The sequence below is a fragment of the Scleropages formosus genome, chromosome 2 (genome assembly GCF_900964775.1).
Source record: "Scleropages formosus chromosome 2, fSclFor1.1, whole genome shotgun sequence".
NCBI lineage: Eukaryota > Metazoa > Chordata > Actinopteri > Osteoglossiformes > Osteoglossidae > Scleropages > Scleropages formosus.
In genome coordinates this window covers 32232968-32365232 of record NC_041807.1, presented here as the reverse complement: position 1 = coordinate 32365232, position 132265 = coordinate 32232968, and the positions used below count along the sequence as shown (strand labels likewise).

The following is a 132265-nucleotide window of genomic DNA, read 5'->3' as shown; positions in this document are numbered from 1 at the left end:
TGTTATGTTATATTGTATAGACAATTATATATGGCCACCTGAATTAAATTGTGGTAAATTTAAATGAATGTTCATTAGTAAAGAAAACAAGTTTGAGTACCCCGTGTTCCCCCAACATTTGATCCCCAGAAGCCTATTTTTGCAAACATTGTATCAAAGTACATTAGCAAGAAATCTTTTATCCATTAGTTTTTTAAAATGTCCTTTTATAAGATTATTTTTAATCAGCAACATATGTGACAGAAGAACAGAGAAAGCTTTTTTTTTTTTTTTTTTTTTGCATTGAAACACACAGAGTGAAATTATTGGTTAATTATTAAAATGCACCGAATGCACTGCGCACATATGACTTTTTTTCAAAGATACTTTCTGTATTTCGGTAAGCAGAGGCACGCACGTGCCTTTCTGTCACAGAAGGAAAAAGGCTCAGATAGAGAGCGACGCATCCATCCGGCTCCGGTCTCATTGACCAGCCTGACTTCGGCGGTCCTGCTCTGGTGTTGAAAACCGATGCCTTTCGGTGCCAGCGGACTTGGCTCCCCTGCGGCTTCCCTCAGCTCCCGTAAATCAACATCGAGAACCTGGACTCGCTCCCAGTGAGCCGCGAGCGCGCGGGAAGCGCTTTACCGGTCCTTTCTATCGCTCTCCTGTCCCGCGAGCTTGTCAAGGTGCTTACCGAGGCGGCTCTCGTAAGGTGGACCCACGGCCGGGTGTGAGCGCGCTTCCCGGCTCCCCAACTCAACGGTGCCTGTACATGGAACCCCAGGAACCCAAGATGCTCGCTTGAACTCGAGTGCGTCTCGGAGAGCCCTGGAGAGGAAGAGAGAGCCCGCTGTGGGAGGAGCGCGTTTGCCGGAGGTGAATCACCGTCTTGAGGTGCAGGAAGCCACTGTGAGAGCACTGGCTGCCTTGAAGGTCGAGGCGTGACTTCCACAAGGTGACTTAAAGAGCTCCTCGCTTGCTAGTTATCGATTCCAGCTTTGCTCCCACCTAAAACAAGGCTTCCGGCGACTCGTTGCCGCGCAGTACTGCCCTCGCCCTCCTAGACATACAGTACGTACCATTTTTAATGCACTTTACGATATAAAGCCTAAAGGAAATGGAAACGAGTACAGAGCCGTCTCGGAAAACGTCCGGTCAGCTGCCGGCTTCGTACGTTTACCCGCCTATAAAATGCCAGCTGTGAAGTTCAGCCAACGTGCAGTCGTTCTACCGCAGGGAGGGGAGTTGGGGTCACGACGTCCTTTCCGCGTCCCGTCCATCGGGTACAGCGGCGAGGGAGCGGTAACTACTGCGGGCTCCCCGGTGAAGGCGGCGACACCGGCGCTCGTCTCGCGCTCTTCGCGAAACGTTCCGCGTGCGTCTCGTCGGCCCGCCCGGCGCGCGCTGAAGTTTCGGTGCGTGGCAGCCGTGACGTGATGCTGTGTGCCGGTGAAACGACTGGGTGTTTTTAAAGTGGTGTAAAGTTAGAGAAAGAGAGGTGAAGATATAGTCTGAGACATCCGGGGCTGCTGTTCTCTACATATTAGTCATGTGATGGTTTTAGCGCAACAGGTAGCGCAGTGGTTAGGGCTGCCACCTTGCAGTGTGACAGTCTCTTTTCAACTCCCCCTCCTGCTATAGTACCTGCGACCACGGTACTTTCCCTGAATTGACACACAAAGGTCACACAACCCCTCTTCTCCAAACAATTATGGCACAAAAAACCCTCACTTTTTTTTTTTTTTTTTAAATTACCACTGTTAAATCTGCTTACTTTTCTATTGATTGAAGCGACCGCACCGCTGCACTTTATTCCAGCGTCTCTAGTTTAGTGGTTAGTTATGGCGAACTGTACTGTAGTAGTAACGGTGTATGTTGCATACGTCCTCTGTGCGACGCCGTGCTCCGGGAGAAATGCTGTTTCGCTCCGACGTCTGTTCGAAACATATTGTGGAAGTGACAGAGTTGACTTTCTGGGGGGGGAGAGTACATTTTCATTTATTCATTTAGCTGATGCTTTTCCCCCATAGCCATTAACAGTGTTAGTGGACCTACGGTTATTTACCCGTTTATACAGCTGGGTAGTTTTTTACTGCAGCGATTTAGGGCAAGTACCTTGATCAAGGGTACTGCAGCTGGAGGTGGGCATTGAACCTGCAGCCTTTGGGTCCTAAGGCAGTATATATGGGTAAGCCATAGTCAAGTTGCATTTTAACACTATAGGTTACCTTAGTGAAAAATATACTGTATCGTACGCCTTATCCTTCGTGGCCTGGCGGCATGAATATTATCAGCCTATGGTTTGCGTGCAGTAAAACGGTGCATAATATTCTTTTGTTTAGGCACATCTGTCATATATCCCAAAGTTATTGATCTTGAAGCGCTTGGCAGATGACCCTGCGCATGTAGGTTCCCCTCGGAAATGCTGCGGTGCGGATTCAGTTGACCCGTTCGTCAGTTTCTTATGAGGGGAATCTTCAGCATGATTCACGTTCCGCTCATATGCTGTTGTCCTCTCCCTGTTTCTGAAAAACAGCTCTCTCTCTTTCTCTCTCTCTCACACACACACACACACACACACACACACACACACACACACACAAAGCCATTGTAATCTATAGATTTCTCCCAAGCTGTGCTCTTCCCTTCCTTCTTGCACCCTTTCCCTTCTCCCTCTTTTTGTCACACACACTTTTCTCTATCTTTCCATCTCGCAGCCTTTGCCCACAGCTCAACTGCGTAAGCTCAGCTCAGGTGGTGGGGTCTCCCTCGCAGAGGAGTGAAAAAGGAGAAGGAGAGGGAGACAGAGAGAGTTTTTTTTTTTTTTTCTTATAAAAAAAAAAAAGGAAAAACACTGAGAAATGGCTGGTCTCTCTCTCTCTCTCTCTCTCTCTCTCTCTCTCTCTCTCTCTCTCTCTCTCGCTCTCTCTCTCTCTCCTCTCTCTCTCTCTCTCTCTCTCTCTCTCTCCCCCCTCCTCCAACTCCAAGACCAAAAAAAAAAAAAAAAAAATGAAAGTGGAGTGACAACTGAGAGTCCCTTTCTGTGTCCCCTCTAGGGCCAGTGTGGAGTTTTCAGTTTGATTGAAGGCCCCTTTTCTGTGGTGTGCGGTGTGAAAGCTGTCCTAATTGAATGATAAAGTGCCCCGAGATGGATCCCGGTGAATGGGCAACAATGCGCAGCCTGTGTGTGGTAGAGGGATTTTGGTTCGGCTCCAGCCTTCGCCTCTCCATTCCGAGAGGGGGTCTATTATAACCCTCTCTGCTGGACCCGGTCACGTGACGGCCCCTCGCCCCCCCCCCCCAGGCCCCTCTCGGGCGAGCGACGGCCCCCGCCCCCGGGCGGCGCGGCCAATCGCGGACGCTCGCGCCCCCGTTCGCGCCGGCCATGTGCCCCGGTGGCCTCGTTTTGCAGGTGACTGACTTTGAGCAGCTATCCGTACGTTGCCGACCGGGAGGGCGAGGGCCGCGTTTCCTCGAAGCGCCGGAATTAAACGGGAACGCGGCTTAAACGTGGCCAGTTCTTTAAAAACGAATGGCCGCGGGAGCTCGGTTGGTTGACGCGACTCGCTGGGACGAACCGTTCGTTCTAGAGCGATACGGGATGGCTGGTGACGTAGTTCTTAGCGCTACTGCCTTTGGACCCGCAGGTTGCAGGTTTGAGCCTTACCTCTGGCTGTAGTGCCCTTGAACAAGGTGCTGACCCTGAATTTCTGCAGTAAAAAATGACCCTGCTGTATAAATGGGTAAATAACTGTAGGGAGATTAACATTGAAAGTCACTTTGGAGAGAAGTGTCAGCTAAACGAATACATGTAATGAGTAGCTGGAGGGAAGCGCAGCAGAAGCCCCTCCGGTGAGGGTGGAGTTCGTCGTTGAACGCGGCGCGGTTCCTCCCTGAACGGCACCGTCCTCGGCCCACGCGCGCCGCCACTGCGGCGCGCTCTTTCACGGCTACTTCGCGCTCGCTTCGTGGGGATAAGTTGCCAAAAAAAAAAAAGTTCTCTAAGCTCCTTGACATTTTTTAGCTTCCGCTTCTGCTCGGGTTACGTGCGTGCGCGTCCCGGTCCGCTGCGGCGCCGCCGCCGCCGTCCTTCGGCGTTGGCATTTAACGTCGCATTTAGTCCCAAGAGTTCTTAGTGTTTCGGGGATCTAGATCAAAAGGAATGTTACTGCAGTGGTGTGTGAAGTCGGGGTTATAATGCAAAAGTAATATTGGCGAGGGAGCTCATCCTGTACGTCCTGCGCTCGGCGAAGTGCAGCTGCGCGTGTGTTTGGTTGGGATATGCGCAAAGCTTTACGATGACACGTACGGCTGAGGAAAATATAGTATCTTTCCCTGCGGGTGCGCGACAGTATTAAGACGCATGTGTACCGTGGGGTGCGCGGCTGTGACGGCTCTGTAGGGCTGAGTGATCGGTGTGTAATGCCGCAGTTTTTTTTTTTTTGTTAAGCGTCCAGAGTGTGTGTTCCCTCCTCCTGCTTGTTGTTTTTCAGGTCTTGTACCCGAGCTGCCCGTCACTGGTCCTTTGCCCATTTTGCATTACTTGAGTAGCTGAGATGTTGTTACAGAAAACTGGCGAAAGTGTGTGTGTGTGTGTCCCTCCCCAGGCTGTGTACTCATCTTTGTTTGCTCTGTGCGCGTTTGATTACTTTGTGTGTTTCCGCGTTTGCGCGAACGGAACGCGATGCTGATCGTGCCGTCGGGTCGGAACGTGACGCCAACCGCATCGGTGACGGCGCCGCGGGCCAGCGGGCCGCCTCTTTACTATTTCGCTGACCTTTTTGAAAGCAGGCCCCTTTTTTCCCGGGCGCCGTGAAGGGCTCCGCACACTCTCTTCTCTTCACCGATACACGCAGCCTTGAGAAACAATAGGGCTGTTTGCAGTGTGTGCGTATGCATGCGTGCTCTGGGCTTCTGTGGCGGGATACCGCGGTCCGGTGCTGGTAAACACCCCTGCGTGTGAGCGTATGGCTCTGGGGAAGCGAAGCACGGCCAGGAGGACACGGTCTACGTCGCTAAAGAAGAACTCCCGCTCCGGCGTGCTTCTCGCAGACCGTGAGGTCGCACGGGGAGCGGGCTTGCTCTGACGGCCCTTCGGAGGCGGAGGGTTCTCCATCGCAGCTGAAGCGGCGAAGCAGGGAGGGCGGATTACACCCGTTCCCATCTGAAATTGGGGCGACCTGTCCCGTACTCGCTTCCCGTTCCCGTTCGCACCCGTCGCACCGCTCATGGGATGAGTGCAATTTAATATATTGCTGCGCTAAACTGTACCAAATGGCTGGAACGTGTTCTATAACAAAGCTGCCTGAACGGTACTTGCTTTTTCTCCACAGCCACTTACAGTGTTGGGTTAGTTACGCCGATTTACCCGTTTGTACAGCTGGCTAATTTTTATTGTATTAATTCATTGTAAGTACATTTTCTGCATATTAGTTATTCGATTAGCTGACACTTGTCTTCAAAGCAACTCACAGTGTTAAGGTTACAGTTATTACAAGCGTACAATTATTTGCCCATTTATACAGCTGGGTACTTTTACCGGAGCGATTGAGGGTAAGTACCTTGCTCGAGGGTACTGCAGCTGGAGGTCGGGTCAAACCCGCGACCTTTGGATCCAAAGGCAGCAGCTCGAACCACTACGCTACCAGCTGCCCGCAGTACTTTGCCGCAAGTCCTACAGCAGGAGGTGGGTTTGAAACCCGGGCAACGGTTCCGATCGATACGCCGTTCGCTGCCACAGCCACCTTAACCCGAAAGACACCTTTATTTTGGAGCCAAGCACACATGCCGGCAAGATGCTTCTTTTGCGGTGATTTTCGGAGCAGAGAGGAGAGCGCGATACGTCTCACGTGAGTTTTGCGGGAAGCGCTCCGTCTTTCCTGTTTCCAGCAGCCCCCCCGTCCTACGTGTGCCTTAGTCACCCACGTCTCCTTACTGTCATGACGGCAAGAGCGCGTTCGACCACCGCCGCAAAATGTGATCGTGTTTCAAACAATTTGAGGAATGCGGGCAATTCCCGCGTACGTTTTCAGGTCCTGTTTATCCAGGAACGCTATTTTTACAACCGCATAACCTCGGTCTGCCCGTCTCCCCTCCGGTAGGTAGAACGGAGGAAGGGTCTCGTGCTCTTCCAAAGAAGGCGGCAGATTCAAATATCGATCACCGAAAAGAGACGGCTGCGCGACGGCGTCGATCGGTGTAGATTTTTGGCCGACAAAGGCCGAGAACAATGGCTGTTGTTTTAAGCCGTGCTGACGCTGCCGGGCTCGGAGATTGTTTGTCGCTGACCCCAACCGAAAGTCGAAAGACGGAAAGCTCAAAGTGAGATGCACGTCACCTCTTACGGCACCGCGTGGAGGAAACCTCGTGCTTTCGCTGCCGAGCCGGCCTGCGCGGGGTTTCTGCCGAAGGCCGGTCCGGTTGAGGTCGGCCGCGGGGAAAACCGTGCTTCCCAGCATAATGTCTGAATAAAACACATTTCATGCGTAACGTAACATTAACGAGATTTCGGACAGCAAGCTTAGTCGATTGATAGGGAATTTTGGTAAACGTGCCTTTATTTGTAACGAGATCCTGCCGTTGAATTTTTTTCTAATAAAATGATGAAAAAATGCAAACAATTTTATAAATGGTTAGCAATAAGACTGCTTGCTACTTGTGAGCTCTTTTTTGCGATAGGATAGTAACCGCGCATCCCGATATGTCGACGAAATCTCGGAAAAGTCCCGGAAAACTGCAGCAAATTCAGAATGAAACACCTGGGGAAGTTTCACCGCGTCATATTTACGGCGTGAAGCAAAGCCTTCTTTTTTCTCCCTTTTTTTTTTTCAAAGCGTGGTTTTACCCTTGCAATCAGTGTTTGCTAGCGGAGCACTAAGTGACATGTCATGTAGAAATAAAAGGCGCGTGTTGCTATTCGGACTTTGTCGAACTTGGACCGTCATAGTACTGAGACCCCTGTCGTGGTGCAGGAAGCAATTTTGCGGCGGTGAAAAGCCGGTTAGTAGCCGGCTAAAGGAAACCGGCTTCTCGGAGACACAAACGGGGAGCCAGGACACCGTGACGATGCATTTCGGCATCTCCTGCCCACCCGATACCCAGCACGCGAAAGGGGCTCTCGGCCTCCCGAACGGAGCGAGCGAAGGTTTACGAAAAGACGAGGACCCTCTTGCTCGCCGAGCCCATTGCATTCTGGGTGAGGGCCTGCGGTGCTGCTGGAGTTCACCTGTAGTCCTCCAGATCTCATCCAAGGTCACAAGGATACCGTGGTAAACTGGTCTCAGTGATAAAGTTGCAACCCCCACCTCCACTGTGGTTTATGGTACATTCGCCCAGGCTGCTGAATGTTGAAGACAAACGTTTAGAAGTTATTACCGCACGTGCATTGCTGCACCTGGAATCAGATGGCATCTGGCCACAAGCACAAAAAAGGGTAAATAAGACCTTGCGAGACTCTTTCCAAGTGCAGAGGTTCTTAACCATTGCCTGGCCAGGGACCCCTGTAGGGATGGGGAGAGTGCTCGGGACCCCTCTTGGAAAAATACCTGCAAATTCAGAGAAAATATCGCCCTCAGTTTACTACAGTGCAGCTTGTTTACACACACACACACACACACACAATGCCTACAACCGCTTGTCCCAAGTGGGGTCACGGTGAACCAGAGCCTAACTTGGCAACAGGGTCCAGGGACACACCACGGATGGGATGCCAGTCTGTGGCAGGGCACCCCAAGCAGGACTCGAACCTCGGCCGCGCCAGAGAGCAGACACGGGCCGAACCTTCCGCGCCACCGTGCCCCTCCGCCCGGCTTGTTTACCTTCACGTAGAACTGCATCGTAGATCGCGGTGGCATGGTAATATTTTTAACTTGTTTTCAGCTTGTGTTATTTTTACAGCGAGCTTGTGCTTCGTGGTCCTCAGCTTAAGAACTCGTGTTCTAGAGATCTCGGGTGTTGTTTTCACTGCCGTCAAGTTGTGTCCACTCTTGGTGGCCTCATGTGCAGAGTTCCTCCAGGATGATGTTCTGTCCTCCGCTTGCGTCCTCGGCGTTCAGAGGGACGTGCCCATTGTCACTGTGAGCGAGTCCATCCGTCTGGTTACCGGTCGTCCTCTGCTGTCTCCTCCAGCGTCTCTTCGAAAGAATCCAATCTCCCGACCTTTTGTTATCGACAACGTGGTTGTTGCGCGTCCCAGAATCGAGCGAGGAGACGTCAGGCGGCGTTATTAGAGAGCAGCTAAGGAAGGCGCGATTGCAGACGTCCGCACCGCAAACACTGCCGCCCCTCGGTCCGTGCGGCCCGTGGGCAGCGGCGCGCGTTGGAGCGATGCGATGGAGTGAAACGTAAAGTACCGTGTTTATTTTTGCGACGCGCATATTGCGCGTGCGCGTCTGTGGACGTGTGCTATGGGAAGAGAAGGGACAGGGATGCTGGCGTGCCGCCCGCTGGCAGGATGTGTTTGTGAGCCGGCGCCAGGACTCGCTGCCAGCGGGGCTCTCCCTGAACTCACCTACCCACACACACACACACACACACACACACACATGCGCACGCAGAGGCACAGAAGATAACGCAGCAGCAGCAGCAGCACATTCACGAAACGGAACCTGACCCCTCCCCCATTCTCTCCGAGTGTTTCTCTGAAACAATGTCAGACAGATACGGGGTGTTTTGACAAGCAGGTCGTGTGGAAAAGGCTCGCAGGCATCTGGCGATGCGGTCTTGACACGAAAGAGTGAAATTTTAAAACATAACCCCCCCCCCCTCTCCCCCCCCTTTCCAGTGGTGGGGACTGATAATGTTGGTTGTTTTCAATGAGATGCTGAGCAGAAGCCTGCCAACACACACACACACACACACACACACACACACACACACACACACACGCATGCATGCACCCCCCACTCCCACTTCCCCATCTATTGTTCTCCCGCAAATTAGAGCAGGAAGGGAACCCCCACTTTAATTGCCCTTTGTTTGTGGAGACTGTTAATTTTCTAATTAGCTTTTATTCTCCGCCGTCGGAATCCCGGGCCGCGTGCCACGCAGATGTCTTTACCGCACCGCGAGCGCTGTCTGCGTGCGAGCCAAAGATGGAGCGGAGCCTTTACGTTCTGCGTGCGAGACTCGAGTAAGCCTCGCGAACGTAGTCGGGCGAAGGTGGATGCTGCGGTAAAACGTGGTTGTCCGTGAAAAAACGGGACACTCATTCTGCAGGGGCCGTTCAGCCAAGAGGGTTTCTGTCTTTGACTTGCAAGTTTTTTTTTTTTTGTGTAGGAAGTGGGGTACTGGACCCTGAGCTACATCTCGCACACACACACATTTTCGGAACCGCTTGTCCCACACAGGGTCGCGGGGAACCGGAGCCTAACCCAGCAACACAGGGTGTAAGGCCAGAGGGGGAGGGGACACACCCAGGATGGGACGCCAGTCTGTCACAAGGCACCCCAAGCGGGACTCGAACCCCAGACCCACTGAAGAGCAGGACCCGGCCCAACCCACTGCACCCCCACGCCCCCCAGCGTTGCATGCACCGTATATTAAAGATCATTCGGCCATACTTGATCCGGGGAAACTACCAGCTGTCTGTCACGGTTCATATTGTAAATTTAGCACAAGGTCAGTTGGCGGCTTGTTGTTCAGGGCTGCTGCCTTCCTATAAGAAGGTTCCTGGTTCGAATCCCCGTTGCCGCCGTACTTCCTGCCATCAAGGTACTTACCCTCAGTTGCAGCAACAGGATTGCCCAGCTTTCTAAATGGGTAAATCATTATAAGTCGTTTTGTGGGGGGGGTCAGTAAAAATAATTTCTTGGGATTAATAGCATTGTTTTAATCCATGAATGAATAAATCAATGCATACTACACTGGACATGATGTATACGTCAAGGAGGTGCGGTAAGAGCAAAGCTGGCGGGAACCGCAAATGGCTTGTGAAGCGCAGGGGCCGGAGGTGCGTAGGCTGGCCGCGTCGATGTCCGCGGGACAGGCTCGGGACAGGCTCAGATCGGCGCCTCGGTCCTTTGTACAGGTACATGGCTGCATGGGGAAGAAGGAATGTCGCTCGATTCCGTAGCGGTGGATGAAGAGGCACTCGCAGCTGAGCCCCGGTTCGGGCTGGCGCTCCTTCTCGGGGTGGGGAGGGGGGGCGTTACGTGAGGACGCGGAGAGGCTCGCAGCTCTGCGGTTCCACGGGCCGCTTTCATCTAGCATGTTTATTTTGGTAGCGCCCTCAAACGCGGAGGGATCCGATGTATCGCCGCCGAGCCGACCGCACAGCCAGATTAACCGGGAAGGAGGGGAGGAAGAGAGCGGCGGCGGCTCTGTCAAGCCTGCACTAATTTTTGGGTGTTTGCGTTGGCGGAGAGGAGGGCGTTCGGAGGCGGCGCGGAGGAGGGGGGTGCTGTCTCCGTTCCTCTTGTTCTCGTTCGGTAATTACGGCTATGCGTGCCATCCTGCTCCGGCTCACTTGTGGGTGTTTGATGAAAACCCTTCCTGCTTTGTGTGGAGGGTTTGTTGTCCCTGCCAAGTCTGCCAACTGTTCTTCTACCATCACTGTTACCGTACTTTTTTGGTGATTGGGTGAGTCCCGTTTGCTCGCCTCTCATTGTCAGGGGGTCAAATTACCTTCATTTTTTTTTTTACTGGAAAAAATGTTTCTTTCCTGGGTGAAAGTTTTGATTTATAAACTTCCCCCCCCCCCCCCCTTCTGCTTTTCTTTCTTTCTTTGCATCCTTTCCCTAAGACTTTTTTTTCCCACTCTTTTCAATCTTTTTTTCCCAACGGGTACAGCTGGTAGTGTAGTGGTTAGAGCTGTTGCCTTTGGATCCACAGATTCAAATCTCAGCTGTAGTGCCCTTGAGCAAGGTACTTAACCCTGAGTTCCTCCAGCAGAATTACCCAGCTGTATGAACTGGTAAATAATGGTAGAAGCAGGTTAACATTGTAAGTTGCTTTGGAGAAAAATGTTGAATAATTGTAAGTTTTAGGAGACGTTTGAACAATTTTGCTCACGGAAGTTTACGATCAAAAGGAACTGAAGTCTGCAGAATCGCTGCCTGTCTTTGTCTTCAAAGCCCATGGATGCTGTCGATTGAAAATGAAAATGCATCCTCCCCATAACCTCTTGTTTATTGGCGATGACTGATGAATCAAACACGTCTGAGGTCTTTGAGCCACTTTCAACTTTGTCTGATCATTGAACGCTTAATAAAACGGATGCCCCTTCATTAATTTATGGGTAAGGTTATGCAAAAATCTTTGACACACTATTTAAATTTCCTGTTTCAATGAACTTTGAGCTACATTAGGGTTAAAATGTGTGGTTGTTAAAAATTAAAGCGCATACTCCCCACAAACCCCTGCTGAGCAATGATTGTTGACTGATTAATTCCGTAAACATGCGCAATATTCCTCGTATTGATCTTTGACTCTTTGGGACACCAGACAGGAGCTGAAAATACTGGAATGAAGGCGGTCACATGCCGTTCCCTCCGTATCGGCGCGTGTTTCGATGCCAACTAAGAGCTGCATGCGGAAGGACGGGTCATTTTCAGTCCACGTGAGACCAGTGGAGAAAATGCAAATAAAAATGAACTGGAGAACGTTTGTATGTTTGGAAAAACCGTCACTTGGATGTTTGGAACGCAAGGAATAAACGTAGAGAAAATAGCTAGATTGGTGCCGCCGAGAGATTAAATCCCGAAGGTTTTTTGACATCGAGCATGTATCTCAGTCCCTAAACATGATATGAGCAGCGACGCTATTGTACAGGATAAAATACCCTTTATGGAAGTAAAAGCCTGTGTAACTGGGCGAAAATGCTGCTGTAAGGGGTATATATTTCCATCAGCCATTGAAAAGAGCCTTAGACCACACACACACACTTTCAGAACCGCTTGTCCCATACGGGGTCACGGGGAACGGGAGCCTACCCGGGAACACAGGAGCGTTAGGCCAGAGGGGGAGGGAACACACCCAGGACGGGACGCCAGTCCGTCGCAAGGCACCCCAAGCGGGACTCGAACCCCAGACCCACTGGACAGCAGGACTGTGGTCCAACCCACTGCGCCACCGCACCCCCTAGCCTTAGACCAATGGGCCGAAATTATCTTAATGACAGCAATATCCTTCTTTAAAGCTTCGCATTTCAGTGTCTCCCCAAGTGACGCAAAAGCCTTCGGTAGAAATAGAAATTTTAGCGTCAATAGCTATCGACGGTTTTGTTGTGACATCTGCAGAGACCCTTCCGCTCAATTCTGCTACTTTGTAACACTTTTCATAACGCCGATGCTCAGCGGGAGAACAGTGTGGGCGTAGCGCAAAGCTCGCGATTTCGTCCCCGACGTGTTTACGATTCGCTGCGTCGCGCGAACGAGCCGAACGTACGTGACTTTGTGCTCATTGCGAGCTTCCCCTCCGTTATTTCCGGCAAAATCTTTATTGCCAAAAATAAGCGAGGGCGACGGGCCCGTGCCCGAGAAGCGAAGCGGTGGTTAAAATTTGAGGTGGCGAGCGTGAAGGGAACGCTTTGACGCTCGAACTCGTTTTGCGCGAAAACGAAAGATCGCGCCATCGCGATTCGTGCGGCTCGCGTGGAGGTGTCCGGGTTGCGCTCAGGCCGGCGTCGCTCAAAGTCCTAAGTATCTATTGTGAGTTTTTGTTTATTTGGATCGTCCTTCAAATAGCTAATGCTTCAGTTTCAAAGTGCAGGCGTCGAGCCGGCTGCCCCGGCCCCGTTCGCCGCCACGAGCCGTGCCGCTTTTATCCGTTCTTTTTTCCCCCTCCTTTCTGCGCAACGCGAGGTTTTCGCTGGAACGCGTCTATCGCGTCGCGGCAGAAATGACCGCACGGGCCGAGCGCGAGCACGAAGCGGAGACGACGGGATGGAAGACGCGAGCGGCGGCGGCCTGCGATCCTTCTCCAGATTTACCGACGAATGAGAGTTTGTCTTGGATTCGCCCTCTTCGGGAATCTTATGACGGCAGGCCAACGAAATGTCGCCGCGGCTCGGCTCGCTCGGCGCGCTGGCAGGAGGCGCGCCGGGTCGCTGGCCAGGTGTTTCGAGAGGCTTTGCGGTTAAACGGACGCGCCGCGGAGCTCTGCCTCGTGCGCCAGGGCCACCTCGCAGCCGGGCCTGGGCCGACGCCGCAGCCCTAACTCTCATTACCTCAACTTCTGTCAGCGCGGCGCTCAGGCGCGAGTCGGCGGTCATTGTTCATCCGCACTTCCCCTCAGCCTTGGCAAAGGCTAACATTTTCACCCCCACCATTTGTCTGACACCTTTCTCCAAAGCAGTTTGACAGCGTTAAGCTTATTACCGTGATTTTCCTATTTATAGCGTTGGTCATTTTTTACTGTATCGATTCAGTGTAAGTATCTCGACCAAGGGAACCGCGGCACGAGGCGGGACCGGAACCCAGGTCCTTCAAATGCAAGGATCCGGCTTCAACCACGCCACCGCCCGCTGTTCCACGCACTCCTCCTTTATTCCTCTTTGCCAAGACGACATGGAACGCTCGTCTGTCATTAACGATCAGTTTGCCGCTTACACGGTTAGTTTTGTGCACTAAGCTACATGCAGTTATATAGCCAGCTGGGTAATTCCTACTATAGCTATTCAGGTTAAGTAACTTCCTTAAGGACGGTGCGGCGGGAGCGGCGAATCGAACCCGAGTCCTCTGGCTGTAAAGCAGCGGCGCCGACTGCTGCGCCACCCGCCTGTCGGTTATCACACGCGTCGCCTTACGAGAGCTTAGGGCCGAGAGGGGACGTTCGCAGCAGTTGAGCACGTGTACCGGTTTGTTCTACAGCAAACATCCTCATTGATTTACGACCCCCGGCGTTCCACAGATCGATGTTCAATCGTCTCTCTTTTATCCGGTCGCCGGAGAGAAGCGAGCGGCCCGGATGCCGCTATTACGGAGGAGGGCTCTTCGATAAGGCGTGGCCGGCTCCGATCCCGGAAAGGAGAGCGTTCCCCGGAGTCCGGCGAGCCGCTTTGGCCAAGCGGGTGAGAAAACGGAGCGGAATTAGCGGCGCCGGAGGTGGATGTTTTCCCTTCGCCGCCAGCGAGAAGTGGAGCTCGGCGAAGGATGGGTCTCCGTTTCGGGGCCCTCGCTCACGTTTCAGGAGGTTCGCACTCCGGGGCGACTGGTTTATGTTCTGCTTTTAATTAGGCGGAATAAATTACAAAGGCCCTTACCACGCCTGGGACCTCCACCCTCCACCCAGCACCCAGAGCTTCTCTCTTTCTGGCACAGGGAGGAACACATCTGCGGCGCGCGCTTTAATTTGTTGGGGTTTTTCTGGTCGCGCATAAGTCGGGAAACAAAAGCTCTCGGTCGCGTGCAAAAAAGGGAAAAAAAGGGGGCGGGGCAAATGGAAGGTGACTTTTTTTAGAATATCTACCAGATTGTGTCGTTGAACCTCTCTGCTCCAGCAACAATAGTAAAGGGAGCTTCCAGTGAACCCAGGAGCCCCGAAATTGATGTAATTGAAAGAAGACAACAAAGGATGCAAATGTACTTCAACTGTCTAGAGAGCCCCCTTAACCACAGGGGCTAAGTTTAGAAAGGGTAATGGCGCTGGCTCTCCGGCCACATCCCGACCTGCCGTCGGGCCCTTTGTAACTGCCGATGAATGAGGGCGGACTCCCCGAGGACCGCACGGCAGCTTCCTGTTTCCCAACGCTACCCTCTGCCGCGGCTCCCAGCATGCACTTCCATACGGGCAGGAGGAAGCGAAACCCGCTGGGGTGCGTGCGTGTGTCTGGCGACCGTGACAGAGATGTGCGTGGAAGACGGTTGCTTTACGATGCGCCGGCCCGCTGTGCGGTTCAGTCCAAAGCTTCTGCTCGTGTCGATGCGTGCTCTCTTCAGGATGCAGCCATATTTAATAATGCGGTGATTGAAAAAACAAAAAAAAAAAAGGAAGAAATGCTAAGAAACATTGTTTTTGTACACGCCTGGACATTCGCAGTGAAGGGTTTCGAAGACCCCGGAGGGCTGCGCATGGTGGCACAGCAAGCAGCGCTGCTGTTTCACAGCGCCTGGGTGGTGGGAGAGGACATGGGTTTGATCCCCACTCAGTTGGTGTGGAGGTTGCCTGTTCTCCCTCTGTCTGTGTGGGTTTCTTCTAGGTGCTCTGGTTTCCTCCCACACAGTCCAAAGACATACTGTTCAGGTCCCCCATTGTGTGAGTGGCAGAGAGAGTGTGTGTGTGTGTGTGTGTGTGTGTGTGTGTGTGTGTGTTCCACTGATGTATGGATGAGTGACCCAGTGTAAGTAGTGTATCTAGCAGTGTAAGTCACCACGGTGAATAAGGTGTGTGGGTTGGTAACACTACAAAGAGTTCATTGGAAGTCGTTTTGGAGAAAAGTGTCTGATAAATAAATAAATAAATGTAAATGTCACTGAATCACAGCTGGTAAAGTGACAGATAACACCTGAAAACAACCAGAGATGTGAAAGATTGCAGTATAATGGGGTCAAACTCATATGAGATGGCAATGAGGTACGGCTCTGTTAGCAGAAATGTCCAGGTGTCATTGTCGGTGTGTCGAGGTCAAGAAGAAGATGAGAGTGCCGTGTTTTTTGTGTACCGCGATGCAGGGAAACGCGTGCCGGCAGCGTAACGCTCCGCAAAAGGCCGCTCTTGAGGAGAGCGACTGCACCGTGGATGGCACGCCAGCTGGGGGGTGGCCTCAGCTTAGCCAGGTGTCGCACTCCGCTGGGTGTCCCCTTTTTCGGCGGCAGGTTTGCCGATGCCGCCACGTTGCCGCGTGTACCCGCCCTCCCCTCGCGCTTTGTCGGAACGCCTGCTGAATGACAGTTCCACTGACGCATCTGGAAAGAGTAGCCGGGAGGGGTGCGCAGACCCCGCACCGCTCTCGTGAAGGTTATACCGTGTTTGCAGTCGTCGACCCTGCAGGTGCGGGTCCATCCTCATGATTCATGTGAGATGTGCCGCGTGTCTGTCCGTGACTGTCGGCGGTGGCGCAGACTCCTGTCCGAGGCGTCCCCTCCGGTGATTTCCGAAGTCTCCTCCGTCGTCATTTGCGCCAGCGATATTGCGCGTCTGTCTGCCTCCTTCCGACGCTCTGCCGTTTGTACCGCGGAGGCCGGTGCTGCTCCGCTCCCCCCCGATCGGCGGCGCTTCCGTCTGCCGTCATCCGGTTAAAGGCTGGAGGGAAACGGCGCGGCGAGCAGCGCCGCATCGCGTGTCGTTTGCGCGGTTTCCACTTGATAGTTCCTTCCTCTTCGAGTGGCTTTCTGCCACTCTTTGTGAGCGGCACTGTCTTTTTAGTGGACCGTCGCTCTTCACAGGCCTGAAAAAGAGCGCTTACGGGATCAGCGTTCGTGCCGCGACCCTTCGAGATTAACCGTCGCTCTCATCTGGCTTGTGAACTCCTGCCGCACCAGGAAAGCCGGAGGGGGGGGGTTGATGGTACCGGTCTCTAGAGAGCTGGTAGTGTTGTGGTTAGAGCTGCTGCCTTTACATCCAAAGGTTGCAGGTTTGATCCCCACCTCTGGCTGTAGTACCCTTGAGCAAGGTTCTTACCCTGTGTTGCTCTACTAAAATTACCCAGCTGATAAATAGGTAAATAATTGTAAGCTTGTAATAACTGTAACCTTAACATTGTAAGTTGCTTTGGAGAAAAGTGTCGGCTAAATGAATAAATGTGAAAGAAAGCCCACTAGTGGATGTGTGCCCTCATAGCTGCAGTGGGACTGATACTTTCCTCCGCTACTGGCCACTTGGTGATCCCACATGCAGGAGGTCCAAAATGAAAAGCCCCTTAGTTCCAGTGTGATGCAATGATCTCCCTCAGAACTGCTGAGTCCTGCTTGGCATTCAAGAAGGGTCTCAAAACACATCTCTTCTGGACCTGCTTCTCTCCTGATCTCCTGTCTGCTCAATAAACTTCTACTGGTTTATGTGCCAAAAATTCTTCCCGGCAGTTCCACGTGCAGATACTGGCGTGATGCGTGCCGTCAAAAAGGGGTGGCGCGAGACGGAGCGCGCTGCGAGAGTCGTACGAGACGGTCGCATGTCGCTTTGGAGAAAAGTATCTGCCGAATGAACGTAAGGAGACATATCTTGTATCTTAAATACTTTTTTCTTTAGTGTGTCCAACATTTCCACTATATTCATTTATCTGATGCTTCTCTGCAAAGCTACTTACAATTATTTTCCCATTTGTACAGCTGGGTAATGTTACTGGAGCAATTTAGGATAAGTACCTTGCTCAAGGGTACTACAGCTGGAGGTGGGAATTAAACCAGGGATGTTCAGGTCCAAAGGCAGTAACCCTAACCACTACACCACCAGCTGTTCCCCGTGCTTAAATTATTTTATGTAGTAATGCAGGGAAGAAATGGCAGCTGCGCGACAGCATGAGTAACACAATTTACAGTGAACAGAAGGGCTCGTAAGGAGGTGCAGTTTGTCACGCGTGTCGTCGGCGAGGCGACCTGTTCGCCAGGCTGTACGGGCTGCTGTGCCACGTGACGGACGGTGCGGGCTGCGTGTGGACGCTGGAGAAGGGTGTGCGATCGGGGCAGTGAAAGGCCGGAGATGGATTGTTACAGTTCTGTCTCAACTCTCCACTGGAGGAACGCGCACACGCACACACACCTTTGTTGAAGGCAGCTCCTTTGGAAATGTGGCACTGGACGCCACAGACTTTTTTTTTTTTTTAGAAAAATGCCACCAGATGACCATGGGGGTGTGGTGGCGCAGTGGGTTGGACTGGGTCCTGCTCTCCAGTGGGTCTGGGGTTCAAGTCCCGCTTGGGGTGCCTTGCGGTGGACTGGAGTCCTGTCCTGGGTGTGTCCCCTCCCCCTCTATCCTTACACCCTGAGTTGCCGGGTTAGGCTCCGGTTCCCTGCGACCCCGTCTGGGACAAGTGGTCCTGGAAGCGTGTGTGTGCGCGTGCCACCAGATGGGGTCTCGACAACATCCAGGAGGAATCAGTACGCAGAAAAAATGCAAATACAAGGAGAGACCGAACCGAGCACAAGGACCATTTTACAGGAATTAGCAGGGATTAGGGTTGGAAGCGGCTGAAGTTTTACAAGGGTGTCAATGCAGCCCAAAAACTAAATCTTGTAGCGGAAGAAAGTTCGACTCCGGAGTCGACCACGTATTTGCGGCGCGGACCATAGCAGCGCAGTACCTTTCCTTACCAAACATGTCCGAATAAACTATCTACGCCCCATAACTTCATCAGAAACCAAATTTGCGTTGTGGTTCTACAGGAGTACAGAGGAGGAGAAATTATTTTCTCCAGCATTTCTTGTGGACAGTCGAATGCAGTACAGGGATGCGAGAACTTGCATCGCTTATGGTATCAATGTACAGGCAGTCCCCGGGTTACGGACGAGTTCCGTTCCTCAGTCTGTCTTTAAGTCGGATTTCGACGTAAGTCGGAACAGTTGGGTAGGGTGGGTATCTAACGTCAGTTTGTCAAATGTTTGTCTTAATATATCGCATATTGTGTATCTTCCTATGAATGAAAACCATTAAAGAAAAACTTCCGGATACACTAAAAAATCTTCAACATAACAATACAGTAATAATAATAATAATAATACAATGTAATGATGATGATAACAACAGCAACAATACTACTACTGCTACTACTACTACTAATAATAATAATAATAAATGTAAGTACAGTATTTATAATACAGAGACATAGAAAGAGATAATAATAAATGTTACTACTGTCATGATGAACAGAGGACACAGATGAGGCTGGACCCAAATGCAGGATCGTTTATTGAGAATCGAAGGACTAGACGTTCTCGTGGTCGGGGAGTCGGGGACGGGCGAATGGTTGTTCGATGGACAAACTGAACAGAGGCGGGGATCCGAAATCGTGGTCGAGGGACAAGGCGGGCGGTCGTTATCAAAGAGACGCGGAACAGGACTGAGAACGATGAGAAGGACGGTTGCGTCAAGTGAGATTCCGCAACTGGGGAGAGGTTGAGAAGTGTCTTTTATAGCCGAGTGCTTCGACTGAAGCTGCCGGTTGAGGTGCGGGGCGTGTTCGTGACAACTACAGTATTTATAATAGAGTGTGTGTGTGCGTGTGTGTGTGTGTGTGTGTGTGTGTGCGTGCAAAACATTAAAGAAACTTTAATTTTCGCTTATCCAGCGTTCGTTGACGTTTCACCTTTTTCCGATCGCTTTATTTCCATTTCAGTTTCAGTTGTGATTGTTTTCCTTTTCTTTGATGCATCACATTTACACTTTGGTGCCATGGTTAGGAGGGTAAAAACAAAAAAATTAAAGCCAAATACAGTAACACAAAAGACACTTAACAGCAACGCGGTCCGACTGAAAAGAAGGAAGTCTGTCCTACGTAGGGCTCACGCAACCCGCCCACGAGCCGACGAAGCTCTGTAGACGCGCAATGTGCTGACGCGGGTCGCAAAGTAGCGCCCGTTTGTTATTACGAACTATTTTATGTACAGTAACTTGAATTTTTAATGTAATAGGCTTAATTATGAAGTCTTCATTTGATTGTTACTTAAGGGTGACAAAAAAATATTTACTTCCGATCAGTAAGCGGGTGGTTCGTAACTACGAGTCGTACGTAAGTCTGATGTTAATAACCCGGGGATTGCCCGTACACCCTTTTTCATTTTGTGAACATATCCCTCTGCATTTTGCTGGCAGAGTAGGATGGCGTGGGATAGTCACACACACACACCCTTATTCATTTAGCTGACTCTTTCTTTCCAAAGCAACTTCCATTTATTTACCTTTTTACGCAGCTGGGGAGCAATTTGGGGTAAGAACCTTGCTCAGGCCTACTGCAGCAGGAGGTGGGATTTGAACCTGCAACCACTGGATTCAAAGGTGGGTGGCAGCTCTAGCCCCTACACTACCTGTTGCCCGTGCTGCGAACTCGTAACGAAAGCTTGAGCATCCAGGTGACGGAGCGAACATTGTGTCGTACCCTTGAGTTCAGTAAGAGGGGGAAAAAAAAAAAAAAAGGACTTTCTCAGGTCAAAAATGTCTGTGAAACAACTCGACGAACACAGTATTTACAGGAAAGAACAGTCGGTGTCGTTCGCTTTCAGGGAAGGAATTTCAGCGCCTTTGTGCCTGTAGCCCGAGACGAATCTTTATGTTGAGTGGATTTTGAACGTTGGATTATTGTCCGCCTGGTGTCCGCGCGTCCTTATTGACGCCTGGGTTCGGTCCCGGGTCACGATGTCCTCGTGTCCGTTTGGAACACAAGCAGGGACTCGTGGAGATGTAGCGGAGATGAGGCTCCCGCCAGCGAGCGCGCGCGCGCATGTGTGGGCCGCAATTTGGTCATGTGGGAGCGCCGGCGTGTTCTCTTTGCGTGGCAGCTGCAGCCTGTCAAGCAGGACGCCAACCTGTGGTTTAGGCAGCGACACGTCGGAGCACCTTGTTTCGCGGCTCACGCCATTCAACTCCGGCCCTTGGCGCACGCGTGCGCGCGCGGGGTTCCGGACGGCAGATACGGGCTCTAGGTTACGCACCCTTGCACGGTCTCGGTGAGCGCGGCCACCAAAGCGCTACTCGCAAGTCGAAGTTCTACCCCCGAGATCCTCGGACTCGCGGCGTCTTCGCTTCTTCCTTCCTGTCTCGCTCTCTCTTTCGCCCGCTCGCCCGCTCGCTCTCACACCGTGCGCTGCGGCTCGTCACCCAAGCTCGGGCCGAATGAACTCAGCTTCTATTTAAAGGCCGCGCCGCTATAGACGGCTTAGCCCTCCGGCGCGCTCCACGTACGCCGCCTGCGTTCGCCGGCAGGTCCCGCTCGCCCTTATTACTCATCATCATCCATTTCCGATGTTCTAAGAAGGAAAAGCGCGCGCGGAGATCCCGTGAATGCTGTAAATAGTATTTTCACACAGCCGGGTAATATTTCAAAAGCGGCGCTCCCACACCAGGATGACTGACGCCGCCGTTTGAACCTTTAGGGTAGTTTATTCCTGGAGCTCCGCGACTTGGCGCACATCCCACCGCTTTACGGTCTTCAAGAGCGGCGTCATGCCTCGTGTGCGGAGACGCGAGTTGAGCGGTTCGCACAGAGCGTTTCCCCACGAAGGCTGGGAGCCAAAGCACAGCACAGTATGTGTGCATGGGGGGGCAGCTGAGCACTGACCTCTGAGGCTCCTGGATGTGTTCTTCCAAGAAGTCTACAACCCTACGTTACGTTACATTTAGCTGATACTTTTCTCCGAAGCAACTTACACTCTTAATGCTTCGAATTATTTCTCCACATATACAGCCAGGTCATTTTTAGGGGAGCGATTTCGGGCAAGTACCTCGTTCAAGGGTACTACAGCTGGAGGTGGGATTCAAACCTGTCACCTATGGGTCAAGGGGCAGCAGCTCTAACCGCTACGTTACCAGCTGACCTCTACTGCAGTCTGTTTTTTGTTGTTGTTGTTGTTGTTGTTACAGTCCACCGGTTTGTTCCGAACGCAGAAGCGTCGGCCTTATTGACCACGAAGCCGTCTCTCCAGGGCCGAGGAACGCCAGCGCGAGAAACAAAAGTGAACCCGACCCTTTGCGCCACCGCCTACCCTATCCCAGTAAAGCCGAGCAAAAATACATCCGTCTAACCCGGCTCGTAAGTAACGGGAAAAAACGGGGGAAAACGGCGCTCGCCCCCTTCCGCCGGCGCGTGGTCCGCAACGAACTGTGGACATGCGGCGTATGGAGACGATGCGTAGAGCTGAGGCCTTTACCGCTCGGTCCCGCAACAAGGACGCGGTCTTTCCGGGGCGGTCCGTCTCTCTGGGCCGGTGCCCGTGGGACTTGCGTCCTCTCCCCTCCGTGCTGGACAGTCGCGGTGGGAGGATTGATCGCGGTTAGTCTTCCCACCTTCTCCTGCGGAGGGACACACGCACGCACCGGTATATTACACACCTTTGGTTGTGACATTTTATGTTTAAAATACTGTTGCCTAAGCGGCAATTCCTTAAATTGTTTAATTAAAAGAGAATTTGTAAAATAAATAGTTTATCTTTTCACCATAAGCTATTGCCTTACTGTTTGGTTATTCTGCACCGGGGTCCATCTCTATCCTAAGGGCATAGTGCCGGCCGGTAGCGTAGTTGTTAGAGGTGCTTCTTTCGAGCCCTAAGGTTGTGGGTTTGAATCCCACCAGCTGTTGTGCCTTTGAGCAAAGTGCTCACTATAAAAAAAAAAAATGGCTCTACTTCAATTGTCCAGTTGTATGAATAGGTAAGTTGATGTAATGCACTTGCTGTATTTTCTCCGAGATGCGTCTGCTAAATGAATGTGCGTGCGTGCGCGAAGGGCCGGGTTTGCGAGGCGCTCCGCGTGTCGGCTGGAGCGTGACGCTCGGCCCGGCCCGCCCCGCGCCGGGGCGGCGGTCCTCCGCGAGGCTGGCCAGGTGGGTCCGCGACGGACTCCGTTAAGGCACGGAGCGGGGGTTTTGGGGAGGATCTGGTTGGGGGGAGGGTCCGGCTGGGGGTGAGGGGCTGCGGGTGTGGAATGTGCACCGCAGCGCAGCCCAACAATAGGGCAGGGCTTCCTGGGCGCAGATGAATGAGCGCCGTGTCACCCCCCTGCACCCGGCCCGCTGCGTGACGGCCATGCGAGCGAGCGGCAGCCGTCAGCTCCTCTTAGGGCCCCGCTAGTGGCGGCGGCTCGTCCCCGCGCGGGTCGTCGTCACCCGCATCCTCGTTCGCGCCCGGTCGAGTCCCCTCCGCCACGCGTCTCGTGGGGTTTCTGTGCCCCAGGAGGGCCCGGAGACGCCGAGAGTCCAGGAAGAACCGTAGATTTTGCGCTAAAACACCGACGGGGCGTCACTGCCGACGCGGCATCCCTGCGTGTCGTCGGACAGGGATAACGACGATCGCGAGCAGCTCCGCGGCGAGCGTTTCGGCTTGACGCTCTGGGAGAAGTGCTCGAGCGCACCGACACCGACGGTAACGCTGCATCCGCGGCTCGCTCGGGTTCTCGCACGTGAGCGTTATTCACGTCCACGTTATACGAAGTTAGAGGGTGACAGAGGAGTTGCGGACAGTTTCGCAGAATGAAGGTGCGTAAACTTAATCATTATGTGTTATCGTGTTTTGTCCCCCCCCCCCCAGAGTTTTGATCATCCCGTTGCGTGTGCACGTCTGCGCTACGTCAGATGCACACGCAAGTTTGATACAGTTGACGTGTTGTGGTGTAACAATTTACAGTGTTTTTAACTGAGGTTTGATTTTAGCGATATTCTCCTTCATTGCCCTCTAGTGGAATAGTAAGGAACATGTAGAGTTGAACACACACACACACACACACACACACACACACACACACACTCCTCGTGTTACCAGTTGCGGTGATCCAGACGTTTTCAGTTTATTTTTAACCCCATTTTCAGTTCATTGGAACCGCATTTGTCGTTTGCAGTAGCAGTTGCCACCTGGAGGGGGGTGGTGCCGTGGCGCGGCGGGTTTGGCCGGGTCCTGCTCTGCGGTGGGCCTGGGGTTCGAGTCCCGCTTGGGGTGCCTTGCGACGGACTGGCGTCCCGTCCTGGGTGTGTCCCCTGCCCCTCCGGCCTTACGCCCTTTGTTACCGGGTAGGCTCCGGTTCCCCCGTGACCCCGTATGGGACGAGCGGTTCTGAAAATGTGTGTGTGTGTGTGTGGAACCGCATTTGTCGTTTGCAGTAGCAGTTGCCACCTGGAGGGGGGTGGTGCCGTGGCGCGGCGGGTTTGGCCGGGTCCTGCTCTGCGGTGGGCCTGGGGTTCGAGTCCCGCTCGGGGTGCCTTGCGACAGACCGGCGTCCTCTCCTGGGCGCGTCCCCCGCCCCTCCAGCTTCGCGCCCCGTGTTGCCGGGTTAGGCTCCGGCTCACTGCGACCCTGCTTGGGACAAGCGGTTTCAGACATTGTGCGCGTGCGCGTGAGCTGCCACCTGCATTTACCCAGCGAGCCAGCAGGTGGCAGTAAAACGCACCGCGGGGCCACCACCCTTCAGCTGCCTCTGCTGTTTACAGCTCTTATCTGGTGCTTGTGAGTGTTTACATGGATACGTTGGGCGATAATAGCGAGAGTTAAAAGCATCGAGGTGATGAGTTGTGACAGAGCGGTTTACCGCGAGGGGGCAGGGCTTTGTGCGCGAGGCCTAGGTGTATCAAGGAGCGTCCATACCTATATCGGCACCTTTCCTCTGGGAGAATGAATCTCTGCCAGTTGCTCCCGCTGCTGTCGTGCTGTTTGAACCCCTCCAGCAGAGCACAAGAGCTCCAGTGTTCGTTGAGTGATTTGTGTCACTTTCTCCGCGCTTAGGGCAGTGAAGATGCACAGCAACACCACCGACTCGTCCCCAACTACTGCAGTTGGGACTGGGTGAGAGAAGGGGACTTCGAATCCAGCCTTTGCAAGAGATAAGTTCTTCGCGCAGGTAAAGGTCACTTTTCTGGTCCATGTGCTTTGGGTGTATTTTGATTACTGCTAAATGTGTTTGTGTGCAGCAGGGTGGACTAGCGCCTCGTCAATTCGGTGTGTAATACATGGTACAAAGGTTCGCATTTCAGTAATGGCCCAGTGTAGACGCAGACATTTTATCAATAAAACGAAGCAGGGAAGCAAAACGTACGTGTCTGTGAGCTGCGCTGGTTATCCCGCACGAAGCCGTGCGCTCACGGGCGATTTAATGGCTCGTTGCAGCTCGGATTTGACCGAGCAGCCCAGCCGAAGGCCGCCCGGGCGCCCCGGGGCCACGCCGAGCGCCCCAGCCGCGGTCCGCGCACCACGCAGAGCCTGGAGGGCAGGGCAGCCCTCGCCGTCCCCCGATGGCAGCGGCTCACTAGGGCTGCCATGGCAGCAGTTGCCGCCAATGCCCCACGCCAGATCTGTGCACTGACCCCGGAGAGCGAGGAGCGAGGAGCCGCCGCTGCCGCAGAGCCGTTCCGAGGCACGCCGCCGCGCCGCAGCGAGCGAGAGAGCGACAGAGAGGGGGAGCGAGAGAGGGGCGAGGAGCAGCGCCCCGGCAAGAGCGAGTGCGCGGCGTGCGGCGCCCTCTTCGGGCCACACGACAAGCTCCGTCTGCACGCTTACTGCCACGCGGGGGAGAAGCCCTTCCGCTGCTTCCAGCCCAGCTGTGGCAAGGCCTTCATCTCCAAGTACAAGCTCTTCAGGTATAGACCCTGGATGTGAGTAAATGCGGTCAAACCCCCCCCACCGACTAGCTGGGGAAACGCTGACCCTAATGTCCGAGACCAGCGCTTGGGGAAACACGGCAGATGAGCAGTAGAATTTCACGTTCGCGCAGCTGCGTGTCGGCGGTCATTGTCCCCCCCCCCCCCCCCGTCGCGCTTGTGCCGTTTGCCCGCGGTTTCCTCGCTGGGGAGGAGTGTGACCCTGCGTTTGTTTCCCTGCAGGCATATGGCCACACACTCTCCGCAGAAGACCCACCAGTGCTCGTTCTGTGAGAAGATGTTCCACCGGAAGGACCACCTGAAGAACCACCTGCAGACCCACGACCCGAACAAGGAGGCCTTCAAGTGCGAGGAGTGCGGCAAGAGCTACAACACGAAGCTGGGCTACAAGCGCCACGTGGCGATGCACGCGGCCACCAGCGGCGACCTCACCTGCAAGGTGTGCCTGCAGAGCTACGAGAGCACGCCCGTGCTGCTGGAGCACCTGAAGAGCCACTCGGGGAAGTCGTCGGGCGGGGCTAAGGAGAAGAAGCACCCGTGCGACCACTGCGACCGGCGTTTCTACACGCGCAAGGACGTGCGCCGCCATATGGTGGTGCACACGGGCCGCAAAGACTTCCTGTGCCAGTACTGCGCCCAGCGATTCGGCCGCAAGGACCACCTGACGCGGCACGTGAAGAAGAGCCACTCGCAGGAGCTGCTCAAGATCAAGACGGAGCCGCCGGACCTGCTGGGCCTGCTGGGCTCCAGCTCGCCGCCCTGCGCCGTCAAGGAGGAGCTCAGCCCCATGATGTGCATGGGACCCTCCAAGGACTCCATGCTGGCCAAGCCCTTCCCCGGCGCCTTCCCCATGGGCATGTACAACCCCCACCTGCAGGCCATGTCCAACGCGGGGGCGCCGCACCACTCGCTGGTGCCCGGGCCCCTGTCGGCAGCCATGGGGATGGGCTGCCACATGGAGACGCCCTCGTCCCTTCATCACCACCACCACCACCACCACCACCACCATCACCACCACCCTGCCCCCTCGTCGCACCCGCAGCAGCAGCAGCAGCAGCAGCAGCCGCCGCCGCAACCGCAGCAGCACCACCCCCAGCCGCCCCCGCCCAAGTACCAGCTCGGATCTACCTCATACCTGCTGGAGAAGCCCCTGAAGGTGGAGATGGAGAGCTTCCTGATGGATCTGCAGAGCGGGCTGCCCATGCCCCCGCAGGCCGAGCCCCACGGAGGCTCCCCGCCCAAGGAGGGGCTGGATCCCCCGCCGGCGCTGCCGGACGAGCTGTGCGGGGACCACCTCTTGTCCAAAAGCCCGGCCGTCATCGCGGAGTCTCTGTGCGCTGCTAACATGGACTTCTCCCACCTGCTGGGCTTCCTGCCGCTCAACCTACCCCCCTACACCCCCCCGATGAGCGCGAGCGGCCTGGTCATGGGCTACTCCTCCTCCTGCTCCTCGTCGTCCACCTCCTCCTCGCACGCGGCCGAGCCGCACGCGGCGCCACATACCTCTTTGCAACCACAACCTCAGGAGTCGCAGGGCTCCGGCGGGGGCCTCGGCCTGGGGCCCCTGCACTCGCTCCCTCCAGTGTTCAGCACGAGCCTCAGCGCCACCACTCTGCCTCGCTTCCACCAGGCCTTCCAGTGAAGGCCACGCCTCCCTGGGGTCAGGGGTCGAAACACTTGAACACGTAGAAGCCTTAACTAAAGCGCACAAATGCTTACGTTTGAGCCTGGAGAAAGCTACGCTGCGTTTCCGGAAAGATCTAAGAAGGCAGGCAGGCAGGCAGGCAGGCAGGCAGACAGGCAGAAGGAGCATTTATTTAGGCTTTCTCTCGACACTTCAGCTGTCAGTTTATCAGTGTCCGTAGCGCCGCTCGAGGCAGTTCGGCGCCCCTCACCTTAACCGCTCCAAGAGATAATCGGATGAGCTGAAAGGCATGGTACTTCGGTCTCCTTTAAGAAGCAATTTTGAGATGGGCTCAAAAGAATCGTCCGGAAAAGGTAGTTTTCAAGTATCCGGATAATCCCTTTTGATCATTGTGAATAACGGGGCAGTTTCGCCTTTCCGAATGCGAGAACCCCGTCGGTTGCCTCGTTTCGCCCCTTCCCCGCCCGCCAGCCAGGCCTAATTCGAGTCGTCGCTTCCCGACGCGGAGCCTTTGCGGCCGAGAGCACGGAATCGTCGAAGGAACCGAGCGGCCGAGCGGAGGGTCGCTTTCCCGCCCGCAAGAGTCACTCCTGAAAGGATCTGTTGCGCAAGTCTTAACTTGGCGAGAATCTGAGCAACATTTGCTCTTGTGTCCCGGAAGAAAAGATGCCTTTTTTAAAAATGAAGCCAAATTGTAGAAATTGTATAAAATGCGATTAGAAATGAAGCGGCCAGTAGCGGGATTGCAAAAATCGGCTCGCGTGGGGTATCCTCGGCCGCGAAGAAGGGCTCCGAGGAGACGCCGCGTCGCCGGCGAGAAGCGTCTGAGTCCTCCTGCTCTTAGCTCTGTTCGACGGCTGTGTGACAGCGCACTGACGGCGAGTCGCGCTCGTACCGTAACGCGGCGGCCCGGAGCGGGAGAACGCGAGCGAGCGGAGCCCGGGACTCCGCGCTCGTAGCTGCTGCGAACGGGGACGGTCGGGACGCCGGGTAGCGAGGCTCATCCCTCTCGGAGAAAAGAAGCACTTTTACAGAAGGAGGCACTTGGACTGATGGAGTTGGACAGGAATCTCAGAACTTCTGCGAGCGCGGCGCCGCGCCGACGACCTGCAGCCCGAAACGTCTGGCTTGACACAACCAACCGACCAAAAAAAGAAATATCACCAAAAAAAAAACAGCTCGCGGAAAAGGAATCTCTTGGAAACGGCGGAGAGCGCTGGCCTCAGATGAAGTCCCCAAAACGGTGATTGCCTATTAATCACAGTCTTCCTTCCAGCACTAATTTTATTTGATTTTTTTTTTTTTTTTTTTTTAATTTTTTGTGTTTATTTTAAAAACTAATTTTTGGGTTTCCATGTTAACAGATCCCCACTTCCTGTGCCTACCCGCTTTGCGTTCGTGAGGAGAAAAAAGAAATGGATATGTTTTAGCCATTATTTAGACATTCACGGTAATAATAACCCTGACATATGTGAATAGTAAACAAGAATAACAATAAGACGTATAAGAATATTTTTGCAGTGTACGAAATTCAGCATCAAAAATATATATTATAATTGCTTTTATTTCAGTAAAGTGTAAATTAGGGAGATGTATTACAACACGTTGCTGATGGTTTTTTAAATGTCTGACAGGTTTACATTTGTATCTTGCATTTTATTTGATCAAAATGGATGAAGTATTAGCTTTTTCTTAGTTGTCGTTTTGTTCTTTAGACTTTCACATATGTATGAGCTAAAATAGAGCAGAATTTTGGATTGTGGACTGACATAAGTGTAATTATATAGTGAAGTGATAAAGTAGGATGGACTTAGCTAAACAATTTTTTAAAGAAACAAATGGTGACTCGCAACGATGACCCGTGATGCATTTCGGCCGATTCCCTATGATAAGAGGAACATCGGCCCGCTTGTGTAGGATCCTCCAGTTTTTCAAAAAATTTTTCAACGTTTTTTTTTTTTTTTTTTTTTTTTTTATTTGCAATATTTACTCTTTCCAGACCAATTACGATGTGGAAAAAGGTGGAAACCCACCTTGTGCCAGGAAAAAAAGGAAACCGGAGTCTACGTATGCAGACTCGTGTTGCGCCGACATATAAAACAGAAGAGGTATCAAAGTCCCTTCCCCGTGTTCAGCGTGGGCCGCGTCCGTACGTTAGCGCGACGGTCGGGGCGAAGAGGCGTTAAGGACGCGCAGCTTTAACGAAAATATTTGGAAATCCCGTTGAAAAAGCAAACAATTGCTAACTTTTTTTTTCTTTTTTTTTTTTAAACGATACATATTCCGTTCCCAAACGGACAACCTTCCAGAGTCCTCCGTGGCACTTCTGTGCGGGTCGTACGGAACGGAGCCCTAAATACGTAAAGCGTTTTTGCCGTCGGCAGATTGAAAAAGTCGCCCAAAATCGGTCGTAATCCACATCCTTGGTTTGCTTACAATTTGGGTTGACTAAAGTTTGTTTTAATGTGGTTTCCACTTGAAGCTGTGCCTGCTCTCGCTCTGTGCGCCGGTGCAGAAGGGGGTCGGAGCCCACGTGGCCCGGCGCGAGTCTCTCTCGCTGCATCCGTCACCACGGCGGCATAAGGGCAAGGGGCATCCCGCGCTCCCCGGTGACACGAATCTCACCGTGCCTTCGTCTCTGTCGCGACGGTGCTTCGACCGGAGGGTCGGCGGATGCGGAGACGCCCTCCCCTCTCGTCCCGTTAGGAATAAACCTGCTGCTGCTTTTCGCTACGGTTGCCTTCAGCCGTAGACCACTATGAAACTTCCTCGTACTCATGGAGTCCGCGTCAAAGAGGAGGCGCACGGTATCATCCAATAACTCGTCTCGCCTGTTCTCCGTAAACTTTATGGCTGCTTCTTACATTCAGAAGAGGAAGAGTCTAGATGTAGTGTGTTCTTACAGTATCCACAATGAAGACACAAACCTGGTCTTTGACATTCAAAGCAGATATTGCATAGGAATATTGATGATTATTTTTGTTGTATTATATATTTTTTTCTTTTTGAAACAGGACCTCATAACAACACAACACATCACCTCATGCATTATTTTTTTTTTTTTTTTCCTTGCCAAAAACTTGGGGAGAAGAAACTAGAATTTGCACGATTGCTTATTAAAATTGTTTGACAAATGATTGATTTTTGAATACTGTAAAACAGTGCTCAAGTGTTTGACTGAAGGGCATTAGAGCGGCTTTCCTTAAACACATCAATACTTGGTCTTAAACATTATCGTTGCTTCTGGAATCAGGAGCTGGGAGTTTTTTTTTTTTTTTTTTTTTTGTTTTTTTGTTTTGTCGTAGAAAATAAACCTTGGCAATGTCATTGCTATTTTGCTCTTTGAAATATCGCAAGTGCCATTTTCCTTTGTGTGCATCTGTAGTTTTTACACTTACCAACTCTGGCATTTAAGCAGTTTGAAGGAGGGATCTGGTCACCTCCCTTTATTCCCTGGGCAGAATTTAAATTTAAAAAAAATAAAATGATGGATGGTATGTTGCAGTTGGATATATATATCCTGCATGAGAATATTATGTGAACACAAATATTGATTTGTTTAATGGGAAGCACTAATATGTCCAGTGAACGGGTCCCCATGTTGACGAGATAATGGATTATGACATGACATGTAATTTGAGCTCAAATCTCAACTGAGAAATTTTTTTAGAGAGATATACGTCAAACATACTTTGAACTTAGACACCATTTGTATTTAAAAAAATATTTATACTTAAGGGCTTTTGTCATTTTTACAGTTTCTACTCCCTGGGTTTTTGTGAGTGTTTTTTTTTTTTTTTATTATTATTATTTTCCTCAATCTTAGCACTTTCAAACCTTTAAAAAAGAGTATTTGTTTTTTCTTATTAAGCTTTCTTTGTGTTCTGAATTGTGTACTTGATTTTGTTCATGTAATTGCCATTAGTTTAATGTGTAGATTTTATTAATCTTTGTTTATTGTTGAGAGTAACAGTATTTTGATAGACTTTCACTAATCTTTTTTCACGGCCCTTTCCTGGAAAACCGCGCGGCTTTTCTCCGAGCAAACCTTTCTGGGAAGCGGGGAAAGGCAAAAAGAAATGAAATGAAATCACAGCTCTTGTATGGTATGTTTCTGCCCCGAAACACCTGCTGTTTCCACTCCAGCTTCTTCTTCCCAGAAACACTTGTTTGAAAAGGGTGTGTGTGTGTGTGTGTGTGTGTGTGTGTGTGTGTGCGCGTGTGTGCGCGTGTGTCCACGGCAGCTCCCACAAGCCATTGCTCCAAAAGTGGCGACAAAAATCCCAGAAACGTGTTGCAAAAATCAGCTCGGCTGCTCACAGGGTGAGTCGAACGCAAATGTACTGGAAACATTTAGTCTCGTCGGAAGCACTTTCGTTCGGCCTCGACGTTTGCTGTAGATTCGGAGGAGGTTCTCGTCGAGCTGAGACTCCTGGGTAAAATGTCCTTCGCGGCGAGAGCGGTCCGCGTACATCTGCGGTCACCGAGGAGGAAATGCTGAAGCTGCCAGGGGAAAAAAGCAAACCGTAACCGTGACGAAACGACTACCTGAAGTGTCCTGCGGCCTCCGTGCAGGAGGAACGCGCTCTCGCTCGGACGTGGAGAGACGCGGGAACGACTTTGGTGGAAGCGTCAGACAGCAGGGGAAACTGCACACGTAAGGGTTGGGTCAGGTTACCCCACCCCGCCCTGCCCCACCCTACCCCGCCCTGCCCCTCACACTGACGGGTGGTACGTACGTACTTGGTGTTTCGGTGCGCTCGGGCCCCCGCGCTCCTCGTCCCGGTACTCCTCAGGCAGCGTAAACCCGGGACCGAGTTCGCCGAGCGGAGCCGTTCGTTCGAGTCGTCGAGTTCCGGCAGTTCGTCGGGCGAAACGTTGTGCCAGCGGGCTCCTCGCCCCGCTCCGCTCCGCTTCCACATCCTGTTGTAACTCGAGCAGGCTGCACTTATCCTCCCACGTTAATATGTACTCGTAGGCGCAGGACACAAACTTAAGGGAAAAAAAAAAATATATATATATATATATATATATATCTCTAACGAACAAGGAAGAAAATACATTTTTTCGTTGCTTTATTGAGAAACTGGGTACTGTCTAGCTGAGAGGAAATCCACCTGTAGTTTTATATATTTTTTAGCTTAATGTAAGTCTTGCATTCCAAGCTTTATATGTATCTTTAGTAATATAGTGTTTTATTTTTAGCGTTCTTCTTACTGCCACCTCTAAAAGGTGAAACAAATGGAATATTTACATTCATCCTACACTATTTTATATGGCAAGGAGTTTGACTACAGGGAGAATTGTACAAAAATGCTTTGGTGACAAAATGTCTGCTTTTTGTTACACATTTCACATGCAATCAATTGCTGCAATGTAAAATGACAGATTTGTATATTGGTTGATCCAAAGAAAATACATTACAACAAACCTATTTACTTATTGTACAGTGCATTGTACTTTTGACTTGTAATATGTTGTTAATGATTAAAGGACAACCCTACGGTTTCATTTTAACTCATACTTGACTCATTACTGGCTTTTTAGCGTTTCTGCCGGAATTCAAAAAGGCGATTTGTATTCTGAACTTGTGCCCCGCCTTCGTTCCGCTCGTACCACAAGTGTCAGCATCGTTCACCTGCTTAAAAATAATGCTCCGCCGTGGAATACTGTAAATACATGTAGATGAGCTGTTCTGTACAGAGGACACACAGGTCTGCTGCAACTCAGCTGTGGTTTATCGGCACTTTATTGATTTATACATGATGATACAACTGGACATTACTAAAACGGGGAAGATTTCTAAAAAAAAAAAAAAAAAAAACCATGCCTTATGTAAACAGGGATGTTGGGTACAGAGAGCAGCTAAGAACAACTAAATGCGAAAACACAAAGTGGTATTTACATCACTGCACACGTCTAATACACTCGCGTTCACATAAATGCATGCCCGGCTGCAGAAGTACATCTGTGAAAATATTTTTTTTTCAAAAAAATCTATGTATCTGGGTGCAGATGTCTGGATTTCTATAGCTGGGCACCATTGGCTCCCCGCAGCTCCTTCATTTTCCTAACAAACCCCAGAGTCATACCACATCGGTTACTGCGCCCCTGTAACACTCCTTTCTTCCTTCCTTACCTCCTTCAGCCGCTCAACAGCAATGCTGCCCAGACGTTTATGAGATGCACGTTGATGCCAAACGTTCAAGTATCGGGCTCATGTTAGAACTGGTCCTTTGGAACGTGACCTGAAAGCGGTGCCAAAAGGTCAAGGCACCATCACGCCAAGGCCTTGTGGGCCAAGTACAGCTCTTCTTGCAAGACTAAGATCTCTCCAAGGGAGTCAAGCGAGTTCAGTCAAGACAGGAAGCAGAGGAAGACCATGTGTGCTGAGCGGTGGAGGAACAGCCCACACACACACACATTCCCAAAGGCTGAGAGGTGTTCTGTGCTTTTCCCTCTGGATGCAGGCACTGAATGTGCGCAGCGCTAATTGCGGTTGAACCACTGCCCCGTGCCACAGGAAGCAGTTCACTGTACAAGTCAAGCTGGACTTAGGATTTTCTATTCTTGTTCAAAAATAAAGGAAATTAGTGAGGTCATGGAGAAAAGTCTTACAGCAAATGGCAGATTCAGTGCTCTAAGCAGGTGGCAACAGGCCTCACTGTTCCTGTGTGCTCATTTACAGAAATAGGGATGCTATGGAAATGTCAGAATCTGTAATAAAGCATTTCCCCGCCCCACCTCAATCTAACGCGGTGGCCTGGTGGACTTGTACACCCTCAGCATTGACACCCTGCGGAGGCAGCAGTTCAGAATTATGGGGGGGGGGGGGGGGGGTGAGCGCAAAATGTACAGCTTCTCTTCCTGACCACCTGCTTTCACCCATCTGTATTGGGGGAAAAAAACAGACAGACACAAACTTATTTAAAAACAACATATGAGACAGGAAGTTTGTGTATAAAACCATCCATTCATCTCTAAGGCAGGTGGGGTCTTGCAAGTTTGAATTTCGGTGTGTGGCAAATTAAAGTGTGTTTCACTGCTGTTTCATAACAGGCAGTAAACAGTTGGCTGAAAATATACCTGACACTGCTTTGAAATGCAGCAAGGGGGGGGTAAAAAGCTCAAAATGTAACTGCAAGAACTAAGTGTATAAAGAACACATAACCGCGGCAATTTGAAATGACCAGAAAGTCAGTTGAAAAGAGAATTGAATTTTGTGGGAAGAGTCCTTATTATGATAACAGTCCCATTTACATTAAGAAAAAAAAATCTATATATACTGAAATATGTTACAAAGTTCCCCTTACAAAAAACCAGCCAAGTAAACAAATCGTTTAACACACAGGAAATGATGCTATTCATCAAAGTGTGACGGTGTGATGAACAGAAGTGGTCAGTGCACACGTGACGGACACACGTGTTCTACCAACGAACCTGAAACAAGCCACGGTGCAAAAGGACTCAACTGAAATACACTAAACATTAACAGCTCCAGAAGACCTTTACCAACAAGAACCCCTCTGTGGTCCTCCAGAAACACACAATGCTGTCCTTACAAGAGCAACCAAATAAAGAATGCATTGCATTAGTAGATGGTAATTTTACCATGGTGTCTCGTCATGATGCTATGGCAACAGCTAGAGAAGCTCCGAATCTAGCAGGCTGAAGAGCACGTGAGTCTAGTGGAGAATGAATACTGCGTGTACGTGACATTTCTGGCATTAGTTCACACCTTTACCAAAAAAAAATGGTTGTGCATCTTTAATAATGCAAAGACTCATGCTGATTGAGAGCAGTACACTTCCTGGGGTAACATGACAAAGTAACCATGGTGAGCATCTCCTTGGGTGGAAAGTGAGTGAATCCACTTAGGAACGGTACTTTACTCTGCTGGCTGACCAGTCCTTGAGCCAGTTTAAAAAGTTCCTCTCCCATTATCATTAGTAACTCCATATCAGTGCTTACAACACACAACATCAATAAGTCTTTTTCAAACAGAGAAGCTGAATATAAAAGTCTTACAGTATTAGCTTTTTCTACTTTAAAGGATTGGTAATCCATTATAAAATCTAGAATTGACTCCTCCTTTAGATACAATTAATCAATCACATTCCATGATGTCATAGTGTCAGCTGTATTTGGATTCCTTTTAGCAACACTGTGTGGGTCCCACAGGGACCCTGTACCTGTACAATGTCCTCCATGGGCTGAGAATCGGGTTACAAACCTTTTCAGTTAGACAAAAAAAAAAAATAAATTAAAACAAAAAATTATTGTTTTCAAAAACACATGTCCACTGTAGTGAGAAACTAAGAACTGAACTGAGCCTCCTTACAGGTCAAAGGATACCAGCGATACTGATGAACAGACTAGAAGACAGGGACTTAAAAAGTAATTAAAATATTAACCACTCACTAATGACATCATTCTATGCACATCATTACCCAAAATTACCATCCAAATCATGACCATAAAGTGCACTCAGTCAGCTCCCAGTTTCTGGACTACAAAATAAATTCCTGATAAAAAAGGGTTTTGAACTGGGTGACAAAGATTACAAACTGAACAGTTTTATATCTGTGTATTTTTAAAGAAATGTCCAGCATAAACAATAAAATGACACAATTTGGCCCCGGATTTGCGAACTCACTTGAAACACAGGACAGTCTCTAGTCCAAAAGATTTCTCTGTGTTTCTGGAGTTGAGGAGACGGGTCAACTGCGTCCCCGATACTTTTCTATTCTCATTCTGCGGGGGGCGCTCTTCCGCCAGACCCATCCTCACTTTACAGACAAAACACTTTAGTCTGTGTCATTTGTGCAAAAAAAAAGAAAAAAAAACAAAAAAAAAAAAGCAATGGGAAAAAGAAAATAAGTCAAAGAGGAACAATGAAAACCCTAAACACCGTCCTCCCCTGCCACCTATGAGCGCTCGACAGCTCAGTCGATCTTGACAGCAGCGTAGATCTTCCGTATGAACATGTAAGCGGCGTAAAAGCCAATCGTCCCCGTCAGGAGCCAGAAGGACAACACCATGAGAGTAGTGTAGCCAAAGTACAGCAACGAGGGGATAAACTCCACGATGTCCAGCTGTAAAACCAGCAGAAAAGACAAAAAAAAATTAACACTCTTAGGCCTGCCCACATTCCTCACATGCTCCTCCCACCTGTTTGGCCCTTTATTTTACCCACATGTTACATCATGCTGTTTTCAGTGGTTAGAGCTGTCACCTTGTAATCAAAAGAGCCAGATTCAAATACTGTAGTTACCTTGATTGAGGTATTTACCCACAAACTGAAATGGTAAAAATGGGTAAATCACTATAAGTAGCTCAGAATACAATCCTAACATTGTATGTCACCTTGGAGAAAAGCATCAGCTAAATGAACAAACAATAAAAATGTTGTCATGGGTTTTGTCCAAAGTGACTGAAGGTTCTACTTAAGCACTGGATAAACAGATTTAATGCACGGACGAGAGTATATAGTCCCTCTTCTAAGGTGAACTGTGGACTTTACATCTAGCAGCAAACGCATCATGGGAGGTAGTCAATGTGAGCGCTGGTAACAAGGCAACCAATTGTGGCAGGAGCCATGAGCTCACACTTGTAGCCACCAGCAGGGGATGAGTGCCACTTGGCCAAGACACGACGACCAACAGCCCAGCTCTTTCCAGTACTAAACAGCCATCATTAGGAGGGAAAAGGCTCTCAAGACCCACCTCTATGGCCCCCTCCAGTCGTCTTCGCTTATTGGGCAAACTAAGTCTAATGGGCCTCCAGCTCCAAACATATGATTTTGCTCACGCAATTAAAAGTGCTCTGAATAGAAGACACACTAAAAAGAATGAACACACACTGCATTCTGGATATTGGCACTACTGTTTTGAGTTTCTCACATTCAATGTCTGTGTGTTTAAGACAACAAAGTGACTTTTTTGCCCACCCCCACGAATAAAGGTTTGTCCTGTTTACCATCAAACCAATAAGGGCAAAAGAAAGATCACGACTGCATGAACAACAAACTACAACAGTTCTTACTCTGGTCTTCCAAATTATATCAACAGAACGATATTTATACGTGTGTGTGTGCATATATGCATGTGTGATATACAGAAGTGGTCCCCGATTTACAAAGGTTGGACTTATAATTTTTTCTATTTCACAATGGTGAGCCGGCGATAGACATTCGGTAGAAATCGTACTTCGAATTTAGATTTTTTCCCAGGGCAAGTAATATGCAGAGTGATACTCTCTCGCGATGCTGGGCAGCAGCCTGCATCTCCCAGTCTGTCACGCAGAGGTGTGTATTAGGTGTATTAAATGCATTTTTGACGCTATGATTATACTACTGAATATAAAATGATATTTTCAACTTTCACTTTCATAACCCCATTGTAAATCGGGGACCACCTGTATACATATATACACATATGTACGCAAAGCAGAACTGAAAAAATACACATGAAAGAATACTACTGATATGACTATGTTCCATTTACATTTTTTGTTTAGCTGATGCCCTTCTCCAAAGCGACTTACAATGTTCAGCTACCAACAATTATTTATCCATTTATTTACTGGAGCAATTTTAGGATAAATACCTTGGTCCAAGGGTACCACAGCTGGAGGAAGGATTCCAACCTGCAACCGTTGGGTCCAAAAGCAGCAGCTCTAACCACTATGCTATCAGCTGCCCAGACAAATGCCAACTGACAAATGCTACCAGCTGTTCCATGTACAAATGCCAATTTACCCCTGGAAACATTACCTTATTGACAAAGTAGAAAACGGCATAGATGAGCACATAGAACGCAGAGCCACCGGAGACCAAGAAGGTCCTCCACCACCAGCGGTAGTCCTGCAGAGAAACAATCCATGTCCATTTCAGACAATAACCTGTACACACTCAGCCACAGTGCTGTTCATTAGTACACACACAGAGCCATGGCCTTCCATTTATATAAGTGTACAAAAATACAGCCGTTACCTTCCAACTCAAAAATCAGCACACGCACACGCGCACACACACACACACACACACACACACACACACACACACACACACACACACACACAAAAGCACATAATGCAATGGACTTCCAGAGTTAAAAAGCCTCAAACATTTTCTTTATGTCTGAACCTCCAATTGATTCAGGAAACACCTCAATTAAAAACCCAAGAGATCTTTAAATGTTTTCATTTGCAAAATTGTGTGTGACAGTTTCTTCCATGCACAAGCAGACTAACCCACATCACTTTCCATGACACACAGAAGTGGCTGTCAAAGTGCTGTTGACTGAAGAATTTAGATACATGGGATCCTGACCACAGCACTAAGACAGCTGCAGTCCCAGCTAGAAAGACCTCCCCCATTAGCACTGACCTCAGCACACAGCTGGAAGTAGACCATGACAATGCTGATCTGGGAACAGGACACCACCAGGATGATGAAGACCAGGAAGAGGAACCCAAACAGATAGTAGAACTGGTTCTCCCAAATGGCCTGGTAGGAGAGCAGCAAAGCTGTCAATTCATTGCACTCTATGAAAAATGTCAAGTACACACAATGGATTTTTAATACAAATTCATTTCTTCCTGCTGTGCACAAAAAGTAAGATTTAAGTAAAGGACCTCCTCGAAAGAGAAACTACATACAATTTAAACATAAAAAAGGAGGGAAGCAGCCTTTCTCAAGGTACTGAACCAATCTGTTACGTAGTCAGTGAGAGGTCTAGAGAGGCGAGTTGGACACTCACGCTGAAGATGAAGAAGAGCTCGATGAACATGGCACCAAAGGGCAGGATCCCAGCCATCAGAATTCTGCTCAAAAACAAGCAATGCAAACATTGTATCAGAAATAGAGGAAAATGAATTCCCAAAGTAAAGATGATACTGCAGTTCACAGATTAAATCCTGGGCAAGCTGACCTTGGGGTAAGGCAGCTGCACCAGGTACACAAACTACAGAAGAAATCCAAGCCATGCCCAACCAAAAAGCAGTTAAAAAAAAAAAAACAAAAAAACAAAAAAACAAAAAGCACCTAAAAAATAATGGTGCTGTTAATGCTGCAAAATCTGGATATAGCAAGATTTACAATCAACAGTTGTCATGGTCATTCAGAAGCATCCTTGGAGTCACCCTGTGGTAGAAAGAATCATGAGGCCTTCCTGGGGGTCACACTGGAGAAGAATCCAGTGGCATACATGGGTATATGGGGTCACACAAAGGGAACCAGACACAACTGAGAGGCTGTACTGGGAGAATTGAGCCAGTGTGGAGGGAATGGTCACAGGCAATGTTATTACCGTGAGGAGCACTCACCCCACAAACTTGTTCATGTACCAGCGCTGCTCGGGGACCTGCCGGGGGATCTGGTTGGTGCGCACGGGGTTGTCGTACGGCTGCTTGCGGAAACCAAAGTAGTAGCCCAGGTAGACGAGAGGCATGGAAATGCCAAACCACATGCAGAGGAGCGCCACCATTGTGGAAAAGGGCACCTGGAGCAGGAGACACACACTCACACCTCTGCGCTCTCAGAGCACCCTGTCCTTGCAGCTGTGATTTTCACTTCTAGACACTCATTTCATTTCACTGAAAGTAATCAATCTTATCAAATATTTCCATCCAAGCATGACTCATAATTTATAACCCCACAAGATGTGGCATATTTTTCCATGTTAACTACTGTTTTCCCATATAGCCACCAGAGTTTATGGACATGTACACATCTAAACTTGTAATCACAGTCCACGTAAACCCTATGATATTGAGTGAGGGTGATTTTAAAGCTGCAAGACACAGTAAAAAGCCAAAACCAGTAACAAACAGGGCTGCATGAATAGGCGAAGCTGTGATGTTTGAGTTTTTTTAAACCAACAGAGAATGACATCCTTCTCACACCCTGCAAGATGTGCTATATAAAACATTTCAGGTGGCTTTCTTCAGCGATTCAGTGGTGGTTCTGCTCTGATATCCAGACATCCCAACCACAGGCTGAGAGTAAAGCACTTCAGCCAGTGTCTGATGACAGCTGTTCACATTGTCACTTCACAAAGCAGCTTACCGCACCAGACGAGTGCTCTCCCCAGATGAAACAATTGAGAACAAAGCAAATCCCGAAGACCACAGCAGGATATAAGGTTGCCGTCTGCAATGGACAACACATATAGCGTCAGCAACTACAGCACACAGATTCACCTCAGGCAGAGGGAGGATGTGATGCAGAGTTGAAGGAAAACTGAGAAATGTACCAATAAAATAACAAGCCCTCCTGTAAGTATAGAAGCAAAACATATGAGGGGCAGAAAAGGACATTGAAGCTTAGATGCAAAATTTGTCTGAGAAATTAATTTTTTCTTTTGGATTTAAAACACAAATAGCAAACATTTTTATATTTATGTAAAATCAGTATTTTATGTATATGTAAATGTGCATAGTAGTTAGAGAGTGAGCTCCTTTTTATCCTGAGTCTGAGAACTCACACAGAAGGCTCCCTTTTTCCAACGGTGTCCCTTCAGAGTGCGATACAACCGGCCTGCAAAGTAGCCACCAAACACCCTAAATAAAAAGGAAGGAACCAGTCACACACACGGCATACAAGTACACTCTCCATCATGTACGGCCCGCTGATAGAAAAGTAGTTAGAGCTGCCACCTTTGGACCCAAAGGCTGCAGGTTCGAATTTCACCTCGAGCTGCAGTACCCGTGAGCAAGCTACTTATTCTAAGTTGCTACAGCAAAATTACTTACTTGCATAAATGGGTAAATAGTTGTAAGTAGATTAATAGTCAGTCACTTTGGAGAAAAGCATCAGCTATATCAATAAATGTAAATGTATGGAGGACCAGCCTTGTGTGTTAAGAAACCTCAATGGAAAGTGCTGGGTGATGCTTTATAAACATCATAAATTACATAAATTAGTATGCCAGCTATCTTTTTCTGAGGAAAAAACTAAATACTTCTCAAAAAAGTTTGTATCAGCAAACTGTACGTACAAACATTTCAGGAAGTGCATTAAAAAAACAACTTTGACCTAGTGATGTAGTCAGTGTGACTCACCCCATGAACATGAAGAGGAAGCAGGCCGTGGTCATCAGAGCACCCCGGCTAGAGGGAGAAAGCATTCCCAGCATAGCTACGACTGGGGGGAAAAAAGAGGTAGAAGGACTCACTGGTCTGGGGAAGAAGACACTAACCTGGACCAAACATACAACACATACAGTGAGGATAAATCAGCCTGACTGAAAGCATCAAGTAAAGCGAAACCTTCTGATAACACAAGACAAACATTGGCTACATTTATTGAACAAATGATAGCAGCTTTTCTCCTGCACTAAAGGACTTAGAATTTAAGTTCTAAGAGTCACTCACAGATGACTATGAGGATCATGCAGAAGAGCTGAATGCCCGAGCCCAGCAGTGAGCTGAGAATCATGGGATATTGGGGTGGGCGGAACACGTCGCCATGTACGTTCTTCCACCCAGATTCCTCCATGGTGTCTTCCTGGAGGACACAGACATATCAGTATACCTTTATACATCAACGTATGCATTCAGAGGGACAAAATGAGCAGTGGAAAATAAAGAACAGATTCTTTTCAAAGAAAAATTTAAAAAAAAAAATCACTAATCCACCTGGTTGCATCAATGTCGCCATAGCACTGCAACATTTACAACATTGCAGATCAATATCTAATTCTCATGTTCTGCTCTTTGTTGTTGACAAGCTACTGTTTATATTGTTTTTTGCTCTAGCTAAAATTTAATCAGCACCAAGTAAATGGTTTGACTGAACTGACAGTTTAGATCACATTAAACCAAATGTTTTAGAGAAGACACTATTACGCATATGAATAATATAAAAACTTTCCTGTGAATTTCAAATTAAAATCAATCCTGCATAATTTAACTCCATTTGGATAAATCAATTTAGTTAGGAAACCGTTCAGCTAGGGATGATTAAACAATGACTGCTTAAATATCATTGGCTAATGTATATCTTACAAGGTCAACTTGAAAATATACGAATTCAAGTATTTTAAAAAAGTTCAAAAAACAGAAAAATAAATCAATAAAGTTCTATCTTGGATGAATCACACTGTGTCTTTACTTCAATCAACATCTTATTCACACGTAATTAAAAGCTCAGTGGAAGCAAACCCAGTGAGCACAGTGGCACACAGCACAGTGTACCCTTAGGGGAAAGCCAGTATTTCCCCTTATATCTGATATATTTAATCTGAATGCTCCATTATAGCATCCCTGTAGCTATATGGCCAATTCCAAATGTCTAGTGTGAAAGCGGACAATAAAATGAGCCTGAGACAGACTGAAAAAAACGGTGAGAAGCATATTGCAAAATTAATGTCATAATGAGTAGATAAGTTGCAAGTCTCCTACAATGTCATCCTCTCGGTTGTAGTTGGCAATGTCCTTCCTCAGGGTCCTGATGATGATCATACTCAGGATACCTGCAAGCAGGAATTACACCTGTTGAGCAACAAGACATCTCCTCTCCAACATCTTCGTAACACACCGTGATCAAATTAAATACAACCTTTCACTGTGCTAATTAGGTTTTATGTTAATTAGTCTTAGATCAACATGCAAAGTTTGAAGCTGAGATCAAAATAAATGTAAAAATTTTTATAATTCTGGAAACGTTGCAAGGATGTGTAGCATGCTATTTAACAAGAGCAGTGAGTAGAATTCATTAACAACATATACTTCTGTCATGTACATATGCACAGGCAAAGAGCTATACTAATTATGTAATACAAAACAGACTATTTACAAATGTAAGATTATTTTCGTTCGAATCCATTTTATTGTAGAACTACTGTATGTGTGGGGGGCGCGGTGGCGGAGTGGGTTGGACTGGGTCCTGCTCTCCGGTAGGTCTGGGGTTCGAGTCCCGCTTGGGGTGCCTCGCGACGGACTGGTGTCCCATCTTGGGTGCGTCCCCTCCCCCTCCAGCCTTACGCCCTTTGTTACCCGGTTAGGCTCTGGCTCCTTTGTTACCGGGTTAGGCTCTGGCTCCCCGCGACCCCGTCTGGGACAAGCGGTTCAGACAATGTGTGTGAGTATACTGTATCTGTATGTGTAATTTATGTCTAGAAAATCAGCGTGAGGTATTAACCAAAGTCACATTTGTCAGCGTCCAGATGTGGGAACTGTGGATAAGAGCAGGAGCTCCTGTTAGCCTTACCAGACAGGAAGAAAACAACCACGACAGAGTTGACGATGGAGAACCAGTGGATCTGCACATCACTCATGGTGAGGTATGTGTCCCAGCGCGAGGCCCATTTCACCGAGCTTTCCTGCAAGGTAGATGAGGAAGAGGGAGGGAGGTGAAGTCATTTCCTGGTTTGAATGAGCCACTGTGTATCAGAAGTCCCAGGACCAGAACCACACTCCTGCTTACCTCCCAGTGAACTGAGTAGGTGAAGAGCACTTCATTCTCCTTGGTGGGGTCAATCTCCAGTGGTGCAGAACCACTGGCATCCGGCAGAATACATGAGCCCTTATTGTCTGGCTTCAGTTCTGTGTGTGAAAGAACAGAAAAAATATAAATTAACACGACATTATGCCATTTTTGTGATTTGTACCTAGTAGTTTTGGTGCCATAATCACTAACACTGGTCACATGAGAAAGTTTTTCCATCCAATCACTCATCCTTCAGCAAAGACTGAAAAATGAAATATTACACCATTCCCTCATAAACCAAATGAAAACATTCCTTAGATTAAACCACGTCACACATAAGGGGAAGTTCTAATAAATATACTTAGTATTGTTTAATATATTATTATTTACAATTATCTATTCATCTAGTATTACCATGCTGTATTGTACAGAAATATGTAAATAATGAAAATATAAATAATGCTGAAGAGTTCTTGAATAGGTCATGAAAAAAGCTCATGTAACAGAAAAGGTCTTTCTGTTCCTTTCTACTAGATAAACAAAATCAAGGAATCCTAAACTGTAACCAGCTGCAGATGCCAGGTCTTAAATGTAGAGACATCTTTAGCTACTTGGGCAGAAGTAGATATGCTTCAGAGAGGGACCAGTGACTAGAATGCTGTCAACGAGTATGCTATGTTAAATGACCAGAGCAAGGTGTGTGTGTGTGTTTCTGATATGCTAAACTTAGTACACCTGTGTACATGTTTAGGAAATGAAAATACTGCTTTCGCACCAAGCAGCGAAAAGTCTTGAAGTATTACATACAAATTTTCAATGACAATTATGATAAGAGCTGTGTGAAAACATATAGACAAATACACATCAATACACTCTAGACTGCATTTACAGAAGCATATTTCTGGTGCATTAGCCTTCTGACTGTGGGAAGAAACCGGAGTATACGGAGGACACCCACGAGAACCCAGGAGGAACACACAAACTCTATAGACTAAGCTGGACTCAAACCCACATCCAACCTCACAGGCCAGGAGCTCTGGGACACCAGTTCTTCCTGTTGCATGTTTTCAACTTTGTGCGTATGTGAATTTTAGGCATAAAACCTGTCCCCTTCCCTCACTCATCTCTTTCACGGCAACGAACCTTCCAGCTTGACGCTCTGGGGTATGACTTCGAAGCGCACCACCCTGAAGTTGTGTTCCTCCTCCTGCTCCACCTTCTCCTTGTGGTAGTAGAGTATGAAAGACAGGTGGTTGTGCAGGTATACCTGAGGAATGAGAGGATAGCACCAGACACAGCGGTTTGCAGCATGTTCCTAGAGTACATCAGAGTTTCTTAAGAAGGGGGAAAAAAAGTCTGAGCATTACCACCACCATCCAACTATCCAAAACCCAGTGAGATTTACATAAATTAATTTCTTATACAAGGTTAAGAGGGTCAATGCCATTATAAGTGTTCCACAAAATGAGAGCTGCCAACCAATTTTTTCATTTATTTATGTTTTTGCGCACCTTTAGCCACCCAGAAAAAAAGATTTATTTAGGAGATTAAGGGATTTATAAAAAGACATTAAATGCATGTCAGCTGGAACATTGAGGCTAGTAAGGTTGTATTAATGTAATATTATGGATCAAAATAAATATTTTGAGAGAAATTCACTTTTTTTGGCTACATCACAATTCCCATCAGCCAGTGCAGAACAGATACCTTGTTGCTGTCAGTGAAGCCCAGCCTATAGCCGTGCTCAAACTGCACATCCTTAATAGTGTCCTTCTTTTGCTCATCCTCCGTTCCCCCCTCACGGTTTGGGTAGAACTCGAGTCTTGTGGCTACAGGAAGGTTGTCTGCAATCCTGGGAACAAAAACAACATTATCACAAATATGAGATGGATTCTTGAAAAGGCCAAAGAATATTAAAAGAATATGTAGATGTTCTTCATTGACTACAGCAAGGCATTTGATTGTGTGAATCATCAGGAACTCTGGACTGTGCTACGAAACATGGGTATACCAGAACACCTGATAGTTCTCATGCACAAGCTTTACAATGACCAAGAAGCAACTGCTAGAAGGGGACAAGAGGAAAGACAACGCTGCATACTCTCTCCGTATCTGTTCAAGTTATATGCGAAAAAGATCATCAGGGAGCAGGGCTATATGAAGAGAAACGGGGCGTGAAAATTGGAAGACTCATCAACAATCTCCGTTATGATATGACCATACTAGTTGAAAGCGAAGACGATTTGAGACATCTGCTCACCAAGATCAAAGAATATAGCCTGAAAATGGGCTTGCATCTCAATGTGAAGACAAAGCTGTTCACAACTAGCAAACTGGAAAACCTGACACTTGATGGAGAAGAAACAGAGATAGCAGATTACTTCAGTCTACTCGGATCAATAATCAATAAAGAAGTGACAAGAAGCTAAGAAATCCGACAACTAATTGCTCTGGGCAAAACCGCCATGAAGAGCTTGGACAAAATTCTGAAGTGCAGGGATGTGACTCTGTAGACAAAAGTCTGACTAGTTCAAGCCATGGTCTTTCTCAGTCACGTCATATGGATGCGAGAGTTGAACAGTGAAGAAGATGGACAGGAAGAAAACTGACGCCTTTCAACTATGGTGCTAGCAAAGAATCCTGCATTTACCCTGGACTGCCCGGAAAACAAATGCATGGGTACTGCAGCAGATCAAGCCAAAGATGTCATTGGCAGCTCAGATGACACAGCTTCAAATCTCTTACTTCGGACACATCATGCGGAGAGAACAGTCAATGGAAAAGGACATCACGTTAGGCAAAATGGAAGGTCAACGTTGAAGAGGAAAGCCTGCTATGCGGTGAATCGACAGTCACCAGTCACGGATGCCCCACTTTCAAGTCTTAGCCGGTTGATGGAAGAGCAGACGCTTCTCAGGACAACTACCCAGAGTCACCATGAGTCGACATCGACTCGATGGCACCTAAAAACTGCTTTGCAAAAGCCATTTCAACATCCTCACCCCCCCCAGAGGTTTTTTCACATTTACTTCACTTACTCATCACCTCTCTCCTTTATGATTCCTGTTTAAAAAAAAAAAAAAAAAAAACAAACGTACAAAACATAATTGATATTACATATATGTTGCAGTAAACGGTAGCCGTCAAATGAGTTTTGAATTGGACAGTTTCTTTGTCCACCACCTACACTTTAAATTTATTTACTAGTGATTTATAAATTATTTTTGTAGTAAAATGCCTTTTGGTTAAAGGCCTTCTTCAGCACACATATTTGGTTTTTCAGTACATAATAATACATGAATATCAAGTATGGGTATTCTTAATTTATCAATTCAGGGTAACTACCTTAATCAAGGTAACAGCAGTGTGAGCATGGATTCAAACTAAGAACTTTCATATTACAAGGCAATGACTAATCAACTGTTCCACTCAATGTACTCCAGAAGTTCTCATTTTAAGACCACTTTTAAACTGACATATATTTGTAACAAATATTTACATTATATAGCTATCGCAATAACAATAATTTAACATTTTGATTTTCTGTTAATTATCTTTCCCAAAGATTATACGTACATATATGACTAATAACAACAACAATGAATACTTGTTGCTAATGTCAGATGATAATTATTGACAAAGTGACAGGCATATCGACTAAGGAGAGTGAGGGAGGGCGAAGGGCTCACAGATGGACGTAGTACTCTTCCTGGATGCGCTCAGCCACCAGCTTGCTCTCCTCCACGCTCAGCTTGAGCGACTTCTTCATTTCACTGCACACCACCTTGCACTTAAGCTCCTGGTTCATCAGCACTGTGTAGGGAGTGTTCACGATGCGGTCACCTCGCAGGACCTCCCCTGCAAGTGCAATTGAATACAAATCAACGCATTTCCTGAAACGTAAACAGATTTGCATTGTTGCCAACATGAAATTCCTGCCATTCAGCTTTGTTTATACCACAAGGCGTAAAGAGTGACGACACACACAGACGCACGCGCGCGCGCGCACACACACGAGTCTGAGTTAGAGACAAGGAGTACTGCGTGTTTACTTATCAATATAGATTCCATTGTGGCAGTTCTGGCACATAAATGTCTTTGTGACTGAGGTGGGAGTCACTCACCCAAGTTTTCTGCCTTGTAGACCACTTTTTCAGGCTGGCAGAAGGGCAAGGAGTAGTACTCATAGGGCAGCTGGGTCCGCGAGCTGGTGAGCTTCACTGCCTGTACACAGCACGGACAAATGGATAGATCAGACTCACATGTAGCCCTTATACCCAGACATGAAACACAAATAACATACAACTACAGTGACATAATCTCATCAAAATCAAGGTTACAAATTTCAAGATTTTAGGAAAGCATGGAGTATCATTCTTCAGAAAGAAACACAGGCAAGTTGCCAGCAGCTTGGGAATGAGATCAATCAATGCAGTATAGAAGTGAGCAGAAACTGTTCACCAGAAGCCATGAACATACTGCAAGCCTTCATGCATTAACTAACTAATCTGATCAGCTACCTTTAGTACTTATGTTTGTAAGGTGATTAATCCAGTAAAGAGCACAGAGGAATTTTATTTAAAAAAAAAAAAAAAAAAAAAAACTCTCTCCATACCAAGAGTTAGAACCCAGTGAGCTCAAAACATTACCTTTATCTCCACTGGGTCATTCTGGTGGAAGTTTATAGGGGCCACACCAGGCACATAAAAACTCCTGACCACCTGTAGCATGGACAGCAACACCAGGGCCCATGTCTCCTGGAACAGACACACAAACAGGGACCATTCAACTGTGAGAAAGGGATAAGTATGAAACACCACCATAGTGCATATTAATCTGAACTCAGCTAAAACAGCACAGAATATCCTATAAATAATCTACACAACACAACCATGATGAACATCTTAATCATAAAATAAAGGAGCGGTAACTCTATACTCTACTAGCTCCATATATTCCCTTTTCTTTACTTAATTCTTTTATAAATACTGACACATTTAGCGAGCAAGGCTGCGAACTCATGACCTGAAGGTTGTTGGTTTCAAACACACACCCACCAACACTTTAGCACCCTTGGTGAATGGTGAATAAATGCAGCACTTCTGAGATGATCATGTGAGCTAAATATCAAAATAATTCTTTTCTACCTGTTTATAGCCTTGCAGCACAACACTAACTGTCAGACTAAAACCTATAAGCAGCTACTTGTGAAATGTGTGCTGGCAAAAATGGTGGTAGTGTGAGAACTGTGCTTCAAACACGTTGTACGTTGCAGGAGAAATTAATAAATGTAAATGTAATTAAAAAAATGAAGACCGGTTCCAAATTCATATCTGACACAACAACTGTGGTTTCGAAATATATTTTCAATGGGGTTCCTAATATATTCTGAACAATTAATTCAGTGTTAATGTGATGTATGCTATTGCATTCAGATCACCAACTTTCTAGGATGACAGAGGGCAAATGCGTCCCACATGTTCAGGTTCTTTCACATTCCTTCATTTCTTATCTAACGACACATTAAAGACACATTCCAAGTATGCTGGTCAAATTACTGATCTCTGCCAATTTAAAACAACAGCTGAAAAGCTTAATTTGTAGGGAGTATGCAAGGCAGCAAGTGGCACAGCGATTACAGCCTCTGCCTTGAAATCAACGGATCTGAGTTCAAATCCCCAACACTGCTGTAGTACCCTTAAGCAAGGTGTTTTTTCCATGAACTAATACAGTAGCCACTACCTAGTGGTATAAATTCACATTACATTTATTCATTTAGCTTATGCTTTTTAGAATGTGATTTAGAATGTTAAGGTATTTACAATTATTTACCCCATTTATACATCTGGGTCATTTTTCATCACTGTAGCAATTTTAGGGTAAGGTGCTCAAGGGCACTACAGTTGGAAGGGGGTATCGAACCTGGTACCTTTAAATCCAAACTGGCAGTAACTTTAACCACTTTAACTTATTTTGATTTTCCCTTAATCATTTTTTCCAAAGACCATTTATACGACTAATAACATCAGCAATGAACTTGTTGCTAATGTCAGATGATAATTATCGAGAAAGGGACAGGCCTGCCGCCTAAGGAGGGTAAGGGATCACTGGACTTATGACCTGAAGGTTGTTGGTTTCAATCACACGACTACTACTAGCACCCTTGTGAAAGGTGAATAAACGTAGCACTTGGGGGATGATCGGGATGATCAGTTAACCTGCTGTCTCATAAATCATTGTACAGTATACATAACTTATTAGAAATGAGAGTGAGAAAAAGCACCAGGGAGATGATGTATAATAAGCGGTGGAGGAGAACAGGAGGAGACAGTGAGGACCACTGACTGGACTCTATCGTGGAGCACAAACTTGCGCTTCAACACAGAAAAGAATGAAATTGATACAACGCACGGCGGGGTATGTTTTGTACCGAACCAGTTTCTTAAGGACTCGCTTGTTTGAAATGAAAATGTGGAAAAAGGTTGCTGTCGGAGACAAGACAAGTCTTTGTCAGAGCGTTTATTATTATCCGTTTGTTCCGAAGTCTGAGCTGAGTGAGAAGAGCGGCTCTACTACACAACGATCCCCCGACACACACAGCAGCTGAGCAGGCTGCAGCAGCATTGATCTCCACGACACGCAGGACTTATTACACTGGGCGTCGGTACACGAGCTGTGCGTGTCTACACGTTTACCGAGTCCCTCGGGAGCGGACGGATGCTGGCAGTCACAGTGTAAGAGGCGCCCGCTTTCCACCCGCACCGCCCCCCTCCGTGTCCCGCTCGAGCCTCCACGACCACCATGCTAACGGGCGCTACCAGCCGCGACGCCAGCAACCAACCGCCAGCGAGCGAACGTTACGATGCAGCAGCGACACACACGAGTGACGAGACTCTGGCAGAGTGTGTCAGAAGTCCTCCTCCACTCGTGACACGCTAACAGCGGTACCGAGCGGCGAAAGTACGCCTTAGGCCCGAACGGCGCGTTTTAAGGCGAACTCCTCACACAACCGCCACAACATCCACCACCCGGAACGGACACACTCACACAGGAAGCGCGCGGATAAAAACAGGACAAGAAACAACAAAGACAACACGCGCACTCGAGCGCCGTCTCGCTCCAAACGGAGACACGGGAACCGACAGTAGCGCAAAGTAACACCACGCGCACGCAGCGATCAGTTAAATGATTAAAACCGAATAATTTGTAATCCTTTCCTGGTCGGTTCTTACCATCGCCGCCGCCATCTTGAATACACGTGTCACTGGTGACGTCACCGGAAGTTGCAACCGACACTACAAATGGAAAACGTACCTACAACACTACTACTACTACTACTACTAATAATAAAAAAAAAAACGTGTAACTGCTCTTCAGAAATATTGTCAACGTTATCAACTGTTTATAAGGTTACTGGCTTGGTTGCACGTAGAAAGGGCCGCATCAGAGCTACAACAATGAATGTTTTGCACTTCAACACTTGATGTGAATCACAGTCAGAATTAAGGCCGATGGCCCAGAAGCACATTCAGCGCTTTGCACGAATGACAAACCAAAGTCTTGCCCAAGGTCCAACTACTGCCACCTGCTGCAGATGAATTTAAATACACGGCAAAGCAAAAGCTGTCCATCAGGTTCCTTCGTTTCAGGCGGTGGGACCCGCCGCTTTTCCAACTGTCCTCATCCCCTGGATCCGTCTGTTCAGTGATCGCTTAACGGTTAATTTTCACAATATTATGCAAATCGAGCGGGCTGGCTCAGTCCCGGGAGAGTGGCTGCACTCCCCGGAGGAGCTACCGCAGGGCAGGACTCTGGACGAACTCCTGTCCGTCATCACGGACCGCGGCTCTCTCCCTCAGCACGTCGGCCTTCATCACTCCATCTAGAAAGTGGCACCTTCGTCAACAGACAAGTCCAGTCGTGCTGTCCCATTGAGTTCCACCTGAGGTCATTCCTGCCAAAAGCCATTAAAATGTATTAATTTAGCTAGAACTTTTCTTCAAAGCAACTTATCATGTTGAGCCACCCACAATTGCTTACCTCTTTATAGAGTGGGGTAATTTTACTGGAGCAATCCAACATAAGTACCTTACCCAAAGTTTACCACAGCTGGGAATCAAACCTTTGATCTGCAGGCCCAAAGGCAGTAACTCTAACCACTACACTACCCGCTGCCCATTAAATGCTGTGAGTCCTAACAATGTCAGTGTACTGTCGTCTTACTGCCCAAGCGGTACTGAGCTGTCAGTACTATTTTTATTTATCTATGTGAGTCATGTCAATGGCAGTCTCTACTTCTATATCCATTACTCTTTATTAATCAGGAGTACCACCTGTGGTCATTCCTCCTGACCTCTGTAGTCATGACGTTCTGTTATGACTCCTCATGCCGTGAAGGTGCTACCGAACTTCTGATGAACTGGCTTTTTTTCCATCTTCTGTCTAAATGTGCTTATATATCTATTTACCCATTCCTAGCTGCGATTCCAGTCTTTGTTTTCTTCTTCCAGCATGTTGCTGAATGTCTGCTGCAGTAGCATCATGAAAATTTCCTTTAGGATCAGTATAGTTCTCATTCATTTATTAATTAGATAGCCAAAATTGGCTGCATGTTGGCACAGCCCGTAGCCCCTATGACTCTCAGTTCCTGCGCTGTGTGTTCGGACATCAGTTTAGGTCAGTCTGCAATGGACCAGTCAATATTAATAATGGATGGACAGAGGACAACAAATTGGTTTAGATTTATAACATGAAGTACAACGATTGTGGTATTTCTCAACAAAATACAAAATTTCTATACATACATATGATGTATATCAAATATAGAGTGTAAGAAATGTACAATTAATTTCAGAAAAATAATGAAATGCAATATTCTACATCTAGGTAATTAAGTTTCACATAAACAAAAAGAAACCCTACATCCAACGTGAACAGTGAATGTACTTTATGACATTTCTTTAGAAGCTATAGCACCATGTTTTTCAGATTGGTTAAATTTGCAGATATGTTTTATTTTGTGGGGGTTGTTTTTTAGATATTGGTGTATCTTCAGATGAACTATAAGCAACCATTTGACAGTAGCATACAGAAACATTTTAAAATGTCATTTTATTTTATTTTTAACATGCAAAATTAAGAAGCATTACACTGATTGTCTAACTTAAAAATATATACAATTCTTGCTAGAAACTAACTTTAGCTTTGCGTTTTCTCCTGAGCTGTACTCATTAAAGACAGAGTTGAGTTAAAGTCAGTTTCTAGCAAGAATTGTATATATTAAACGTTTATTTACATCTTTTTGGGGTGTTGTGACACCTGTTCAAACCTATAAAGCACAAAAATTGTGATATCATACTTAAAATTATTACTTCATCACAGAAAATGAAATAATGCTTACATTTAAAAAAATCCCCTGAAATATGTAAAATAAATAATTCAGTACATGTGATATATATTAAGATTGCACATTCTACTAGGAAACATGTGCTTTTCTATATTTAATGTGAAAAAACTATTAATATACAATCTCTGCCTTCAAAATAAAGAAAAACAATATAACTACATAGTTAACTATAAATTCTGCATTTCATCAGTATAAAACAAAACAATATAACCTATGTATTTTGTAAAGCTGAAACATAAAGTTAACAGAGCACATAAATTCTCATTTTGTAGGTCATGTTTCTCTCAGATAAATTATTCAGTAACCACATAATCCACTAAATATCACTTCCTGCTGTAACAAATGCACCTGACTGAAGAACCTCTCTCACTCAACTCATTTGGATGGGGACTTTAAACCAGCTGAAAGCCTAATATAGGCTGAATACTTTAAACTTCTAACATTATCCCTTTCAGAAATAATACTCTCAGTATATGTTTTGGGGCTATTTTGATAATGCAAACTCCGTAATAAATGTAGAATATTAAATATTGATTTGAACGAAGTCCTACGTATGAAGAGCATGAAACTCCATGTGTCAATCACACGGATATGTGTGTATATCTATATATACACACATACTTGTGTATCATTTCTCTTTTTTGTGCATATGTGGGAGGAAACATGGATATGTAGAGGGTGATTCATGGCTGCTGTTGGTACTGGCTCTCCGTGGCAGTGTAGAAGTCCTCCAACACACTTTGGAGGTACTCAAAGGTTGGCCGGTCCTCCGGCTTTTCCTTCCAGCACTCCAGCATGATGTTATACAGCTCCTTGGGACATTTTTCTGTGCGCTGCATGCGGTAGCCCCTCTCGAGGGATCGGATTACTTCGGGGTTCGTCATTCCTGGGTTTCACACACAAACAAATAATATCACATGGAATGTGTTGATGTAACTGCTGGGGTTCAACACATACAAGTAAAGGGTGGCATAGTGGCACATAAAGGAGTGCTGGTGTCCCATAGCTCCCGAGTTGTGAGTTTGGATGTGGTTTTGAATCTGGTTCAGTTGAACGGTAGTTCCTCACATGACTGAAACCTTTCCTGCTTTGTGTGCTTTCACTGGTAACCACAGTGATCTTTACCCTATCTGCAACCACACTGAACTCTCTACTCACCTGGATAGGGTGTTCGACCGTAGCTGATGATCTCTGTGAGGAGGATGCCAAATGACCAGATGTCAGACTTGATTGTGAAAGATCCGTAGTTAATGGCCTCTGGAGCGGTCCACTTGATAGGAAACTTGGCGCCTGAGGTCATTACGAGGGGTGTCAGCAAATGCTACTATAGCTGTCACATATCCCAGTACCAGTCCCTCAGTTCCACACTGCTACACGACACATTGTATTAACTAAATATTATAACCTTGTTAAATTTAAAAATAATTGTTTTTACTTCTACTTTACTGTCATCAGTTTTTTCTACTGGAGCTGACAATACATAAAACTTGCAAAGAATACAAGGATTACTTTTGGTAATTCTTTCGGAATCCTTTTTGGTAGCAGTTTTTATTTATATAATTATATACAAGGTGGTTCTCAAAAGACAGCATGGTGGTTCAGTGTGTAGTGCAAGCAGTGAGTTTTGAGTGTGGTTCAAATTCAGCTCAGTCTATGTGCAGTTTGCTTGTTCTCCCTATGTTTATGTGGGTTTCCACTAGGTGCTCAGGTTTCCTCTCACAGTTTAAAGACATGTAATTGAGCTGAATCAGGGAATCTAAACTGCCCATGGAGCATGTATGTGAGTATAAATGAGTGTGTGGGATTTCCCAGCAGTGTGCTGGCATCCTGTGCATCTGGGATAGGCTCTGGACCACACAGACACCGGATTAAGATAAGCAATGATAAATAATGAATGAACAGTGCTCCTAAACTACTAAAGTGTTAAGTGATGGACAGGTGATGAGGGCTACAGGCATCATACTTGTTAAAGAAACAAAGCAAGTTAGTGGTCCTGAATTATCGAGGTACTTAACGCGTATAAATATCAAGCTGTATGAAAGGGCACCTGAATAAAAGAACGTTGTAGAAGAGTATAATATTTGGTGTATATGGTGGAAAGAAACAAACCAACTGTACTTAAGAATCACATGTCTGCAACTATGTCTTTCTTTCTTCTCACGTAATGCGCAAATTGTATTTTCTATGAGATGTACGTCTCTTTGGAGAAAAGCGTCTGCTAAATGAATACATGTAAAATAATGGTCATTTTGGGAGAGTGTGGCCCACGCTCAGCTGACCTTCTCTAGCTGTGTACTCGTTGTCCTCGATAATGCGAGCCAGGCCGAAGTCAGCGATCTTGCACACCAAGGCCTTGTTCACCAGGATGTTGGCGGCTCGCAGGTCTCGGTGGATGTAGTTCCTCTGCTCGATGTAGGCCATGCCCTCCGCAATCTGAAAGAACAGCGGAAGAAGAGCATGCCGTGATCTGCAGCGCTGCCCTTCATGTGGCATATGAATTTTTTGTGGAACTTCCACAAGAGAGAATAATACAGGACTGTTGAAGTCATGCAAGTTGTGCAACACAAAAAGAAACAAAAAAACACCACAGGAAACACATTTTTGTCATATTTGTTTGCAGTGAGCACAACCGAAACAGGGCCCACAGCCCACACTCTGCACACTGACTGCAAATACACACTGCAGTAATAAGCTACCTACCACTTGCAGATTGGGTCATTAAGCAGCCTCATTTACATTTCTGGCCACAACGTGGCAGCAGATTCTCCCATTCAGAGCTGGAACCTCCAGTGTGGTGCCCCCGCACGCTCCACACAGGTACTGCACCCATTTCAGAGACCATGAGATACGTTGTGGGGTGGCACAGGTATTACAGTGTTTTACCGTAAACGAGTGTGTGCTCACTCAGATGTCAGCACACATGTGCGTCCACTTTGTAAGTGCAGGAATATCTGTGCTGATCATGCATGTGTCAGCAAAAGAAGACAATCACACTAACTGTGCCACAGTAATAGTGCATTTGTATCTAAAGCTCTTTGTTGGTGAAATGCACTTTTTTCAAATCCGAGTTGTGTGTCACTTTGGAGAGAAGCATCTACCAAATGAAAGTAATCATATTTGTATTGCAAAAATTAAACCAAAAGTAAGGGACCGATGCAGTACCACAGGTACCACATGTCTAAAGAAACACGCACATTTGCTGATCCGGGTCGCGGCAAGCCGGAGCCTAACCCGGCAACACAGGGCATAAGTCTGGAGGGGGAGGGGACACACCCAGGGCAGGACGCCAGTCCATCACAGGGCACCCCAGGCGAAACTCGAGCCCCAGACCCACCAGACAGCAGGACCCGGTCAAACATGCTGCGCCACCGCACCCCCCATGTCTAAATATAATTGTATAAATATATGTGTATTTTAAATGCTCTCTTAGATAGGGCAGGACCGTTTTGACATGCCGTAACTAATCTCCTGCGGCCATCAAGCTCAGATCAGAATCACCTGCTAAATCGTGATGGGTTTCCCAGAAGCGGCAGTTCCTCAATTTTTTTCGGCCTTCTATAAAGCGTTTCAGCAGGGCAAGGTGAGGGATTCAGTTTCTTTCTGTCAGAAATTGTTCAGTAATCCTCCTTCTTCATTTACCTTTACTCGCTGCGTTTAGTCTTACTGGTTCCTCTTTCAGAGTTCTCACTTTTTTCTCTCGGCCCCTTTTTGTTTTGTCCTTGCTGCTTTGTGTCGGAATGACTCTCACGCCCGTCATGCCATAGACAACGCTCTTAGGGAAATCAACTGTTATAAAAAGGAGATTTGAATATGAAAATGCCGTGTTCTCATGGAAGAGACCAAGTGTTGCAAAAAAAAAAAAAGATCTATTGTGTAACTGGAAAAAACTGTGGCATAAAGTAGAGGTGCCTCCCGAACCGCCTCATCTGTGGTTCATGCACCATAGTTATCAGACTTATAAAAAGTGAGGGATTAACTTTCAAATTCATTTCCTGTGGACTAGGACACAGACGGTGGGTTAGTGTGCTTTGGACACGTGACTCTGCCTTTGCGTGACCATGAGTCTCTGCATATGTGTGCGTGCAGTCGTGTATCACAGCCTGTTCGAAATGTTTTCAGCATGTGGTTTGAAAACCTACGTGCTTTGGTAACATGCATTTATGGTCATGTGGTGTGGTCACTCTCCGACTGTCGCTGGGCCTCACCTGGGCGGAGAAATCGATGAGTTTGGGGGGCGGGACCCGGTTGCCCTCATCACTCTTCAGGAAGTCCAGTAAGCTGCCTGAAGGCAGAGTGAAAGGCACAAGATGCTGTCATATTGCTGTGTATGTTTCAAATCATCCTGCAGTCTTCAGTCTAATTCATCTGTATGTACAACAGTTCAGATATGCAGGGATTATACTTGTAGGATTTTATGAATTATGGTTTTATTTATATCTGTGGGACACCTAGTAGCATAAAGGTTAGAGCTGCTGCCTTTGGACCCAAAGCTTGCAGGTTTGATTCTCACCTCCAGCTGTGGTACCCTTGAGCAAGGTACTTACCATAAATTGCTCCAGCAAGAATTTCTCAGCTGTATAAATGGTTAAATCACTGCAGGTAAACTAGCATTGTAAGTCGCTTTGGAGAAAAGAATCAGCTAACTGAATAAATGTATATAATGTATCATAAATGTAAATTATATTTATTACATCCTTTTTTATTTAATTGACAACAGAACAGAACTGAGTCACAGCAACCGAGACAGAATCAATACAGCCAGAAATTGCAAATGCATATTCATGCATGCAATGCAAGGGCAAAAGGTTACAATATTTACCAGGTGGGATCACGTAGCACTATTTAAGAAGTTGCAAAAGGGTGAGCAAATATTCCAAAGTTCATTCAAATTATCATGAAAACTGAATGTTACTTTTTCTTGTATGTCAGGCACTTGGGTCAACCACATATTCATAAAAGAGGCTGCTGGTGTGGCTCAGTAATAAATGTTGTTTGTAGATGTATTAGCATAATCAAATTATTTTCTATAACTTAATCGAAACAGAATTTAGGCTGTGGTTTGACTGGACAACAGAGTGGCAAAATCAAACTTTTTGGTGCAGATATTTTACACACATCTCCGTCAAATTTTTTTAAATGGCCCTTTATATAATAAATGTTAGTCAATAAGCAGGAAGTTGTCTCATCACCTTTCTCCATGAACTCAGTAATGATATAGATGGGCTCTTCCTTGGTCACCACGGCGTGCAGCCGGACCAGCTTGTCGTGCTGAAGCGTCTTCATCAGGTTGGCCTCAGCCATGAAGGCCTCCACTGACATGCTGCCTGGCTTCATGGTCTTCACCGCCACCTTGGTGTGCTTGTTGTACGTGGCTGGAATGGATACGATACTTCTTCACCCACAATGTAATGCATGAATCCAGGAAGGTCTGGAGCTCATCAAGGTTTTACATAATTACTGAAATTCTTTATCTGAACCAGGGATGCTTTTATAATTAGGCAAACCTAGGAAAATGGCTAAAAACAAAAACTAAAATTGAAGTCTTGGAAAAAAATCTAAAAAACCCCTGCTTAATGATGAGCAGTTTTGCTAGAAAACTGAAGATCTGCCACCTTATACATTATGTATGCGTTGCTGCTCAGCTTTGGAAACAATTTTTTTTTTCAGTTTTCAGGCTTTATAAATCTAATGTAAAAAATAAAGTTAATTTTATACATTTGTGTGTGCATATACAATGTTCTCATATGTGTTGTAATTACACAAAAAAATGTACTTGTATATTAAAATTTTATTTTGCCTTCTTCATGATCTCTATGAAGCTACATCAACATATATATGATGCAACATTATATTAACATATATATATAACATTAATAAAGGTACTAATACATTAAATATACAGTATATATAATATATATATAGATATTGTATGTAATTTTCATACATTTTAAATATGTATGAGTACCTTCATTATTTAGAGATAGAAGTCTAATTGGTACTCAACCGATTCTTGCCAGGGGTGCCTTCCCTAATCTTAACGATTCTATTCAGCTCTTCTTGTTTTATTATTTATTTTTGCAAAAAACCCAGATATTTTCCCCCTTCTAAGTCGTGCTGAAAGGAAATATGATGTAAAAGCATGACTTTAATTTGCATATAAATGTAATGTAAATGTAATTCCTATGTCCCTATCCACCAATCAATAAAACTGAATTCCTTTTGTCCATAGTCTCCTTGACAACGTGGGGCACAGAAAAGTGGAACGGATTGCTGTTTGAACTGGCTGATGGATTCTGTGTGTCGAAATGGCCTTTGTTCCTTTGTCAGTCAGTAGCTTACCCATCCAGACCTCCCCGAACTGCCCTGCACCCAGCTTCTTCTCCAACTTCAGAGACTCGCGGGGGATCTCCCAGGCATCCTTCTCCCATGGCTTCTCGGGCTTGGGACTGATGCAGGGGACGGTCAGAGTCTGGCAGAGCCCATCACACTGCTCTGCAAACACACACAAGCACACACTCACTTGTTTTTGTATTACTACAGGGAATTCACCCTTACTCTTGCTTTAATCCATAGAGGATTTTTAACCTCACTGCAACTCATCTCTAAAACTTCGTAAAGCTCAAAATAAACCCCCTTTTAACTTAAACTTTAGAAAACCTGCAAAAAGCAACTTTGCTTTAAAGGAACATTCAACACCATCTGGTTTTCAGGGGCTACGCTCTCTGTCTAAATGAAGCTTTCTCTGAAAATGTCCCCACAGGGTTAGGACAACGCACACACAACACACAAGCGACGGTGTTAGTGTTCTCATGGACTATGGAAATATTACGGACGGTGACATCACAGCAAATTATTTACATATTTATACAGCTGAATACTTTGTTATTTACTGGAAAAATTTAGGGTAAGTAATTGTTTACAGTACAAAACCAAAATCTGTCGAGGCATTACACCAATATTGGAATCTCCTACTGAACTGTCCTTTGCAGCGCGAGACGGCAGAAACAAATTCAATATCTGCGTGTATGCAAATTATGTCTATCAGCATAGGGGAAACTCATGAGTGTGTTCTGTGGAACTATGTCAAAGTGGACCATGAAACACACACACACCACACACACACACACACACACACACACACACACACACACACAGTATTGACAGTGCATGCTATACCACATACTGTCAGCGCAGGACATATACCATCAAAATAACTATGTTTTCATCGTAAAATAAATAGTCAGATTGGAGAACTTACTTTTGTAGTGGCTGACCAGCTCCTGTAAGGTGCTGAATGTGATCCTGGGAGAGATGTAGAAGCCGCCACTGTCCAGGGTGCGAATCTTGTAATGCTTGACAGTGTCTCCAGACTGATGATCACTGTCCCTCACCGACAGGGAGTAGCTGCCTATGGAAGAAGGCAAAAAGGTATCAGAGGCATGATTTGTGCCCGCAGATATCAAGACAGTGGACGTTTGACCCGTGTTCATTCTCACGTACAGAGTGAACTGAATGGCAGGCATCCATAGAGAAGCGAGAACTTTAAGAATTTTAACATTTTTGTCAAAAATCTTTAGTGAAAAATCCTATTATGTCATTTTGCATCTTTGAGCTTCTATGGCTCCAGTAATTTGTAGTCTCCAGTAATCACACCTGGGTGTTACCTTTAGAGGTCTCGCTGTCCCGGATCATAAAGGACCCAATGCGATTGCCAGGTGCGAGGAGCTGCCGTTCTGCATCCTTCCTGCTCACACATTTGAAGAACCACCTGGGAATTGAGACCAGAGGTGACAGCAGTTCATAGAGGTGAACCACGATCATCTTTCTATTGTACAGGCTGGAAACTGTAATTCCAGGACAGGGGTTTTAAAATCCTAAAGACAAGATCAAATCCACAGAAGCTCTTATAACCATTCTGCATATGGATGTCACTTGTACTTGGCAAATGCACAAGAGCCTCATAGGTGACAAGTTAACATATTGTGGTTACACAACTGAACAGTTAGCGAGAAACTTTCGTTCAATTTCAGGACGTTTATCTGCAGTGCTTACACAGAGTGTTTGTATGCCTCCTTTTCTTTTTTCTAAATTTAAATCTGCTGGTGAGAATTAGGCAGGCATGCAGTAGAACGCGTTTGTATTTGCTCTGCAGATGTCAGCAGGCGCTAACGGACCTCATCTCACTAACAGGGTGACTTCCTTAAACGGAGCTAATGTGTTTCTGCGCAAAGCAACACATTGCACAAGCAAAAGAGTGTACAGGAGCGTGAGCGGGTACATCAGTCATGTCCAGCCACAACCAAAATTTTATATTCTGAAACCTTTTATATTAACAAAGGATATCAGCTCTTACACCATGTTACCATAGCCGACTGCTGACTTCTGCTTGTGGTAACAGTTTCACAGGTCTTGGGCACATAAGCCCTTACAAGCCTACAATATACTAGCATTGAAAACGAATAAATAACGGCAACACGGTTTCACAGTGGATAGCACTGATGCCTCACATTTCCTAGGCTGTGAGGTTGGACCTGGGTTCAAACTTGACTCAGTCTGTGTGGGGTTTGCATTTTCTGCCTGTGTTCCAGTGGGTTCACGTCAAGCACTCTGGTTTCCTCACACACTCGAAAGATATGTGGTTCAGGTGGGCTGGCAACTCTAAATGGCCTTTAATGTTTATGTACAGTACTGTGCAAAAGTCTTAGGCACTTAGATCTGATTCACAAAAATACTAGTTTTAGACGGTTATTTAATGTCTTCTGCATTAGTGTCAATGGGAAAAAGCCTATTTTAAATTTCCAAGCATTCCTTTTGCAAAAAGTTACAGTATTACAGTAAGGGCTTTATATATCGTTAAAGAAAGAAAGTACACAAGCACACACACGCTGTCTGAAACTGCTTGTCCTGAGTGGGGTCGTGGGCGAACCGGAGCCTAACCCAGCAACACAGGGTGCAAGGCTTAAGGGGGAGGGAACATCACAAGGCACCCCAAGCAGGACTCGACCCCCAGACCCACCAGAGAGTGGGACCAGCCAAGCTTGCCACGACCCAGCTCGGTACAACAGTTGTTGAAAAATCGATGGTTACTAAGTTTGTACACACACACACACACACACTTTCTGAACCTCTTGTCCCATACGGGGTTGCGGGGAACAAGAGCCTACCCGGCAACACAGGGCGTAAGGCCGGAGGGGGAGGGGACACACCCAGGACGGGATGCCAGTCCGTTGCAAGGCACCCCAAGCGGGACTCGAACCCCAGACCCACCAGAGAGTGGGACCAGCCAAGCTTGCCACGACTCTGCTCGGTACAAGCAGTTGTTGAAAATCGATGGTTACTAGTTTGTACAAAGTTCATTAATTAAGAGCATTATTTTTGGAAGCATTCTCACTTTACAGCTTTTTTCCCCCAACCAAGTGCTTAAAACTTTTGCACAGTATTGTATGTGTATGTTTTAATAGAACTCGTCACAACTGTCACTGAAAGCGTATATTTAAAAACCCTTTATGACCTTTGACTGCTTTGAGGGAAAGCTGTTTGACTTGTTAATAATGCAACGTAAAAAACTGCACAAAAAATGAGATGTGTTTAGCACAGTGTTCTGTACAGAAACAGCACACTCACTCCTCCGTCTGCAAGCTGTCCTTAGCCACGTAGTTACTTGGGATGAAGCCTTCCTGTCCCGTGCTGATGGACATTGCCTTCCACCATTCCCCTGTCCTGTAGAAGAATAAAGAGACACATAAGGGGAGGCTTTTCAGTTGATTTCCCTCCAGAATCCCTGACTGTTTATTGAACAGGGTTGTCGTTGCAAGTTGTGGCCATGCTTGCACAGCACAAAAAAACAACAAAAAAATGCTGCGACAAACAATAATTTACAGTCCACCTAGGGACATATAAGACTGGGTTTCATTTGGCATTGTCCTCATACTCTGAGTTCATGCTTCCTTTTCAAATTGAAAGAGTAAACTGAAAAGTGCACTTTTATTGTTGCGTGACACGGCAGATTGAGAGTCAAAACGAGAATATAGTGCTGGGACCAAACAAAAAATGAAGAAGCGCGTGAACACAAGTCTCATTCACACGGGCCAAGATCCTCAATTTTCAGAAAGGGATTTTGTTTTGACTCGCTGCACTCCCTGAAATTGTTTCCAGCAAGTGTGCTTTCAAAACTCAGAACACACAGACTTCGGTGACATGAACGACTAACCAAAGAATGGAAACTCCGTGGGCCTTCTTGTGGCTTTAGCATGGCTTTCTCACAGCTTATACCACTATTGCCTTGAAATGGCATTGTGGTTGAAAGAGGAAGCGATCTTCTCAAAGAAGGGCTGGTTCTGCCAGTTGTCTGAGTTCTTCAGTATTAAAACAATTTTTCTTTAGGCTTCCTGCACCGGCTCATTTTCGTCAGATTAATAGATGACGGCGATGATTAGCCGTGCGCATGCCAACACCCACACACTCTACTTCAGCCTGTCTAGTAAGGACACAAAGTTGTTTTCATGTTTTTGATTACAAACCAGTTTTTTAACATAAAATATGGGAATTCCCTTTAAAAAGTCAGCAATCTGGTGTGAATGTAGTTGTGTAAATTCAATCCTGAACTTTCGCTAGGGACAAAAAGAAGGATGGCTTAAAGCGGCGCTAAAAACACTCTATCATCCGGCATTTATGTAGTGGTTAAAGGTACAAAGTAGTTGGAGTTCCAGGTAACTATGAACAATGTATTGAAATGGACAGTGAAAACATTTACATTTATTTAGCATTTTTCTACAAAACAGCTTACAATAGTTTACCCATTTTTTATTTTTGTCACTGTAACAATTTCGACTAAGTTCCTTGCCCAAGGGTAGCGCAGCAGGAGGTTGGATTCAAACCTGAAACTTCCCCATCCAAACACAGCTGCTGTGACCATTACAATACCTGCTGCCATACTGATCACCCGAGTAAAATATCTGCCTGTGGTTTTCAGTATCTGGCACCTTTTGAACAATAATAATAGCGATTTTCACAACCATAGCTAACCACATGTCTAGCGAATGCCATGTACTGTGGTGCATTTCAGCATGAGAACTCCAGAAGCAGCAGTGGAAGGTCTTTGGAGTTGAGTCAGCATGTGTGCGGATGCCAAATAGGCCAGATATGCAGTAAGCATAGTCTTTGAGGATCAGGGACATGTCATCCTGCCACCATGGCAGCGCACCTAGGACCTGGCCTAGCCCTGAGAGAGGGAGGGGGCCCTTGGGAGATCACTCACATATATCCAGCTTGTGAAGCTGAAGAACGTGGCCTCAAGTTTATGTTCAGTACCATTGTGAGGTTTCCATCCGTCTACTGTTAACATAGTCCACTTGACCAGCCAAAAATTACAAATTACATTCCAATGACAGGGAATAAAAACCCTTCTCCTATAACAAAATGTTTCTGACTTGACACAGTGAGAGTCAAAACAAATTTATTTCATAAAAGTCAAATTGCTCATGGTGGGCATCATTTAGTGTGTTCTTTGCTTCATATTGGGCATTCAGTTTTTTTCTGGCTAAAGTACACACCTGGGGTAGAAAGACACCACCGTACAGTTCTCTGATTCCTTTTATTCTTTTTATTTTAAGACACCTCTGTTGCCTCACAGCACATATAACCATTGTGCTTTTTATGTACATATATATTATATATATAGCCAAACGCAACACGGTATTACCATTCTTTTTCTCTTTTTCCTTTTATTGCTGCATTCAGTTAGCACTGTGATTATTTTTACTAGTGAGTGTCTTGCTGTAACAATTGGGTTAAATATTTTGCTCTATGAGCCTCTCATTCAACTTAAACCAAGAAGCCCAAGGTTTGGGACAAGTGTCCTTAAGTGCTACATCAACCGCTTACAGCTGTGCACTGCTTGGGTTATACTCACTCTTGAAGGACCTTCAACTTTTCTCCTTTCCTGAAGCCAAGGTCTCCTTCATGCATGGCCTCATAGTCATACAGTGCAATGACAATGTTTTCTAGATCCAGGAGACACAGAGACAGATGAATTAGCTGTGCAAACTTGACAACTGCTTTGCCAAAGCTTACTCTACAGAAAGAGACATTAACAAATGAGTTTTTGTATGAACTGAAAATCTGTTTATTTTATTCATATTTTCTTCTGAAAAATTTTCATCATAATTTTCACAATTTTTCTGTCTACATTCAAAACCAGTTTTCTCTGATTTTTAAATTGTGATGTTTCTATCCCCCATTTTGTAAAGCGGTGTTTAATCACTTTTTTACATATACAGGAAAATAAAAAAGGACTCAGTTTGGAAAGTAAATAAATCATAGTAACAAGGCAGCTACATGCGTGGCATGAAAAGTTGAATACCTATAGTCAATGTACGACAGATGCTAGAGAAATCTGACCATCAACACTTCTCTGAACCAGTCGGAGGGAGCGAACGGAGTTTGAAAGAGTTGAAATAGTCCGTATCAAAGCTGAGGGTACATTGTTCACAAACATTGCTAAATTATTTCATGTAGCACGGAGAGAAGCATTAAATCATGACTGCATACATCAGCATGGAAAGTGTGCAACCGAGAAGAGGAATAGTGGTCAAGAGCTGAAGCTCACAAACGATGGATGGACAGGTAGACTCCATGAGAGAAAACATTACCTTAACCGACCAAAACTAAATCAACTTCTCTGTGACCCAATTCTGACACAATTATACATCATGAACTCCCCAAAGCAGGGGTTTCCGGGAGGGTTACCACTCAGAAACTGCTTGCAGCTAAAAATGCATAACCCAAAATAATGAACAGAAATTGACTTCTGAACAGGACAAAAACTAATTTAATTTGTTGTGTCACCTTTAACTTCTTTTTTTTCTACTTAGCTTCATTTTTGCAGGTCAAAGGATGCCTTTATTTGACTTGATAAGAAAGTCTCTCCATTTTGTGGAATTCATCGGGTCTTATGATTGCTATGTATTTTGGTACGGCAACAAAATGTTATGAATACACTTTAGAAGGCCAGCTGAACACCGATGTAGAAACACTGTTTTCTTACAATGATCCCATACAGACAGTCCCCGGATGACAAATGAGTTCCATTCCTCAGTCTGTCTAAGTCAGATTTTTACCTAAGTTGGAACAGTTAGATATGGTGGGTATCTAATGTCAGTTTGTCAAATGTTTGTCTTAATATATTGTATATTGTTTACATTTCTATGCATTAAAATCATGAAACACTTCAAGATACACTAAAACATCTTTAATATAACGATATAGTAATAATAATAATAATAATCATAACAATTACTAATAATAATAATAAATGTAAGTACAGTATTTATAATAGAGAGACATAGAAAGAGATAATAATAAATGTTACTACTGTCATGATGAACAGAGGACACGGAGGAGACTGGATCCAAGTGCAGGATCATTTACATTTATTCATTTAGCAGACACTTTTGTCCAAAGTGACGTACATCTCAGTTTATTCATAATCAAAGGACTAGACGTGTTCTCATGGTCGAGAACATTCGATCAACGAACAGAACAGAGGCGAGGATCCGAAATCGTGGCTAAGAGACAAGGCGGTGGGGTCGTTATCAGAGACGCCAAACGGGACTGGGAAACGATGAAGGACATGACTTGGATGAGCAAAGCGAGGTAGGTTTGAGAATGCGGGGCGGCGGGTTGTCTCGAGTGAGATTCTGCAGCTGGGAAGAAGTGTCTTTTATAGCTGAGTGCTCTCTCAGAGAAAGAGAGGGAGTGAGGGTGCGCGTGTACAAAACATTATAGAAACTTTAATGCTCGCTTTTCCAATGTTCTTTGACGTTTCACCTTTTTCCAATCGCTTTATTACTTCCACTTCAGTTTCAATCGTGATCGTTTTGCTTTTCTTTGATGCATCACCATCACTTGCATCACATTTACAATTTGGTGCCATGGTTAGGAGGGTAAAAACAAAAAAATTAGAGCCAAATACAGTAACACATGAGACATTGTTAACAGGAAAAGAAGGAAGTCTGTCCTACGTAGGGCTCACGCAACCCGCCCACGAGCCGACGAAGCTCTGTAGACGCGCAATGTGCTGACGCGGGTCGCAAAGTAGCGCCCGTTTGTTATTACGAACTATTTTATGTACAGTAACTTGAATTTTTAATGTAATAGGCTTAATTATGAAGTCTTCATTTGATTGTTACTTAAGGGTGACAAAAAAATATTTACTTCCGATCAGTAAGCGGGTGGTTCGTAACTACGAGTCGTACGTAAGTCTGATGTTAATAACCCGGGGACTGCCCGTACACCCTTTTTCATTTTGTGAGCATATCCCTCTGCATTTTGCTGGCAGAGTAGGATGGCGTGGGATAGTCACACACACACCCTTATTCATTTAGCTGACTCTCTTCTTTCCAAAGCAACTTCCATTTATTTACCTTTTACTTAACGGTGACAAAAAATAATTAACTTCCGGTCAGTAAAGGGGGTGGTTCGTAACTATGTGTTGTACATAAGTCGGATGTTTGTAACCCAGGGACTGCCTATATCTCAAGACGGCAGCACTCAATCATACGCGCTGGGTAGCAAGCTGATATATTGCTGGCCTTTTTTATTCTGTTTTTTGTAATAGAAACTATGACTGCTTATGGTCATGTTCACTTTGAAGATGCAACTTCACTGGTATTCAAAGTTTATCAAGGCTGAAGATTTTGCGACCTGATTTGTTTTGCATAAGTGTCAAACCCTGTCCAGCACAAGCTGTATTCCTATGTGTGGGTCTGTGGGTGTCTTGTTGCTTTTCAAGGGGCATGCGGAAAATCTTGAGCAGAAAGTGTTCATAACTTTCAGACTCCTTACTGTATTCAAATGTGGGCAGGAACCAAAGAAACTAAATTAGTATGAAATATTTTTAAAAAAAAAAACAGAAAAAACAGGAAATAAGATTGAGTTTGCATGATATCTGATGATACTTTTTTTCTGATCAGGTGCCTGTATATTACTGTGTTTTTCATCTGTCTTAGCAGTGTATTTCACAGTCCAAAAACAGCTATACTAATTACAGTTGTACTTCCCAAATTAGAAGCCAGTTTACGATCAATATCACGGTCTGCTAGTGTGAGGGCCTCAGCACTTCCTGCCACAGCCTACATTATGCTAACACTGTGTACCACAGACTGACTTACTGCAGAGGTTCATAACTACACCAATACTTACTTTCTATCTGAGCTGGACACCACGTGAAAACGTATCAGACGGCGAAAAATCTACTAGTTTTAGCTACAGTTTGAAACCACTGTTTAATTTTGTAAACAGATGCAATGCAAGCACTGTTGTTACATATTGATTAATATGTATTTTTATTATTTGTTTGTTACTATTTTATTATTAAAAGCAAGTATAGTAATATTTTTTACATTTTTTTCTTATACTTTTCCCCCCATCTCTGTCTTGGCAAATATGCATGAGAGTCCTTTAATGCATAATCATTCTTCTAAATGCAACATTATCATCATGGTTGAAAAGCAGCCACATTGTACATTTTTATCCTTCACTTATTTAAGGAGAATATCAAATAATTTGACTTGATTGAACTGAGAGATTCTTATATGAAGGAACACAACCAGCCACTAGGTATCCATCTAAGACTCACCATCAGTGGTGGCTGTGAAGTTGGTGGAGTTGCTTCTGGCCTGTAGGAAGGGAAAAGAGAAAGAAACAATGAGTCACTCTTCACTCTTTACTCACTGTGGCGACACTATCTGTGTTATGTTTCCTCAGGAGATGCACCGAAAGGAGTCGGTAAGTGGCCTTAGATGAGGGTTCGACACACATCACAACCCCGAATAAGATTTATGCTTCAAAGGTCTCAGACACAAGTTGATGCTTCCTCTCTCTCTGTGAAATTTCAAGTTCAAGGATGTGAATTATACTCATATTTTTAATATACATTTACACTTATGACCTGAATCTCAGGTAAAGTTTTTTTGCTTTCTGAGCAGCTCTTGAAGATGTCCTGTAAAATCCTTTTTTGGAAAAATATGTGATAAAGTCAATTTTGCTTGATAAATTTATCAAACAAGGTAAAAGTTTCAGAGAAAACGCCATATTTCTTAAATGTAGGTGTAAATTTAAAATCAAACTAAAACTATCGCCGCACTCCCACTGCATGCCCTCCCCTGCCGTCTTTTCAAAAATGCCAAACATGACTGTAATTCAAAGGTTACCAACCAGGAAGAGCAAGTGTGTGTAGTGCTGACTTCTGTTTTTAACATCTCCAGAAAAATTAGTATTCTACTCTCTAGCCACATTCTGGGCAAAATACCTTCTGCTTTGTGACTAAGTGACTATACACCATTACCTCCTTCTGATGAACACAGCCCACACTATGTGTTACTGACAACATCATTCCTCAGCATTTTCATATTAATAACTGAAATACAAGCCGTGTTCAAAGAATGCCCTGTAGATGTGGCACGTTGCACAATTATTGCACTAATCTGCCTACAACATCCATGTGCAACACGGACTTCCTCTCCATCCTTCACCCATGTTCCCCTCCCACACCTTGAGGGCCGGAGTTCTAAACTGCCAGTACTTGTGAGTTATAAACACTCCGATCGCCCACTGCGTCCCACTCCCCTACTCACAGCCTTATTCCCAGATGTGGGGTCTCTCACGTAATGCGTCGTCTGGGTCTTTTTTAGGGTGTCATCGTCACCCACCCCTTTGCCCACAGGATCCTGCTCTTTCTTGGACCCCACACAGCCCATGCTGGAATCTGCTGGACACAGACATGTAAAAAGGCCATTAATACAAACTGACAGAGTCTTCTGTTACTGCTTTGTTTATGTTTGCTGCTGTAGGCCTGCACCGTTCTCTTTGGGATCAATAAAGTTACCTTATCTGTCACTATCTATCCAAAAGCAAATCGGGATTTTTGTTTTCATTTTCATCAGGTTCAGTTTGACCATTTGCTATTGAGGGAACTTTAATCGCTGTCCAATTTACATGGGTTTCCCTAGTGAAATGAGGTACGTACAACATTGCTCCCTTTATTTTAAGTAAGGCATGGCGATAACAGTCAGAATAAAGTTGTAAAATTTATAATAAGACTTGTTACAGTTATAACAGAGAGCACAAAAAATTAACTGGAACATTTCTCTGCCCATGTCTAAACTGTATTTCTTAAGTATAATTAGCAACATTAACAGTGAGACATAAAACTAGAGATAATGTCACACTGTCAGTCCAATGGGAAGCTGTCCAATATGGAACTACATTACCTTGAAAGAAATTAATTCTCTATACCCCTAACAAAGAAACATGCACTGAGTAGGGTTAGAGAAGCATAAAAAAGCTGCAGTTCCATACGAAGCAAACCATGTTCCTCTTTTTCTTTAATGTAACACATAGGAAGTACACATGTTTCAGAACCGCTTGTCCCATACAGGGTCACGGGGAACCGGAGCCTACCCGGTAACACAGGGCGTAAGGCCGGAGGGGGAGGGGACACACCCAGGACGGGACGCCAGTCCGTCGCAAGGCACCCCAAGTGAGACTCGAACCCCAGACCCATGGGAGAGCAGGACTGTGGTCCAACCCACTGCGCCACTGCACCCCCCACATAGGAAGTAATATATTGTTTTCATACTAGCTTTACACACAATTAAAATGACTGCAATGATTATCATGACAAAGTAATGTTTTTCCATTTTTTGAGCAAGATATGTGTTCCTTTGGACTGAATATCCACTGTTTACTGATGAACTATGTTACCCTTTCCAGAAGTGCAGAGTATGGGCTTTCTCGTTCCAGTAAGTTCAAATTGCACCCTTTCTGCCGGTCAGCTGATACACATGGCCCTTCAAGGGTCACTGACCCTAGATCCACTAGAACATAGACAGGTGCATAGACAGGTCCTTCCCAGCATGCTCCCCTCTCAGTATCCGCTCTTGATCACAACTCCACCGTTAGCCCAACTCGGCTTCAAGCAGCCAGCACCCTAAACCAAGGGTTCCATGGATCCCTTGAAGCTCCACGAATGCATTTCTGGAGGCTTGTGCAGGAGAGGCTTATTTGGAAAATAGCAATACTAACAACTGCACAAGTTAAAATAAAAACATTACTACTGCATAGCTATTACTATGTATGACATAATTCTGTGCGAAAGTAATCAAATTCTGTGCAATAAACCGAGTGCAAAAATTTCTCCAGATCATTTATGAGAACCCTTAGGTGTAATCTAACTCATGAAGCGGTCTTTGGCCTAGAATTGGTTAAGAACTCCTACACAGCTAATGGGGACATCACTCATTGTTAGATTATGATGAATGTGTCTGGTTCATGTCCCTGCAATTTCTAAGATATGTGTGAGTTTTCAATGGGATTTTGAATCAACATGTAACACGATGCACGTAGCAGCTTGGTTTCTAATATATTATACTGCAGTACTGCCTAGAGATGTTTAAGCACTTCATCTATCATTTTAAGGTTGTCTGATGTGAACAATTTCCATAAATATGACATTTTCTGATAAGATTATTTAGAATGCAGAAGTACTACTTTTTGACATTTTTTCCACACACACACTGGCTGAAGCCGCTCGTCCCATGCGGGGGTCCCGAAGAGTTGGAGCCTAACCTGACAACACCGGGCGTAAGGCTGGAGGGGACACATCCAGGACAGAACATCAGTCTGTCACAAGGCACCCCAAGCAGGACTCGAACCCCAGACCCACCAGAGAGCAGGACCCAGCCAAGCCTGCTGTGCCACCGCACCCCCCTCACTCCTTAACACACACACACACACACACACACACACACACACACACACACACACACACACACACACACACACACACACACACCACATTTTCTGAACCGCTCGTCCCTACAGTTTTATATAATTTGCAAGCTGAATGGTGTCCAATCTAAACACATTGTACACTCCCTCAAAAGTGAGCAGACCATTTTTGACAAATAATTTGTGTATATAGGTGAGAATGTGTGTATGTGTGTACGTTTGACTACAACCAGTAAGGCATTCAGGTGTGGTGGCTCTTATTTGGAACTTACTTCTGAAGGAACCTGTTTGCTCCAGGTATAACTGGATCCAGAAACAGTCTAGCGGATCACAGGGCACGAAAACTCCACACCCCTAAACAGTATTGCACGTACAGTATTGGATCACTGCCTGATAGCGGACTGGGTACACGCCCTGAAGTGGAGGATTATACAGAGGAAAGGATTCCTGATAAAGGAATGGCTTTTTAGAGCGGTAACAGCGGCTGCCTTTTATTCGGAACATCCTGGGCTCAAATCCCTCTCCTGCTGTATTACACTTGATCACAGTACACACTTATTCTGAACTGGCACAGTAAGAACACCAAGCTAAACAAACAAACAAATAAATAAATAAAAAGAGTAACACATTTATTTGTTTAGCTGACACTTTTTCCAAAGCAACTCAGCATTAAGCTACTTATAATTATTTATAAATTTATAGAGTTGATTTTTTTTTTTTTTTTTGCTGGAGCAATTTCAGGGCAAGTTCCTCGCTCAAGGGCACTACACCCGAGGTGGGAATCGAACCTGCGACCTCTGGGTTCAAAGGCAGTAGCTACCGATTCATTAGTAGATCCAACAATATCATGAATTGTGTTGCAGTACAGGGTTTCTAAAGAGAAGCTCTTCTATAAAGGAATGGGTTCATACCCTGAAGTACGTGTAGTTCACACACAGTAGGGTGTTGCACTGAGAGGAAAGCTTCCTAAGAACAGCTTCTAGTTCTAAACACTGAACTGTACCTCATGCGCCCTATAGCATCAGTGAGGTAAAGCCTGTATGTAAAACAGCCGGCTCATACCTTGAAGGTCTTACTTTTTACCATGATATCTGGCAGCTAAAGTACAGCACAGAAAAGAGCCCCTGCCCTGCTTCAAGCAGTGCTTGTTGCTCTTGAGACATCACTTTATTTGCTCAGCTATTGTATTGTGTATTATACTAGATCATATCATGAACTGCGTCTATTCCGCCGGCGGCGTTATTTAAAAACCAAAAAACTCCTAATAAGAAAGAAAGTTTAATAAAATGTAAAACCAGTGAACAATCTTTTGCCTTGGCATATGTTGTGTCTCATTTAGAAGCTAAGTAAGAGTCATCACGCCGCTAGTCGTTCGAGGTACTCAGTTATACACCAAAAATACTAGTGTACAAAAGAAGTACCCAACTAGAACACTGTAGAACGCTGAACGTAACCAAGTAACGATGTCACTGAGAAGGAAATACAGCGCAATGTCAGCGATGTACAGTAGAAATGCGAAGAAGAAGCGTCGCCTCAGGCGGACAAACGCTCGGAGCGCCGGGCTGCACCCGAAGTTCGGGCTGAACCCCCCTCCCCCTCCGCGAGGACAGCGGACGGCGACGGGCTCCTACGTACCTGGCGCTCGTGCACGTTCTTCCTCTCTCTGCTCCGACTCCGAGGAGTTCGGCGCCCAACCGAGTGCGCGTGTATCTCACCCGCTGCCTTTCCTTTCGTCCTCCTTCCCTTCCTGTCTCTCTTCCTTTCTTTCTTTCGTTCTCTCTTTCTTTCTTTCTTTCGCTTTTCTCACTCATCACCGGCCGCTTCCTCCATAGCGTTCCGATATAACAGTGTGTGTGTGTACGAGGAAGTGCAACCAGCCAACGCGAGCGCATCCCCGTCTCTCTCTCTCTCTCTCTCTCTCTCTCTCTCTCTCACACACACACAGTGAGAACCCGAGGGAAGTCCCTCAATGAAACCGTGCCGTGCGCAAGCAGCGATCAATATCGCAGTAACTTACAGTACACATCTTCTTAGCGGGAAAACCAGTGTAGTGCTAATGATCAAATATTGTAAATGTCTTTGACCAAAGGGCTCTGCCAAATAAAGGGGAAAAGAAGAAATACTAATAATTTCTGCTTGGCACTTAGTTTTTGAAGCGGTGTAAGACACCTGTTTCTTTCCAGGCATAAGAGGACAGCAGCTTTAAAAGCATACTACTCTTACTACTCTTACTAGTTTGCATTACATACCTTATTTCTGAGAACCTGTTGCCCATGTCATGTGACATTAATCACCGCAGATATAGATAACCAGAGCCATCGTTTTAGGACTATACCATCAGATTTGCATATGGATCCTTTTGACAAGGCGTGCTCTTCGCAGGACTTTTCAAGGTTTTGAAGAGAACCAAATGGTGTTCGGTGTCCACCATGAGCTATGCTCAGAAGGCGATAAAAGTTGCATTTGCTCGTGCATCCCATACATTTAAAAGTGTTCATCTGGTTAATCCATTATCGGAGGTCAGGCGTAACGGCGGACTTCCGTTTCAGCATCCAGCTTCACGCAAACTCTTTCTCGGGCCAGGAACCGAGGACTCATTTCGGAATGCGTGTTTGAGGCATCTCCGGTCCTGTTATTGTTATTGTCATTGATATGGTATGTGGGATCTACATTACGAAGCTTCCTTAGACTGGTTGGCGCACTTCGGAACATATCACTCGCTTTCTGCTTAGATATGACTGGGAGGGTGAACGGAGACGATGGATGCAAGCGCTGGTGAACTCATCTCCACACCTTTCGTACCATCTTTAACCCTCTCTTGTCTTCCATACTCCTGAATAAGAGCAGCCAGTGCCCGCTCTGTTGCTGCGCTGCCCCGCAAATAACTCCCTTGGCAGCTAATGTGAGATGATCCCGCTGCGACCAAAATCTCCCAATCCATCCATATAGCCATGTCATATTTTCTGCTGCAAGAGAGGGTTGATTCTTCTCTTTTGTTCGTATCTGCAAGTTCCATAGGTCAGCATTTCATTCGGTGTGGTCTTTTTCTGCCGTCTGGCAATACTCAACCAGTTCTCTCTTGTGTTTTCAGCTGCAGTGGCAGCCCGGGCCCCTGATATGCAAACAACAAGAGAGGAGGGGAGGAAGTTCGCTGATCTAGAGATCGCATTAACAATAAGGCACGCTCCTATGTGTCAGGGTAGCTCGGTGTGCGTGGTGCTTGCGCCTTCAGTCCCTTGTAGATGGATGACTTCTTGTGCTTGATATGCATATTTTCAGTTTTTTCAAAGATTTTTTTCAGCCCAAAAAAGAGAAATTTGCATTAGAATTGTGCAGATTACTTAAACCCTCCGTCTCATCCTCTGAAATACCAGGATACAGTGTATATTCTGTACCATGTACACTTTATTGAGATCCTAGCGTGATACTTTGATTATAAGTGCGACGCAGGTGAGACAATGAAAGCACCAGCATTGTGTATCTTTTACGGTCTCCGCTATCTTCTGTCCACTTCTCACAGCCCTCCCCCGCACCCCCCCCCACCCCCCACCATAGTCTACAATTTCTACTGCAGTTGCAAATGGAACATTCACTCTTGCAAAATGTGTTCTTTGCTAAACCCCAAAAGAGGAACGAGAAATCATTTTTTAGAATTTGTCTTTTTTTGCAACTAGACAGGAATTGCATTTAAACGACAAAAATAGACTGCTGGGAGTTATAACCGTTGCCGGGAAAGAGAATGAACAAAATGCAAACTTATTATCAAAAAAATGGATATTTTACACGCTTTGTTTAGTGGGTAGGCGAATAAAGAGGAAGGACAGCTTCCCCCACTTTCGTGTCCACTTCTTGAGAAGCAACCCAGACATCAGCGGCGGTGACTCCAGAAGTCTTGCTTGTGAGTTGAAGTGCTAGTGTTGCAGGGAAATTTTGTTGTTTCATTAATGTTATAATTGTGATTCATCATCCTGGGATTCCATCGTTCCCGAAACGCGGTGCGATAGCCTTTTGTCCCGTGGTCAACGGGCCAGTCTGCTGCTCTTGTACTCTTTTTCAAGTGAATTCGGCAGCAGGCCACAGGATGGCATCTCTGGGCAAAGCTGATGTCCTATGAGCCCGCCTGCACGAGGACGGTCATCTCATGAAGAAACCTTCTTCGCCTGGGGCACAAGAAGGAGGCATGTACACACCACAGTGACCACATGCATTTGTCTGCAGCAGCCTCTACGTTTATGACACTATATTTAACTGATGCTTTACTCCGAAAGACTGACAAAGTTAACTTTCATACTGAGCTCCCCACAATTATTGAGCTATTTATACAAGTGGGCCCTTATTACAGAAGAATATTTAAAAAAAAAACTCACTCTACTCAACTGACAATATTAATGAGCTGAAAAAATAATGGCTCAACCTTTACGTAGCAACATAAAATTTAGTTTGTACAAGACTGCGTTTTGCTAAGCGCCTTCATCGGCGTGTGTGTACGGTACAGTACTTCACGAGACATGCATACAGTCCATAAGATGGGTGACAGGTAATGGCATCATAACTTTTAGACAAACAATTGAACGGTAGGCATAAACCGTACGAAAAAAGAGCAGTATGTGGAGAAACGCACCGATACCGATAGTTAAAATAATAGGTGACAAATAAAGAACAAGAAACAAAGAACAATGAATGAAGGACAAAAAAGATGAAGAACTGAATTTTATAAAAAAAAAAACAATATAAAGGCCTCTCCTCTGTAACCCCATTCGGTGAGACAGTATTTAAAAAGTGGATACGCCAAAACTCGCTCAGCAGAAAAAGCGTGTCTCGGTCGCTACTTCTTCTTCGTAACCTCACTGCATCACCCCGCTCAATCAGGTGATACAGCCTTCAGTTTCTTGAATTTTTGTTGATTTAAATAAAGCCTGTCGCACCACAGAGAAATATAAGGACATTCCTAGTATTGGCTGATAGACTATTTTGGAGTTTATCACTTAACTTTTATCATCTGTGGTATGGTCCACCAGCCAAAGGTAGGGATGTTCCTTCCTGACTGTTTCTCCACACTTATATTTAAATAGCTATCATAGTTATTAAGTTTACTTGTTGCATCCTCCGCAAAACACTCCAAGGCAATATACTGGGACTGCTACTGGACAAAAATAAAAGAAAATGAATACATGTGAATTTCAGGAAAAAAAATCATGCAGCAGCTACTGTATATATACATATATATATATATATATATATATATATATATATATATTGTTTATATATAGACAATAAGTGAAGTTATGGGGAGCAAGGTTAAAAAAAAGAAAAAGCTATTAATGGATAAGTATGTATGAATGAGTGACCCAGTGTAAGTAGTGTATCTAGCAGTGTAAGTCACCACGGTGAATAAGGTGTGTGGGCTGATAGCAACACTACATAGAGTTCATTGGAAGTTGCTTTGGAGAAAAGCCTCTGCTAAATAAATAAATGTAAAAAAAAAACTATTAACATCTTCCAGTATTACCCAGATTTCTGGGAACACAAATTTTATAATTTTATTGCTATTATATATTTAGACTAATAATCCCATAAATTTTATTTGTAAACAATTCGCGTATGTTTTTTCCTAGGTCCTACCACATAACGATTTTAAGCTTTGAATGTTTTTGGAAATACAGGATGTTTTCTAGACAGGATGTTTATTCAGTTTGGCGTGTAGATTTGAACAGATGTCAAGCAAGCTGTGACATTTTCAACGGATTAAATATATACTCTGCACATTGTGGCGTTTCCATTTCCATCCTACGGACTGCAGTGCCTTTGTCGAGGTACCCTCTACTGGCACCCGCCAGCAATGCAGCTTGTAACAAACCAATGGATAGATCGCGTCCGGTCAATTTTCTGGAGATACTTGGAGTGAACAAAGAGGCAATACAGAAAAGTGTATTACAGTGTGTAACTGTACACATTCAAAATGTGACTTCAAACATATTGCGCAAGACACAAGCAGAAGAGAGCGAAGTGACTCTATGGAGGAAGACCGAAACACTTATCAGTGACATTTCACACCGATCTCATGCTTCTAATTTAACCAATGCTAGAACCAGCTTTCCAGTTATTCTTACCTGTTCTACTGAATTAGAAAAGGGACCGTTGCTGTATCTGAGTATTTTTTTTCAGATTGTTGTGTGGTCTTTATGGTCACACACACACACGCACAGCAGTAGGAACTAGAGGCAACAACTAGAGCATCTTCTCATTGCTGCAGAAAACACATACACTTCTTGAAAGACACGTACTTGTAACCCTGTACCCTGTTTTTTGGACAGTGACCATGTATATTCTGAAGGGTTTTTTTTTTTTTGTTAAATTTGACAGCACAGGTCTACACTGACTTCTAACATGTAGTACAGTAGCACCTAAGCTGTCTCTCTCACATGATGGGTGGGAATCACGTCTGCTTCTTTGTATTCCTGCACACTGTTTTATTCAAACCACCTTTCGTAATCAAAGACAAACACTTTTTTTGTTTTTTATTTAGTGTCAATTGCATTTCAGTGCTGGTTTAACAATGTATCTGCTAAGATAAAGTATTTCATAGGTAGATAGATAAGCACTTTATTGATACCTGGGGAAAAATTCAATATTTTCACATAAATTCACATTGTGAGACATGGTAACAAATAGGGAGAATTGTATTAAAGAAACATGGGGTGTGGTGGTGCGGTGGGTTTGGCTGCATCTTGCTCTCTGGCAAGTCAGGGGTTCGAGTCCTGCTTGGGGTGCCTTGTGATGGACTGGCGTCCTGTCTTGGGTTTGTCCCCTCCCCTTCCAGCCCTGCACCCTGTGTTGCCGGGTTAGGCTCCAGTTCATCGCCACCCCGTTCGGGACAAGTGGTTTTAGACATTGTGTGTGTAGTTCAGCAGAGCATGTACTGCGTACTGGGACAGACCAGGTAGTTCCTGAAGAATTACTACTTCTTCATAGTTTGAGGTCTCCCCTGGCTCACCTGAGGAGTTGTTCAGCTCTCCATGTCTCCCTGAGACAAGGTCAGCTTCCCTCTCCGGTCTTTGGGGGATCGCCGAAGCAGGACTGGTGCAGACATGGAATGTATCAAAAAAGAGCAGACCTTGCAATCAATAATTCCTATCTGTCTTCTATGTAAATAAAATATGTATATAAATAAATTAGATTTTGTCAAAAAATTGGGTTGGGAAGCACTTAAGGTCTCAGCCTTGCAACCTGAAGGTTTAATGGTTGAAACTCCGTTCCCTGGTGTTCCTATAGTACCTTTGAATAAGGTGCTTATCCCAAAGGAGTTTGCATGTTCTCCCCATGTCTGGGTAGGTCTCCTCCAGGTGCTCTGGTTTCCTCCCACAGTCCAAACACATGCTGTTCCGCTTCCCCAGAGTGTGTGAGTGAGAGAGAGAGTGTGTTCCACTGATGTATGGATGAGTGACCCAGTGTAAGTAGTTTATCTAGCAGTGTAAGTCACCTTGGTGAATAAGGTGTGTGGCCTGATAACACTACACAGTGTTCATTGGAAGTCACTTTGGAGAAAAGTGTCTGCTAAATAAATACATGTAAATGTAAACTGTTACAGCGAGACTGTACAGGTATGAATTAGGTCAAATACACTTAAATTGCATTTTTGTCTTTAAGACAAGGGTTTCCACACTTCAGTTTCTTAAAAAACATTGCATTCTACAATAGGAATAGTCACGAAAATGACTACTTAGTGAGCCGGACTTACACTGGTAGTACCATCCTGTGAAACTTGTTCACATTGTCCACCACAGAGTTTACATTACAAAGGTCAAACTTAAAGCACGTAAGCATTTTAGCCAATGTCTGCAAGAACTTCACAACTTACAGTTATTGCTTCCACGGGCGTAGGAAAAGCACACAGAACTCAAGACGCTTCCACTATGCCTATCCTGACAGTAGTGCATCATGAAAATAGCGCACGTGCACAAATTGCGTATAACTTACGGAAATAAAGGTTCTGCTCAACAAAGCAATTAATCACATGAGCTAAATGAATCTGCGGGCAGAACACTTATCCTTTGCGCCTTATCATTGTATAGCCCTGAAATTCTATCACCTGTGATTAAAAAATGGCCCCAGAGCTTTTTTTGCATCAGCAGCTTATTTAATAAGACTCAAAAAGGAATATTTTTTTTCCCTAACTTGTGCTACAGAAAAGGCAGCGTAAATATAGAAATTTCTGGAACTATGGAGACACATGATCTAAGGAATGGATGGATGGATGGATGGATGGACTTATGACCATGTCAGTGATGCTATCCGGAACTCACCATCCCTTCCAAAGGCAGGTCCTCTCCGTGTCCTCCGCCCATTTTGGCCTCTATCGGGGGAGGAGCAGTCCTCATCCAGTGTGCCATCAACTCTGCTTTCTGGACGTAGAGCCGCTGGCATCTGTCGGGAGCCAAATGAGCCAAACTACTCATCGCTGACAATAAGCAAACCTTACAAACATATTAATGCATTTTGTAATATATTTCAAATAAGTGGACAGACTCTTCAAGGTACCAAATCTTATTTTCACATTTAGCTTAGGTTCATATGAACCTGCCTCCCTAGAGAAGGAAATGGTTTTTAATGTCTAACACTTACTTCTTGATCGGACGATTCCTGCGTTTCAATCCCTTCTTTCATTGTCTCCAACACTACAACTGCGCATGCAAGGAGAAAATTAACACGCAAACACACACAGACATTTTTAGTATAGTGGGGATTTTGTCACCGTATCAAAAGTCATAAAAAGTTTTTGCATTTTTTAACGTTTTAAAGCGTTTAAGGAATATGACACTTGTAAAAATTCCCCCACAGGGGTTAAAAAGAAAACATCTGGAAACTGAGGACCGATACTCTTACCTGGACGGAGAGATATGGTAAGGACAGGGACTTTTTTCTGTTCCTCCTTTGGTGAGAGCTGTGAATTCTTCTCCTCTTTTCCTCCATTCGACTCTTCCTCCTGCTCCTGCTTCTGGAATCAAAAATGTCCCGATGAAACCCTGCTGAGACTCCACGCTAAGGGTCTGTAGCCAAAACGGCTTCTTGAAACGCTGAACAAAGCATTACGAACGTCAGTCGGAGGAGCTGATGTCACACCTTCACCTCTGAAATACTCAAATGCTTTCCCACTGAGTGTTTTGAGTACAGTCCTGGAATTATGTGCCAAAACACTGCTGGGACTATTTTTTTCCTCAATATACTCTTCACTGTAATGTGTTTGTTGAACTCATGTTTACTGCTTCCGCTGCTCATCTACATCGTCTACTTGGCTGCTGGTTTGTACAGCTGAAGTTCATGACTGCCGCCAACGCTTGAATACAAACAGCGACACGTTGCAAAAATGTCTCACTCTCTAGTCCTCCCAGGGCATGTTGGTGTGGATGCTGGTTTGTACAGGCACTGCTGTGTATGGGTACTGGTGTGTATAGATACCAGCGTGTACTGACACTGGTGTGTATGTGCTTTTACCTGGAGTGACTACGTGAAAGAATGACGCTGTGTGTTTCCCATATAATTTTTGCATCCACTACTGTGGAAACGTGATTGCGTGTGTGTATCAGCCTACCTGATGGTCTTTTCTGCCAGAATGAGGGAGTGGCCCCTGCGAGGGGCTGGTGGGCGGGAACGCCTGGGCGGGGGCGGCGCTGGGTGAAGATAAGGCCGAACCACATGACGGAGGTAACGTCTGAGCCTGAGGCGGAGCCTTTATCGCGGACACCTTGTCGGACCCCCCTGCTCCCTCGGGGTCTTCTTCCGGCAGGGAAGGGGTGGGCTTGCGAACCTTCGGCTGCTCGCTGGGCTGGGACCGCCGCGGGTCGGACAAATCAAGAGGGGCCTCCCCTGCAGCGTCAGTCGAGTTTTTCTCCGAGCGCTTGTCCGTTGTCCTGCTGCCGCATTTCAGCAGAAGCGGTGCTGCCTCTTTCTCCTTGGTCCTCTCTTTCCACCGTGTGTCTCCCGGGGGCAGTACCTGTCCCAGGGGCTGAACGGCACTGAGGAGTGGCTCGGGGCTGCGCTTTCTGCCCCAGTTCCCAGGGTGGCCGTCCAAGCCCTCGCCGGGGAACTGCTCCTTTCCTAGCCGCTTCCTCTCATAGTTCGCCAAGGCTGCCCACTCCTGGTGATCGATGATGGGATAGGGCAGCGAAAGGCGGGTGGTTTTGATGGGCCGCGGCCGGTAAATCACTGGACTCTGAATGAGGTGAGTGCCGATCTTCTCATCCCAAGGGGAAGCAGGGGACGAGGATGAAGAAGGGGAGGAAGAGACGGGGACGTGGAAGCCCTTGAGAAGGAGCAACGGGGAGATGGGGGAGTTGTGCGGGTGGTACTGTTCCATAGCCTCCATGCTGCGAGTTCTGAGGGGAGAGCGTGGAGCCCCAGAGAAGGGGGAGGGTGGAGGATGGAGAGACCAGCGAACGGGGCACATGACATGAACATGGAAAACAAGAAGGCAGAATGTGAGTTGATGCAAAATCTGACAAAGTGATTGATTTCCAGTCCCACACTCCTACTGTAAGTGTACATCTCCCTGTCTGTCTCCTTTGTCCCCCAACCATCTTCATCCCATCCCGCTATCACAACGTTCCCTCTCACCTCTTCACTCCTGAGGAACCTCTGGGGGCTGTAATGTCAGCCCTCTGTCCTGGGGAGACAGGAGGACATTTTGCTTGCAGTTTGTTGGAAACCTCAGGGAAAACAGACAAAAACCACATGAATGTGGACATTCTTTCTCCAAATACAAATTAGATTTCCAGAAGCATTTTTTAAATCAATAATAATAATGCATTTACATGTATTAATTTAGAGGAAACTTTTCTCCAAAGCGACAACGTTAAGCTACCTACAATTATTTACCCAGTTATCTTCACCAAAAAGTTTGATTTTGCCACTCTGTTGTCCAGTCAAACCACAGCCTAAATTCTGTTTCGATTAAGTTATAGAAAATAATTTGATTATGCTAATACATCTACAAACAACATTTATTACTGATCCACACCAGCAGCTTCTTTTATGAATATGTGGTTGACTCAAGTGCCTGACATACAGGAAAAAGTAACATTCAGTTTTCATGATAATTTGAATGAACTTTGGAATATTTGCTCACCCTTTTGCAACTTCTTAAATAGTGCTACATGATCCCACCTGGTAAATATTGTAACCTTTTGCCCTTGCATTGCATGCATGAATGTGCATTTGCAATTTCTGGCTGTATTGATTCTGTCTCGGTTGCAGTGACTCGGTTCTGTTCTGTTCTGTTGTCAATTAAATAAAAAAGGATGTAATAAATATAATTTACATTTATGATACATTATATACATTTATTCAGTTAGCTGATGCTTTTCTCCAAAGCGACTTACAATGCTAGTTTACCTGCAGTGATTTAACCATTTATACAGCTGAGAAATTCTTGCTGGAGCAATTTATGGCAAGTACCTTGCTCAAGGGTACTACAGCAGTAGGTGAAAAATTGATTCTGAGACCTTCAGAACCAAAGGCTCTAGATAATTTGAATTGAATCGCATCATAATAAATAATTTTGAACTGAATCACACTAAAAAAATTATTTGCTTATCAGAACTTCTTTACAAGCTAAATTTTCTGAAAATATTCTGTACCACATTCATACAGTCGTTACACTGAAAGAGGTCTGCAAACCGTAAAAATGTTGGATGATAAAATAGTTACGTATGGCTCCTGTCCGGTCCATGCTGGTGGCTTTCTACATTCTTGCGGCTTCTCTGTGACGTTCACAAAACAGGAAAAGCAAAGAGTTAATGGTTGGCTGAATTTCCAGAAGGAATCCGCACTCAGTAATGAAAGGATTCAGAGCTTTGGGGGGGTCACGTGGATAGAAGCGGCCCGTCTCGCACCTTCAGCACTGAGGAAAGGGACGGGGTCTGGATCGGCCTTCACTGCAGCCAGCGTTGGAATCTGCCCACTTTGAGTCTGCGCGCAGTTTTTCGTTGCTTCCCCGGCAGGGATGGGAGGGGTGCCCGACTCCGGAGTTGACACCTGGGAGCTGTGACCGTTCTGACCTCTACAGTGACACGGAAACAACGCAGCCATTTACATAAGATATACGCTGGAGTGCGTTTTTTCTTCCAACACGTGCTTGCGAGCGTGCGAGTGAGAGATAGGGCAGACTCACTCAATGATTCCTCGCAAGCTCTTGACCTCCTCCTGCAGCCTCTTGTTCTCCTTCTTCAGGGCATTCATCTCGCTCACTGCGCACAAGCACACGTGCTGAAGGACTCGACGGAAACACTCCGGAAGAACGGAATGAAAACGCGTTCGAAGTGTGTTTGTCGCAGCGAGCTGCTTTTAGGAAACGGAGGATCATCCCATCACCGAGGAGACTATGATCTTGAGCGTATCGAGAAGGAAACTCCCTAGGATCAGCGACGGGCAGCGCAGGATAACAGTTAAAAACTGAGATTTTAATCTAAATTTCAAACTGCAGATACAAAAACGGAAGGTAACCAGCAACACTGTGGGATGTTGGGAGTGGGTATTGGGTGTAGCAAAGCTTGAGACAAGTACCCAGGACAGAGATGTGCTGGAGACTCTGGATCTGCGAGCTCTCGTACTCCTGCTGCTTCCGCTTGGCCACGTCCTGAGTGACCGTGCACCGGTCGCACAGACCTGCACGCAACCTGGGAAAGGGTAAACGCAGAGGTCACATGGAGGTCACACAAACCGACATGAATGCACGGTTGGGCAGGCTGAGCACAAACAAGGCCACACATTCTATATTCACACACACACACACAGTCGGGGAGACGAAGCTGTAGCTCAAGGCAATAAAATTTTTTGCTTTTTCAACAGTAGCACAAGGTATTTCAGGGCTTCTGAGGTCAAATATGGTATTTTCCCTCAATGTTGGAAACGAAGGCTAGGATACTGAGGGTCAGTTACTTCTTAACGTGATCACACTGTGCTGTAGGCCCAGCCAATCAGGAGCGACACATTTTTCCTCTTTAAATATGATGTTATATTATAACATTATGTTATAATGTTTCTCTCTGACATGCTGGGATGTGTGATACAGGGAGTGACCACACAAACTGGTAATGGGTGGACCAACAGCATTTATTCAGTTGCAGCATTTAAAAGATGTAAGGCTTACTGCTAGGAAAAAAAGAACCCCTAAGAACTACCCAAGGACAAAAAAAAAAAAAAATCAGGTCACATATTATACACAAACTGAAAAGGAAACCATACAAACACCAGCAAGAAAACATAAAAAAAAAAAAAAAATAGTAGAAGTGGAAAAAAAAACTATAAACTTGCTTCTTCTCACTCTTTGTCTCCTTTATTAAAGTCTTTAATTGACCAAATTGGCCATACCTGGTGCTCGCTTTGTCTAAATGAGCCCTCACCAGGGTGGGGTCTCAGTCTAGGAGTCTAGTTGCATGGCTTCTCTTATTGCCTGCCACAAATACTTTCTACAACAAACAACATCCCAAAAGTTTGATAATGTACTGCTTTTGAACGTCTGGACATGGTTGTTCAGAAAACACCCCAAGGGGAATACAAGGGCTTCATGGGGAGTCGAGCAAAGTGACGAGTTCACAGGGAGCCTGCACTCTACCTGGAGAACGTGAAGGAAACGCCCACTTCTGAAACACCACACCCCCAGCGGCAGGGAGTTACAAAACCTGTTCGCTTGCGTGAGCGCAGGATGTTCTTGATAAAGACTAACACTTAGAAGTGACACACCATCCGTGTTCTACCAGTCGATACCATGCCCTTTTCCTTTTTTTTTAAAAAAAAAAAAAAAGAACCCAAGAACTCATTTATTCTGTATAGGTTTAATTATTATTATTCATGGTAAAAGAGAGGGGGCGCGACGGCGCAACGGGTTTGGCCAGGTCCTGCTCTCTGGTGGGTCTGGGGTTTGAGTCCCGCTTGGGGTGCCTTGCAATGGACTGGCATCTTGTCCTGGGTGTGTCCCCTCCCCCTCCAGCCTCGCACCCTGTGTTGCCAGGTTAGGCTCCGGCTTGCCGCGACCCTGCTTGGGACAAGTGGCCTCAGCCAATGTGTGTGTATTCATGACTGAACGTTACAGCTCTTTATACTGTGATGCACACAAACACACCTGTTCTCCAATTGTTTGATGTTTTCAGTTAATGTCCTCTGTTGCTCTCGTAGCTGTTGGTTCTTGTTGAACAGCTCTTCCATACGTTTTGTATCACTGCTTATGAACACAGGATTCATAATTCATCATCTTCACACCACATAGGTACACTTTCGTCTTGCTTGAGCAGCATTATAGATGGCGATCGACACCAGCTTGGTAGCTAAAACAAGTGATTAATCAGCGAAGCATAAGATCAACTCTCACCAGCACTTCTGATTTGTCAGCTCCAGGACTTTTTCTTGCCATCCTAAACAGTAAGCGAAATATCAGTGCGATTTGTTTTTGGAAGTCAAAGTTGTCATGAATTAAAAACAACTGATTTAATATCATTGAAAATGTCCCTTTCCTTGCAGTGTCTATCTTCAGATGTGCTCACGTGACGTTTCAGATGCAGCCGGGACGAGTAATGAATACGCGAGCTAAGAACCCAAACTGAGCTGAGGTTATGGAAACATCTAGAATTGTCATGCACTGCAAGGGCATCACATGCAGCCTACCTTCAAGCTCCCTTTCGTGAAGGACCTTCAGCTTATGGAGCAGTTCATTGAAGCTGTCCATAGCCATGGTTGGGTTTCAGGTCGGTCCTACAGGGGATCAAAGGTCATCTCCTCTTAGGGCTGCAAAGCAAGCGGAAAATTCAACAGCAACCAGTAAAACAACACAAACTTTGTTGAACAATGGCGTGCGCCTATGTGTTCGTCATCACGAGCCTGTCAACACAAGCTGAACGTTTCAGATATTGGAAATGATGGCAACCGGCTTGACAGGATTTTCAAGGATGGTGCCTGGAGCGTAACTTATTTGTGTGTCGTTTGAGTGTATGATGGTGTGCGTCTCTCTGCGTGTCGGATAAAAGGGATGTGCGTTGTGCAACTTGTTGTGGTTGTGCCCATTACTGTTTCAGAACAGTTCATGCAAATACACACATTTGCACTGATTCCCACACAAATTCAACAATGCACAAAATAAAGAAATAAAACACGGAGCTGTTAAACCAGTGCTGCAATCTTCATTCAGCAGAGGGGCGATGCTTTATGTAAAAGAAGCCATGTTTAAACCTGCTACAGCATGACCTGGAGATGCTCGCATAAGAGCAGCACATGCCCATTACACATCACTCACACTCCATCAGGCTCTTTGCCCGAACTCAGAGCAAACCAACCTGCTCAAACCAGGCCTGCATCTCTGAAACCATCCTAATGACTAGTGTCCGATCTGAATAAATTCGCTTTTTTAGGGCAGCTGAATTAGAATAACAAGCCCTCCTATAACCATAGTGCTGATGGAGCGCAGGGATCCAGCCGCCTAACTTTGCGTATTCATGTGAGCCGTTCGCCTTCTCAGCAAGTCGGGATACGTCGTCGGTCCTGAACGGGAGAGAGTGCAAGAAGCAGCATGTTCTTGCAACAACAGGAAGAGGGAGAGGATCTCAGCTTTCCAGACCTGGGGAGTTCGTCTCATTAATGAACTGACCGATAGGCTGCCGGTTAAAGAGCGGAGTTCCTTCAAATAAAAACATGGGCATAATCCAGAAAAATTAACCTCACAGTTGCAGTGTTGATCCCCAACATGCAAAGTGCACATGTGCTCTCAAACCATCTTAGGAGTTTTCTAATAAGTACAGCAGAAGCATCAAGGGAGACTTGTAAAATTAAGTTTTTAGTTCGACTCTGGGGGGCGCGGTGGTGCAGCAGGCGTGGCCGGTTCCTGCTCTCCGGTGGGTCTGGGGTTCGAGTCTCTCTCGGGGTGCCTTGCGGCAGACTGGCGTCCCGTCCTGGGTGTGTCCCCTCCCCCTCCAGCCTTGTGCCCTGTGTTGCCAGGTTAGGCTCTGGCTCACCGCGATCCTGCTCTGGACAAGCGGTTTCTGACAGTGTGCGTGTAGTTCAACTCCTGGCAGGGACCACCCTTTAACACAGTACTTAATAAGCCTTAACTGTTAGAGCGAAAATATGGATATGGACAGAAAATGGTTTGGATGGTTTGTCATCTGCAGTACAATATTAACTGTTATCCTCCTCTCAGGTGACAGAGATCTTTTCTAAAAACAGTTCATTGAAGACTCTTTAACTAAGTGATACTGAAAAAAGGATTCTTGGAGACGTCTTGCTTTTATTGTAAGCGCCATCAGTCAATGCATTGTTGTTTTGGAAAGTCCCAGGCTGAGCCCATGTGTCTGCCGACTACTCTGGTAGGACAGAAGGGAAGTACGTCATCACATGCATAGAAGACCATACCGGCACAGGTCCTCAGACTCCATACTGCAGGGGACGCAGGGAGTCGGACACTTACGAAGGGCACCGCATCAGGACACTGATGACGCTGATCATCTGAATTCATACTTCAGTAGACAATGGACATCTATAGAGAGTAAATCAAAGGTGTTGGCAAAAGGAAGCAATCGCATTCAGAGATAGATATGGCATCTGTCCGAGACAGCAAAACGAGTTTATTGAAGGAATGTGATGCAGGAAAAGATACCCTATACATAGGCTGCCAGTACGTATCAGTCAATAGTCAATAGCCTGGCAACAGTAGCAGCCCTACTGGTCAACACTGAGCGCGCAGTAAATATTACCGACAACTACCCAGCATGCATCTGGGAACCGTGTGTAGAGTAGCAGGCTGGGGTAGAACGTGCCAAGGATCCCCAGGAGAGTGTGGGAAAATGCGCCGAAAGGAGCTTGTCACATTGAGAGGGTACTGTCACAACATGCCTGAATCACATTGTGCCCTAGCTCCCCTCGCTCGCACGCCTGTTATGTGTCGCCTGCTCTGGGACCTGCCACCCTCCCGGCACACCTCCAGACCCCACCCCCTTCACATCTGGGGGAAAGAATGGCTCTGAGAGGAGCCAGGTCAATCTGAGCACTGAGTGGAGCGGCAGCTCAGTTTGTCCCTCTGATATTCAGACACGTCGCTGCTTTTCTCTATCAAAGACCTATTCGGAGTTCCAGAAAAGAGAGGCTGCAGAGGTGTCACAAACACGAAAGAGCACGAGAGTCGGAGCACCATAGCAATCTAAACAGTTCAACAATGGTGTGGCCGAAATCATTTTTTGCAGCTTCATACACGCACACATTCTTTACAGAGGAGTGTATCAACGTTGCTCTGAAATTTTCCCAGCTGTGAGTTGGTAACATCTGTATGGTAAACCTGCATGTCTTCTGCTTTAAATGATACCGTACGACAAATACTTGGTTAAAAAAGTAAGATTTACTGTCCCTCCCACCACATCTGTCTCTCCAATAAGTGCTTACCCAGTACGGTCCATTCATTGGGTCCAGCGAGATGTCACAAAAAAGCCGCGTTATAGAGCAAATGCCGAGTTCTCTGTTTCTCGGTCCCTACTGATGCAGGTTTTCCCCCCAGTTCAAGGGCGGAAGTGAAGAGAAAAGGAAGGAGAGAGCGAGGCAGCGCGTGTGAAAGAGAGGGAGAGAGCGATAGAGCACTCAGAGGAGGCAGAGGGACTAAACCAACGCCCTCTGTCCTGCCTAACTAGTGGGAAAACTGGTTCGAGTGGCACTCTCCTCCAAACCACACAAACATGTGGTTCTGGGCAGGTACCTGTTTGGCCCCCCCTGGCTTTTCCAGTTCTGCAGAAATCCAACAGGACTGGACCAACCGGATCTACAGACACCAGAGGGCGAAAAGACAGAGAAAATACTCCAGCAAGCGCACTGCTCCAGTTATAGTGGATTTGAAATTTATAGACAGAAAGGGTTGAAGAATTACACATTAGAAAGGCAAATATTAAAGCTGAACATGAAAACTTACATCCTTGGGCATAGTCTATGTAAATGCAATAAAACATTGGCAAGAGCATTCAAATTTACAGCGTACAGCATTGCTTTCAGTGCAAAAGTAGACCTATAGAAATGCTTTCGGGTACCTGTGTATAATATTGTTCTGTTAAACCAAACTCTACATGATAAATGGATTGTAAAGTGTTTTTTTACAATACATATCACAATTTATACATTTAGCAGATGCTTTTCTCCAAAGCAACTTTCAATGAACTCTATGTAGTGTTATCAGCCCACACACCTTATTCACCAAGGTGACTAGATATACTACTTACACTTGGTCACTCATCCATACATCAGTGGAACACACAACACTCTGGGAGAACCTGAACAGCATGTCTTTGGACTGTGGGAGGAAACCAGAGCACCCGGAGGAAACCCACACAGACACAGGGACAACATGTAAACTCCGCACAGGCTGAGCAGGGATCGAACCCACGTCCTTTCCCACCACCCAGGTGCTGTGAGACAGCAGTGCTACGGAGTATTTCCAGAGCATTACAGACAGAGTTTACAGAGCATTGCTGATTATGAAACAACATTGTTCCACTGTATTGTACAAATTCATTTTTTTCAGTTCCTGTCTTGCATACTGTGGGAGGCTGCAGACGTGTCAATGCAACCTGGGACTGCTCGCATGGAATTTCGTGCATGAAGGAAGCGGCTTTCTCCGCTTTGTCCACTGCCCTCCGTGAAAAGAGCAAGGTACTGTTGTGCACATGAGGGTATGATAAAAATGCTGTTTACACATTATTTCTTTTGTTTCACATCTTAAGAAACATATTTCCATTGGGTGATTTACAATGCTTTACTATTTTCTCACCCTCTCATGTCTACAAATCAAGTGTTTATATTTCTCCAGTGTTAATTACATCTGGGGAAGATTTCGTTAGAGAACACGAAAGCCCGAAAACTAAAAAAGTCTGACATTATGCATACGACATTGACGTACATACAATTACTGTAAGCTGAAGGGAGGTGGAGTTGTGGGGCACATGTGCACTTGGACAACTCTCCATTGCCTGTCTGTACCACTTCTGGATAATGAAGACCAGCTGCTGACTGTTAAAGGACAGTCGAGGGGAATATAAGAGGCAGCTGGTTTGAGGAGCTGGGAGGGGCACAGGGAGGAAGTAAGACCTCGATTTGGATGGCTGACTGTTTTCTGTGCCTAAATTATTGTGTGTTCTGCCTTAAATGGGCTGTGCCTCTTTTTTTGCTTTGAATGTGTAAATAAAACCATTTTCCTTTGAGAAACTTGCAATCCTGTAGCCTCTGTCCTGCCCCTGTGGCCAACTCCCCACCACAAATGGCCATAATATGTCTAACAGGAGGGTGAAGAATTCGTGTGAGGGGTGTGTGGGGGTCATCCACAATGCTGGTGGCTTTTTCGGACGCAGCGTGTGGTGTAAATGTCTGTAATGGAGGGGAGAGACACTCTATAGGACTTTCGGAGGTTGACTCCTTCAGTCGCCGAGGACCCGTGTCCCTTCTGCTTGAAGGCTACTCTAAACATGTTCCTTCCATGTCCTGTAAGAATCAGACCCATTCTTCTGAATTATTGTGTAACTGATATTGTAATTACGGCTTAAATCAAATCAGGTGCCACAGAGACATTGTTATATCTTTCCTTCTTCTCTCCTGCTGACTAAAGCACTTGTATTACTGAACAAAGGAATAACTGGTTAGACAAGCTTCGGCAATCTACATTATGAGGGTAGCAGTAGATAACAAAGAAAAATCCTCAGAACTGAGAAAACTAAATGGTCTTTTTTAGGACCGATGGGAAATTCTATCATCAGTTTCATTGTGTCTTTTTTTTGCGTTTAATTACGGGTATGTTGCTGTGGTGGCAAGATAATTCATCACATCAACTCTGTGTTGATCTCTAGTGTTCAGTACTGTAGATGTTAATGGAAGAAGCTGTAGACCCATGAAGATTTTACAGGTACATGTAGTTGATCTTTTGGACAGCAGGTAGCATAGCAGTAAAGGAGATAGAAATGTAACCTGTTAAAGCCCCACTAGTAATGTAGTGCCCTTGAGCAAGGCACTTACCATTAAGTACTCCAATATACATACACACACACTGTCAGAAACTGCTTGTCCCAAGTGGGGCTGTGATGAAACGGAGCCCAGCCTGGCAACACAGGGCTCAAGGCTGGGGGGGGGATGGGATACACCCAAGATGGGACACCGCTCCGGTGCAGGGCACCCCAAGCAGGACTCGAACCCCAGACCTGCCAAAGAGCGGAACCTGACCAAGCCCACTGCGCCAGCACGCCCCCCTACTCCAATATAAATGGCTCAGATATTGTCTCTGGATAAAAGTATCAACTCAACTTAGCACTGCATTAAAAATGAGAGTATGTTTGGTGTACTTTGTACCAATTCTTGGTCCCCAAAAAGAACTTGGTAGCACAGATAATCAGAGCCATGTGTGTGCTGGGATAGCAGACGTATGAGGGTTCAAGGTCTGAAACAACACAACCAAATGAAGTGGAAAGAAAAAGAGAAGGGGGCCAAAAACAGACACCTGGAGAACACCTGCCTGTGGATTTTATCCCCTAATACTTCATATGAAGAACAGGACAGATTCTGAAAGGAAAAGAATGAACCAAAGCCAAAGGAAGACAGATGGAATAAATGAAACAAGAGCAAAAACTGAGTGTTCGATAATGGAATTGCAGAATTCATAGCACAGCTTGTTCAATTATCAGACTTCAGATGGGATGTTGTTTTTTTTTATCGATAAAATAAAGTGCTATCTCTCAGCTGCTCTTGTATAAAACAGCTATTCAGAAAGCCACAGACCCTGGAAGTTCTAGAGAACTGTCAGGTGTTGTGTGGTCTACACAGCAGAAATAAACAACAGTAAAGTTATGTAACAGCATTCACATGTGTTTCCTCTGCTCCCAGATGATGAGGGGCTGGCCTTGGCCTGAACTCCACCCAAAACTTCCTCCGATCCCGCCCGACGCCGTGGCCCGTCCCGCCGACAGCACCTGGATTCTGTCCGCCGTCCCCTGGGGCCTCTATCCCCACCGCACGGATAAGACATCAAAGAGCCATGAAGATTTACATTATGCTGCAGAGAGCCATTAAAAAAATATTGCAGCAGAAATGTTTATGCAATATTATGGATGACAAGCAGAGGAGAACAAATCTCTCCCTAAGAATAGATGGGAGATTAAAAGGTTACCACTAAACTCAACAGAGTAACTGCAGTTAGTTAAAAAAAACAACTTTTATAGCTTACAGCTTGTAAATCAGAGTTCTTCAACAAGGCTTATGGGCGTTCGGTATGTTAGCGACGCTCAACGTACAAGTCGTTCCACCTCCGGTTGTTGCCGTGCTGACGTGCTGAGTACGTTGATACTGGAAGATGTGAGAAAGACACTTGGCTGCTCTGTCCGATGGTCACTTGACACCGTGAGCTGCAGCACGGTCCCCCTATAAAATAATCTATTGCTTTTGATCGCGGGCCTTGAACATTTGCGTTTACATTCAGTCATTTAGGAGGTACTTGTGTTCCATGCGAAGGGGTGTGGTGGCGCAGTGGGTTGGACCACAGTCCTGCTCTCCCGTGGGTCTGGGGTTCGAGTCCTGCTGGGGGTGCCTTGCGATGGACTGGCGTCCCGTCCTGGGTGTGTCCCCTCCCCCTCCGGCCTTACACCCTGTGTTGCTGGGTTGGGCTCCGTGACCCCGTATGGGCCAAGCGGTTCTGAAAATGTGTGTGTGTTCAATGCAGCACACAACTCATAAGAAAGAAAAGTGCATCTGACAACCGGCAGAGCACTTCAGATGCAGATACACAATTGTGAAAGCACAGTTAGTTTGTCCTGTATTGTTGTTTTTGCTGACGCGAAAGGCACGTGTAACCTGGAGAGGAAATATAAAGGTGGCTGTGGCACTAAATTTTCTTGCTTTTTGGAAAAAGTGAGTCCGTGACTCAAGGACCGGCTCGACACGTTCCTGAGCTCTCCTCTCGCCTCTGCTGCGTCCGCAGTTCGGTCACATGTGACGAAATTGGAACGCGCATCGGCAGCATCTCCTGTTCCTCTTTAGGCGATTTTTCACAAACTGTAGCAAACAGCAGTTGCGCTCGTACAATCCGATAGAATGTGTGAAAGCAGGGCAATGCAATGTCTTGTTATAAGCAGGGTTGCAGCAAGCCAGAGTCGAACCCAGGGGACACACTCTGCATGGGATGCCAGTCCGTTGCAAGGCACCCCAAGCAGGGCTCAAACCCCAGACCCATCACACAACAGGCACCTGCCAAACCCGCTGCACCGCTGCACCACTGCATCACTGCACCCCCCTGTCTGAAAGCAAAATAGAATAAATTTCTCTTAAGTGAGAAAATTTCCACTTTGCTCTTCTGTTCACTCTTTGAAGGTATTCCACAAGTAACCCTGAACATAACCGGAAACTTCTAGACTTTCTTTAAAAACTATTGGAATTAATTTTTGAACTAGTGTACAAAATTATTGTATTGAGTGATGTAAAAAAAAATTTAACTAGCAACTTAATAAATAGTAATTATTTAAGCCTTCAGCTGGAAAATAAGCCAGCGTACACAGGTGGTCTGTCCATAGGAGGGCTGAAACCTCTGCTTTAGAGAGCACAAGAACAAAACACACACACATCGTCTGAACCACTTGTCTCATACTCAGTCACGGGGAGCTGGAACCTAACCCAACAACACAGGGAATAAGGTTGGAGGGGGAGGGGACACACCCAGGACGAGATGCCAGTCCATTGCAGGGCACCCCAAGCAGGACTCGAACCCCAGACCCACCGGAGAGCTGGACCCAGTCCGACCCAGCGCAGCCCATTGCACCACCACCGCCCGCAAGAACAATAAACTTAGATAAATCATGCAGCAGAAGGAAACTGATAATCAATATACTGTCGTTATTTTCACAGCGGGGGCTGCGGTTGCGCAGTGGGTTGGACCGTGGTCCTGCTGTCCGGTGGGTCTGGGGTTCAAGTCCCGCTTGGGGTGCCTTGCGATGGACTGGCGTCCCGTCCTGGGTGTGTCCCCTCCCCCTCCGGCCTTACGCCCTGTGTTGCCGGGTAGGCTCCGGTTCCCCCGTGACCCCGTATGGGACAAGCGGTTCAGAAAATGTGTGTGTGTGTGTGTATTTTCACAGCTGGTTGATCGTGAAGTGCTTAGTGGACAATGAGCTGCAAGGAATGATGTTCACATTTCTTTTAATGCGATTTTTCTTTTATGTTTTTCTTCAACAGTCATTAGAAATGAGCATCAGAAATATGTTCCAAACACAAGCCTTAGCAATTCCTTAGGAGGCTCCGCCTCCCTTCATATTCAGTTTATTCCTCCGTGAAAGAGATTTGGGACCGCACTGTCCAAATTCTCCTGAATTGTGAAACAGCAGTTAATTCTCAGAAACTCTGGGATAAAACAGTTATTTCAGTTATTACAGCATTTCCTTACAACACTTTTTGTGAAATAACAGACTTGGCATCTAGTTCAGTAGCTCTACACTCATAGAATATTAACACTTTTTTCATTTTTTTTTTAATCAGATGCATTTACATTTATATAAGTGAAATACACACACACACACACACACACACACACACACACACACACATTTTCAGAACCGCTCGTCCCATACAGGGTCGCGGGGAACTGGAGCCTACCCAGAAACACAGAGCGTAAGGCCGGAGTGGGAGGGGACACACCCAGGATAGGACACCAGTCCGCTGCAAGGCACCCCAAGCGGGACTCGAACCCCAGACCCACCGGAGAGCAGGACCCGGTCCGACCCACTGCACCACCGCGCCCCCCATATAAGTGAAATATTGCTTACTATTAATAATTATATTAAGAAGGGGCGATAAAACCAGCATTTTTGAGATGGGACACCCTTTAACTTGATTACCCACCTGTGTTTCCCTTTTTGGACATATGCTGTCCAAAGCCAGTTGTTCCAAACAGTGCAGAGCTGGAGGTGGGGGGGGTACACCCAGGAGGGGACACCAGTCCATCCTAAGGCACCCGAAGCAGGACTTGAAGCCCAGACCCACTAGGGAGCAGGCCCAGGCCAAACCTGCTGCGCCACTGCACCTCCACCCAGGCGGAACAGCGCTCCTTTTTGTTTATTTGAACAGAGACGATAAAAACTGTTCATTGCCGTACCAAACATAGGTTTAGGGTTAGGCGTTTTCAAGGCGCTGGTGTTTCTTTTATTTTCTTTTATTTTATTTCATGAAGAGGTTGCTGCTGTTCTCCTGCTCTGAAGCATGTTTGCGGGGAGCTTGCGGTTGAACACTAGGGGGCGCTAAAGACATTTTGGACACGCAGTTGGCGCGCTGTTAAATTCCTGCTCAGTACCATACCTTAGTGCCCCTGTCATTCACACAGCAGCCTCATTAAGTCATTCTTCAACTTTGCTGCTTTGCCCTCACAGGTTTTGTCACGGTTACGCGGAAAACCCGGAGCGGATTCTACGGTCCATGCTGATTCTACAGTAACCCAACGGTGCATAGGCCTCAATAACTGCAAATACACGACGAAACATTTCACTGTCAGATGTATTATTTTTAAAGCCTCTCCTGATTATGCTCCTCTCATCGAACCGCCGCCTGCGTGTCTTCGAGGGCCCAACTCGTACTAAGGTGCATAGAACACAGGAAGAAGAGAAGGACACTCAGCGCTCCGCAGCACAGGGCTCTGACAATGAAAAATGTCCCAGCCCACCCAGGAGGACAAATAAAGCCAAAGATGTCAAACATCTAAGAACTGCGATTAACGATTAATCCCTCCACCCTGAGCTAAGGAATGATGGCAGCCACTGCGTGGAGTGCTGCGAGAGAGAGGGAGAAGGGGTGGGGGGGCAGTTACAGTTACGCAGCTGGAAGATGCTTTTCTCCATAGCAACGCACAGATCAGAGTAAACAAAAGTGTTTCCTACCACAGACATAGAGCTTTGATACATGCACTTGATAATTTGATTATGAAAGGACACCTTGGTTATTCAATTCTGCCTTTATCATAGCGCACATATTCTCGTAGCTCCTACTGAGGTGACAATAGGAAAATAAGTGGGATAAAACTTATAGGTGGTGAAGGACTGACTTATGAATGTGTCAGGAGCTCGGGAGGGAAACTGGACCAAAAGAGCTGAGTTTTGAGTCCCTTCCTAAATTCCAGATGGGATTCAGCAGTTCTGGTAGATTCAGCAGTGACAAACACCAAACACAATAAAATAATAACATTAGGCAGACTTATACAGAAGCTGCCATTGAGGGTTTCAACAGATGGTTATCTTGTGATAGGAACTTATACTTTCAATGTTTTTCTTATTCTTTCTCTTGTCGGAATAACTGAACTTTAATACATGTCGTTGTGGACTGACATTCCCTGCAAGGATTAATTATTTATCCAATTAGCTGACACTTTTCTCCAACACATGTTACAACATTAAGCCACAGGCACTTATTTACCCCTTTATACAGCTGGGCCATTTTACTGGAGTAATTCATGGTAAGTGCTTTACTCAGGGATACTGCAATAGGAGGTGAGATTCAACCCAGCAACCTTCAGATCCAAAGGCAGCTGCTCTAACCACTATACTGTCAGCTGTCCCCGTCTTCTCCAGTCCTATCCCATCACAACCCAACCCAACCCAACCCATCCCTTCCCATCCCATCCCATCCCATCCTGTCCTATAACCAAATAACAAAATCTCTCTTGGTCTAAGTCCATCAATGAAATCGGTTAAAGAGAAGAAAGCATAAGACTAAAACAACTACTTCTATGATGCACATGTCAGGATGTTTCTAGATTTACCTTGGTGGGACAAACCAGAGGCCAAAATTACAGCCACGAAAGGGCAGATCTATAGCCTCCCTTTCCGCAGAACTGCACCCTACAGCTGCGTGCCGGTGTTTACACATGCTCAAGGAGGGCATCAATACTCGGCTGCTCTCAGGACCTCCGCTTCCACTTGAGGGCCATTAACACCTTGAGTGTTTCTATCAATCACTCCCGTGACACAGCAAACTCCGTGCCCGCACGCTTCATGCGGCACCGAGCGGCCGCCTCGACGTCACGCACTCCGTCAAACTCGCACGTCCCGAACGGTCCTGGACAGCGCTGTGTGTCCCGGCGCTGCCTGACGGGCACTGATTTATTTCGCTGTTTGTTTGTTTGTCGATGCCGGGGGATGTATTCTGGGACTGTGCTGTTTTTTTCTTTTTTTTTTGGACTTTTTGTTCGAGAGGACTTCCTGCTCATGCCACACTGCTTCCTGTCTCTGGTCTGCGGAACAGGACGCCCACCGGCTTCCCGTCTCTGTGGGAGAGCTGATAAAACGACAGTGCGCCGGTGCTGGCTGCTCTGGTCCCATGGCCATTGTGCGTATGCGCGCATGTGTGTGTGCCGCGGACCGTTAGGAGAACAGAAAAGCCCTGGGAGCAGAGGCGTCTTCATCCTGACGCACTCCTTCATCCCGATCCAGACTCCGGAACAACTCTCCGAGGAACAGAAACTGCTGGAGAGAGAGCGACAGCGGTGCAGCTCCGCGGACACAGACAGCCGAGATTAACTCAGAAAGGACATCAAAAACACCGCATGAACAGGGTGCGGCGAATGCGACGATATGCGGAATTAAAATAATGGCCTTATAATGGATTTCGGCATGATTGCAAGAAACGCTTCCAAAAGAGGCATTATGTAGAGATAATGAAGATGAAGAATCCAAATTTTTACTTAGGGATAAATTAACGAAACTCTGTAATGACAGAGAATATAGCAAAGATAAACTCTCGAACCAGGGTACGGAATGCAACGATGACGAGTTCGTTACTTTACGTGAAGCGTTTATCAAAAGCAGCACTTACACAGCGGTACTGCTGAAGCTTAGCTCCTTTTTGGCCGCACCTGGTACTTGAACCCACAGAGTCAGCGTGACTTTATTTTCACATCTGACTAATGGCTACTGTGACGAAAAGACACGAGCCGCGTGAGGCTGTACGCGTGGTAATAGGGACGTTGCGAGACGCCTCGGACAAAGGTGACGGGTAAACGAAGACCAAGAGAGGAGAAACGTGTGAGGAGATACCGAAGATGAGAACTGAGAGATCACATCAGCGGCGACTGCGAGCCCCCCGCTGCAGAGGCCCGAAGGAGAGCAGGATAACCTTGTCAAATCGCCTGCCCTCATCGGGGGGAACACTTCTCCGGGCTGGCCGACCCTAATCCTTCACCCCCACCCCAATAAATATCCCCGGCTGCCTCTGTCTCACATTAAAGAGGGGGGCTGCTCCATAAACGACCAGCAACCTTGCACAATGACCAAATCCATCTTCATTTGCAGTTACAGCTTTAGAGCCTGTCTAGAGAGGTGCATGGCAGAGGGGGGGAGAGAGAAACACACACACGCACAAGCAGAGGCATGGGCAGAGAGCAAAAAAGTTGTGGCACATTTAAATAATCAAACGTGAAGACTGGAATGGCCCGAGGCTTTGTTGTCTCAGTGTTCCGAACAGATCTTCAAAGACTGGCATCCTCATGGAACGGGACGTTGACCTCAATGGGTATTTTTCACTAGGCTTTAAACTAGAGTCTACAGCGCATGTAAGAAGCTTGTGCACTTCTCCAAAATTAAAGCAGGTTGATGAATCACTGAATGAATCTAATTTATTTTACTAGTGGTGTGGAGACTCTAGACATTTTAAAATGGAATCGACCATTCTTGGTGGCCTCCTCTGCTGAATAGTCCACCTCAAAGCTAGGAGGCCAGAAGAACCCGTTACTAAAAACTCTGGGACGTAGTTGTGCAAAAGCACAGAGCAGGGAATGGATATAAAAAGATTTCAAAGGGCTCAAATATACTTTGGAGCAGAGTCAGGAGCATCATTAAGAAGTGGAATGTGTGCAGTATTGCCAAGGCCTAAATCAAGCCAAGATCAGGTCCTCCTTCCCAAACAGGATGAATAAGGCAGGAGGCGACTCATTACAGGGGCCACCAAGAATCCAGAGGTCTCACCGAAGGCCCTGTAGACCATTACAACCGTGAGTGATCAGTGTGTTCGTATCTCAACAGGATCCCAAACTCTTCGTGACGGGAGGACAGCAAGAGTAATCTCATGGCAGAACTTCTTGCAAAAGCCACGAAGAGTGCATCGCTCAGAGAACACCTTCTCTGATATAAAGCTGGATGGAGGCAGCTCTCCTATTATGCGTGTATTTCTCCGTAGCGGGACTGGGGCACTCAGTGGATCAAAATACAGACTAATTCTCAAAGAAAATCCACAACCGTCTGCAGGGAAACAAGTTTTACATCTTGATGTGAGAACATGGGCATGACCTTCAGCACAGCCACTGCAGGTGTGGAGTGGGTAAAAACAGGTAAGATAAATGCTCTCCAATGGGCCAGGTGGAACACTGAGCTCAGCCGTCTTGGAAATCTGAGGGCTGATGGGAAACTGAAACTTCTCAGAGGTCCTCTCTTGTTTCCGCAGAGCTTCTACAGCTCAGTATGGGCTTGGCCAAACTGTCGCCCAGACAAAACGTCCTTCTACCAGTCCACTGCGCACTCATCCGTTAGTATATCTGCTCGTCTTAAATTCTTACATTTCAAACGATCACGAATTTGTTTTCCACCTGCAGGGTGTATTGCACTGTGTACATAAATGTAAAATAAATTCTGCGTGGAAGTGATGAAGTGATTTCGTATTCCTGGGATACTGTTGCTGGTACTTCTGAAAGGGCGCGTAGATTTTCTACGGACGCCGTGCGAATTTGCTGAACGCAGAACTGGTACGTGTCCTGAAAACAATGGAGCTAAGAACGTTTCCGGTTCTTGCTGTCAAAGAGCACATGTTGACCCTTGACCCCGCACCATTCCAAAGCGCCATCTCCCATATTAAAAACAAAAAGCGCTATGATCCTCCACCTCTATGCTGTAAAACAGTCTCTCTTAATAGCTCCATCTCACTGTGTTTCTACAAGGCGCTTACTGACTCTCTTTACCTTTGCACTTTCACTTACTGTGTAAAAAAGAGGAAAAAAGGGTTACTTAAGAAGAAGAACAAGGGAAACAGCAATTGGCCCAAAATCGCAACTATTTTTAATAATCACGCTGACAAATTCAGCAGAAACATAGTGAAATCATTTCAAAACACAGTTAGCAGCAGGGTTTTTTTATTCTGGGAGGGATGATTCATCTGTGGTCCTCCCTCGGTGATGCACTACAGCTACTCCCTAATGATGACCTCCTGTTCCTTCTTTGGAGACGGGCTGTCTTGGCTGAGGCAGAGGAGTAGACCCTCTTCTTAAATCAGCCCTGCGCCCCTCGTCTCGCAGCTAACCGCTCCTGATTTATGGTCTGCCTTCAGTCTTTGGCCCCTACCCCCACATCTTCGTCAGGCTTGGTTTGCTTCAGACTTACGCCAAACCCCCGAAAGAACCCAACATAAGCCCATGTACACAGCCCTCCTTCTGCTGCCCTCCTTCCCATCCCCTTTAACCTCTCCATAATAATAATAATAATAATAATAATATTTACTCACACCAGACTGGCTGACCTTGTATCATCTTTGATCCTAGGGTTCAAGTCTTTGCATGGATTTGCATCTTCCTCCATCTGTATATCAATCTGTTACACTTTTCTGGGGTAATTTTTCAATAGCTGGTATCAGTGTTGGCTTCTTGGTTCTAAGGTCAAAGAGACACATTTACAAACAGGCCCGGGTGTGTGTCAGCGGGGAGACTGAAACAAGTGAGGTCTACAGATATATGTCTACGTATCAGACATATTAATGTGTTCTGGTAGTTCAAATCAATGATATGTGCAATCGCAGCCAGCACCCTTCTCCACGTATATATAGGGTTAGGTAAAGTATGCAATTAATAACACCTTAAGAATGAAACAGCAATTAAGGGAAACCATTTATTGGGTTTTATTGGGTTTTATCGGGGCTCACAAAATAATGTTGTGGATGAACTCGATTTAAATATTTGTATTTGTTAAATTAATTTGTGTCCTTTAATCCTCCATGTGTTTTCTGTAGATGAATAAAGATGAATAAAGGGCCCGGTCACAGAGAGGGACTGCTGGCCTTCCCCTCACAGGCTGGAGTTACCCTGTACTACCCAACACCTGAGGCCTGTTTCCACAACGCAGCGTATCACCAACATATGATCTGAAATAAAACACACGGATTTATCAGGTCATTACAGCTCAGGTTACTTACAGTGGTATTAAAATAATTCTCAGTAGTGTTCCAGCATTCAGCACTGCTTTCAACATCATCTTAATATTATTTCATCAGATAATTAAAAATCTATCCATGCTTGAGTACCCAAATTAATCCAAATAAACACAGAAACATAGATTTATCATATGTACTTTCATTTCACAAATGAATTACAATTATTATCAGAAGTATGGAACGTGCATTAAATATATGGTAACCTTCTTATCTTAGTCTCTGATAATGACCGCAGTGACAGTTATATCTAACTGGCAAAGGAAATTCAGATAGGAAAGTGTTTTATTAATAGTCATTATTATGAAAAAAAAATATAGAAACGGAAACTTCTGGGAACTTGGAATCGAGTAGACGTTTAGTGTCACGTGCATTTTTGTATCCCTCTATAGGGCCTGTATTCAAAGGATTTCTGATGGATTAAATATTACGTGACTGCGGCTGTGTAGCACAAACTGCCCACAGATCATGAAAATTAATCTGTATCTGAATGCAATGAGGACTGTTCAAAAACACTCACCAAAATGAAATAAAAACATTAAAAAGTGAGACCTCTAATTTGAGTAAATACGATACATTAACGCTACGCAGACATAGATCAACATGTAGGTTTAAAACGAACTTAGATAAGTTTTATAAAGACGGATCGACGCACACGAGTGTCCACGTTGTAGGTGGAAACCCACACACTTACACACACACACACACACACACACACACACACACTGGAATGCTACTGTCTCAGTGATTTCCCCTTTCTGGGGGCCCAGCGGTTGTCAACGGGACGATCCATCCTGAGGGGGGCCAATTGGCGGGGCCATCTGTCCCGAGTTTAGCCAATCTGTAGGGCCATTTGTCCTGATCTGAACCAATCACGACGGGGACGAGGAGGAATGCTACGCCGGGAGAAGCTCTCCTTGCCGCCCAGGTCTGTTTACAGCCTCCTGCCTGCCTGATAAAAAGCAGAACCCCAGAAAAAAGTAATTAGGCAATTACGCCGTGAGAGCATATTAGGGTCCGGGATTGCACTGTTTTCTTACCCTCTTTATGAACAGATAAGAGGCGGCTCTGAAAAATTAAACGGCAACAAAAATATGGCAAGAGCATATCGTTTGCAGGAGACGTGGGAAGAGGGATGGATGCAGGAAAAAGCCAGGAAGAGGTTATGACTGGGCGGTTTCGGAGGCCTTGCTTCCTCGCTACGAGTCTTCACTGTACAAATCGCGAACCCAACGTTGGCTTTCCAAGGTCCACGAACTGTAGCAGAAAAACATTGCATCCTTTTGAAAATTAACTCAAGGTTTTTTTATGTAGAGGGGGTCGTGGTGGTGCGATGGGTTTGCCAAGCGTCCGCTGTGTGGTGGGTCTAGGATTCGACCCTTGCTTGGGGTGTCTTGCGATGGACTGGCGTCCCATCCAGGGTGTGTCTCCTCCCCCTCTAGCCTTGCGCCCCGTGTTGCTGAGTTAGGCTCCAGCTCGCCGCGACCCTGCTTGATACAAGGGTTTGTTGATGGATGGTTTTTATGTAATTTTAACAGCTTTTCATGTCTTCTCCTGCTTTTTCACCCTTTCAGGTATGATTATTGCCTCGCTCAGGGATTCTCCAGATTTATAGCCAACATCACCCGGTTAACAAGCAGAGCTTCTTCACTCCTCATTAATATTCATACACCTCACCATAAAAATGAACTTTATAAGAGTGTTCTGTGCTAAATCAGTCAGTCACCCATCCTTGACCTGATTATATATGAATTCTGTGACAGATGTACTGTGCTTTTACTCTGTTTCACAGAGCCGAGTTATCAGTGCTTCAGCCATGGCATCAGCGTGTGTGAGAGATGGAAAAATAGAGGACAATGAGTGAGCTGTAAGAAGAACAAAGAAGAAAAAAATTGGGAAAGAAACAAACTGAGAAAGCGAACTAAGTATTAAAAATTATTCTTATGGTTTCAGCCGATGTGGGACTCAGTGGTTCCTGGCAATAGTTAATTCAACAACATTCTGCACATATTTGAGAGATTTGATACTGAAACATTCAATTAACATCCGAATCTTTCTGAAAAGCCCTGTCACTTCCGTGTACTTTTCAATTAAAGAAATGTAATTATTTAACAGTGTAACAAAAAACCGCAAACAAATCAATATTGACAATTGTGTGCATGCAGCCTTACCTGAACATACATATGGGGGTCCGTGCTTAGCAGTGTGACAACCGAAGATGAAATAATAACTGAAATAATGAGCATCTTTTTGAATGTCTGTTAAGATTATTTACCATGTTTCATGATCAATGTTGACCTAATGTTATCAAAAAAATATGATAGCATAGATCAAAGTATGGGGGGGTGCGGTGACGCAGTGGGTTGAACCGGGTCCTGCTCTCTGGTGGGTCTGGGGTTCGAGTCCCGCTTGGAGTGCCTTGCAGCGGACTGGCATCCCGTCCTGGGTGTGTCCCCTCCCCCTCCAGCCTTACGCCCTGCGTTGCCGGGTTAGGCTCTGGCTCCCCGCAACCCCGTATGGGATGAGCGGTTCAGACGGTGTGCGTGTGTGTGTGTGTGTGTGTGTGTGTGTGTGTGTGTGTAGATCAAGGTATATTTCATGACAACTCGCAGTCCCCTACATACACAACAAAGCATTAAACACGAATTATCAGTATTAAATTGAAACAAAACAAAACCCTCTTGTGGTGGCCGCATCTTGCTGTAGAGTCTTTTAACTAGAAAGACAAAGAAAGACGCCTCCCTTTACATTTATTTATTTAGCAGACGCTTTTCTCCAAAGTGACTTCCAATGAACTCTTTGTAGTGTTAGCAACCCACACACCTTATTCACCGTGGTGACTTACACTGCTAGATACACTACTTACACTGGGTCACTCATCCATACATCAGTGAAACACACTCTCTCTGTCCCTCACACACTGTGGGTGAAGCGAAACAGCATGTCTTTCGACTGTGGGAGGAAACCAGAGCACCTGAAGGAAACCCACGCAGACACAGGGAGAACATGCAAACTCCACACAGACTGAGTGGGGATTGAGCCTATGTCCTCTCACACCACCCAAACGCTGTGAAACAGCCGCACTACTTGCTGTGCCATCATGCCACCAGCTCCCCCCCCCACCCCCGTTTCCCCAAGATACCACAATGTCCCACTATACTGTATGTGCCTTGGCTGTAAGATGCTCCTTTTCAGTCTATGTTGGCATCACAGAACAGTGAACGCCTGTGCTCCTACAATAGCACACAAGTCTAACACAGCTGCTTCAAACAACCTCACTGGACTGACTTAACAAGCAAAGTCTCTCAACAACTGGCCTTTCATACAACCTAATCACTGCATTTCTGGATAAATACAAGATTCACTGAGCGAATTCATAACGTCTGGGAAATGTTGACTAGTAATGCTGAGTAGTGCGGTGCATAGCACTGGTGCCCCTTACCTCCTGGGCTGTACGTTTGGATGTGGGTTTGAATGCGGCTCAGTTGGAATGCGCTTCCTGTGTTACTGTGGTGCTCGTCTGGATGCTCCATTTCCCCCCACAGTCCAAAGACATGTGTTTTAAGTAAACCGCAAAGCAACTTCACCGATAGAATGACCTTAAGCTGCCCATAGTGTGTCTACGTGTGACTGAATGAGTGTTCATGATGGACTGGCATTCCATCCAGAATGACCTTCTGGGATAGGCTCCAGACCACCACAACCCTGCACTGGGACAAGCAAGTAAGTGTTGATGTACTGAGATGTTTTCATTGTTCTCTGCACTGAAACACTGCATACAACTAAATATTGTGCTGCGTACCATTTTAATATCCACAAATGATCTAGAATATAGTGTAAAAATCAACTTCCTGATCTTTCATTATTTCATGAAATAATGAATGGAGTCGGCATGGTGGCACAGCAAGTACCCCTGCTGTCTCACAGCGCCTGGGTGGTGCAAGAGGACATGGATTCAATCCTCGCTCAATCTGTGTGGAGTTTGCATGTTCTTCTCGGGTCTGTGTGGATTTCCCCTGGGTGCTCTGGTTTCCTCCCACACTCCAAAGAGCTGCTGTTCAGGTTCCCTATAGTGTGTGAGTGACAGACAGAGTGTGTTCCACTGATGTATAGATGAGTGACCCAGTGTAAGTAGTGTATCTAGCAGTGTAAGTCACCTTGGAGGTGTGTGGGCTCATAACACTACATAGAGTTCATTGGAAGTCGCTTTAGAGACAAGCATTTGCTAAATAAGTAAATGTAATAAGACGGGGGGTGCGGTGGCACAGCGGGTTGGACCAGGTCCTGCTCTCCAGTGGGTCTGGGGTTCAAGTCCTGCTTGGGGTGCCTTGCGACAGACTGGCGTCCTGTCCTGGGTGTGTCCTCTCCTCCTCTGGCCTTGTGCCCTGTGTTGCCAGGTGGGCTCTGGTTCCCCGCGACCCCATATGGGACAAGCGGTTCAGAAAATGTGTGTGTGTGTGTGTGTAAATGTAATAAGTTGTTTTGTGTATTTTGATGACTCCTGTAATATCAGAATGCTTTTCAACTTGATTCAGTCAATATATTTTATGCCATCATTAGCTGGTGGGCATCTTACCCTGAAGCTGAACAGCAATGAACTCATACGACCGTTCATGGATGTTATGTTACTGTATGTAGAATCTCACGGCTCTCTACGGTTTTACAGTTTCCATCATTTGTATAGAACTTTCAAAAGAGCACTAACAGAAAACGACATGTAGAAGCACAAAAACCCGTTGTCACCGTTCTTTTTAACGGTGCTTTCAATAGATTGACACCGGAACAATTATTTCCTACACCTTATTATTTTCTATAACATTTTCCTAAAGCCTACAGCTTTGAAACTGAACTTGAAACCGATACGGCATTAATTTCAGCGAAAATTTCAGTTGCTTTGGCAACATTTGGCTGTTCCCATTTTGCACGTGCCGTGAGTCACGCACCTGAAAACGACACGTGGAAAAATCCCACAAAAGTAAAAAAAAAATAGATTTTGCATCCAACAAGACTGGAACGGAAGCGAAACAGCCCAGCTGGATTAAATAACTAATACAATGTCAGCATCTCAAACCTGAATGTTTCGCGTTCACGCGTTGGCAAAGTCAGAGCAGGAACCTGCTTCCCTCTGGACTGCAGGTGGCACAGAAGCTCAGGGGTGGGTCCTGCAGTTTTACCCCAAACACAGGGCTTAACCTTAATACCCAATTGAATACCTGAGCCTTCATATTTGTGTCAGGCTGAAAGACAGCTACTAGAGTCACTTTGCATAATAGCGATGCGCACCATGTACGCCGTGGCCCTCTGCGCCGTAAAACGAAGGACCTGCTGCAAATGGGGCTCGGTACACGCTCGCGGATTCCGAAGTATTGCCGAGCATCTGTTCAGCGCTCCCATCGCGAAGAGTAAATTCCAGGCTGCACCGTCCCCTCTGGTCAAGCCGCGCGATCAAAGCAAACAGGGGGACGCACGGACGCCGAGGGCCGTCTCTCACGCGCCATCGGAGTCCCGCGCGGGACCCAATAAATCTCCCCGAGAATTAGACTCCTGATCCTGGGTGGTCTCCGTGTCTCAGATACCTTTCACGCCACCGTGCCAAACACGTAGCCTTAAATAAACCTTGATAAAAAAAGTTGTAAACAATTTTCTCTTTCTCTGTCCCCCTTTTTTTCTTTGTTTCCCCCTGTAGGGAAGAACCCTCGGCGAACGTCTAATATCAATTGAAGTCATTTCAAAACTAATAAACAATTGTCAGCGAGAGAGAAAACGCAGAGACGGAGGAAGGTTTTAAAAGCACATCAAAGACGTGTAGCTGGGAAGCGGGGCTGGAACCACACGCACAAAGAACACGGAATCCGTACACTACCGAAAGAGCACCCCCCGCCCCCACGCGCTTTGGCGCGGACGCGAAATAACGGCATTGCGCCGAAGTGGCTCTAACGAGGTGCTCGGGCTGCGCCGACGCAGCTCGCTTGCGTGATCCTTTGAAATAGACACCTGAAGGGCCGCGCGATTTTTTTCGGCCCTGGGACCGCCGACATCCTTCGTCCCCGAGCCGGAGACGGGCCATCGGGACGCGCCTCCGTCCTGCGCGGGACCGCGGCCTTCCCGCGGCTCCGTCTGTTACTCCGAGGCTCCTTCAAAGGGCCGCGGACGGAGCGTGACGCGTGAGAGCGAAAGTGTGTAAAAGGTGCGTGTGAAATATGCGTATGAAATCAAGGAGGTCGGCTTCGAGCCTCCGGGGCCCCGCGCTTTACTCCTGGCTCCCCCGGCCGTATTTCTCCCCGACGCACCTCTATCTTTGGCACTGCCGTCACTCCCCCGCTATTTTCTCCCCTTTCTCCGCGAGCCTTTCTCCGTCCCTCGGTCCCGCTGCCGGTCGGGGAGGAGGCCGAGGTGCCGCGGAGGAGACAGGCCGGCCGAGAACGGAGGAGCCAACCGCCGCGGGGGGGGGTCGACGAAGGAAGGGCGAAGAGAGGCCTGGGTGGGGGTGGGGGAGAGGCAGATAAGTCAACTTCAGAGTCCCTGACATAAATCACATCAATCCAGGACAGTGGGACACTAACCAGGGCCACTGATAAGGCGGAGGGGAGGGAGACGGAGAGAAGAAAAGGGCGAGAGAAACAGGCCAGCAGACGGAGCGAGGGAACCTCGGCAGAGCGCACCAGTCGAAGCGCTGAGACATCTCCGTGCAGACGTACTGGTGGCACCAAATTAAAAAAAAAAAAAAAAAAAAACACAATATCAAGATAGCGGAGAAGCACGGAGTGCAGACGCTGAGCTTGTTTGTGTAAGACAGCCATCTGCTCCGCTCGCCTTCCGAAGGAAAAAGGATATGAGCGAATTTTCGCTGTGACATCAGCGAACGACCTCTGCGGCTCGCTGCTGTCGCCGTTCGAACGGTCATTGTTTCCGCAGACCACATTTTGCCAATACAGCCAGAAGTTTATCACTTTTAAAGTATCTCCCTAATCATTCTTCTCCAAAATTTAAGCGTGCCCCTCGACGTTTTCCACAGCCCTTCACCCCTGCGCTCGTGTTAAATGAGCGCGAGGCTTGTGGTGAGTATCTGGAAGGGCTGTAATCGAAACGCCCTGCATAAAATAGTATCGAATCCCGCTATTCTTCAATTCGTGCTCCAGGTAATTTATAATCCCTAAAACATCATTTATTCATTTATTTGTGTATTAACGCAGGACTTTCACCGACCGCTCACAAAGAGCCCAGATCCCAGAGCTGGTGTTTTGGGTAATGAATGGGCGGTTTATAAACTGTTTGACTGCCACACATTTCTGCTGCACCGTTCACCGTTATGTTTACCCCAGGGACTAATTCGCTAAGAAAAAGGAATGTCCAACTGTATACTCCAAAAGCCCCCGGCTTGTATACAACACAAAGACAAGAGCTGATAGCAACACCTCCGTTACAACGGCCGCAATTAATTCCTTGTTAGGTTGCCTCCCATTTATTTCCCCTGTGTTTGTGTAAAATACTCAACGGGACAAAGAAAAAGCATAAAACCAGGAGTTAAAGCCCAGTAATGTGAATACCTACGCTGACCGGTTATTGTTACAGACACCCCGGCAGCTGTCTGCTCCGTGAGTCAGATGATGCAGCAGTCCGCCTTGGAAGGCGCCTTTCCATACCCACCCTACGGGTACCTTCTCCACTGAGCTCGATAACAACAAAGTATTCTTTCCTTTGCGAATGCAATTTCTTGATAGGAACAAGTGAAATAATTCTATAAATTTAATGTTACAACATTTCAAAACGAGCTCAGTTTATGCCAGTCTGAATCTTCTGTCCGTGTTTGCCTGGGTTCGCTCTGGTTTCCTCTCGTAGTCAAGAGACATGGATTTTATGTGAATTCGTTGACTCTAAATGACTCATAGTGTGTTTATCTGTGCATGAGAGAGTGAGAGAGTGAGTGAGTGAGTGAGTGAGTGAGTGTGATTGGCCTGCAATGGACTGGTGTGTTGTCCAGGGTGTACCTTGCCTCATGCCCTCTTTTTCCAGGAGAGGCTCTGGACATCCATTGCCCTGCATTATGGATGGATGGATGGATGGATGGATGGATGGATGGATGGATGGATGGATGGATTAAAAATTTTAAGAATGAAATCACTTGTATTATGGCTTTGTGGTCTTTGCACTAGGGCTAGAAACAAGTTTTTCATTTAGAGCTGATGACTGCTGGTTAATACAGCAAAAAAAAGAATTGAAAGTAGACTAAGACCTTTTATGACATACATTCATAACATTTAATCATAGAGATATGAATGTTTGTTAGATGTGACACTGAGTGTTCATGAAAATGTTTCTTGAGCCTATTGCAGTTACACACAATTCTCTACTTGGAATTGTTAATTAAGAATGACCTGATGTGCCATCAACTATTATGTACCATATAGTATATGGCTTCTGGCATTACATGTCCTTAATTAAAATTTTAATTAAAAATCACATGAATTGCTGTGGAAGTACATTCATTCAAAAGAACTGCACTGTTAACAAATTTAATTGTTTGCATAGCTGAATTTTTAACTGAAGAAATTTGCTCAAAGGACTGTTCCCATGGGTGCAAGAGTTGGTCCAATTCCATGACATGATCCAGGAATCCATTGGTCAAAAGTTCTGCTTCTTCACTATCTGCTGTCCTCAAGATTCTAGGATTAATCGTTAAACATGGGTCAATAATAATTTCAATGCATATATGAAATAATAATAAAAACCTTTTTAAATTCTTTTATGTACACAGTGACATCACACGTATGCATATCCAGGCTCTTTTACCCAGGCTCACGCACAGACATATGTTCAAACGCGCACGCGGGCGACCACTCCTCCGTCTTATCAGTGGCTGAAAGATGGAGCTACTCTACGAATGGAAAAACTTGCAAAGGGCATTCGAGCAAATACAGCTCTGTGTGCCTTTCTGGCCAGACAGCCAGTCTTGTTCCTTGCGATAGGAGCTGGAACAGCAGTGTTAAACAAACCCACGCATGAGCTGACCCTCCCACCCCCTTCTACAAACCTGAAAACACACACACACACACAGACACACACACACACACACACACGCACGCACACGTACGTAGACACACACGCGCTCAAGCGCATACGCACACAAGTGAGCACGCACACACACAAATGCACGCACACACACGAAGTCAAAGAAGAGTGAGCTCAAAGAACATGCGGGGAAGGGGAGGACTTGGTTCAGGTCCCTCTGGCTGCTGGAGTCTGCACCCTGTCACTAAGAGCACTCTTATCTTCCCAAAACATTTGCTTAACCCTTTGTCTTACACAACCTGGGAAAATAAGACTGCATCTCTGGAGTGACACGGCTGACTTTCCCCCCGACTCCACCCCCTCCGCCGCTACATCGGTGTAAGGAACCTCTTGCTCTAGCGTTGGACATCAAACTGTCCTTCCTTCTCCTCTTTATGCCCTTTTCCATTTCCTCATCACGAGCCCTACAACTCTCGCGTCTCTTGCTCTACAACGTCCTGGTACCATGTTTTGAACAGCATGATGGCGCAGCGGGTAACACCTGTGCATCATATCTAATGAGCGGTAGTTTTGGACACGTGTTTGAATGGCAACGTTAAATCACTTCCGTACCCTCGCCCGCAGAAAAACCACGTGAGGGGTCTCCAAGAGTCGACTCGACACTTACCCTACGTACCCATTCACGTTTTTCCCTTCATTGTGGTCTCTTCTGTTACCACAAATCACTGTTCATGGATCGCTCACTCATCACTCATCACTGCCTTATCCAGTTACCTCTTCTATCTACAGTCCAGGGTTTTCTTTCATTTTTCCCCCCATCAAGCAGTGCAATAAATACCAATGATTAGCTATAAGCATCTGAGAAGGCGAGCAGAGAAACGCGCTCACCTTTGCTTCTCTGCTTTGAAATCATGCCTAAGGGAGGGAAAGTGACAAGAAAGATGGACTGTTTCTTTTCTCCGCCTTAATGAGGCTGCGCGTGTCATTTCTGTAGTACCCCTCACGGTGCCGTAGGAATCGCCAGGTCAAGAGATGACTCTGTGAACTCGGGCTGCGAGCTGAGCTTGACCCGTATGAGAATGGAAAATGAAATAGTACCAGCACTCACTTTCCTCCTCCGTGCAATCAAACAAATCATGATTAAAACGTTTTAAAGTGGAGAGTCTGGAGCTGCACCTATAAATCTGGAGAATGGTTTCTTCCTGGGGCAGAGCAACCCTCCGCCAAGCTCTGCTGGATTTCAACCACAAGCTTCTCCTTCTCTGCCGGCTCTCTCCGCCGCACTCTATTCTATTCCGTCTATTGGCTCTCTCCTGCTCCGAAAAATAAATAGGGCCAATTTATCTGCAGAGAGCAGAAAAAAATGCATCCTCCAAGGTTATCCAAAGTGCATTTCCACACACACAGAGAAAGAAGGAACAGCCCCTTTCTTGAGCTGACAACGGTTATTTAGTGCCAGCGTTTCGGCTTGTGAGTATGACATCATTGCGGCATGTGGAATCAGCTGGTACCGACGCTACAAATCATCCCAAATTAATAATGTGATACAAACTGGAATTTATTTTGTGGCAAGTGCCGGGAGGGGGGCTCAGAGGGTGGGGGTGGAGCTCCCGCAGACGGACTGCCACCGCCAGGGAGATGGCAGAAACCGCTCACGCACGGCTCGCTATCGGGACACGTGCGGAGCGTAGAGCCGAGTGCGTAGAGTCGGCCAACGGCCCCCAGTCAAACCCACAGAAATCCCAGGATCGTGCATGAAGCGATGTTCTGTTTTCGGAGACACTGAAACGACTGAAAAAAAATCCTTCGTCCCCCTTTCCGAGTTATCGGACTTTATCGCTGCCGGTTCCCGTCGCCTTTCCTTGGTGGCACAACAAAGAACAGTCGTTTTCCATGTCAAACATCAGGTATCTTTGAACTGCGGACTTTACTTCTTGCCAAATCCTGACGCATTCCAACGCCGTGCGCGTTCCTCTTTCACACATTCGCCGGATGCAGCCCCGAAACCGTTTAAGGGCGCCGCACATTTGCATTGCATCTGCGTGCCAAATTAAAGGCGTCGCTGGCCACCGCGGCCTGCTGCTCTCCGGCAAACTGCAAACTCGCGTTCGCCTGTATTCGTCAGCCGTTCCTAATCACTTCATTTGCGGAAACGCAGAGGCCGCACATATTTGTTTATGCGCTCAGTAATCAATATAACCACCAACCCCGTGACCCGTGTTGTAATCGCCGGTCCTGTGACTCCAGAGTGACACGCGGGGCATTTACTTTGTCCCAGGAATGTGTCTGAAAGGTGCGATCTTAGCAGGTCGCTTGCTGGCTGTTGAGTTCCGCTCAAAAGCGGACTCTTTCAGTTCCGCAGCAAATTCAAATCACGGCCTGACAGTCACATTACGTCTGAAGGCTCGGCTTCCGAGGGGGAGGGAGGCGGAAAAAGACAGATTGCGTTAAAGGCCTAGCGGGATGACTAAGGGTGATGAGTCACAACCTGAAACTAGGGAGTGCGTTCTGAGCGAGAGAGGAGACGTCGTGATGGAATGACAGGGGCGAGATTGACCGAGTCGGTCCCGTCCGCTGGTCAAGAGTCCCTTCGATTGCTGTTGTAAAAATAGCCGGCGTGCCGTTAGCCGCATAGCTGCACACTGAGCGCAGCTCTTTCCCGAGGCGGCAGCTTGGGAAAACAGAGCCGCCTGCGCCCAGCCCATGTACCTGGTACCCATCACTCCTCACTCGTGCGCCCCTCCACCTCCCAACCCTCCACCTCCCAGAGATGCTACCGCATTATGGCTCCATTTCAGTAGATAAGACTGGCACCTCTGCCTCGCTGACCTCCAGCATACGCTGACCCCTCGGGCCAGACAGAGCCGGCACTGGATCGCGCGCCGATCCCTGTCCGCATAGCAGACAGGACTGTTCCAAATGGTACAAAGGAGTGGAGGGACTGTGCCCGGGTGGACCGAAATGGTTTCGGCGCAAGGAATGGCTCCGTTTTGTCATCAAACGCCGATGTTGCTCATTTACCAATATCTCGAAGCTCCTCGTCTTCACATTTCCTCCAAGAGCTGCTCCACGAGCGACGGGCAGCACAAGAGCGAGCTTCGCAGTATCACGCACGTACAGGCCGGGGCCACGCTCCTCAAAAGGGGACCGTCAAAGAGTAGGGTCTGCACCGGGCCATCGGCTCTCTGCTTTGTTTTTTCACACTGATCCAGCCTGGTTTGACCCGGACCCTGACGGTGCATTCAAAAAGCGGAAGCCTCTCCATCTTTACTGTAAAGAAGACGCTGTAGTGGTCGACTTTCAAAAGCCCAACATCGAGAAACAGATGAGAAATAAAGAGACACACAGAATGTCTCTTAATGAGTCTAACAGAACTTTTTGAACAAGTTGGAAATTTCTCCAGAATTGCAGTGTATAATACTAAGTGAAGTGTTTGGGTTATTTTTATATTATTTTCAGTGCTGTGCACTGTAAAAGGACCAGGATCTTCGTGTTCGTATATGTGTTACAATATCCTGGAAGATGAAAAACCCAACTACAAGTTACACTTATTGTCCCTCTTGTGATTACGTTCTATGTTCTCTTTCGAAATTGTGTTCAAGTTAACCATGAAACGCTGCGGAAAGCTTACTTGAGACATACTTGATGACGAAATGATGTCAGAATATTACACACACTTTTTCTAAACACGTTTTTAAAAAAAAAAACGAAAAAAAACTGGTTGCATAGGGTCTCTTTTCAGCAGCTAGTTGCAGATTCAAACCCTTGGAGCAGTTGTAAGCGCGGTACTTTTCTTGATTTGCATCAGTAAGACTACCAAGGTGTGTTCCACTCTACAGAGGTACAGCTGCAGGCTCTGTACTGGTTCGATGCAGACATATGGATTTCTGTGTGTCTCCTCCACTTCCCAGAATCTGGCACTTGCGAAAGAAGGTGCAATGGACCGGAGGATCACGATGGACACCTTCTCATGTGGAGGAGCGAGTCGCCTCTCTCCGTGCTCCTCTGAAGTCAAGGCCCCCATGCTGTAGTTTGCAAACAAACAGCAGTCCCATGCCATACCTAAACGGCCCCACCGCGGCTCACTGGTCAAATCAAACGTTTCTCTCTCGGTCTTTCTCTTACTTCTTTAGGGAACAATCCCATTCTCACTTGAAAGGCACTGAGCTACAGAATGCAAATGAAGGGCACTAACTGGGAGACCCTCCCCCAGTTTTTATCCACCTTTATGGACTGTGGAATGTGTATGGCTCCCCCAAATCCCATGCGCCCCCAACCGATTTAATTTCTTGAAATGAAAAAAAAATCTGTTTATGCAGTAGCTTTGTTGTATTTAGCCTCAAGAACAATAACAACAGCAATAATAGCAATAATAATAAGAAGAATAATTCTAACAACAATAGTAATAATAAACCTTATTAAAAAGCACTTTCTCAAAAGAAGAAAGATATACAGAATATAACAATAAAACATTGCTCTATTGCTCAGTCACTCAGTCATCATCTTGTACTAACCCAGGGTCATGGAGGTCCAGAACCTGTCCCAGAAGCACAGGGTGCTAGGGTAGACTTATGTGAAAACAATCTCTCATTTGAAAGAGTATGGGGTCAGTACATCAAGCAACAGAGATACATTTGTAATAATGATCAGCATAACAAAAATCACAATAATATCTCATAATGAGCAAAAGCAGCACACAAGCAAACACAGTTCTGAGCATCGAGAACTTAAGCCTGGATTTAAAGGAGCTCAGATAGAGAGAATTTCTGATTCTTTTTTGAAGGGTATCCCACAGTTTGGCGGCATTACAGGAGAAAGCCACATCACCCACTGTGTGTAGGAGCCTGGGGGACACGTAAGAGGCCAGAAGAAGATGAATGAAGATTGCGAGGAGAGTAATGAACTGATAGAAGATCCCATAGACATACAGATGCAAAGCCATGTAAAGCACTGTAGGTAAGCATGACGACTTTGAAGTCAGCCCAAAACTTTACAGAAAGTAGTGCAGGGGTTCTAAACCAAATGTGATGTGATCACTTATACAGGACTTGGTCGTGATTCTGGCTGCTGAATTCTGAAAATACTGGGTTTTTTGCCTTTTGGTTCTCTTCCCATCCATTGTTTCCCCTTTCTCCTTCTTTCATTCCTCTGTCCACCTCTCCAGGGATGACGGTAATGACTATCGTGTTGATGATGAGGGCTTGAAGAACACAGAATTAGACTTGATTTGAGCGTCGGACCTCGGCCCCATAGCGGCTCCTCGCTGCCCCGCCTGGCTGTCGGCAGCGGAGATGGATGGGAACGGGGAGAGCCGTAGCGCAAACACAGCGGCAACCAAGGAGACACGCTGCCTCACAGCGGGATGCTGGGAAGAGAGGTCAGCGGCTGGAGGAGCTGAGTGTCTTTAACCTTTAACACGGCGCTTCACTGTATGCGTGGTGGATTAAAACTTGTTTGATGTTCGTGGAAAATGTGTGCTGCTTTTCATCGCAGTATCTGTTCAATAGCAAGTCATGGCTGATAAATGTTTTATTCTGCCGTAAGCACTCCCAACATTTACCTCCACTCAACATACTGTGCCAATTAACCATAAATATTCTTTAGATACAGTGCAGAGCATTTACCGGGTTATGTATAGTGATGTTAAATTGTGCTGCGTGACCTTGGAAAAAGATATTTGCCAAACGATTTGCTAAAGTCATAAATCTAATTTGTCCGAGTGTGTGGGCATCCGATAAGAAGGATTTCTATTGATTTTGCCTGGACAGAGAGCAAAAATTTTTTTTCTGTTTTTACCCATGAAGGGAACAATATAACTAAGAAGTAGGAAGTCACTTAATTCTTAAATGTCTCTGGCTCATCAATCATGGAGTTTTCTCCGCATGTCCAGCCTGCTGTTTTGTTTTCTTTTCTTTTTTGTCTTTCTGCAGCCAAGGAAAAAAGAAAGACGACTCCTGCGTTAAAACTCTAGTAATATCCTGCCAATTTATCACTTGATTTCCTAAGAAGGGATCACGCAGAGAAACGCAAGTAAATAAAAAAAATGCGCATGCGCGGACACACACACACACACACACACACACAAAGTCATGTGGACAAACAGACAGTAGAAAAAGGTCGCAAAAGGTCAAATACTAATCTGCAATAGCGGCACCTATACAAATTAATGTCACATTGATTTACACTGCCAGCTCCCAGATGCTTCATTTGAAAACCCACACAGATGATCGTAAAATAACACCCTTATGTTGACACCCAGGTGCCGACGTGCATCGGAGAAGCATGCTCTACCTCGTGAAGCTCCACCGCCCACCGCCCCTCGGCGGAGCCACCCTCCAGTCTCTCTTTTTTTTAACGCGTAGCAAAACCAGTAAAATATACACGGATCACACAGCGCTGATCACTGTGCTTCATCCTCGGGTCTGCTTGAACCAAGCACTGTTCAATTTAACAATTTCACCATTAAACTGCTGACTAAAAGCTGGGGATACATGCAGTTATCTTGACTGTGTCACATATTAACTCTGTTGATTGGGATTTTCTCTGACGTCAGAAAAGCCTTGCTGTTTCTCCAGATGTTCGCCAACGAAAGCGCGCTTTCTTGGGCATTATTTTCATTACGTGATGACATCGCGAGCGCAGGATTTCTTCTCTTTTGTGGCGGGAATCACTTGTCCAGTCTTAGGCAGAATGCTGATGTCCAGAAACTAATACCGAATGGCTCACCAGTCGCCTCCCTCAGCAGTATTGCCCGGCTGTACTTTGGTTTATTGTGCTTTGTCTACACGACAACCTTTGCTCTGGACCCTCCTTGACCTTTAGAAATGCAAACCAGCCACCCCCCACCTCACAATGCTTTTTTCATTTTTTAAAGTTTTTCTTTTCAGTTTTTACAGCGTTTTACAGTTTTGCTTGTGCCAAAGAACTGCTGGTTTTAGGCAATAGGCGGTGTGGTGGTTGGAGCCACTGCCTTTCACTTGTAGAAGCCATGTTTGGATGCCACCTCCTGCTTATGTACCCTGATCAAGGCACTTACCCTGATTTGATACAGTAAACATAACCCAGCGGTTTAAACGGGTAAATTGTTGCAAGCTACTTTGGAGAAAAGTGTCAGCTAAATTAATAAATACTGATATCATGTAAATAAATAGCATTCACTGAAATGCATACCTACCATGCTGCCTCCATACTGCAAGGTGGGGGGGGGGGGGGGGGGGCTGAACGTGGAGATCACCAGGGCCCATATAACTGTTTTAATGGATAAACTCTTTCATGCTGCTGGATTTTCTTCTCTGGGATAACCGAGGGTTTGCATTTGTCTCAAGGACAGAATAGTAAATCAGAATATAATGGGAGTCCTAGGGAGACCCCCTGCAGCTGGTAACACAAATGTGTGTGTCTGTGTTGTCTTTAGCTGCGGGGTGCCTATGAATCAGATTGCTGCCACCGGACCGAGGCCTGTGGACTGCGGACTTGTGGCGGAGAACAGGAGAGGAGGACGGTGGAGGAGGACAGGGGAGGTGCTCCGTCCAGCCTTTTGGGAAAAGGGTGCTGGGAGCTCTGTTCTGGTTAGCAGGAGTGTGTAGGAGGTTCATTTTGTATAGGTTCGTTTTTAAAGCTGACATATCACTTTTTCAGCCCATTTCAAGGTAAGTCAGAGTGTGTGTTCGTGACGTGCTTGCGACTGCATCGTCAAGTAATACGGCACAATATTTAATCCCAGCAGTCCCGTACGCGACGATCTGCAATTTTTAGGCTCCGATGGAAAAATTGAGATTTTCAGATATATTTCTGCTATGTGTCTGACGTGAATGCATAGATTAATCATCTAAAAATAAAAGACAGAAGCCAGGAATACCAAAATTAGCACCGGTTTCTATCTGTGGCTATGAGGGCAAGATGCTGACAGGTTCCTTTGTGTGTGATGGAATATTTTTAGCCTCTATTGTTCAATGTCAGGCCCCAGATTTACACGGAGCTGTGCATTCTGGGAAAGAGGACCGAGTTTGTTCCGATTTCCCCGTACCCACCATGGTCGGTAACCAAGCCCTTTTGGTTTTTTAATTTTCCCGCTCTTCATCGTGCACTAAGTGGTTAGTTACCGTTGACCCTGTACTGACCTGACACTGTGACCAGCGGCACCAGCGCCCCGGAGCCCGCGCCACACCAAACGTCCCCAGCGGGCAACACGTGATGTCTCTCTGCACGCTTCCCTGGGACTAGTTGACGCCGTGAGGCTGACTAACACCTTATCAGCTCTGAAATTCCCTTCCCCACGTAATAGGCAGCCTACCAGTCTCTGGCAGAGCCGCACCCCTGAGTCACCCATATACCAAAGGCCTTATATAACATAATGATACAATAACATGTTGTTTTAAAGTACACTGGCACAGGGGCTGCTTCCAGCGGTGGGATGGTCATCCTCTAGTACCAATAAACACCTGGCAGCAAGAATACCCTACTGTCCCGGTGGTGCGAGCGTGGACTCCTTAGTCATGTGGGAACTATTCCATTGAACCCACGTTAATTATTTTGCATATGTTTTGCTCTAATATAACCTCCGTTCGTAATCTGAGCGCTGCCAATTCCAGTCCCAGCAGGAGCTGTCAGCGCTTGGACGCCCTAGTCGGGGTTTACTGCTTTAGAAAGGATTTGTGCAATGCGGTCGAGGGCAGCGGCCGCACTGGTCAGTAGCTATAGTTTGTTAAAAATGTGTTGTGCGAGTGGAAAATAAAAAGAAAAATTGGCAGCGGACCAGAGAAATTGAAAGCAAAAAGAGATCGTCCAAACGGGGTTCCCGGGAGGAATTTTTTTGGACCGAAACGAGGCCTTGATCCATGAAGGATTTTCAGGTCCGTGTGCAAAGTTTCCCTTAGCGCCTAAAAAAAAGGAAAGGAAAAAAAAAAAAACAGAGCCTACATGAGGAAACTGCGGTACCTCGCACCCAAGCTCGCTACCACCCAGGCCATTTGGCCGCAGTGCTGGACGGGGCTCCGGGGAGTCCTGCGGAGACTGCCTGCGGGAGTTCTGAAGTAAGGGGCCCGAGCGCTGCCGGAGCGCCGGCCCTCGGCCGCAAACGTGCCCAAAACACAGCGCTCTCGCTTCTAGACAATATCCTGCTTTCTGCCGGAGGGCGATTGCAAAGCGGGAATAGACGAGCGCAATCGGCGGGGAGCGTGACCCTGGGAAGCGGTACTGTTTCTACAAGCTCGTAGGAGGAAGAGCCATCGCTCGCTATCACCTCCTGAGTCGCGCACACTATCTCAGCCTCGAGCGGTGCCTTTTTTTTCCCCCTCGCTGTCCTTCGGCAGAGCCGCACCGAATCCGTCAGAGGAAGGCAGGGTGACAAACTAGGAAGGGAAAGGGCCGCCCTCGGGCGCAACGCCTCAGGAAGTGTGTTTTCCTGGGAAAGAGGCAGAATAAATAACAGAAGGACAAGGAAAAAACAAAAACGAAAAACAAGGCATATAAACATGCCCCCCTATGTGTGTTTCTGGTCGAAGAAAAAGATTATCCAGGGTAAAATAAGAGTCGGTGATGTACCAGATAAATAGAACCGCTTCACCTGAAATCTTTTTAACACTGAGCAAACCACTTAGCGCTTTACAGTGACGAGGCTGTAATGAAACCACTTAGGCGGAGACGATTGAATGTAAACGCAGCCGCGGGCCGCCGCTGACCTCGCTCCCCTGCGTGAGGCTGTCTGCTCGGCGCTCTCCACAGCCCTTTGAAGAAAGGCCCGGCGCTTGCACAAGGACAATGGTGTTTGATCACTTTACTGGAGCACGGCGGCCAGGCAAGGGTCTCGCGGGGGGCTCCGGGGGGGGCTCGGGGAGGGTGAGGGTCGAGGATGGGGACTTGGCAGGTACAGTCACTACTCCCCTTTAATGTAAGGCAGAAGGGGCTCTTAAAGACGGTGTATGTGGCAAAAGGTTCTTGAAGTGTGTTGAATATTCTGTCAAAGTTTACATACGTGTGACTCAGGCAAAGAAAACCCTGTTCATACCATCATTAGCGGTTTGTCAAGGCAGGGTTGCGGAGGTCTGGAGCCAATCCCAGAAGGATTGGGAATGAGGAAAGGTAAACCCTGGGCGGCATTCCGGTCCATCACAAGGGTAGCCACACACTGTCGCGCACATTCACGCACATGTTTATGTGGCAGAGCCCAATCGGTGCCGTGTATACAAGTAACTGATGAAATCTGGAGGGATCCCTTAGCGGTGCAGTGGGAAAAAGGTCGATCTCGACCTGAACATCTGCAGAGATGCTGCGGTTAAAATTTATGCTGGTAACTCGTGACAAGACATTTTACGGGACATTTAAGAGCTGCAGGGAACGTGTAAGATTTTGCCTGGGTTCCACTTTGAACTTCCTGATGGAGTTATGAGCACATGCAGACTAAGTGACAGGTTTGCACTCTGCTCCTTGTGTGCAGATCTCAGTGCCGATCTGAGTGTAGGAGGTGAGAAAGTGCGTGGCACGCCTCAGCTCCCTGCTCGCCAGCATTCTTCAGCCTCCTCTCCATCTGCTGACGCAGCTTCGGCCGCCACATCACAGCTTCCATCGGTGCGATACAACGCAACACATGATGCAAGCAGTGAGATGCCGAAGGACACTGATTGTGAGACCCACTGCTTGGTGGTTCAAATGTGAAGGTCTGAACTGGAGCCTCTGCGTTGTGCTCTAGCACCAGTATCACTAACTGCTGTCTTTGTACGAACAAAGAATCTCTGCAGCTGTTTTTTTCAAACAGGCCAAGAGGATGACAAAGTTCTACAGCCTGGCCATCTCCCATACCACACTGACAATGGCTAAATAAAATAATCCATGAATAATAAAAGGAAGAAGGTAAACTTTCAAACTATGCCTGTCTCCAGAAGGCAATAAATCAGGCCGCCTGTTTGCTGACACATAAGTTCTGCAGTGGTGCCTAAATGTGTGCCAGCCCTGCAATAAAGTCGTGCTGGAACACAACCTTTGCTCAGAAAACACTTGAGTAAGAGAAACTGAAGAGGGGTGATTGCCCTCAGTAAATAATAAGACATAAATAACTGAAAATATTTCCAGTGGTTCTCACCCATGTATCGCAGCTCTGCGATTCAAAAATATAAATTAAAGCAGGGGAAGAAGTCTTTCATCGTTAAATATTACACAAAATAAAACGTGATTCATTAAAAATCAAACATGTGATAAGCAATTTTATGATCACAGTACAACAGTGTACTATTGACCTGCAGCTGGTTTGAGTGTAAACTGTGTAGCAAATTTGACCAAAATTAATTAACCTAAAATATACAAAATCTACCCAAAAAATTTCAGCACATTTTAGAAAAGGTCTGCATTCCATTTCTACGGATGCACATACTACAGAACTTATCCTTTGAAGAAGTATTTTATTCTAGATATTGAAATTTTTAAAATATTTTTATATATTTTTAAAAGAATTGCAGAATTTATTGATTGATATTTTTATTAACGTGTTCAAGACAACCACAGTGCCAAAAAGGGCAAGTATACTCTTGAACTGACATTTTATCAACAATAAAAGAATATCCCATTACTTCTTCAAAAAATACAGAAAATAAATTTAGGTTAATGTATTTCAACAAAACTGAAAAAATTTAATAGTCTCCCTTTTCACCTTCTTCTGAAAGTGAAAGAGTCATTGCACTGACTACTGAGCAGATACAGAGTACCTGGATCAAGCACACTTACAATGCAGTTTATCCTTAATTTGATTCTTTTTTTTTAAACATGTTAAGCATCATTTCTATCTCAACTGAACATCTTAACATTGAGAGTAAAAAAGCAAAATCCTCTTCAATCTGCAAACCAAACTTAAAGACAAACCACATGGTAGTTTGACTGATTCAGGAATACTGTTAAGAATAAAATAATCATTGGAAGCTATTCACGTAGATTCTTTTTTGACTGTCAAAAAACACAGAGACCCAAAACCAAACATAATTATTACCACACATGACTTTGTTTGCACTGTCCTTATTTTAACATAAATATTACATCTTCAGAAAGTTAATTATTTACATTTAAACAATAAACCAGGTTCAGAGGTAATAAATTGTTGCTCTTTCTTCTTTCAATTTACAATCTATAATACCTTGAGGACTGTCTCCGCACAACCATGTACCACATAAAAATGCCATGTTTCCACAACAGAAATAACAAAACATAGCATTGACATTAACCAATACTACATTTCTTTAAACAAACTCTCATCAGTTGCCACAATTGTTTTTTTTTTCAGATTCTCCCTTTGGAGGAGAAATTAAAAGGTAGTTTTTGTCATGAGTCTGTAATTGTGGGAAACTTGCTGGGGGGGTAGGGCCTGAGTGGGGTACAGTTGCTCATGCCAGCGACAGGGCACACCACGAGTTCTGTGGCCCAGAGGACGTTGCTGTGAAGTGAAAGTCTTCATATTTGATTTCTGCTTGTCCAGAGCTCAGGCTGTCTAGCTGTGAGGAAGCCTGAAATGAAAAAAAAATTAAGCATTCATTTTTAGCCCTAAAGAATTTTCCTTCAGTTGCCAACACTTGCAGGTAAAAGAAACTTGCTTGAAGTAATAAAAATAGAAAGTCCATTTCTGACAGTAACTCTGCTTGTATCCAAAAATTTGGGTTAGTATACCTGTGAAATGGACACGACGGTTTGGCCGGCATAGGGCGACGGCACTGTGCTGGGTTCGCTTTTTATTGTCGAAGCACTTTCTGAGACTGACAGGGAGGACGGGGAACTGGTGCCAGAGGTGGAGGATCCTGGAGAAACACACCAAAGTAATTATATCTTGAAGCAATAAACAAATATTTATTACAAAAATAAAGAAATTACACATTAAAAATACTTGTAGTAAATAACCAAAATTAATTACAAAAAATGTAAACAGGCAATTGTGACCATTACCTGATGAGCCTTTGGATTTGGCCATCTTCGGTTTTCTTTTCCTAGTCTGAATGCCCTCCTTCTTCATTGCCAGTGGTCTGGGCACCTGAGCAAAAGAGTTAACATGACAAACAGACAGATTTCATGTATTAGATGTGTTTTACAGGGCACTTACAGATATTAGGCATCTGGAAAGAAGATGTTTGATAACTTCCACAAAACTGGCAAGAACATCTCAAGGGTTTTTTTCCTCACAAGTTCTGTTGCAAAATAAATTACTATCAGCTAGTTCTCAGCAGATGCCTTTGCCCAAGGCAACATACAAAGCTAGATAAACGATACTAAACTACCTATAATCTTTCACCTATTTATACAGCGAAGCAACGTAACATTCACACGTCGTGATGACTGTGGCATCAGCATACAGGAACTGTAAGGGTAGACTGTCCACTAGCGAGAAGAAAACTTCAGTATGGGAAAAGATAGTACGGTTAAAGCTTTCGGGAAAATACTGGGTACGCACCCCATGCAGCTTCATATAGAGCCCACAAGCATTGCACACGGGTTCCCCATCAGCATTGCGACGCCACAGCGTGGTGGTGCTGGTGTGACAGTTGGTACAACATAGACCAGCCCTTCTGGAAGAAGATTGCTGCAGGGTGAGATGGGTGAGAAAGGAGTCAACACAAAAAAGGGACAAGGGAAAAGAACAGGCATGGGGAAAAGCACAAACTCTGTAAAAACAAAACTGTGCTGTATTCCTGTCATACATCCACAAACACAGGGTACATAACGTCACTGTGCCATAATTTAAAAATTCAACATGATATAACATGGCAGTGTGACAAGACTACACAAGATCAACAGGTTAACCACCTAAGGAACCTATATCAGTTGTAGATCATATATTTTTTCCTAAGGGGAGGGCATCAAAAAAATTAGTTGATAGTCATAATTGTTCTTCTTTAAGAAAATCTTTAGTAAAAGGCAAAACATATATACCATTTCTAGAGAAACCAAAGTATACTGCAGAGCATATTATCACAAATATAGATGGTAGTTACACACAGGAAAATAACAATGCATTATACACCATCAGTATAGAGAACTCTGAAAGTATTTGGGTTTTTTTAAATATAGGATAAAAATGGCAGGAACCAGGAGCCTTGCTCACAAAATATTTGCTCATTTCTTGGTTAAGACACATATCCAAACTGTATATCTTAGCTTAGCTTAGGTTCTATGGCACATGATCAAAAAGCAGGGAAATTCTTTAAGATCGGTCACAGCGAGTTCAGCATATTGTGATCAAGCCTGGTGCAGTCTTGCTAAAAACAGAGAGCCAAGGACAAGGTCAGAGAAAGACAAATAAAAACAAAAAAGTTGAAATTATTCACAACAGCTGCTATCAAGTGCCTGGTTCCTGGGAAAGGGGCATTGTGAAGGACTTGCTCTCATACAAAACTAACCTTCGCAAAGAAGCTGTTGACCTTGAATGGATTGTATCCCCCACTGGTACACAGTAAAGTTTGCACTATGAAACACTGTTTAAATGTTTATATATCCCGGTTCGAGTCAAAATGAAGTTGTTTCTCAGATTAGTTAACTGCGGCTTCAGCCAATGTGTGCATGTGCGTGTGTTACATCCATGTATTTCCGTTTGCTTGTAATGACTACTTTTTAAAACACTGCTCGGCAGACCAATGTGTGTTTTTTCCATTATTATTATTATTATTATTATTGTTATTATTAATTTTAGAATTATTTTCAGCTGACGCCTTTGTCTCAGGTGACTTGTACTGTTAGATAAAATATTGCTCAGCCATTCTAGAATGTATGCATTCCTGTGTTTTACAAGTTTAAAGGGGTGAAAGAGACACTTGGGAAATGGGCATGGCGAGGGAAAGGTTTCTCTGGTGATGTGGCTGCAGCTTGTTCATCGTGCAGCAGACGTACCAGGCGTTTCTGCGGCTTTATGAGCGGCCTGTTGATGCCGTTCATCTTGTGGTAGAGGCCGCACGCGTTGCACAGGTAGTGTCCCGTGCCGTCTCTGCGCCACAGTGGCGTGGAGATGGAGCCGCAGTTCACACACTCGCGTCCTTCCCCGGGCAGCTCGTCCAGCATGTCTAAGAGCACAGATGGAAAAGAAGAGCATCACACACAAACGTCACAGAAAATATCACAACTTTTAACTCTCCTTGTTTGCCCGAGGCCCCTGGGGTTGTCACTCTGCAATCTCAAGGTTCTGGGCTCAAACCCCAGTCCTGCTCTAGTACCCTGAATTAAGGTGTTTTACTTCAAATGATACAGTAAAAAATAATCCTTGCTGCCAGAAAAAAGAGGAAGGCCAGGTAGCCTTGGGCAGTGAGTTTGGTCCCCTAGCGCACAAGCAAACCACTGAGCCTGGCATGCGCTCAGTGAGGAAGAAAAAAAACCTTGCTGTGCTGTATTACAGTATAACTTTAAATTTAAGCTGTCTTGGACAAAGGTGCTTTTTAAATGATTGATGACTACGGAGAAAATTCAGTTTTAACGAATAAATTGACGATTCCTCCATGGACTAATACGTTTAATAGATAAAAAAAGATGTAATTTTATATCTGTCAGTTTCAATTAAGGTCAAAAGAAGGCTGCAAAAATAATCAAGCTACACATTTGGATGCTGTTATCATGAAAATTACAATAATTTACAGTTTATAATTTTTTCAACGTTAAATCATAGATTATTTAGAAATTTAAATTGCGCAGTTATATTTTTCAGTGCTGCTGTGTGTGAAGTTCGGTTAGAGAAATGCGTCATATAAGGACAATATTGATCCCTGAGCACTCGCCCCGTTTTACAAACGATTAGTGGTACTTTTGATAAATATGGATATGAAGTGGCATTAATTAAGCAGAGAATGAGATCTCCGGGTTCCACACCGCTGGAATGTCCTTTGCTTCCTTATCAGTCTCGCTGATCCAGGGGATCCTTATCGATCAAAGGCGTGACAGGCGGCGGCCTCCTCCAATTAACTGATCACATTCCTGCTCCAAACTCCAACGGCACGGAAAACGTGTCAAACTCGCATAAATAAATATGAACGCGCAAGTAATCTTCTCATTGCCATCTCCGTTATTATCACGTGTAAAGGATAAATAACATTAAATTATTTCATTTAAAATAAACTTTAATTATGTCGAAAAATATGCATTTAAGAAACATCCGAGTAAATATATTCTTTTATTTGACATATTAATAAATATATAATTTTATATTAAAGTGAATTTTATGCGCCTGTAAATTTCCAGTGAGACGTCCTTTTTATAGTTCGTATGTGCTGTTATTATATATTCATTCCAGCTTATTCGTATTTTACAAATGAGTAATATGAAGAATTTTCCAGAAAAAAAATTGGAATATAAATAATTAAAAAAAAATAACAGAAACTTTCTTAAATAATAACAAGCAGGATCTCGAAACCGTTATAATATATCTTTAAGTTTTGATAAGGAAGTACATTACTAAAAAGTGTGAAGTTCGCGTTTTAATAGTGTAAATAACGTACAGTCGCGCAACTGATAGGCTCCTTGGTAACTTTACTCTCTTCAGCAGGAAGATGCGATGTTACAATCCTGTATGACACTTTTTAATGGATTTAATCCTCTGTTAAACTTAAGATAGCAGTTGTTTAACAAAAGATTTTTAGCGCTTTCATTGTTTTCAGCTAGTTGTGTACTGTAACCTCTTTCGTCACTAAAAAGAAGTCAGAGAGGGGCCGAAAATTAAATTAGCACGGCAATGAAACGGGTTCGAGGTCTTTAATTCGGAGGATGTGGATTGGAACTAGATGACGGAGATTTTACTGGTCGAACTCTTGTTCCGGGTTCAATGTGTCTGCGCGAAGCGGAGCTGCATAAGGGAGGAGAATTGAAGTACAAAACAAAATATTCTGTGTCCCTGTCCTATTTTTTTATCAGAAATGATAATTTTTTTTTTTTTTTTTAAAAAAAAGTCATTCCTACTTCCAGTCATCCACAGCTTTGTTGGTTCCGTCCATATTTTCAGAGAAAAGTTAATATCGAATTTTGGTTTTTTCTGTTGTAAGAAGTTAGTTTGTTAAATGTAACACATCTAGCACTTGAGGATGCCATAGAAAGGCGGTATTGGAGGTAATACGGTAAATGGGAGGTAAAAACAATCAAACCTGGCTCTGTTGAAAGAATTTGCACAATGAATAATTCTAAATGTGACTCTATGATAGCAAAAGTCATTTTGTTTGTTGACATTATTATCATGACTCTTAGTCTAGCCTAAATTAAGAGGCTGAATTTACAGAATGAAAATAAATATCAGGAAAGGAACAGTTAACTTTAGGCACAATGCATAAAAACGTCATAAGCATAATACACTAAAAACAAATAATAAAGTGCACTTGACAGCCAAAGTGAAAACACCTATATCCAAGGCAACCTACAATTATAGACATGCACCCTTTACAATTAATTACCAATCTATACAACAGGGAATTTTTAATGTATCAATTCAGCGTAAGGACAATGATCAAGGGTACTGCTAGAGGTGTGAGATTCAAACCTGGGGCCTCCAGTATGTAAGGCAACAGCTGTAACCTCTATGCTACATGTCACCCTACATAATAACCAGTCTTGCTTCAATGTAAAAGGTGAAAATTGACCATTAGTCAAAAAAAGTGTAAATGATTTTGACACACACCGAGACTTGACCTCCTGCCCTGCAGGCTCGGTTGTCGACCCTGGAAGCTGATCATGCTGCTGTCGAAGTGTCCTGGGCTCCAGGAGCTCGCCATGTCCGGGCTCATATAGGCAGCGTAGGGGCCTGAGTAAGACCCCCCGACTGAGCGCATCAGGGCCCCGCCGTACTGCTCTGCCCGGCTGCTGCCGCTCAGCACCAGTGGGCTTTGGTAGGCTGCCTCCCGGCCTGTGCTGCTGCTCACTGGGGGACTGTGTGAGTAGGAGAAACCCGGTGGTGGGTGTGGGCTGTTTGGGGTGAAGGATGGGCCATCCGTGGCAGTCTGTGGCCAGCTGGGGTGACCTCCCAGGCCGTGGGATTGGTGGGTGCTGTCGCACGTCTGCAGGTATGGGATGGTCTGCAACATGGTGGGCACCCGAGTGGTGGGCACGTAGACTGGAGAGCTTGCTGAAGGGTGCATGTAGTTCCCGGTTTCATGGGCATAAGGGGACTGGTTAGAGGTTAAAGCCAAACTCTGGTACATTTTGACTCCACTTTCCCTTTTATAGAAGCAAATAGAAAACGTATTTCCCTATTCCAAATAAATCTGCAGCAGAATAGCTTCCAGATATCTTCTTGCTGGCTCTTGTGAAAGGCGTGCAAGTTCTTTCGTGGGCCGACGACCAGTTCTGCAGCCCTGTCCTATTACGGAGAAAGACAAAATGGTCAGAATGGCCTGCAGTATACCTGCAAAACACACCTCAGGGTTCACTCAAAGTGCATGCTGGGAAGTCACCCAGTAATGGTTCATATTACATATCACTCTGTATTTTACTACTACGTAGTGCATTTCCCTGTGCTCTTTTTAATCCCTCACTGCAGTTTTCTAAATAGCAGTACTATTTTATTTTTTGTTTTTATTTTTTAAATTCAAGTGCACTGGTAAATACAACAAGATAAAATGCATCTTCAGTGTATCTTAAACTTAACGTGTGTCATCCTGTACTGCAGGGTACCATGAAGACCCTGCGGGGAATGTTGCCGTAAAACTGATCTTACTCAAAACAATATCAACATATATTAATAATTAGTATTTAATGATAAATACATTGTAATCAACCAGAAATAAATCAGGAAAGCAAAAAGCTCGTTTACGCAACAGTCATGAGTTTTTCCTCCTTAACATTTCTCTGCCACTGAGATTTTGCGCAGGTAACCGGAAGGTACCGGAGACGGAGTTGGTGTCACTGTTCACATGGTATGTGGTGTTTTCACACGACATATTTATATAAGAAATGCAATTTTCCCGCACTTCACAGCAAAAAAAGCTGAGATCCAGTCAATAAAATGAGCGATGCGACCACACACACCACAGACCACAAGCAAGTTACTTTTAAACACATATTTTAGCAGTAGGTAACACACTTCTATTATTATTATTATTATTATTATTAAACTGTACCTTCAACACATGAACTATTCCGCTTATTATCGCTTCAGCCGTATCATCATGTCTGAGGAATTCTCGTCACCGCTCCGTGAGCCCAGAATCTTGTCTCCTGGCACAAACTGATCTTAGGTCTAAGATACACAAAAACGAGCCTTGTAGATAGATGTATCATATCTATGACGTATTTTATCGCTTGTTATGCAAATGAAAAGCATAATATTAAGGTTTGATATGCGCGTGATGGAGAACAGCTCGGCTCCGCAAGGCTCTCTCACTCCGTCCGGTCCGTGCTCTCTCTATCTGCACAGATAAGCCGGATGCCTGCTGGTTAAACTTAAAGTCAGAGTGTGCAAATCAAATGACGAGAAACTTACTGGAAAAAAACAGTCCCACGGAATTCGCAGAAGTTCTTATAAAAGTCCAGTACGAGGCACCGAGCGTGTGAATGTGTGAGGAGAGCGTCCCCTCAGCGATAGTAAGTGTCCCGAGTGGCTGAGGCGAACAGCGGCGGCGGACAACGGCGGACAACGGCGGCTATCGGCCGATTATCGCACTTCTCTCACTTCACTTCAGTGGGGAAAAAAAGTCCACCGCGAGCTATTTGTACGCGAGGAGGCCACGTGACGCACGCCAAGGTGGGACGCGCGAGCTGGAAGGGGCGCGAGGAACTGGGCGGGAAAAAAGGAGCTCCACCTGAACGACTCTCTCTCTCTCTCTCTCTCTCTCTCTCTCTCTCTCGCTCACTCTCTTCATCGGTCGATTGTTTCTGGGATCAATACATGACATGTCAATTTACAGAATACCCACGAATCGGTATTTGTTATTCCTGGGTCTGCGCAACAGTCTGATGAAAGAAAACAAAATTCAGGGATTGATGAGAGCAAAGTTTGTTCTATTAGCCAGTGTATTTTATAAGCCCCGTTTGTAGTGTGTTTTACTACATTTGGGGTAACATTGTGAAACTGGATGAATTTTGGACATCTCTTCTTTTGCCTGTACTTTTACAACACGCATTTTTGCATACATGTTTGTATCTAAGATGCAAATATTCCTTTACCGGCGATGGACTGGCGTCCCGCCCAGGGTGTACGCCCTCGGCCTTCACCCACTGACTCCGGGATAGGGTTCGGACCCCAGCGACCCTGAATAGGACAAGCAGTCATTAAAAAGGAGTGCATGGACTTCCAGTCACTCCGTCCAGCATTTATTTCATTACGTTCGTTTTTATCTCCCTTTCCAGTATTTAGAAAAGCAAGGACAGAACTCGAATGCGCTGTAAAACATTTATCGTGCTGTAAAATCATCTGGCCGCATCGCTGAAGGGAAAGTTATTTTTTGCTTTATGGTGAATCCGAATGAGTTTATCAATAAAAGTAACAGGTGATAAGAGATATGGTTTACCCAGGAAAAATGACAGTCATTACATCTCGTAGCACAACTGGTCATCTGGAAAGAGTGGGGAAAGGCAACTTTTAAAATCTGTGCCTCGAAATATTTAACTGATAAAACTGTGCTACTTTTTTTCATTTTAAGATTTCCAGCTAAAGGCTCCAGTAAAAATTAATATTCTCTTAATTTTATAGGGACACGGCAGATCTAATGTACTTTCATCCACAAATGCTAAAACAATATTCTGCATGTAATTGTGCACATGCAGAAGGTACTTCTTGGTGTTCATTTTTTACTTGAAGTACTTATCCGTGGCTTTAATTACTTCAGAAAATGTCGAAAGTTTGATGCCCTGAAGACTCAGAGTGTTGCTCAAATCCCAACCAAGGGATGCGAACGTTTTATTAGGCGTCTTCATGTTTATAGCCCTACTGTCTTTGTTTTATTGCGTCGCAAGGTATATTTTTGTCTACGGGACAGTGATTTGTCCTCACTCATACAACATCCATACCAGAACGTTCCAGGATTTATAAAGCGCTGCACGACAGAGATGGAAATGAAAAAAAAAAAAAAAAAGATGTAACCTAACGTTGATTTATACATTTGCAGTAATTCGGGAAAGACACGACGAAGAACTCAGCGAGAGCACGAAGAGAACATGATAGAGACGCGTCCAGGACATAGAAATTGAGGCCTGGAAGAAAAAAAAACTCCGCGGGAGAATGACGCGGCGCGCGAAACGACCCGCGCGAGACAGGTGTCGCGTGTCAGCGGTGTGAGGCCCTCCTCCCCCCACCCACCTAATGTAACACACACACACACTCCTTCGTCGTCCCCCCTCCCGTCTTCCTGTCACCGAACACTGTAAAACTGCAGTAAATCACAACGGCTCTTCTCTATTTAAACAGAATATCATTATGATCGAATCTTTGCAGGACACAAAACGTTTAATGCATTATTTTGTTACACATAAGCTGCGATTCATTTCTCAAATTTGTGAACAAAATGAAGAGACTTTAAATTAGAAATGTGAAAACCTTCTTCTAAAAGAAGGTTAGTTACACGTTTCTGCATTCCAGTTACGTTCATTCTGCATGTCGTTGTGTGATAATATATAAGATGTCAAATGATAACGCTTTCATTTAAATGTAAAAAGTTTAATCATTACAATATTATAATTTATTAGAACATCATGTATAAATAA

At 45.8% G+C, this 132265-nt stretch overlaps 5 protein-coding genes and 1 non-coding gene across 10 annotated transcripts; 1 reads left to right on the top strand and 5 right to left on the bottom strand.

Annotated features, from left to right (window-relative positions):
- The first annotated feature begins 25036 nt into the window (after positions 1-25036).
- plagl2 (pleiomorphic adenoma gene-like 2) lies at positions 25037-26789 on the top strand. Of its 2 annotated transcripts, XM_029249684.1 has the most exons (3): positions 25037-25126; positions 25370-26078; positions 26208-26789. In XM_029249684.1, exons 2-3 carry the CDS (start codon positions 25374-25376, stop codon positions 26787-26789), a joined length of 1287 nt encoding a protein of 428 aa, XP_029105517.1. In that variant the 5' UTR covers positions 25037-25126; positions 25370-25373. The 2 variants fall into 2 exon arrangements, with proteins under 2 accessions (XP_029105517.1, XP_029105516.1); XM_029249683.1 differs by having other exon boundaries at positions 25370-26789.
- A 7757-nt stretch (positions 26790-34546) lies between these two features.
- tm9sf4 (transmembrane 9 superfamily protein member 4) lies at positions 34547-50491 on the bottom strand. The gene is made up of 18 exons (XM_018737807.2): positions 50457-50491; positions 47874-47981; positions 47349-47448; positions 46914-47082; positions 44932-45076; positions 44368-44491; positions 43222-43340; positions 43006-43117; positions 42198-42268; positions 41169-41301; positions 40857-40938; positions 40280-40355; positions 39862-39945; positions 39120-39295; positions 38555-38618; positions 38182-38301; positions 37567-37656; positions 34547-35887 (listed from the first exon to the last, which is right to left on the bottom strand). The coding sequence occupies exons 1-18, from the start codon at positions 50469-50471 to the stop codon at positions 35738-35740; spliced, it is 1938 nt and encodes a 645-aa protein (XP_018593323.1). The 5' UTR covers positions 50472-50491; the 3' UTR covers positions 34547-35737.
- A 2747-nt stretch (positions 50492-53238) lies between these two features.
- Positions 53239-73310, bottom strand: hck (HCK proto-oncogene, Src family tyrosine kinase). The gene is made up of 13 exons (XM_018737798.2): positions 73055-73310; positions 69265-69395; positions 68268-68307; positions 64542-64632; positions 62255-62350; positions 60295-60398; positions 59889-60038; positions 58970-59122; positions 57820-58002; positions 56836-56912; positions 54910-55063; positions 53789-53920; positions 53239-53516 (listed from the first exon to the last, which is right to left on the bottom strand). Exons 2-13 carry the CDS (start codon positions 69385-69387, stop codon positions 53314-53316), a joined length of 1506 nt encoding a protein of 501 aa, XP_018593314.1. The 5' UTR covers positions 69388-69395; positions 73055-73310; the 3' UTR covers positions 53239-53313.
- A 4949-nt stretch (positions 73311-78259) lies between these two features.
- On the bottom strand, positions 78260-89059 carry rbbp8l (retinoblastoma binding protein 8-like). Of its 3 annotated transcripts, none has more exons than XM_018737629.2 (14): positions 88835-89059; positions 86075-86194; positions 85782-85824; positions 85536-85634; positions 83978-84090; positions 83586-83661; positions 83308-83474; positions 83123-83175; positions 82031-82122; positions 81009-81792; positions 80303-80414; positions 80042-80100; positions 79723-79843; positions 78260-78496 (listed from the first exon to the last, which is right to left on the bottom strand). In XM_018737629.2, exons 2-14 carry the CDS (start codon positions 86139-86141, stop codon positions 78426-78428), a joined length of 1857 nt encoding a protein of 618 aa, XP_018593145.2. In that variant the 5' UTR covers positions 86142-86194; positions 88835-89059; the 3' UTR covers positions 78260-78425. The 3 variants fall into 3 exon arrangements, with proteins under 3 accessions (XP_018593145.2, XP_018593148.2, XP_018593147.2); XM_018737632.2 differs by having other exon boundaries at positions 80303-80411; XM_018737631.2 differs by having other exon boundaries at positions 85536-85631.
- A 33534-nt stretch (positions 89060-122593) lies between these two features.
- Positions 122594-130295, bottom strand: gata5 (GATA binding protein 5). Of its 2 annotated transcripts, XM_018737668.1 has the most exons (8): positions 130047-130295; positions 129685-129803; positions 128247-128924; positions 125489-125658; positions 124056-124184; positions 123554-123638; positions 123281-123408; positions 122594-123120 (listed from the first exon to the last, which is right to left on the bottom strand). In XM_018737668.1, the coding sequence occupies exons 3-8, from the start codon at positions 128764-128766 to the stop codon at positions 123001-123003; spliced, it is 1152 nt and encodes a 383-aa protein (XP_018593184.1). In that variant the 5' UTR covers positions 128767-128924; positions 129685-129803; positions 130047-130295; the 3' UTR covers positions 122594-123000. The 2 variants fall into 2 exon arrangements, with proteins under 2 accessions (XP_018593184.1, XP_018593183.1); XM_018737667.1 differs by lacking the exon at positions 129685-129803 and having other exon boundaries at positions 130047-130292.
- On the bottom strand, positions 124444-124557 carry LOC114909931 (U5 spliceosomal RNA). The gene has a single exon (XR_003797483.1). It is a non-coding gene; the product is annotated as a U5 spliceosomal RNA (small nuclear RNA).
- Positions 130296-132265: the final 1970 nt, after the last annotated feature.

Excerpts from the sequence above, each read along its gene's own strand:
- plagl2 (XM_029249683.1), top strand. The coding sequence starts at position 25,374 with ATGGCCACACACTCTCCGCAGAAGACCCACCAGTGCTCGTTCTGTGAG.
- tm9sf4 (XM_018737807.2), bottom strand. Across the intron at positions 45,077-46,913 it reads GAAGAGTACTACGTCCATCT|GATTGCAGACAACCTTCCTG; the intron begins GTGAGCCCTTCG and ends TTTTGTTCCCAG. Across the intron at positions 40,356-40,856 it reads TTCCTCTTCATGTTCATGGG|GGTGTTTGGTGGCTACTTTG; the intron begins GTGAGTCACACT and ends CTTTTTATTTAG.
- hck (XM_018737798.2), bottom strand. The coding sequence starts at position 69,387 with ATGGGCTGTGTGGGGTCCAAGAAAGAGCAGGATCCTGTGGGCAAAGGG. Across the intron at positions 62,351-64,541 it reads AAGTTGAAGGTCCTTCAAGA|GACAGGGGAATGGTGGAAGG; the intron begins GTGAGTATAACC and ends ATTCTTCTACAG. Across the intron at positions 53,517-53,788 it reads CGGTCGAACACCCTATCCAG|GAATGACGAACCCCGAAGTA; the intron begins GTGAGTAGAGAG and ends TGTGAAACCCAG.
- rbbp8l (XM_018737629.2), bottom strand. The coding sequence starts at position 86,141 with ATGGCTATGGACAGCTTCAATGAACTGCTCCATAAGCTGAAGGTCCTT. Across the intron at positions 83,176-83,307 it reads CCCTTTCCTCAGTGCTGAAG|AGAAGCCGCAAGAATGTAGA; the intron begins GTGCGAGACGGG and ends TGAACGTCACAG. Across the intron at positions 81,793-82,030 it reads GGTTCCTCAGGAGTGAAGAG|AACTCGCAGCATGGAGGCTA; the intron begins GTGAGAGGGAAC and ends CTCTCCCCTCAG.
- gata5 (XM_018737668.1), bottom strand. The coding sequence starts at position 128,766 with ATGTACCAGAGTTTGGCTTTAACCTCTAACCAGTCCCCTTATGCCCAT. Across the intron at positions 124,185-125,488 it reads TAAAGCCGCAGAAACGCCTG|CAATCTTCTTCCAGAAGGGC; the intron begins GTACGTCTGCTG and ends CTCACCCTGCAG. Across the intron at positions 123,409-123,553 it reads CAAATCCAAAGGCTCATCAG|GATCCTCCACCTCTGGCACC; the intron begins GTAATGGTCACA and ends GTGTTTCTCCAG.